Source organism: Tetrahymena thermophila (assembly GCF_000189635.1).
Source record: "Tetrahymena thermophila SB210 genomic scaffold scf_8254435, whole genome shotgun sequence".
Lineage (NCBI taxonomy): Eukaryota > Ciliophora > Oligohymenophorea > Hymenostomatida > Tetrahymenidae > Tetrahymena > Tetrahymena thermophila.
Genome location: NW_002476216.1, coordinates 250,766 through 356,818, shown reverse-complemented (window position 1 = coordinate 356,818; position 106,053 = coordinate 250,766). Strand labels below are relative to the sequence as shown.

General features: G+C 21.8%; 27 protein-coding genes across 27 annotated transcripts; 11 read left to right on the top strand and 16 right to left on the bottom strand. All coding sequences in view use genetic code 6, as the record gives it.

Moving 5' to 3' along the window:
• Window positions 1-93: 93 nt before the first annotated feature.
• TTHERM_000656220 (hypothetical protein) lies at window positions 94-501 on the top strand (the record flags this gene model as incomplete). The annotated part of the gene is made up of 1 exon (XM_012799703.1): window positions 94-501. One exon carries the CDS (start codon window positions 94-96, stop codon window positions 499-501), a length of 408 nt encoding a protein of 135 aa, XP_012655157.1.
• A 2,466-nt stretch (window positions 502-2,967) lies between these two features.
• On the bottom strand, window positions 2,968-3,312 carry TTHERM_00656220 (hypothetical protein; the record flags this gene model as incomplete). Its single annotated transcript, XM_001032253.2, has 1 exon — window positions 2,968-3,312. The coding sequence occupies one exon, from the start codon at window positions 3,310-3,312 to the stop codon at window positions 2,968-2,970; it is 345 nt and encodes a 114-aa protein (XP_001032253.2).
• A 1,866-nt stretch (window positions 3,313-5,178) lies between these two features.
• On the top strand, window positions 5,179-11,059 carry TTHERM_00656210 (kinase domain protein; the record flags this gene model as incomplete). Its single annotated transcript, XM_001032252.2, has 18 exons — window positions 5,179-5,217; window positions 5,271-5,320; window positions 5,533-5,619; window positions 5,816-5,905; window positions 6,086-6,175; window positions 6,587-6,676; window positions 6,868-6,957; window positions 7,124-7,213; window positions 7,427-7,516; window positions 7,722-7,811; window positions 7,949-8,038; window positions 9,135-9,224; window positions 9,476-9,565; window positions 9,785-9,874; window positions 10,179-10,268; window positions 10,438-10,527; window positions 10,715-10,804; window positions 10,969-11,059. 18 exons carry the CDS (start codon window positions 5,179-5,181, stop codon window positions 11,057-11,059), a joined length of 1,527 nt encoding a protein of 508 aa, XP_001032252.2.
• A 335-nt stretch (window positions 11,060-11,394) lies between these two features.
• On the top strand, window positions 11,395-17,267 carry TTHERM_000656209 (hypothetical protein). Its single transcript, XM_012799702.1, has 18 exons — window positions 11,395-11,482; window positions 11,537-11,586; window positions 11,764-11,850; window positions 12,031-12,120; window positions 12,303-12,392; window positions 12,801-12,890; window positions 13,186-13,275; window positions 13,485-13,574; window positions 13,852-13,941; window positions 14,076-14,165; window positions 14,385-14,474; window positions 15,182-15,271; window positions 15,495-15,584; window positions 15,807-15,896; window positions 16,286-16,375; window positions 16,553-16,642; window positions 16,811-16,900; window positions 17,067-17,267. The coding sequence occupies exons 1-18, from the start codon at window positions 11,444-11,446 to the stop codon at window positions 17,155-17,157; spliced, it is 1,527 nt and encodes a 508-aa protein (XP_012655156.1). The 5' UTR covers window positions 11,395-11,443; the 3' UTR covers window positions 17,158-17,267.
• A 3,531-nt stretch (window positions 17,268-20,798) lies between these two features.
• TTHERM_000656208 (hypothetical protein) lies at window positions 20,799-21,626 on the top strand (the record flags this gene model as incomplete). Its single annotated transcript, XM_012799701.1, has 4 exons — window positions 20,799-21,142; window positions 21,198-21,247; window positions 21,312-21,398; window positions 21,487-21,626. The coding sequence occupies 4 exons, from the start codon at window positions 20,799-20,801 to the stop codon at window positions 21,624-21,626; spliced, it is 621 nt and encodes a 206-aa protein (XP_012655155.1).
• Window positions 21,627-24,605: 2,979 nt separating this feature from the next.
• TTHERM_00656160 (kinase domain protein) lies at window positions 24,606-28,179 on the bottom strand. The gene is made up of 4 exons (XM_001032247.2): window positions 27,344-28,179; window positions 27,145-27,200; window positions 26,228-26,956; window positions 24,606-26,002 (listed from the first exon to the last, which is right to left on the bottom strand). Exons 1-4 carry the CDS (start codon window positions 28,170-28,172, stop codon window positions 25,565-25,567), a joined length of 2,052 nt encoding a protein of 683 aa, XP_001032247.2. The 5' UTR covers window positions 28,173-28,179; the 3' UTR covers window positions 24,606-25,564.
• A 213-nt stretch (window positions 28,180-28,392) lies between these two features.
• TTHERM_00656140 (transmembrane protein, putative) lies at window positions 28,393-29,279 on the bottom strand (the record flags this gene model as incomplete). Its single annotated transcript, XM_001032245.3, has 2 exons — window positions 28,393-28,448; window positions 28,829-29,279. The coding sequence occupies 2 exons, from the start codon at window positions 29,277-29,279 to the stop codon at window positions 28,393-28,395; spliced, it is 507 nt and encodes a 168-aa protein (XP_001032245.2).
• Window positions 29,280-30,249: 970 nt separating this feature from the next.
• Window positions 30,250-31,821, bottom strand: TTHERM_00656130 (hypothetical protein; the record flags this gene model as incomplete). The annotated part of the gene is made up of 1 exon (XM_001032244.3): window positions 30,250-31,821. One exon carries the CDS (start codon window positions 31,819-31,821, stop codon window positions 30,250-30,252), a length of 1,572 nt encoding a protein of 523 aa, XP_001032244.2.
• Window positions 31,822-32,409: 588 nt separating this feature from the next.
• On the bottom strand, window positions 32,410-33,969 carry TTHERM_000656129 (hypothetical protein; the record flags this gene model as incomplete). The annotated part of the gene is made up of 1 exon (XM_012799700.1): window positions 32,410-33,969. The coding sequence occupies one exon, from the start codon at window positions 33,967-33,969 to the stop codon at window positions 32,410-32,412; it is 1,560 nt and encodes a 519-aa protein (XP_012655154.1).
• Window positions 33,970-36,798: 2,829 nt separating this feature from the next.
• Window positions 36,799-38,349, bottom strand: TTHERM_00656120 (troponin C; the record flags this gene model as incomplete). The annotated part of the gene is made up of 5 exons (XM_001032243.2): window positions 36,799-36,894; window positions 37,016-37,224; window positions 37,709-37,876; window positions 37,971-38,081; window positions 38,211-38,349. The coding sequence occupies 5 exons, from the start codon at window positions 38,347-38,349 to the stop codon at window positions 36,799-36,801; spliced, it is 723 nt and encodes a 240-aa protein (XP_001032243.2).
• A 1,986-nt stretch (window positions 38,350-40,335) lies between these two features.
• TTHERM_00656110 (hypothetical protein) lies at window positions 40,336-44,766 on the top strand (the record flags this gene model as incomplete). The annotated part of the gene is made up of 1 exon (XM_001032242.1): window positions 40,336-44,766. The coding sequence occupies one exon, from the start codon at window positions 40,336-40,338 to the stop codon at window positions 44,764-44,766; it is 4,431 nt and encodes a 1,476-aa protein (XP_001032242.1).
• An 839-nt stretch (window positions 44,767-45,605) lies between these two features.
• On the top strand, window positions 45,606-47,827 carry TTHERM_00656100 (hypothetical protein). Its single transcript, XM_001032241.2, has 9 exons — window positions 45,606-46,263; window positions 46,326-46,415; window positions 46,587-46,676; window positions 46,728-46,826; window positions 46,884-47,063; window positions 47,121-47,210; window positions 47,260-47,349; window positions 47,494-47,586; window positions 47,636-47,827. The coding sequence occupies exons 1-9, from the start codon at window positions 45,635-45,637 to the stop codon at window positions 47,742-47,744; spliced, it is 1,470 nt and encodes a 489-aa protein (XP_001032241.2). The 5' UTR covers window positions 45,606-45,634; the 3' UTR covers window positions 47,745-47,827.
• Window positions 47,828-48,137: 310 nt separating this feature from the next.
• TTHERM_00656090 (B-box zinc finger protein) lies at window positions 48,138-52,548 on the top strand. The gene is made up of 7 exons (XM_001032240.2): window positions 48,138-48,371; window positions 48,520-48,847; window positions 48,938-49,174; window positions 49,670-49,815; window positions 49,870-50,370; window positions 50,422-51,626; window positions 51,680-52,548. The coding sequence occupies exons 1-7, from the start codon at window positions 48,202-48,204 to the stop codon at window positions 52,003-52,005; spliced, it is 2,913 nt and encodes a 970-aa protein (XP_001032240.2). The 5' UTR covers window positions 48,138-48,201; the 3' UTR covers window positions 52,006-52,548.
• TTHERM_00656080 (nucleotidyl transferase family protein) lies at window positions 52,231-54,547 on the bottom strand (the record flags this gene model as incomplete). The annotated part of the gene is made up of 7 exons (XM_001032239.3): window positions 52,231-52,375; window positions 52,548-52,694; window positions 53,041-53,606; window positions 53,663-53,821; window positions 54,064-54,215; window positions 54,307-54,422; window positions 54,510-54,547. The coding sequence occupies 7 exons, from the start codon at window positions 54,545-54,547 to the stop codon at window positions 52,231-52,233; spliced, it is 1,323 nt and encodes a 440-aa protein (XP_001032239.1).
• Window positions 54,548-55,504: 957 nt separating this feature from the next.
• On the bottom strand, window positions 55,505-56,497 carry TTHERM_00656070 (NUDIX hydrolase). The gene is made up of 2 exons (XM_001032238.2): window positions 56,023-56,497; window positions 55,505-55,873 (listed from the first exon to the last, which is right to left on the bottom strand). Exons 1-2 carry the CDS (start codon window positions 56,316-56,318, stop codon window positions 55,603-55,605), a joined length of 567 nt encoding a protein of 188 aa, XP_001032238.2. The 5' UTR covers window positions 56,319-56,497; the 3' UTR covers window positions 55,505-55,602.
• Window positions 56,498-57,572: 1,075 nt separating this feature from the next.
• On the bottom strand, window positions 57,573-58,183 carry TTHERM_00656060 (NUDIX hydrolase; the record flags this gene model as incomplete). The annotated part of the gene is made up of 2 exons (XM_001032237.1): window positions 57,573-57,843; window positions 57,993-58,183. The coding sequence occupies 2 exons, from the start codon at window positions 58,181-58,183 to the stop codon at window positions 57,573-57,575; spliced, it is 462 nt and encodes a 153-aa protein (XP_001032237.1).
• Window positions 58,184-59,949: 1,766 nt separating this feature from the next.
• Window positions 59,950-61,315, bottom strand: TTHERM_00656050 (DnaJ domain protein; the record flags this gene model as incomplete). The annotated part of the gene is made up of 3 exons (XM_001032236.3): window positions 59,950-60,017; window positions 60,076-60,288; window positions 60,520-61,315. The coding sequence occupies 3 exons, from the start codon at window positions 61,313-61,315 to the stop codon at window positions 59,950-59,952; spliced, it is 1,077 nt and encodes a 358-aa protein (XP_001032236.1).
• An 894-nt stretch (window positions 61,316-62,209) lies between these two features.
• Window positions 62,210-62,663, bottom strand: TTHERM_00656040 (import inner membrane translocase subunit TIM14; the record flags this gene model as incomplete). The annotated part of the gene is made up of 3 exons (XM_001032235.3): window positions 62,210-62,268; window positions 62,326-62,571; window positions 62,624-62,663. The coding sequence occupies 3 exons, from the start codon at window positions 62,661-62,663 to the stop codon at window positions 62,210-62,212; spliced, it is 345 nt and encodes a 114-aa protein (XP_001032235.2).
• A 1,192-nt stretch (window positions 62,664-63,855) lies between these two features.
• Window positions 63,856-71,389, bottom strand: TTHERM_00656030 (CDP-alcohol phosphatidyltransferase family protein; the record flags this gene model as incomplete). Its single annotated transcript, XM_001032234.3, has 10 exons — window positions 69,813-71,389; window positions 67,445-69,654; window positions 66,489-66,939; window positions 66,066-66,425; window positions 65,901-65,996; window positions 65,506-65,767; window positions 65,052-65,438; window positions 64,832-64,996; window positions 63,966-64,530; window positions 63,856-63,908 (listed from the first exon to the last, which is right to left on the bottom strand). Exons 1-10 carry the CDS (start codon window positions 71,366-71,368, stop codon window positions 63,856-63,858), a joined length of 6,105 nt encoding a protein of 2,034 aa, XP_001032234.3. The 5' UTR covers window positions 71,369-71,389.
• Window positions 71,390-72,532: 1,143 nt separating this feature from the next.
• On the bottom strand, window positions 72,533-74,396 carry TTHERM_00656029 (CDP-alcohol phosphatidyltransferase; the record flags this gene model as incomplete). The annotated part of the gene is made up of 4 exons (XM_001471448.2): window positions 72,533-72,955; window positions 73,024-73,383; window positions 73,714-74,007; window positions 74,235-74,396. 4 exons carry the CDS (start codon window positions 74,394-74,396, stop codon window positions 72,533-72,535), a joined length of 1,239 nt encoding a protein of 412 aa, XP_001471498.1.
• Window positions 74,397-76,151: 1,755 nt separating this feature from the next.
• On the top strand, window positions 76,152-76,454 carry TTHERM_000656028 (hypothetical protein; the record flags this gene model as incomplete). The annotated part of the gene is made up of 1 exon (XM_012799699.1): window positions 76,152-76,454. One exon carries the CDS (start codon window positions 76,152-76,154, stop codon window positions 76,452-76,454), a length of 303 nt encoding a protein of 100 aa, XP_012655153.1.
• Window positions 76,455-77,403: 949 nt separating this feature from the next.
• TTHERM_00656010 (SacI-like domain protein) lies at window positions 77,404-82,408 on the bottom strand. Its single transcript, XM_001032232.2, has 9 exons — window positions 82,235-82,408; window positions 81,877-82,180; window positions 81,347-81,721; window positions 81,019-81,119; window positions 80,805-80,964; window positions 80,526-80,757; window positions 79,513-80,467; window positions 78,622-79,377; window positions 77,404-78,329 (listed from the first exon to the last, which is right to left on the bottom strand). Exons 1-9 carry the CDS (start codon window positions 82,304-82,306, stop codon window positions 77,571-77,573), a joined length of 3,714 nt encoding a protein of 1,237 aa, XP_001032232.2. The 5' UTR covers window positions 82,307-82,408; the 3' UTR covers window positions 77,404-77,570.
• A 1,235-nt stretch (window positions 82,409-83,643) lies between these two features.
• Window positions 83,644-86,127, top strand: TTHERM_00656000 (hypothetical protein; the record flags this gene model as incomplete). Its single annotated transcript, XM_001032231.2, has 4 exons — window positions 83,644-83,744; window positions 83,798-84,685; window positions 84,897-85,765; window positions 85,835-86,127. The coding sequence occupies 4 exons, from the start codon at window positions 83,644-83,646 to the stop codon at window positions 86,125-86,127; spliced, it is 2,151 nt and encodes a 716-aa protein (XP_001032231.2).
• Window positions 86,128-86,864: 737 nt separating this feature from the next.
• TTHERM_00655990 (hypothetical protein) lies at window positions 86,865-88,928 on the bottom strand (the record flags this gene model as incomplete). Its single annotated transcript, XM_001032230.4, has 1 exon — window positions 86,865-88,928. Exon 1 carries the CDS (start codon window positions 88,893-88,895, stop codon window positions 86,865-86,867), a length of 2,031 nt encoding a protein of 676 aa, XP_001032230.1. The 5' UTR covers window positions 88,896-88,928.
• An 885-nt stretch (window positions 88,929-89,813) lies between these two features.
• TTHERM_00655980 (hypothetical protein) lies at window positions 89,814-92,300 on the top strand (the record flags this gene model as incomplete). The annotated part of the gene is made up of 13 exons (XM_001032229.2): window positions 89,814-90,189; window positions 90,243-90,277; window positions 90,336-90,388; window positions 90,440-90,517; window positions 90,572-90,694; window positions 90,865-90,957; window positions 91,146-91,238; window positions 91,287-91,376; window positions 91,430-91,519; window positions 91,576-91,665; window positions 91,764-91,853; window positions 91,912-92,004; window positions 92,213-92,300. 13 exons carry the CDS (start codon window positions 89,814-89,816, stop codon window positions 92,298-92,300), a joined length of 1,392 nt encoding a protein of 463 aa, XP_001032229.2.
• Window positions 92,301-92,783: 483 nt separating this feature from the next.
• Window positions 92,784-95,455, top strand: TTHERM_00655970 (kinase domain protein, putative; the record flags this gene model as incomplete). Its single annotated transcript, XM_001032228.3, has 14 exons — window positions 92,784-93,036; window positions 93,110-93,196; window positions 93,318-93,352; window positions 93,520-93,569; window positions 93,711-93,788; window positions 93,845-93,934; window positions 94,220-94,309; window positions 94,467-94,556; window positions 94,622-94,711; window positions 94,773-94,862; window positions 94,914-95,003; window positions 95,066-95,155; window positions 95,217-95,309; window positions 95,380-95,455. The coding sequence occupies 14 exons, from the start codon at window positions 92,784-92,786 to the stop codon at window positions 95,453-95,455; spliced, it is 1,302 nt and encodes a 433-aa protein (XP_001032228.3).
• Window positions 95,456-96,785: 1,330 nt separating this feature from the next.
• Window positions 96,786-105,215, bottom strand: TTHERM_00655960 (Serine/Threonine kinase domain protein). The gene is made up of 13 exons (XM_001032227.2): window positions 104,903-105,215; window positions 100,897-104,523; window positions 100,527-100,835; window positions 100,116-100,225; window positions 99,460-100,061; window positions 99,216-99,351; window positions 98,865-99,108; window positions 98,604-98,788; window positions 98,298-98,550; window positions 98,191-98,243; window positions 97,827-98,138; window positions 97,446-97,552; window positions 96,786-97,381 (listed from the first exon to the last, which is right to left on the bottom strand). Exons 1-13 carry the CDS (start codon window positions 105,177-105,179, stop codon window positions 97,126-97,128), a joined length of 6,471 nt encoding a protein of 2,156 aa, XP_001032227.2. The 5' UTR covers window positions 105,180-105,215; the 3' UTR covers window positions 96,786-97,125.
• Between the last annotated feature and the right edge of the window lie 838 nt (window positions 105,216-106,053).

Genomic DNA, 106,053 nt, shown 5'->3' with positions numbered 1-106,053 from the left:
CCATTATCAATCATATTTTCCCTTTTTAATTATTGATGAAAAAATATAGAGTTAATTTGTTCGTTAGTTAATAGGAAAAAATGAAGAAATCATATGAAATAGTAAGTAAATAATAGATTCAAAAAATAAAAATAAAAAATGTGTTAAATTAACTAATAAATAAATAAGAATATAAATAAATAAAAGCAAAATAAAATAAAGAAAAATAAATCAAATAAAAAGCTCATAAATAAGTAAATTAAAAGAATTAATTATTTATTCAAAAATATCACAATCCAAATAAAAACTGTTTTTACCATAATTAAAGTGTCAAATTTGAGAGTTTAGTGCACTTTCCTAAACTAGAACCAAGATTTGATGCACCAAATTTACCAATATAATTTGACCTTTATAAATATTGAATAACAAATATAAAGTTAATTTATTATTTAATTAATAGAAAAAATTGAAGAAAAATATGAAAAAAGTAACAAATTAATTAATAATAAAAGTAAAAGTTGAGAATGAAAAAATCAGTTAAATTTACTATCATACAAAATACAAAGAAGTAAATATATATAAAAAAAGAAAATTAAATCAAATGAAAAGCTCTTAAATAAATAAATTAAAAGAATTAGTTATGTTGTTTTAAATTAATTTTTATATTAAAAAAATCACAATTTAAAGCAAATAAATTATTTTTACCTTAAATAAAGTATCAAATTTGAGAGATTAGTACAATTTACTAAATCTGAACCTATGCTTGATACACCTCTATCACTAATTTAATTCGATCTTTTTAAATATAGAAAAAAAATAAAAAGTTAAAGTATTAGTTAGTTAATAGGAAAAAATGAAGAAAAAATATGAAATAATAAGAAATTAATTAATAATAGAAGCAAAAATTTAAAATGAAAAAATTATTTAAATTAAAATAAAAACAAACAAATAGATAAAAAAACTATCAATCCTTATTAATTAACACCCGAACATATTAACACCCAAGAAAAAATTTTTTAGAATGATATTGAATAGAATCCAAAATTTTTAAAATACCGTATTTCCTCAATAAGACCCACCGACCTGTCAACCTAGGTAGGGCTAAAATGGGAGATTTCCATCCAGAGGGTAAAAATTTTGGGGGGGGGGGGAGGTTGGTGTTAATAAATGAGGATTAATAGCATATAAAAATATAAAAAACACAAGAGATTAAAGAAAATAGATCAAATCAAAAGCTCAATAATAAATGAATTAAAAGAGTTTTTTGTTTAAAATTCATTTTTATATTCAAAATTATCACAATATTAAACAAATAAAGTGTTTTTACCTTAGATCAAGTATCAAATATGAGAGATTAGTGCACTTTCCTAAACCAGAAGCTAAGTCTGATGCGCCTTAATCACCAATTTAGTTTGACCTTTTTAATATTAAATAAAAAATAAATATTATAGTTAATTTGTTTGTTAGTTAAAAGGAAAAAAACAATGAAAATATATGAATGAAATAATAAGATATTAATTAATTAACTTATTAGTAAAATTACAAAAGTTGAAAATGAAAAAATGAGTTTATTAATAAACTAATAAACGAGGAAATATATAAATATAAGTAGAATAAAAAAAGATTAAATAAATTAAATAAAAATTTCATAAATAAATAAATTAAAAGAGTTTTATTATTTTAAATTCATTTTTATATTCAAAAATATCACAATCCTAAACAAATAAACTGTTTTTACCTTAGATCAAGTGTCAAATTAATAAGATTAGTGCACTTTCCTAAACAAGAAACTATGCTAGATATACCAATTTCACCAATTTAATTCAACCTTTTTAAATATTGAAGAAAAATGTGTAGTTAATTTGTTAGTTAGAAGGAAAAAAAGAAGAAAAATATAAAAAATAAATTATCATAATAAATATTAAATTAAAATAATTAAAAAATATTGTATAAATTAACAATGAAAATAGATGATAATTTAAATTTGAAAAATAATATTTTAAATCTTTTCAAAATTAAATAAATAAAATATGGAAAAAAAAATATTAATAAATCAAATATACTTGTTATTCAGATCAATATGTAGAACCTAAATCAATTAAAGTGAAGAGTTTGTAAACTTTTGTTATTAATAAAAGTAAATTGAAACAATTAATTTATAAAAATTAAATATTAACTTTTTGTAGATTGTTAAAATATTTTTTCTATTGTATCATTTTTTATTTATTTTGTTTTAAAAAATATTGGATAGAAATTTATGGAAATTTAGTTAATAAGAAGTATTGCTAATCCAGGTATTAAAATATGATGAACTGGATAGCATTATACCGTAGATTCTTCTTAATTAAGACACTTTTTAATTAAGACACTAAAATTCAAAAATTTTATTAAGTCATAATTTATTTATTTGTTTACAGTAAATAAAGTAAGAATTAATGAGAAATTACAGTATGTATGTATCGATGTATTTATTTACTTTTTGTTGCTAAATATATTTTAATTTTTAAATTGTTTTATTTATCATTTCTACGAATTTCTATTGTAAAGTTTATAAAATATATATTTAATTAGCTCACATTATTTTGAAAAATTTTATAAAATAGTGCCATTAAATCTGAATTATTAAAATTTCTTTTGTATAAGAAAGTACAAGAAATTTGATTAAATCTCTAATCAAAAAACAAAATTAAATAAAAAGCATTTTGAAACTAATTTTTCTGTTTACAGGCTAAACAATTTAGTAAAAACAATATTTTATCTATTAAAAACAGATGAAATAGTAATTATTTAAATACTATGATATAAAATACAGATTATTTTTATTACATGAATCAAGATAATAATGAATTGAAAGTTTTTTTAAATTTATATTTATATTTACTATTATATAGTCAATTATATAGGTAAATATATAATACATTTATTTATTTTTTATAAGGCTATTAAAAGGTAGGCAGCTAGTTAGATTTGTTTTCAGAATCAATCAAATCATGATGATCTATTTTAGCAGCCGACACCATCGACCCATTAACATTCTCTATAAGATTTACAGATATAGAATTTATCAACTTAATCACAAGCGTTAGTATTACAAGTTGAATTTAAGTCATTCCAAGTACAAGTTGAATATTGTCCACATTCTTCAGAATTAATGAAATTATGACATGGGATGATTTCATTCACTTAGGATTCAACACAAATTCCATTTGTATTCCATATACACAAGTTTGAAAATAAGCATTGGATACGGTTTTTTGGCTAACACAATGATTGTTGAGCAGCTATTGCAGTTACCATTACTGCAATTAAAAATATCTTTCCAATCTTTATCATAAGTGAATAGTTAATTTTATTTTAATTGGTTTCTTAAATAATTATTTATGATAAATTTCTTTTCTATCTTTTTTTCTTTTATTGAAATCTTTTTGCTTTGATTCATATATATGATTGTTGTATTAGGAACATACATATTTACGAAAAAGGAATTTCTTTTATAATTTTTTTAAATTGATTAATTGATTTAAATACTATTGCATATAGAAATAACAAATAAATAATTTTTAAATTGAGATAGATGTTTGCTTAAAGTAATTTAGATTTATTAATATTATTTTAATTGTTTTTGCTTTTTAGGTTAATACTTAATTTATTCATTAATTCATTCTAGTGTTTTGCATTTTATATTTTTATTTACATCAAAAAATAAATTAAATAATTTTTAATTTTATCATCTTGGCCCTAATATTTTTAATTAAATAACTAATATGTATAAATGATTTATCTAAAAATGTTAAATTATGCTAATGAAATTTAATAATGCAATTAAAATGTATATGAAAAAAAAACATTTGGTATTAGGTGTGAGTAAAATGTAATAGTAGGTATATGTTAATAAATAAAAATAGATACTTGGTGTTAATAATTCTTAAATTACCCTAATAAATATACACTAAAGAGTAGAGAGAGATTCAGGGTTCAATAGAGGTTATTAAAAAGCTATGGATAATTACAGTAGCTCATTCTATTTTTTAAATGTATTACAAATAGTGGAATTTAGGAAATCTAAATTATTAAAATTTCTTTTGCATAAGAAAGTACAAGAAATTTGATTAAATTTCTAATCAGAAAACAAAATTAATTAAATAAAAAGGATTTTGAACTAATTTATATTTTTGCAGGTTAAGTATTTAGTAGAATACACAGAATATTTTATCTATTATAAATAGCTTTATAAATAAATACTAAAATATAAAATGTCAATTATTTTTATTACATGAATCAAAATAATATTGAATTGATAATTTTTAAAAATTAATTATTGCTAATATGTAGTGTATTGTAAAGGTAAATAAATTCATAATAGATTTAGTTTTTACAAAGCTATGAATAAAAAGGTAGGCAGCTAGCTAGCTTTGTTTTAAGAGTAAAATCATGATGATTTATCTATTTTAGCAACCTAGACCACTGACCATCTGTAAGCATGATACAAATAGAATTTATTAATTTAATCGCAAGCGTTAGTATGTATTACAGGTTGAATTAAAGCCATTCCAGTTCAAGTTGTTTGTATATTATCTACATTATTTTAAAATTAATAAAATTGTGGCATGGGATGATTTCATTCATTGAAGGTTCAACATAAATTCATTTATTTTATCGTATTTACACAAATTTGAAAATTAGCAATAAATAAATACTATTTAAGTAAGTTTTGATTCTAGTGTTTTGCATTTTGTATTTTTATTTACATCTAAAAATAAATTAGATAATTTTTATTTTGTAATCTTACAATTACTATTCTTTAATTACACAATTAATAGATATCAATGATATATTTAAAAATGTTAAATTATACAAATGAAATTTGATAATAGGTCGCAAAAATTAATTAAGGTATTAAATAAAAATTTAAAAAAATAAAAAAATTATTATTTTTGAAGAATATTAAAAATATGTATGTATGTATGTGTTTTCGACTACTATCTATATTTGGATTTACATATTAATGTATCAATAGTTTAAATATTTACATTAAATTAAGGATTATCTTTCTAAAAACATTAAAAAATTTGATCTCATGATAATTTATTTGCTTCATTTAAATTAACATTTGATATAAAATTAAAGTATCTAGATAAATTCATAATTAATATAGTTTTAAGAAAATTTGCTTGTTATTCACTCAGTCTTCTAAAAAAAATGATATAATAGAAAAAATGCTATAAAGAGCTTTATAACGTAAATTTTTTTTTGTTATATATTATTTTAAAATATGTTTTTTATCATAAAAGTTTTTAAGCTCATCTTTTGAAAGTCATACTGATCTGGAAATAGATCTTTGGTAAATACTATTAATAACAATTAAATTAATTTAAATTTGATATTTACAATATTAAATAATATAGAAAAATTTATTTTTTAACTTCTTAATTTTAATTTTTTATACATTTTACCACTAATTAATTTTTAGTTTGGATTCATTTTATATTTAATACTTTTTCTTGTTTTTATTTACATCTAAAATATTAAACTTAATTTCAATAAATTTAAAAGGAACTAAGTAGACGGTGAAGAAATCCCAGAATTAAGCTCAGGTTTAGCAAAATGCACTAATCTTTCAAGTTTAAATCTAAACATCTCGTAATACCAAATTATTAACTTTTGAAAATGTTGCTTATTATAAAATTTTAAAAGAAAAATATTTTTTTAATTTATATTTTTAGATTTTTTCTCTTTTTCTTAAATTTATAATTAATTACATTCTTAATTTATTTTTTTAGCTTTTTTTCTTAACTCTTTCGCATATTCCGCAATTTAATGTTTAATACTTCAAAAGAAATTGCCTTATCGGTGATGAATTTGCATCAAACTTAGCTATTGCTCTAAAAAAGTGCCCTATGCTTTCGAAAGTGAAGCTATATCTCTCGTAAATCAGATAGATTATTAGTTTTTAATTTTTATATTCAAAATAAAATAAATTATAGTTTATTTAACATATTCTATAACTATTATTTATTACTTTTTTATCTTAGTTTTGATTTTTATTATCTTATTTTTTATAATTTTTTTTAATTTAATCATTATGTTAAATCAAATTTATTAATAGGGAAAATGACATTAGTGAAGAGGGTATACTTGCCTTTACTTCTACAATTGAAACCTACGCAAATCTTACAGATTTGACACTTTCTTTTGAGTAAAAATATTCACTATTTTTGTATATAAATGATTAGAGAATTTTAAAAAAATAGTTTTTTTTTCTGTTTTTGATAATATTTTATTTTTTTTATCATGATTGTCAAAATAAAATCTAATTTTATTTTAGTTTTTTCTAGTTTTGGTGTTAACTTTTAAGCATTTACTTACTTTTATAAAAACAAACAATAAAATTGAATAAGATTTAAAAAAATTAAATTTTAATTGCAAAAATTAGTTTCTATGTTGAATTATGCATTTTTTAGTTTCTTTTAGGGAAAGCTCTAAGATTTATTTAGTTTGAAAAGATAATTTGAAAATAAATAAATAAATTATTTTATGCTTTTTTGATTATGTTAGAGCTTAATAATTGACATTCTAAATAGCTAAAATATTTTTAATTTATAAAAAGATCAAATAAAATTGGAGATAAGGGTGCACAATTTTTAAGTTCTGCCTTAGCAAAGATTACATGTCTTACAAGCTTAACACTTGATCTCTCGTAAAATATTTAATATTTGATACTTTTATTTCATTTTGATACTTTAATTTGTAAAAATAAGATTCCAATTGAATAAATTTAATTAAATTTATCATTATCAAATAATGATGAAGTTTTTGTATAAATTTTTACAATGAAATGTTACTTCCTTTTTTTTGTTTAATAATAAATTAGCTTATTTATTTTAAAAGTTAAGGCTAAATTGATGTGCAGGGTGTAACTGATTTAGGTTCAGCTTTATCAAAATGCATTAATCTATCAAATTTGTCTCTCAATCTTAAGTAAAAAAATAATTTTTTATTTTTGATAATTTTATTTTTATTGTCTTGTTCTATTAATTTGTTTTAAACTTATACTTTCATTTCTTTTTAGTGTCTTAATTAATTTTAATGTTTTGACTATTTTCTTTCATACTAACTAATAAATTGATATTGATTACATAAAAAGGAGAAACTGGTTTAGTGATGAGGGAATATTAGGCTTAACCTCTTCTTTTGCAAGCATTCAAAATCTCTCAAACTTGACTCTTGATATCTCGTAAAAATTATTTTACTAATTTTGATTTTGTTGTTGAATTTTTTTTATTTTGCACGTTTTATTAATTTGCTGATTTTATTTAAGACAATTATTTGTCGGATAATTTATTTTAAACTTTTGCTTCAATTTTCATCTTAATTTTTAAAGATTTTAGTTTTTAATTGTTTTTTATTAATAAAATATTTAATTAATTAACACTTAATACTTAAAAAGAAACAATTGTATAAGTGATCAGGGTGCTTTAAACTTAGGTTCATCTTTAGCAACTTACATGAATCTCTAAAGTCTGGTGCTTGACGCTTCGTAAAAATAGTTTATTTGTTTTTGATTGTTTTATTTTTTTTTTGATTAATTTTTAATTTCATTAATACATGATTCATTAATTTATTGTTATTCCAAACTTATTGTTTATTTTTTATATTTAACTTTTTATTTGATACTTATTTCTTACTTTTTAATTCTTCATCTATATTTTGATCACCAATAAATTTCTCTTAAATATTTAAAGTGTCAATGAGATATAAGACGAAGGAGTATCAGCTCTAGGTATCTCACTAGCAAACTGCAAAAAAATCTCAAATTTATCACTTGGTCTCCAGTAAAATAAGAATTTATTATCAATTATTTTATTTCTTTTAAAAAATTCACTAAAATCTAAAAAATTTTTTTTTTTTCATATTTATTTCCTTTATCAACTCTATCCTAACTATTAATTTATGCATGATATATAAAAAGTAGTAACAAGTTTGGTTCATAGGGTATATCCGGTTTAGGTTCTGCTTTTAAAAACAGTACTACCCTCTCAAAATTGACAATTGATCTCTAGTAGAAATTTTACTTTTAATTGCTTTATTTGTTTAAATTAAATTAAGTTTTAATTTTTAATTATATTTATCTTTTATTTCTTATTTTCTAATTGTTTTTTTTACTGCAAATGTTAAAAGGAACAATTAAATTAATGGATAAGGTCTATCATGCTTAAGTTCTGATTTGTCAACCTGTTCTAACCTTACGACTTTGATATTAGATCTCTAGTATTAGATTTTAATTCTTTGTTTTTATTTCTAAATATTAAAATTAATTGAAATATTATTTTCTTATTAAATTTTTTACTTATTTTTTATAAATTTTGAATATATTTGATAACTAAAAATTTTATTCAATTTTAAACCAAAATAAAATCATTAATTTTTTTAATCTTAATACTTAATTTATCTTAAAAATATTAAAAAGTGATACATAAACTAGTGACTAGGAAATATCATCGTTTAGTGTTGTATTGGAAAAATATATTAAACTTTCCAATTTGTAGCTAAACCTTACGTAAAATTCTTTTTTCAGCTAGCTCTTTATTTAATTTTTATTTTGTTTGTCTTACACTTTATTTTAATTTGTGATTAAAGTCATTTTATATATTAAATAAATCCTAATAATTATTTTTCTTAAAATATCTTTTAAATAAAAATGAGAATTATTGTGAAAATCTAAAGTTAAATTGATTTTATTAGATTTATATTTTTTTTTTTGAAAAGATTTCAAATGTTGATTGGATAAAACATCCATCCATCCATCCAATTTATTTAAATTTACATTTTTAAACTTTAAAAATTAATGTATCAAATAATTTCTATATACTTTTTTGATAGTCTGTCTCATTTATATGCATGCAAAGATCTTATAAAATATTTTAATTTAATTTTTTAAGAAAAAACTCAACTCAATTTGAATTTGGTCATTCGATCATCAATCATAAAATGTGGATTTCAAATAAGATTGACATTTTACTCTAATATATTTCTTTTTAAAGACACAAACTACACTTAGCATGAATTTAAAATATACTTGTTTCAAATTTAACTTTTTATTTTTTAAAATTCATTTTTTAAATAAAATAAAAAATTTATCTTAAAACTTTAAAAAGAGCGAATTAAATTGGCGATGAAGGTGCTTCAACCTTAGGTTAAGCATTAGAAAAATGCTTTAACCTCTCTGATTTGACATTAACACTATGGTAAAAATAATTTAATTTAATGCTGATATTTTTTATAAATAAAAATCTGTTTTTTTTCCTTTCTATTGATTTATTTTATTTACACTTCTAAATATATTTTATTTTATTATTTATTTTTAAAAAATAAAATCAATTTTAAATTATTTTTTATTTTTTTATTTCACATTTTTTTTATGATATCTAACTAATAACTTATTTATTTATTTATTTATTATTTATTTAATTATCTATTTATTTTAAACACAAAAAAGTGGCAATTTAATTGGGGATGAAGGTTTATCAAGATTGAGTTCCTCTTTAGGAAACTGCATAAATCTTTCACACTTGACTCTTAATCTAAGGTAAGATAGATCCCTTTATATTTATTTTTTTATTTTTGGATTCTCTATTTTTAAATAAAGTTTAATTTAAAAAGTAAATTTTTCTTCATAACTCTTTAATTCAAATAATTTTTTTTGAGCTGATTATTAGTTTATTTTTTAAATTTAAAAACGATTTTACCTTTTTCTTATTTTTTCATAGTTTAAAATAAACATATTAAAATTGAAAATACAAAAAAGTAATAATTAGTTTGGTGACTAGGGTATATCAAGCATAGCCTCTAATTTCAAAAATTGTACTAAACTGTCTAGTTTAACACTTGATATTAGGTAAAATAGTTTATTTAAATATAGTTAAGATATTGCTTTATATAAAAATTAATTTACCAAAATATATTTTTTTTAAATATATTAAAACTCCTCATTAAGTAAGAGTTAATTACTTATATATATATTAAGGACCAAAAATAAAATTTTAATGCAGAGTTTAAAAATATCTTTTTTATTTTGATTTATCTGTTTTTTGATTGTATTTGAATTTATTATATATATCATAGTTTAAAACTTTCAATAATTTAAAATTTTTACTTTCAGTTTATTTCTTATTAACTTTAAATTTATTTATTTTAAAAAGTTAAATTGAAATTACTACTTAATCTTTTTAAGACTTAATTTTTGCATTACCAAGCTGGGCTAATATCTCAAATTTATCACTTAATCTCTCGTAAATAAGTTCTATTTGTTTTTATTGTGTTATTATTTATTATTTTAAGAAATAATTTTAATCAATCAAACACTATTTATTATATTTTTTATTTATTTCTTTTTTTTGGAATCTACATCATTTTTAATTTTTGTTTTTAATTGAATCATTTATTTTGGTTCATAAAAAGATGTAACTTTATTGATGAATAATCAGCATTAGACTTAGGTATTTCTTTATCTAATTGCCTTAATCTCTAAAATTTGGAACTAGATCTTAAGTAAAATTTATAATGATTTTTATGCTTTTGATATATTTATCGCTAAATTAGTTTAGAAAAATAAAACATGTTTTATAAATTTATTTTGATTATTTTGTTTAATTTTAATGATTTATTGTTAGTTTGATTATTTTATTCTAATATTTTTTGATGAAAACTAATAAATTTAATGTGTAAATATTAAAAGCTACAATAGTATTAATTTAAATGGTGCTTTAGATTTAGCCTCTGGTTTAGCAAAGTGTGCTAAACTTTCAACTTTGAAACTTAGAATAGGGTATAAATATGAATTAATTTTAATTGTTTTATTTTTTCTTTATATTAATTTTAAGCAATAAAATTTTTTTACTATTGTTTTTTTCATATTTTTATGAATTAAAGCTTAGTTTCGATTTTTAGTATAATTAATTTATTTTTAAATTTTTTATATAATAATTAAAGAGAAACTAGTATTCCTTATGAAGAATTATTTAACATATCGACAAAGATTTTGAAATAAAAAAATCTAGTTGTCATGATGTTAGTTTTATGAACAATTAAAGATATTTTTATTAAATTATTCTTTTATTGAATTAAATGTATTTATTTAATGTTGAGGATAACAATTTTATTAGTTATTTAAATATTTTTTATCTAATTGAATTTTTATCAATAAAAAAATGTTTTAATATTTATTTTTTGATCAATATTTATTTCTTTGTTTTAATTATTATGTAATGTTTTATAAATATGCCACATATTATTAATAGATTTTTTAGTTATTTATTAAATATTTACTTGGATTTTATATATTATTGAATCAATAATTTCAAGTATTTTCAAAAAATTAAAGTATCTAGATATATATGTATTTAATTAATTAATTACTTTAGTTTTAAAAAAAATTTATTGTTTGTTTAGTATTCTAAAAAGAAGAATGATATAAATGAAAAAATGTTTTACAGAGCTTTATGATGTAAATTTTTTTTTTGTTATTGATTATTTTAAAATATTTTTATTATCATAAAAGTTTTTAAGCTCTTCATTTGAATGTCATACTGATCTGAAGCTCAATCTTTGGTAAATATTATTAATAAAAATTAAATTAATTTAAATTAAATAATAAAAATATAGAAAAATTTATTTTAACTTCTTACTTTTTATTTTTACTGTTATATATCACTTGTTTCGGTTAGAATTTTTATATATATATATTTTTTTTGATTTTATACTCATTTAAAATAATAAACTTAAAAGGAACTAAATTTACGGAGAATAAATCCCTTAATTAAGCTCAGGTTTAGAAAAATGCACAAACCTTTCAAGTTTAAATCTTAACATCTCGTAATGCTAAATTATTTAATTTATTATATAATTTAAAACTAATTATACTCTTTTAATTTATATTCTTAAGATTTTGCTATTTTCTTAAATTTAAAATTATATTCTTAATTTCATTTTTTTAATTTTTCTTCTTAACTCCTGCATTTTCAGCAATTCAATTTTTATTTAATACTTCAAAAGAAACTGTTATATCGGAGATGAGTTTGCAACAGGCTTAGCTATTTCTTTAAAAAATTGCCCTAACCTTTCAATAATGAAACTCTATCTCTCGTAAATCATAGAGATTATTAGTTTATAATTTTTTTATTTAAAATAAAATAAATTAAAGTTAATTTAACATTCATTCTACCATTTTATTGTTTTTTTTGTTTTAGTTTTTATCTTTTTCATCTTATTTTTTATTCTTGTTCTTAATTTTATCGTCAAAAAATTTGCATTAAATTTATCAATAGGGGAAATGACATTAGTGGGGAAGGTATACTGAGCTTTGCTTCTACGTTTGAAACCTACACAAATCTCACAGACTTGACACTTTCTCTTGAGTAAAAGCAGCTTATTTTTTAACATTCTGTATTTTTTGCATATGAATTAATGGAGAATTAAAAAAAACTGTTTACTTCCAGTTTAGATATTTTATTTTTTATCATGATTGTCAATCAAAATCTGATTATATTTTAAATTTTTCGAGTTTAAATTTTAACTCTTAAGCATTTACTGTTTATTAGAAAGATAATATATAGAATTTTAATTGAAATAATAAATTTTGCATTTATTAATTTTTTGTAAGGAGACCTCTAATATTTATTTATTTACCTTGAAACAATAATTTGAAAATAAATATTTTACTTTAATATTTAAATTGTTTTTATGATCAAGTTGGAGATTAATTTTCTTATATAATGTTGATTATATCCTAACTAACTAATTAAAATAAATTAATATATAAAAAGATCAAACAATATTGGAGATAAGGGTGTATTAGGTTTAACTTCTGTCTTAGCAAAGATTACATGTCTGACAAGCTTAACACTTAATCTTTCGTAATTCCTATTTCATAAATAAACTTTAATTTGAAAAAAATAAGATCCTAATTAAATTTGATTTAATTAGATTTATTATAATAAAATTTTTGTATAATTTTTTGCCATTTTTATATTTTTTTATTTAACAATTTGTTAGCTTCTATTAAATAATAATTTATTTTGCATTTTAAATTATTTTTTCGATCAAATTTAATTCAATTTTTTGTAAATTAATTTATTTTAAACCATTTAATTTTTAAAGATGTTTGTTTTTAATTGTTTATTATTAATTAATACTGAATACTTAAAAAAGAAGCAACGGTATAAGTGATCACGGTGCTTTAAACTTAGGTTCTTCTTTAGCAACTTACACTAATCTCTCAAATTTGAAGCTTGATGTCTCGTAAATAAAATTTATTTTTTTTAGGTTGTTTTATTTCTTATTTTAATGAACTTACTTATTAACTAACTAACTTCACTTATTTCTAATTTATTTTAAATTATTTACTGCAAATATATTCTTTTTTTTTATATCTAACTTATTATTTGAAACTTAATTTCCTATTCTTCTTCTATATTTATTACTAATAAATATCTCATAAATAATTATAGTGTCAATCAAATAAGTGACGAAGGAGTATCAGCTATAGGTATCGCACTAGCAAACTGCAAAAAAATTTCAAATTTGTCACTTGATCTCATGTAAAATCAGAATTTATTATCATTTTTTAAGAAAATTTCATTTAAATCTAAAAAATCTTTACTTTAGGTTTTTATTTAACTTACTTAATTACTTACTTACTTACTTACTTACTTACTTACTTAATTTTAATTATTTTTGATTTCATTATTTTATAAATTATTTTTTTTCGTTTAGTTTTTTATTTTTTCTTGCTCTTAATTTTTTCACATAATACTTTTTCATATTCCCTTTAGCAATTCTATCCTAACTATTAATTTATGCTTAATTTATAAAAAGAAGCAATTAATTTGGCTCATAGGGTATATCTGGCTTAGGTTCTGCTTTTACAAGCAATATTAATCTCTCAAAATTGACACTTTATCTTGAGTATAAACATTTTTTTACTTTTAATTGTTTATTTTTCTTAATGAAATTTAATATAATTCAGCTTTAGTTTTTAAATATAAATTTATTTATTTTTGATTTCTTATTTATTCATTCTTCTTTTGTATTATTAAAAGGAACAATTAGATTAATGGATAAGGTCTGTCATGCTTATTTTCTGATTTGTCAAACTGCATTAACCTCACAAACTTGATATTTAATTTCAAGCATAAGATTCTTTCTTCATTATTTTATATTTTTAAATATTAAAATTAATTTAGAAAGAAATATGATTTTCTAATTAAATATTTTTTTGACTCAATTTTTTAAAAAGTTTTAATTTTATTCAATCTTACTTTATTCAATTTTAAACTTAAAATTATATTGTTAATTTTTTTATCACTTTTTAATCTTAATAATAAATTTATCTAATAAATATTAAAAAGAAAAACATAAATTGGTGACGAGGAAATATCATCTTTTAGTTCTGTATTGGAAAAATGCATTTATCTCTCTAATTTGTAGCTAAACCTTGTGTAAAATTATTTTTTTAAAATACTAAATGTTGCTTCTTTAAAAAAATTAATTAATAATTCTTTAATAACTTAGCTCATTATTTTATTTTTATTTTGTTTGCTTTACGCTTTATTTTAGAACTTTGTGATTAAAATCCGCTTGCTTATTAAATTAAAACCAGCAATTATTTATCTTAATTTAAAAAATGAGAATAATTGTGAAAATCTAAAGTAAAATTGACTTGATCAGTTCGATATTTATTTATTTTGAAAATATTTCAAATTTTGATTAGATAAAACATCTTACAAAAAAAGTCACTTTCTTTTATAATTTAAATTCACTTTTTTAATCTTGAAAATTTATATATCGATTTCGCTCTAATTTTTTGATACTCTCACTGAAGGAGAATTTGTAATGATCTTATAAATTAATAAATTAAAATATAATTATCTATGAAAAAACTATATTCAATTCGAAATAGTTGTTTAATCATCATACATACGATGTGAATTTCAAATGATATTGACATTTATTTTTATTTAATTTTAATATTTCTAATTTTTTTAAAGCTTTAAACAAACAAAAAAACACACAAGCAATATACATACATACATACATACATACATACATACATACATTTAAAATATGTTTGTTTGTTTGTTTAAAATTTAACTTTTTGTTTTTTGAACATTTTATTTATATTTTTCAAATAAAATAATAAAAAAAGTTAGAATTAAATTGGTAACAAAGGTGTTTCAACCTTAGGTGAAGCATTAAGAAAATGCTTTAGACTCTCCGATTTGACATTATCACTAGAGTAAAAATGATTTAAATTTAAAGTTTATTTATATTTCTTTATCTAAAAACTAATTTAAAATAAAAATCTAATTATTTATTTTCCTTCGTTACTACTTGCTGATTTAAATTATTTAGATAGTAATTTTACTTTATAATATTTTCTGATTTCTTCAATTTTAAACTATTTTGTATTATTTTAATGCTAACTAACTAACTAATAAATTTATTTTAAACAAAAAAAGTGATAATTTAATTGGAGATGAAGGTGTATCAAGATTAAGTTCCTCTTTAGGAAATTGCTTAAATCTTTCACGCTTGACTCTTAATTTAAAGTAGGATCGATCCTTTTTTATTACTAATATAATTAATTATTTTTGATTTTGTTATTTTTAAATGATAAACTTTTTTATCAAAGATCTTCAATTCAAATAATTTTTTTGAGCTGATTGATAGATAGATAGATAGTTTATTTTTTAAATTTAAAAATGATTTTGACTTTTTCTTATTTTTTCATTGTTAAAAATAAACATATTAAAATTGAAAATACAAAAAAGTTATAATTAGTTTGGTGACTAGGGTGTTTCAAGCATAACCTCTAATTTAAAAAATTGTACTAAACTTTCTAAATTAGCACTTGCTATCAAGTAACTTAATTTATTTAAAAACGGTTAAGCTATTGCTTTTTAAAAAAATTATTTTACCACATTATATTTTTCTTTAATAAACTACAACTCCTTATTATTTAAGAGTCAATTACCTCTTTACATTAAGGTCCAAAAAAAAATTTTAGATTTGAAAAATTTTTGAGATTTCAAATTAAGGGCTACAAAATCGTCTTAAAAAATACGGTGAATGTTCTCTTAATTTATGAAGAGTTTAAATATATCTTTTTTTATTTGATTTATTTGTTTTTTGATTGTATTTGAATATTTATTTTATTATAGCTTAATTAATACTTTTAAAGATTATAAATTTTTACAATTGTTTTATTTCTTATTAATTTTAAATTTATTTATTTTGAATGCATAAAAAGTAAAAGTTAAATTACTCATTAATCTATATCGGACTTAATTTTTGTTTTACCAAACTGGGGTAATATCTCAAATTTATCACTTCATCTAGCGTAAATAAATAAGTTCGATTTGTCTTATTATTTATTTATTTATTATTTTAAGAATTAATTTTAATAAATCAAACACTATTTATCATGTTTTTTATTTATTTATTTCGTTTATTTGGAATCTAATTCTTATTTAATTTTTGTTTTTAACTGAACGATTTGTTTTGAATTGATAAAAAGATTTAACTCTATTGGTGAATAAGCTGCATTAGACTTAGGTATTGCTTTATCTAATTGCCATAATCTCTAAAATTTGGAACTACAACTTAGGTAAAGCTTTTAGTAAATTTGATACCTTTGATAAATTTATCTCTAAATTAATTTAGAAAATAAAACACATCTATTGATTTTGTTTAATTTTAATGGTCAGTAGTTAGTTACTTTGATTATTTTAATATTTTTAATGAAAACTAATAAATTTAATATATATATTAAAAGTTACAATGATATCCATTCTAAGGGCGCTTTAGATTTAGCCTCTGGTATAGCAAAGTGTGCTAATCTTTCAACTTTGGAACTTAGACTCTAGTAAAAAGCTATATTGATTTTAATTGTTTTATTTTTCTGTAATATTGATTAAAAACAATAAAATTTTCTAAATTAGTTTTTTATTTCTTTTTTAAATTTGAAACACTTGATTGATTTTCCACACAATTAAGTATTTATTTTTTAATTTTTTATTTAATAATTAAAGAGATAGTGGTATTCCTTATGAAGAATAATTGGAGATATGGATAAAGTGTCTGCAATCAAAAAAGCTAGTTGTCTTTATTTTAGTTTTATGAATAATTAATGGCATTTGATTCAATTATTTTTTATTGAATTAATTGATTAATTGTATTGTTTGTTTTATTTAATGTTGAGAATATCAATTTTTATCTACTATTTAAATATGTTTTCTCTAATTAATTTTTTTTACACTGATGAATTGTTATTTATTTGTTTTTTTTTGTTAATATTTATTTATTTGCTTTAATTATTATGAAATGTTATATACATATTAGGAGATAAAATATATATATATATAAATACTTAATTTATCTACCATAAATTATGAATTAAAATATAGCTAACTTTCAATAAATAGGAGCTTGGGATGCAAATTGGAGGTTAACATTTTTTTAAAAATTTTTCTTAATTTGGGGTGAATTAATGAGAACTTACAGTATAAATATTGTTAAAGAAAATAAATAATTTGCGTTATTTAAAATATAATTTTTTTAATTTAACATAAAAAAAGAAAATTAAATTAAAATATGGGATTAATTTTTTGCAAATAAAAGAGTACTAAAATAAAAAAATAATTAAATATTTCAAATAAAGTAATAAATAAAATCAAAATAAAACTAATAAATTTACATTTTATAATATCAAAAGGTTATCTGTATAAAATCTGATGAAGTGTTAACTATTAATTTAAACTAAAAGTGAACAATTTAATTTATTTATTTGTTAAAAAATAAATAAATTTTATTTACTCTTTTTTAAAAAGAAATTAGATCAGCGATATTGAAATATCTCAGATAGGCCAAGAAATGTCCAATCATTAAAACCTTATCATTTTTAAACTTATTTTGGAGTAAATTTCTTTATTTATTTATTTATTTATTTATTTATTTATTAGTTATTTTATAGAATGAATAAAAAATAAATAAATTATTTAATTTTGAAATATTTCAAAGAGAATCTAAGCTTAATGACCAAGGCCTAATTAACCTAACTAAAAGATTATTTAAATGTAAAAAACTAATTAGCTTAGAATTAAATTTTGGGTAATTTGCTTGATCTAATTAAGATAAAAATATTGACTCAAATATGTATTTAGAATGATTTTTTATTTGAAATAGGTATAACTAAATTAGTGATCACAGTGTTTCTTTTTTAGGCGAAGCAATTGGATAACTCGAAAACTTAATTAGCCTCAATTTAAGTTTAAAGTAAATTTTTTTTAATTTAAAAAATATTCAGAACCTCAAAATTTTGAAAAGGAATAATAAAATTTCAGACACAGGCTTCAAGAAATTATTTAATGGATTAAGCAACAGCAAACAATTAAACCTCCTAATCCTAAATTTAGAGTAGCTAATTAAGAAATTAAAATATATTTTTGAACAAAATTTAATGAATTAATATAGGAATAACTAAATAAAAAACTAGGGAGTATCTGATACAGCTTCAATTTTTAACAAATTTTCAAATTTGTCAATTTTTACATTTAATATCGGGTAAAACAATTAATTAAATATGAAAAATATTTATTTATTTATTTATTAATTTTTATGAATAATTTTAAAAAATAAAGCTAATTTATAAATATAAATTTATTTAAAATATTTTGATTTAAATAAAAAGATTCAACTTAATTAATCAAGAAGGCATTTAAAATTTAGCTTTTAATATTGGATAGCATAAATAAATTCAAACTTTAACACTCTGTTTATAGTATTATATGATTAAATTTAAAATAAAATATTTCTTATCTTTTTTTTTGATAAATATCTAATTTAATTAATTAATTATGAAATATTTCGATTTTATTTTTTAATTTAATAGAAAACTTGATATAGGAGATAGGGGTGCTATATTTCTGGGCGATAACTTAAATTAAAGCAAAAACTTAAAATATCTCACTCTTGACCTTTCGTAAAATTAATATAAAATAAATAAATTCTTTTTTTCTAAATTGCCCAAAAATAAAAAAATTTAATTTAAAAAAGATTTTGCCAGATTCAAGATTTAGGAATATTTAATCTAAGTAAATCCTTAACATTGTGTAAAAATCTGACTTATATATCTCTTATATTAAGGTAAATTAACTCCTTTTTGATAGATAAAACGTTTGTTTAAATTTAAAAAAAATAACTTACTTTTTCAAAATATATTTCATAAAAAGTAGAAGAAAATTAAATTATTTTTTGCAAAAACAATTTATTTTTGCTTACCAACTTAATAAAGTTATTTAGAAGCTATAAATATGGAATCTATAAAAAAAATAAATTGAATGATGAATTTCATATTATTTAAATAGAAAGGTATTTGGTAATAAACAAATTAAATAACTTCAACAAACTATTTCAATTAATACTAAATATATTATCAAGAATTTTCTAAGAATCTACTTTTTAAATTATTAGATTTGGCTTTTTCTTATTTTTACCAAAAAATAAATTTTCAACACAAACAAATTTATTGATTAATTCATAAATTACTTGAGTGGATTTCTTTACATGTAAATAAATTGCTATGGGATTTTAAAAGAATTACTTTTTTTGTAATACATATAAACAAAATGAATGGAAATTATGAATGTGAAATCTAAATTTTTTTTTTAAAATTAGCTAGATTGAATAACTGTTTTGTTTGAGTTGCTTAGCTTACTAATTACATTCCTTTTTAATAAATAAATAAAATTTATTTCAAAAGCTTTTTAAAATTCCAGAATTAAATATTTAATTAATTTATGTATTCAAAAACAGATTCAATAAATTAGGCGATCAAGGAATATCTGGTATTGCTTAAGCTTTATCATAATCTAAAATTCTGAAGTTTTTGGAGCTCTATTTGTGGTATATATAAATATTAATTAATGTACATTAATCATCATATGTAATCTAAATAAAAAGCTTTAACTATAATGTCTCTGATTAGGGTATTTTAGATTTAGGCAAACAATTAAAATAGAATAAAAGCCTTGTGATGCTTGTTCTTGAATTTAAGTAAGATCAAATATTTTTTAATATAAGGTCATACATACATACATACAAACAAAAAAAAAAATTTGATTGGTTTAATTTATAAAATATTTAAATTTTATTTTGCTTATCTAATTTTGTTTAAATAATTAATAAAAGTAACAAAAATCATGGAGAATAAATTCAACTTAAAAAACTGTATAAGATGTAAAGGTTATCTTTCTTAAAGATTTTAGTATATTGATTGACTATTTATTTATTATGGCTTTTAATGTTAAATAGCAGCACTTAATCTTTTTTACTATAAAATTTCTTATAAGCGTTTTTTAAGTCTTTAATATTGTGTGAGATATAAATGGTATTTTCAAAGTTTTAAAAAGAATCATAACGCTTAAATAAATTCATCTAAAAATTATTCTTTGAAAATATCTAAACAAATAAAATTTAATGTAATTTAACTCTAAGCAAAGGTTTATTTAGAAAATTTCTAGTTCCTCTTAAAAAAATCATTAGTTTTAATATCTATTTATCAATCTATCTATATATCTAACTAACTAATTATATTTTTATTTATTTATCTGTCAGCTATTTTTGAAAGAAATACAATTCATGTCCTTCCTTGAATAAAAATTAATATTAAGAAAATTAGTAACTCAAAATATATATCAGAATTAGTATTTAACTAAAGATAGTTTAAATTGTTTGATGTGTATTTTTATGATAAATTATAAAATATGATATAAAGGGAAAAGTGTGGTCTGGCACATAATTTTTTAGACTAACTTTTTTTAATACATTTATAATAATATTGTTTTTTTAAAAACTTAAATGTACGAAAAGACTGTTTTCACTACTTCTTATATATATATATAGTATATGTGGGGTTGGAAAGAAACTCTACTTATTAACCCCTTTTTATCTTGAAATATAATAATTGTTAAAGAAAATAATTAATTTGTGTTATTTAAAATATAATTTAACTTAGCATAAAAAAAGTAAATTAAATTAAAATATGGGATTAATTTTTTGCAAAAAAAGGAGTACTAAAATAAAAAAATAATTAAATATTTCAAATAAAGTAATAAATAAAATCAAAATAAAACTAAGAAATTTACATTTTATAATATCAAAAGGTTGTTTGTATAAAGTCAGATGAAGCGTTAACTGTTAATTTAAACTAGAAGTAAACAATTTAATTTATTTATTTGTTAAGATAAAATTAATTTTACTTACTCTTCTTTAAATAGAAATTAGATCACTGATATTGAAATATCTTAGATTGGCCAAGAAATGTTAAATCATTAAAACCTTATCATTTTTAAACTTATTTTAGAGTAAATTTCTCTTTTATTTATTTATTAATTATTCATTTTATAGATTTAATTAAATTAATAAATTAATTAATTTTTAAATATTTAAAAGAAAATCTTAGCTTAATGACCAAGGCTTAATTAACCTAACTAAAATTTTATTTAAATGTAAAAAATTAATTGGCTTAGAATTAAATTTAGGGTAATTTGCTGGATCTAATTTTTATTAACACAAATTTGTGTTTAGAATGATTTTTTATTTGAAATAGGTATAACTAAATTAGTGATAGCAGTGTTTCTTTTTTAGGAGAAGCAATTCGATAATTCGAAAACTTAATTAACCTCAATTTAAGTTTAAAGTATATTTTTTTAATTTGAAAATATTCAGAAACTCAAAATTTTGAAAAGGCATAATAAAATTTCAGACACAGGCTTGAAGAAATTATCTAATGGATTAAGCAACAGTAAACAAATAAACCATCTAATCCTAAATTTAGAGTAGTTAATTAAGAAATTAAAATATATTTTTGAACAAAATTTAATGAATTAATACAGGAATAACTAAATAAAAAGCTAAGGAGTATCTGATACAGCTTTAATTTTTAACAAATTTTTAAATTTGTCAATTCTTACGTTTAATATTGGGTAAAATAATTAATAATTAATTAAATGTGAAAAATTTTTATCTATTTTGATGAATAATTTTTAAAAATAAAGCTAATTTATAAATATAAATTTATTTAAAATATTTTGATTTAAATAAAAAGATTCAACTAAATTAATCAAGAAGGCATTAAAGATTTAGCTTTTTATATTGGATAGCATAAAAAAATTCAAACTTTAACACTCTATTTATAGTAATTTATGTTTAAATTAATTACAAAAAATTTCAAATCTTTTTGATAAAAATCTAATTTTATTTAATTAATTAATTAATTATGAATCGAATTATTAAATGTATCTATTTTCTTTTAATTTAATAGCGAACTTGAGATAGGTGATAGGGGTGCTACATTTCTAGGTGAGAACTTAAACTAAAGCAAAAACTTAAAATCTCTCACACTTGATCTTTCGTAAAATTTAAAAAACATAAATAAATTCTTTTATTTCTAAATTGTCCTAAAATGAAAAAATGAAATATAAAAAAGATTTTGTCAGATTCAAGATTTAGGAATATTTAATCTAAGTAAATCCCTAACATTGTGTAAAAATCTTACATAATTATCTCTTATATTAAGGTAAATTAAGTTCTTTTTGATAGATAAAACGTTTATTTAAATATAAAAAATATCCTACTTAAAAAAATATATTTCATAAAAAGTAGAAGTAAATTAAATTATTTTTTGCAAAAGCAATTTATTTTTGCTAACTAACTCAATAAAATTATTTAGAAGTTATTTATGGAAATCTAAAGAAATAAATTGAATCATGATAAATGTCATATTATTTAAATAGAAAGGAATTTGGTAATAAACAAATTAAATAACTTCAACATACTTTTTCAATTTCTACTATCAAGTATTTTATAAGAATCTACTTTTTAAATTGTTTTAAATGATTTGTTTTGATTTTTTACAATTTCTACCAAAAAAATTTTTCAATACAAGCAAATTGGTTGATTGATTGATAAATTATTTGAGTGGATTTCTTTAAATGAAAATAATTTGATATAGATTTTAAAAGAACTTCTTTTTTTTATTATAAATATAAACAAAAATGAATGGAAATTATGAATGCAAAGTTCAAAGTTTTATTTAAAAATTAGCCATATTGAATAACTGTTTTATTTGAGTTGTTTAACTTATTAATTGTATTGTTTTTCTTTTCATAAATAAAATTAACTACAAAAGTTTTTTAAAAATTACAGAATTAAATATTTAATTAATTTATGTATTCGAAAACAGATTCAATAAATTCGGCGATGAAGGAATATCTGGTATTGCTTAAGCTTTAGCATAATCTAAAAATCTGAAGTTTTTGGAGCTCTATTTATGGTATATATAAATATTAATTAATGTGCATTAATCATCATTTTTAATCTAAATAAAAAGCTTTAACTATAATATCTCTGATTAGGGTATATTAGATTTAGGCAAGCAATTAAAATAGAATAAAAGTCTCTTGATGCTTGTTCTTGAATTTAAGTAAGATCAATTATTATTTTTAATAAAAACTCAAGCAAGCAAGCAAACAAACAATAAAACAAATTTGATTGATTTAATTTAAATAATATTTAAATTTTATTTTATTTATCTAATTTTGATTAAATAATTAATACTTGTAGCAAGAATAATGGAGAATAATTTCTGCTTAAAAAACTGTATAAGATAGAAAGGTTATCTTTCTTAAAGATGTTAGTATATTGAATATTTATTTATTATGGCTTTTAATGCTAAATAGCAGCGCTTAATCTTTTTTACTATAAAATATCTGATAAAAGTTTTTTAAGCCTTTTATTTTGTGAGAAATATAAATGGTTGTTTCAAAGTACTAAAAAGAATCAGCTTTCTAATAACACTTAAATAAATTCATCTAAAAATTATTTTTTTAAAATATCTAAGCAAATAAAATTTAATGTAATTTAACTCTAAGCAAAAGTTTATTTAGATAATTTCTAGTTCCTCTTAAATGATTCATTAGTTTATATATCTATCTATCTATTTATCTATCTATATATATTTATTTATCTGTCAGCTATTTTTGAAATCATATCTTTTCTTGAGTAAAAAATTATTATTCAGCAAAGAAGTAACTCAAAATTCATTGTAACTAGCTAAAAATAGTTTAAATTGTTTTGATGTGTATTTTTTTTGATAAATTTTAAAATATGCATAATTTGTTTTAAATGCGGTTTCATGTTGTTATTATTAAGTTTAATAAGAAAACAAGCACAAAAGTAATACCAAGAGCGTAAATTAAATAGTTTTAGAATTATTTATGTTTAAGTAATTATAAATTAAATTTGCTGACTTAGATTTTTAAATAGTTCTACTCCAAAAAAAAATCAGTAAAGCTTTATAAAAAATTTATATATTATTACTAGCAAAAAATAAAATAAAGAAAACATATAATCTATCTATCTATTTATCTATCTTACACTATTTTAGATTTATGCTAGCAAAAGCTTGCAAATTAAATGATAAAAAAAAGTGAAATCAATTACAAATTTTGATTTATTAATAAATTAATTATTTAAATGTTTATTTTTTGTTTGATCACAAATTTATTATCAAAAAAAAATAAAAAATTTTTATATCTCTCACCTCCTCTGATTTTGATTGCCACTTACTTATACTATTCAAATCAATTTTAAAATGAGAAGATATCAAACAATTTCTTCACCAAAATAATTTATTTTTTTGCAAATAAAATTGTTCCAAATAAAACGTTATTAAAAGAAGTAATAATATTTTTAAAATACCTATTTTCTTATAAATAAAATCTAGTATTTTAGAAGATAAAACCAGTATAACTAATTATGATGAATAATTAAAAAATCTGAAACAAAAAAGATAATCAGAAAAACTCAATAAATGAATACATAGATAGATAGATACATAATCAATTACATATAGAAGGTTTAACCAGCTAATAAATAGGATACAAGTAAACAAAAATAATTGAAATCTGACTCATTTGGAAAAGTCAATCAATAGAAAACTGGTACATTTGCAAAAAATTTATCATATTTGCACGCATAAATAAATAAATGTATATTGACTGGTAAATATAATTACAATTAAAATTTTGTTTGCAAAAAAATTTGAGCACTAAAAATTATAAGGATTAGTGATCGTATGAATAAATGATTTAATATAAACTATAAAATAATACAAATAATTAGAAAAATGTTCAAAATATTATATTCGCAAATATTTATTTATTTATTATTAGAAATATTGTAATTAAATGATCAATATTTATTTATTTATTTATTTGTAGATTGAGAGAGATGAATTATAGATTGATTGATTGATTTATTTATTTATAATGAATATATTTATTTCTTTCGAAATTATAATTAAGGTGAATTTATTTATTTATTTATTTGTTTGTTTATAAGTTATTATAAATTAAATTTTTGTTATTATTTTGGTTGTTTGTTTATTAGTTAGTTAGTTATTAAGTTATTTAGTATGTAAGAAAATTAGATATTTTTCAAATAAATAAAAAGGAGATTCCAAAAAATTTCAAGCGTGCTAAGCATTTTTCTGCGTTTATTTATTTGATTAAGTATTATTTTTGCTTGTTATATCTGTATCGAAATTCTCTTTGCTTGCTTAGAGTTTAGATTTCTTTTTTTCTTTATGGTGATGATTATGGTGATTATTATGATTATTACTACCGTTTTGGTTATGGTGATTTTAATTATTAGCATTGTTTTCTTTTTTATCATTTTCTTCTTCTGATTCATAGTCACTGCTATTATCACATGAAGATACGTTTTCTTGCTTTTCTTCAACTACTATATCTTAAATATCCTTTTATTACTAATTGCAACCCATTCTCATGACATCGCAGAATCCCTCGAAATTTAAATTACCTTTTTTGTCCAAGTAAGGACTTATTTCTACCATAATGGCATCTATATCTTCAGGTGGAAGTTTTCTTCCTTCTCTAGCAAAGACCTTTTTGTTTAAAAAAATATTTTTTGTCATTTTTACTTAATTTAATATCAAAATATTGAAAAATCCATAATAACATAATAACGCATTTTCTTAGCATAGTTTTAATTAAAATAACATTGCAAGTAAAAATTAATTTTAAATGAGCCTTGTTTGTTTTGGATTCTTAACATACTCTCTTTTGAATAAGCTAAGAATAATTAAAAAATAAATTAATTGATTGGTTACATCCATGATATCATCCTTGCTAATTGAATTAGTTTCAGATGCATCCATGTATTTAAAAGCTTTTTAGAGCTTTTAAGTGTTGAGATAGTACTGCTCGTCAAGTGTAGCAGCGAGAAATTCAGAATAGTTGATTTTTTTAATGGCTTCTTTAATAGTTTGGTAGTTTTTGTAGGTTTTATTGGTAGGAGATATCGGTTCTAGGTTGCTTTAGTTAGATTTAGATATTGTTTGTACAAGGTCTTCGATTGCTTTTTCATCTTTGAATTGCTCTCCTTCTAAATTCAATCTTTTTACTACTTCTTTTATGTCTTAAACAGTGATGAAACCGTTGCCGTTTTTGTCTATTAAGGCAAAAATATCTTTAGGTGTCATATTTTCATTACTCTCCATTTGCTTAACTATGATTTGCAACACTTCTCTTTTGAACATGCAAGACTGCTTAAAATTCAATAGTCTATCAAGAACCAATTGCTTCGATCCCCTCTAACGAGGCAGAGCAATCGTGCCTAAGGTATTTTTACGCAATCTTTTGAACCAAGAGTGATTCATGGCTTCTGGTAATGTAATGCGCTTTTCTGTATTGACAACAAGCATTTTTTCTATGAGCTCACGAGCATCTTTGGAAACAATCTTCCAGCTGGCAGCATCAAATGCGAATTTACCTTCCTGAATACTCTTCATATCATAGAAAGGCAATTCACCACTTATTAAAGCAAACATCATGCATCCCTAATAAGTAATTAAGAAAGTATTTACGATAAATTTGAATATTTAAGCAAAAAGAGTATTAAATTAATTTAAAGTCAGTAATAAATAGCTTATTAAAATAGGATGAACATAATAAAGAAATTAATAGATCCATTAATTTATTTATTAATTAATTCATTCATTCATTCATATATTCGTAGATAAATTACCAAAGACCAAACGTCGCATTCTTTATCGTATTTGCAGTGGAGGAGCACTTCTGGGGCTTTTAATTATCAAAAAATAGATTAAATGAAAGGATTTCAAATGTTATTTATGCTTGCTTGCTAACTAGCTAGCTTGCACTTGTTTGCTTCCAACAAGAATGCATGCTAGCTAGCTTGCTTGCTTGTTTGGTTGTTTGCTTACCCATGTAATTGAAGGAACCTACTTTGGTGTGTCTTCTCTTCTATTTGTCATGAACCTTTTTGGAAAGACCAAAATCAATAATCTTTATGTCTGAAGTAGCAGGATTGGTTGTTGAAAAGATGACATTTTCTAATTTCAAATCGCGATGAACAATGTTATTATTGTGCATGTAATTAACAGCCCAAAAAAGCTTTTGCATGATTTTTGCCACAGCAAATTCATTGTTATTCTGCGAATAAATTAGCTCTTTCAGCGTACCTCCTGCACAGTACTCCATAACTAAATAAATGTTTTCTTTGTCCATGTAAGTTTCTAAAAATTTGCAAATGTTTGGATGATCCAATGATTTTATAATATCTACTTCTCTTTTCAAATAATGCTAAGGAATCCCCTGAACACTCTCCTTTTGAATCGTCTTTATAGCTACCCTTTTGTCAGGATCATTCAATGGTATTCCCAAAGTTACGCTTCCAAACGATCCTGACCCTAATTTTCTCTCAAATTTGTAGAAGTAATGAATATTTTCGATGGAGGCTATAGTTTACTCTCGCTATTTATTGTCCTTTATTGAAGGGTCATCCCAAAATTTATCTTCTGCCAAGTACGCGTTCGGTTTTCTAACCTTATTAGGGTCTTTCTATTCCTTTTTTTACTTCGCGTTTGTGCAACCCATTTATAATTTATCAATTAATTGGTTGATTCTACTTAAACAAATTATCTTTATTTTATTTTAATTAATTTCTTCTCTTAATATTATAGGCCGATTATTTATTTCTTTTAATTATTAATTTTTGCAATTTATCAATTCTATCAAAAAATAATCATACATACGCTCACCCAATTGCTCAATCAATCAATCACTCACTCACTTATTTAATTAGTTATTATTTATACATTCAAAGAAAGCAATCAAAATAATTTAATATAATATAATCCAATCTAATACAACAATTTTAATTTCTGTTTAATTGCTCAAATCCTATACAAAACCATACAAAAAATATATAAAAAGAAATTAGAGCTCATAAAGTAAATTATTTAGATAATTATCATTTGTTTTGGATATCTTAAACTTGTACTGGTTCTATTTTTTGCTTTCTTTTATCTATTTGATATAAATATAATATTTACAATTAATTAAATAGTACTCAATAACGCAAAAGAGGAATGACTAAATTTTTAAATCTAAAATTATGAAGCTCATACTCGGAGCAATATTTTATTAAAGTTGCATAAATTGCTTAGCTTTAATAAACAAATGACTTATTTGCAGATGCTTATGAAAGCTAAATTGACAATTATAACTTTATAAAAATAAATTTGTGTCCATCGTATTTATTATGCAAGTAAAAAAATCTCTGAGAAAGTAATAAAATCTATGATTTTTGTTACAAAAGTTGCTATTTTAAGACATTATTAAGCTTACTTTAAATACCACCCTTTAAAAATTTAGTCATTAATTATCAAAAATAATAAATAACATACCTGCGATTTCATTAGTTTCCTTCTAGAATGATCTCACTGAAAGATTATTTATACTAATATTTTAAGCGTAGAGTCTTGCTTTATTAGCCAGTTCTGTATCTTTCTTTACTAACTCTCTAAAATCCTTTTTCAAAGCATAATTGAAGTGGAGAAAGCAGCCTATAATTGTGCCTATTCTGAAGGTATTCTTCATAGGGCTATAGGGTTTCCAAATATAATATAAATTCAATAAAGTAGGAACAAATATGAATGCTAGCGCGGACCTTCTAGAATATGTAAAATCTTCCAATAATACATTATTCTTAAATATGTTGTATAAATTGATTTCATTCTATTTTTAATTGACATAATCCTTGTAAAGCTTCTTAAAAGCAGACTCTCTTTCTTCTTGCTTTTATAAATTCAGCTAATCTTTATTTTGCTACTCCTTTTTTTAATTCAAGTCTTCCATTTATCTATTTGATTTACAATTTGAAAATAAGTAAGTAGTCTTGATATTTTTTTCTTCTTACCTTCGTATAAAACTAATTCAAACAAATTAATATCTGACGAGATATAATTTCAGAATATCAAAGTAATAAATACTAAAATATATCTTTCGATAAACTATTTTTTTTTAGCGTATCAATTAAATAAAATAATTCTTCATCTTAATAAATAAAATCCACAAAAATGTAAAATAAATGAAATATCTCATAATTTTTTCTTCATTTTTACAAAAATGTTATTCATATATAACAGTTATAGTTAGATAGATTCTAATAATTTTTTTTAGATTTTTCAAAATAATACTTAATATTTATTTCTTTTTATTGAAATAGATTATAAAATATAAAAAAACTTGATAAAAGCTCAAATTTAATTTATTTATCAGTGAAAACAATAAATAAATAAACATAATTTTTTATATTTTTGAACTACTATTAAAGCATGCAGGTATGAATATCTTCTTTACATTTTACGTTTATCATTTTTTTAGTTTATTTTTTACTATAATTGTTACCATTATTAAAAGAACCAATCAAAGATATAATAAATAAAATTTATAGTAGATTAAGAGGATTTTAATCTTATAAATATCATTTTTATTGCTGATTATTAAGTTGAAGAATATTTATTATCATCTTCATTAGTATTAAGGTTAATTTGGAAATTTTACTTATAATTAATATTAGTTGATAATATGTATGATGATTGTTAATGGGGAATTACTGTTAACTTCTTTAAGCTTATTTATTGTTGAATTATTTTATTTATTTATTTATTGTTGAATTATTTTATTTATTTATTAGATAATGTAATATGTTTTTAATTACATTTTTGTTTTGTTTTGTTTGCTTGTTTGTTTGTTGTTAGTTTATTTTTTTAACTTTTTTGAAAAATTTTAAAAATTATTTTTGTAATTAAATAATGAATTTCATTCAATTTATATAAAATAGATTTTCACTAAATATTTTAAATTCTCCTTTTTCAAAAGTGTAAAATCCCATTTGATATTTAAATTCTTACATTTTAATTTTTTCTTGTTCATATTAATCTTCATCATTTTCTTCGGAGGTTAGATTTCTCTTGACAACAACACTGACTTTTTGTGGGTTTATGTACATTTAGTTGGTTATCTAATCTTATTTTAGCAATTCAAGAGCTTTTTCAATTGCTTAAACTGAAAAATTGTCTAAACTTAGACAGTATATATTTTAAAAGTCTACATTCATATGATAGCATTCTTTGCTTAGAATATGTGTAAGCTCTTCGCTTGCTAAAAATCTATCGTCTTTAAAATCAATTAGATTTCTAACTTTAAAGTAGTCTCTCTTGCTTTATATAAAGCTAACTCTTGTAAATTTTTATTACACTTCCTCTAAATATTCTTTTACAACTGTATCAAACTATTTGCTTATGTTTAATTTATGCTAAACATGGTGCTATGCTGCTGTTTTCTTCTTTTTCTTTTAGTTATTTGATTCATCTTCATCCTTAGAAGGTGTTTTATGATGAAGATGAGCATAAGATTCATTTTCTACGTAAAAAGCATTAACTTCATCTATAATCACAATTCTTATTGATTTATTTTTAGTTAGGATGTGCTTTATTGCTCTTAAATTTACACAAAATTCTATCTAAGAGTGGCTCTCAATTACATGTAATTTTTAAAGACAATTTTCACTTATTGTTTCAAACAGTGTTTCTAAACTTTAACTATTTACTTGACTTAAATTCAAAAGTTCTTAAGATTGTGTTTAATTCTGCTTTAAACTATGAATTTAGAATAATTTATTTTTGATCATTTGTTTAATTAGCTTATAGTTAAACTGTTGAGTGTTATCATAAAGCAATATTTCCGGCGCTATTTGACTTTATTCTTAATTATCTTTACATGCTTAATCTCTCAGAATCTCAGAAATCATAAAACTAAGCAATTAGTTTTTTTCTGTTGTTTATGAATGGTGTATTTCTAAAACACTTCTTTCTACTAATTAGTGCTTCTAAAAGAAAAACGCATTAAAGCACTCATATTTTTCTAGCAATTCATATTCTGTTGTCTGTAATCTGTTTTCTGGTAAGTTTTAACTCTAACTTACTTTCTGGCTTACTAAATAAATATCTTTGCCAAATGAAAATTTGAATTTATTTTTGTGCCTCATCAAATCATAAAGGGATTCATCACATAATAATAAGTCTTTAACAAACTGAGGTATTACTAACTAATTTTCTTATTCTACAGGAGTTTCTTAATCTTAGCCACAATAATTGTTGGGTAAGTTATCAGCTTCAAAGTCATTAGGAATATAACTCGCAGCTTAAATGAAAGGATAATTTGTTGTAGACTACATATCTTTGCTCAAATTTTAATTATTTATAAGTAAACTAAACAAGTTTTTGTTATTTATTCTACTATCATTTTCTTTGGAATACGGATTATTATTTTAAGTTGAATTTTAATCCTCATCTTCCTCCTCCATTATAGTATTTGGATTTATTCTTCCAGCCATTTCTTTCAATTTGATGAAGTTTAAAATTGACTTATTTGTCTGATGATATTTTATCAGATTAAGCTTTTGCTTATTTCAATTAAAATTCTTTAAGGCTTTTAATTAATTAATTGTGGAATATATATATATATATATCTTTTTAAGGATAAAATCAAACAATTATATTTCTTAAATGTTACTTCAATTAAACGAATAATAAATTTTATATTGATGTTATACGATTAATTAAATATTCTTTTTGCGCTTATTTTCAGAGTTTTTAAATTAATAAGATTTAAATTAATGATTAAAAATAAACTTTAAATAATAAATTAAATTATAAATGTTTTTTTCTACATATTTAACAAAAATATTAAAAAATCAAAAAAATTTTTTTCTTTATTTAATTTTGATGATAAATAATATCTTTAAATAAAACATGAATTTTTATTACAAAAGATTTATAAAAAAGATTTAAATTAAAAATTATTTTTTAATTTTATTTGAAAATATCGTTTTTAATGAATTAATTAATTCAAAAAAATGATATTTTGCTTACAAACATTTATTAAAAAAAGACAAATAAAATTTTAAAAATATTTTTTAATTTCATAAAACTTTAAATTAATATTTAACAAGATATTTCGACTTTTTACATTATTAATGGAGAATTTCCATCTTTTATCTATCATGGTATTAAGCGAATGGCATTATGTATTTTAAATGCTTTATGGATTTACTTTCAAATATGCATTTTAGGAATTCTTTGGTTAGTTTGTATTCTTGTATATTATTAAAGCTATTAAATTATAACTCTAGCTAGTTTAGTCGTTTGAATTTTGATAAAGATTATCCAAATTCTTCATAGCACGATTAATTCAACTTATTTTCTTTTAGACTAATTTATAAACTTTCTAATTGTTCATTTTATGAAAAAACTTAAAAGAACTTAACCAAATCTTCATTTTCAATTTCATTATCTTCAAAATTTAATTTCAGTTTTTTTATCTACAGATTTTATAAAGTTTGACCTAATTCGTTTAAATTTGTATTAATACTATTTGCCTCAGCATTGATTTCTAATTATTGTAGATGAATAACACTCGTTATAAAATTAATTAACTTTGATAACTTTTAAGAACCTAGTTTATTTCCTCTTAAGTGCAGAGACAAAGAATTTAAACTTGCAAGCTATTCTGGTATTTAATACTATTCAGGTTATAAATTTTCATTAATTTAATTCCATTTTAACTCAAAATCAATATTTTTCAACTATTTACACTAAATTGTATTCAAGATTAACCTAATTAATCCTATTCCATTAAGCTAAGTCCAACCAAGAAATAATTTTAAGCTTTCCAAGTGTTTAAGATTAGAAAAATTAATTTGCTCTATCCCTGAATTCCCCAAATTATTCTATTACAGATTTAACTCTAAATATTGAAGATTAGCTAGTTAGCAAATACTTTCTGAGGTTTGCTTAAGATATTCTGGAGTAAGAGAAATTTTCTATAAGTTTAGTTGCAAAAATTGTAATTAATTTAAAGTTGAAATTGACTAAGTGATTTTTGTAATTCCAATACCAATTTTTTCGTTTTAAGATAAATCTATTTACAATTTTTAAAGCTATTTAAGATTTTCGAAACCATTAAAACATTCTGAAAACTTGGAGCTCATCTGATTACTTGCAAACCCAAGAGTCAGTGATTCAAGTTTTTAGCAGGTAGAGATGCTTTTCATAAAAAGCTTAGGAGATTCATCTTACATGTTGTTAATTCCAAAATCTAGATTAATATTTTTGAGGTGTTCTTTAGAAGCGTCTATAGCTGTAGCAAATTCAATATGAGATTCAGTTGATCCAAAATCATTTCTTCTAAAAACCAATGCTAGTGATTCTAATTTACAGCAATTTTATAAGCCTTTTCCAACCTCTTGTAGCCCGATATCCTTAATGCTTTAATTTTAAAAGCACTTTTCTATTGCTTTTACATTTATGCATTTACATATAAAATCTGCGAATTATTTTCCTGCCTAAGAATTTCTCCTATTCTTATAAAGCTATTAGGTATCTTAAAATGTTTCTACTATACTGAAATCTTTAACTAAATATGAATCATATTAATTGATTTTAGTAGGATTATAATTATTAAAGAAAAGATGATTATCCATGTTTTTTATTTATAAATAATACAGAATATTTATTATAATTTGTTTTTCAATTCTTGTAATAATAAATTAATTGTTAATTAGTTTACCAAAATATTTAAATGAAAAAAAGATAATCAATAATACAAACTAAAAAACCTCATTTCAATCTTCTATGAAATTATTAATTAAAAAATCACATCTGAAAAAAAATAAATAATGAAATATTTGACTGTCTGTCACCCATAAATATAAAATATCTATTACTAATTTCTTATAAATCCCAACAGGAAAAAAATGCAAATCCTAATTAAATATTACGAATCTGATATTCAATTTATTTTATAAATTTTATTGTAGACAACAGGCTCGAAAAAAAAAATGGCGTTTATATAAATATTTATTATTATTGAATAAATAGAATATAATCTAAGTAAACCAAATTACTTTATTTATTTATTTATTTTATTCAGAATAACTTATTTTTAGGTTGTGTTGATTTTGCTTATTTTTAAAATTGAAAAAGCATATTTCATATATTTTGTAAATAAAAAATGTCAGAAAATAAATTGTAACTCAACAGAAAATTAAAACATAATATTTCCAAAAAATTAAACATGTAACTAAAAAACATACTAATATAGGATGAATGACATAAAATATATTATATTTTAATTTATTCTAAATGATATTTTATTTTATTTAATTGATTTAATTTACTTAAAATTTCAAACATTTGTTTTGCTTTAAAAATTAAAATGTTTGAAAATGAATTTTTACATATTTATGGAGGAGTGAGTGAGGACATCAAAATAGTGTTTATTATTAGCTGATATAAAGCTTGTCAAATATACTATTACTCAAAAACATTTAAATTCTGCTAAGTGAGGTGCTTTTAAGCATTCTTTTAAACAAATTTATTCAATTATATTCTAAAACTTTTTAAAAGAATAATAGTAAAATTGGTTAATTGTTTTTGATTTAAATATTTTTTTGAACATCATTTATAGAGAATTAATGTCTTAATATTATTAGATTCTGTCCATTTTAAAGTTTAAAATTTTCAGATTTTTAAAATTCGCTAATTACATTCCTAAATCATTTAGACAAGATTCTTTAAAGTTATTTTAGCTTATATCTAAAAATAATTGATAAATTGAATTATTTTAAGAGCTTATGGATAATAAGTCCAGAATATCCTTATCATTTAGATTCGATTCTTCAATATTCAAAGAGAGTTTTGATATTTTCAATTTTTAGATACCTTATCCTATTAACTTAGTATCTCCTGACAAAGGATTATCTTATAAATGTAAAGATAAATCCTATAAAAATGGGATTTAATTTATGAAATCTAATATATCCTTTATGCATTAACAGTTTACTTAACTGCTCTTTAAATTTATGTTTATCTTTTCAACCTTTGATTTTGATAAGTCTAAAGTTTAAGTCAATTTAACAGATTAGATTTAGTTCCATTTTAGATCTAAATCAATAATTTTTAAAGATTAACATTACAGAATACCTTCAATTAGTAAAGCACAGGTCTAATCATTTATTTATGTCCATCCCAAGTCCAACGTAAGCTCCTTTAGTTTACTTAACGTTTTAATTTTTTAAGTTATAACTTGAATGCAACTGTAGCAAATAGCATTTTCTTAAAGAACTAAATGCATTTTTTCAAGCTTGTAGAGTTTATAAATGTTTTCAAAGATATTTTAAACTTAATTCATATTTAGATTGGTTTTTCTTAAATTTAAATGAAATTATTATAAAGAATCAAGTTAAAATATTTACTAACATATTAGAATTAATGAATCTTATATGTTTTCGTTGAAGGATAAATCCAAATTTAGATTTTTTAAGCTTTTAAGATTAGAAATATTTTAAAAACCTTCAAAAATTTCAACCTACAAACCATTATTTCTGAAAGAAATATCTAAATTCTCAAGTTATAAACATTTGCTCACAGATTAGATCAAACTTTTAGAGAAATATCCATTAAATGAGTTATTTGTGAAATTGAATTAAATAGACTTTAAAGTAGTTTGCAGCTATTATTAAATCGCAGAAGCTAGATTATTTGACTTTAGCTGAAAAGAAGCATAATTAAAACTTAAATCTAGTACTAAAATTTACAATTATTTGCACTTACTTATAGCTCCTCCTATCTCTTAAATTTAAGAATCAGTAAGCCCTCCGCCTATTATTTTAAAATCTATAAATTTATATTTATTTGACTGCATAGTCTTATTTTTTAATTTCTCTATTTCAAGTTTTGAAGAGCATCCAAAAGAATAATGTTATTTTGACAAATTTATATAGCATTCTTAATTTGAGAGTAAAATTTTTTCACCAAATAAGGATATTTCTTATTAGTTTTTTAGATTTTGGCTTTTCATAATTTATTATTATTTGTATTTTCTTTTTTGATCTAAATTAATGTTTATAAATTAAATAAAGTATATCTTAAAGCTTAGTTGCTCTAAAGTTTCTTATGAATTTTGATAAGATATTAATTATTCTATTAACATTCTTTTATTTATTTATCTCAACTTGTGATATAACATTTTCTATAAAATTTAAGATATTATTTAAAATTTAAAAAGTGATAATTCAAGCATCTGAAATAAATTTTGATATTAAATTCATATATTTTAATTTTGGTTTTACATTAAATAAAATATTGCATTTCTTATTTTCATTTTTTAGATTAATAATTTAAGAAAATAGATTTGATGGCTGTAAAGCATAAAAAAACATTCTAATTAATAAAATATTGCATAATATATATTTAAGAAAACAAACATTTAGTAATTAAAATTTATATTATCAAAATAGTAAATAATTAAATCAAAATTGTGCATTCCATGTCTCGAAATCTTTGTATTTAACATCGAACCCGCTTGTAAGCTATGTTTACCTGAACTGTTGCTAATTTGAGATTGCCTTTTTAAATTTTAAATAAACATAATTTTTTTAAATTTATCTATCTATCTATACTTTAATTTTGTGAGAAAATTAGTTTTGATTTTGCAATAAAATAAATAATACTATTAAAAATAATTACAGAAATTAAGCTTTTTGAATCTTCTGAACTCTCAAACATCATACAAAAGTCTTAGAATGTAAGATTTTCAGAAGTTATATGAGCAGAATCAAACAGCTTTTCAATGTCAAAAAGTAGACCAAATTCATTTTTGATAGTATTTATTATAACTTCTTTACTGATAACTCCTGTTCTATCAAAGTTACCTCCAAGAGCTACAAAAGCATCAACTATTTTAATGTGATAAATTAGATTAATTTTTGATTAAAATATTATTTTTTTTTATTTAAAATTGCAGCTAAGATTTAATGCATTGAATTCTATTTCTAAAGCAATTACTTTTATTGAAAATTTTACTTGAAATTAGCTTTTAAATAATTTTTTGATTTCAACATTTAAATTAACTTGATTTAAATAAAGCTTATTTATCTGTATGTAAATAGATTAAATTAAAATTTTTTAATGATAAATCTACACTTTTAATAAAAAAGCAAAAGAGAAAACAATTAAATAAATTTGTTGAAAATGTAAATTTATGTTTTTATTTATGGTACTATCAAATCTAAAAAAATATTTTCAAGTAAGTAAATGTCAATTATTAGTGTAGTCAAAACAAATTTATTTATTTGTTTGTTTGTTTGTTTAAAACTCAATAAAAAATAGAAATAAATCATGTATTAAAACGTATTTTTTAAATTAAATTTATAAGCTTACTGTATTCAATATTTTATGCTTCTTCTTCTTCAGCAGCAAGTCTCTTCTTTATTTTACTGTAAATTTCACAGCAAGCTATGAACTCTATTGTTTATTGTTGTCTGTCTCTTTCTTAAAGTTCATCATTTACATACTTTTTGATATCATTTGCAGGCATGAATTCCATAACTAATAATACGATTATGTAAAGATTAATTAGGATTTATTATCAGTAAGCTTTACTATTGAGGAATAAAAATGAAACAAATAACGAAGAAATTACATTTAAATACATCATCTAACTCATATTTCATGATAAAGCCTTTATCTTGCAAATCAAATTTAGAAAAAACTGCTTTTAGCTTTTCAATCTCAAATCTTTCCAATCCAGTAGCTATTTTTAAAGAATGACATGTTTGTTAATAAATGATAATTAAAAAATATGTTCATCGATCAATCGATCGCTTAGATCAAGAACATAATTTTTCTAATAAACTATTATAATAATAAAGAAATATCCTACTTCCTATAATCAGACTATAATCATCTGTATTTTGGAGGGCTCCTCTTTTTTTTTAAGCTACGTTCTATTATTTTAGTATAGAAGCTTTAGGACCTGAACTAGGAGTTGTTATACTAATATTGTTTTGATTAAATGACATAAAAAATACAATTTTTTACTATTTTGATTTTTTTAAATGTTATGGTTTATAATATTTTGTTTGGTGATTGGAAATGTAAATTTATAAACAATTTTTAATCAAAGCAAAAAAAATCAAATAATCAAATGTATTTTTCATGCTATCGTCTTTTTGAAGTCTTTACTTCAATTATTTAAATGAATTAACGATATATTAGTTATCAGCTAAATCCAAAAAAAAAAAAATCTTAATAATTCATAATTCAAACATATTTAAATATAATTAAAATATTTCATTTGATAATTATTGCTATTTTAAATATTATTTAAGGTAAGAATATAGATAAAAAATTAAACAAAGCTTTAAACTATTTAGTCTGCTTCATTTTTTAAAGGAAGTATTTTTTCTAATTTAGTTTTTAAAATTAATTTTTGAAAAAATTTCTGTAATTCAATTCTTTATGTTGTAAGATTACTTACTTATATTTACAAACAACTTAATCTTAAATAGGTCTATCTATAATTAAAAAAGTAAATTAAGTTAAAGCAAAAATATTTTTTTATCATATTTTGCAAGCTTCAAAAATAGGAGGTTAGTTAGAGAAACTTAATATTTTAAATTTATATTATTACTAATTTGCAAATAAAATGGTTTTAAAAAGTATTTATTTAATTATGAAATTTTAAATTTTTATTTTTAAAATTTAAATTACATTTTTTATGATTTTTTAAAGTTTCTTAAAATAGATTTAAATTAAATACTTTTTGTTTAATTTCATATTAATTGTTTTATTTTTATGTGATAAATTAGAACAAATATATAAATGAATAAATATCCTGACTTATTCATTCATTTATTAATTTTTTGATTACTAATAAATACCATAAATAATAACATTGAAGAATTTAAAAATAATATTTTAAATACAAGAAAATTTTGGTAAAGTTAAAAATAAATATCAAAAATATACCCCTTTGTTACATTCTTTAATAAGAAGAATACACATAATATTTTGGTTGTGTTTGTTTTTTATTTGGTGTGACAATTTAAAAATTATTTTTTCTTTGTATTTTAAAAAATAAATATTTTAAGTAAATAGTTATAAGCTTATGAATTTAATTATTAATATTAGTTTTAGAATTTTAAAATTGTATTGAAATTGAAGATAAAATAATCATTCCATTTTTTTTAAAAAAAATTATTTATTTATTTGTTTATTAAATAATAATATTTAAAATTAAAGAAGTTATCTTTTAAATTCTAAAATATTGGTTTTGTTTGTTTTAAATTAAAAAATGAATTTAATTTTTATCATAGTTTATTTAAGCTTGCTTAGCTTTTAATTTATTTAAATTTAAATGATTGTTACATTAAAATAAAGAATTATAGATTAGAATAGTGATAAGAGAATGATATTTTAATTAGGGTTAGTGGTTTAAAATAGATTGATTAGCAATTAATTGATTGTTAAATATTGATCAAAGTATTGTGTGGTTAATTTGTATTTGTTCTTTCTAGAGTAAATCAATTATTACAATTATTGAAAATGAGATTTTGGTTATTTAATAAATTAGATATTTACTCATAATTAACATTGAAAACTCTAAAAAAAGCGAAACTCACTAATAAAATTATCAGTATTTGTATTTTTCTCTAGTAATTGCTAATGGTGATGATCTTAATAATATTTTGATGATGATTTCAATTTTAATTGAGTTGCATCACTTTGATGTTAATAATATTAATTAATTAACTATTTTTAAAATATCACCTTAATAACTAATTAATTAATTAATCAATTTTTTAATTAGTAAATATATTGTGAGATAAAGTTTGTGAATACATACAATATATTGTTCTAAGTAATAAGATATATTTCATAGATCGATATATACTAAGATATCCTTCATTATACATTATAAAGTATAACAGTCAAAATAGGTTGATTTAAGTTATACAGTTAGTTAATAATTCGAAGCTCAGCTGCATCTTTTTAGATTAGCATCAATGATAAAAAGATCTAACTCTGAAACTAACAGCAACACATCTTTTCGAGCGAAGGAAGCTTTAGATCAGTAGTAAGCACATGATATTGAATAAAGCTTCTATAAGCAGAAAACTAGCCCTGAAAGGAGCAAAAAATCTAGCAAGATAAACTCTTCATTCGTAGAATATTTAATTCGGGATATAGATAATAAAGAAGGTATAAATAAAATACTTAGTCAAGATGGATCTGTAGGCAATAAAGAAAAAAGAATTATTTAAAAGGAATAATTGCCAAGTAGAAAGAGAGAAATAAGAGCAGAGAGCGCTAATTCGTACAATTAAAATAATAAGGAGATAGATAGAAATGGCAACAATAATTAATGGAATATAAATGGAATGAGTAATTTGAACAGTAACCAAAATTAAACTCATTAATCAATAGAAAAGAAGCAGGAATAAAATGCTTATATGAATGGCAAGTGCGTATACAAAATATTTCCAAACATACAATTAAAACTACCAATGATATCTCAAAACAATAATAATAATAGTCATACTTATCAAAATATTTAGAATTAAAATAATTCTGTTAATATCAACTCTGCAATAAGACCTTATTAATTGGGGTATTCTATTGACCATAATTATTATCCATAACATGTAGTAGGACATAGGCAAGGTATAAAAACTTAGTAGTCTCCTAGAGGCTAGATTTCTCCATATTAAAATAATAATAGTCAATGCTAAAATACAAATAATCATAGCTATATTACCAAGAAGTATATAGACAAGTCATTTGAGGAAATAGTTGGAAGAGTCAATACAGAAATGAGCTAGGCAGGAAAAGTAAAGTCAAAATCTATTACCGAATCAAATAATGATCCTCATTATTCCGCTTCTAAATCGATTAATGGACTTATTAATTAAACTGAAATATCAGATTTATAGCCACAAAATGCCTTTTTTTAGTAGAATTTTTCTAATCATAAATCTGTAAATTCTTAAAATTATAAAAGGAAAATTCTTCTCAAATTAAAATCTAGCCAATAGACTAAAAATAATTACTAGAATACACAAAGCTCAAATTACACTGAATAATCATCATCAGGGATTGCAAGTAGCTACTTAAATAATTAAAACGATTAACAAAAATAGAGGTTACAGCAGGATAGATTGATAAATTATATAAGCTGTAAATTCAATCAAATAGATAAAAATTTGAATAACAAACTCTCAAAAGATGAAATAATTTAATTTTTTGAGTGCCACAGTGGCTCTCCTATTCAAAGTTATAAAGATTTTGAAATTTTTATTAAAAATAACTTCTCTATGTTCTTATTAGAGCTAGTGTAGAAAGAAACAGAAAAGGCTGGATTTCTTAATTTTAGAGAGTTTAAGCAATTGTTGTAAGATTTTTTTATGAAAAATATTCAAGCTTTAGAGAATAAAGCTGTTTTGGCTATAAAACCTGTTTAAAATAGTGTAAATTTGAAAAATAATCCAGATCAATCTATTTCATTATTTTAGAAGAAAAGAGAAACCTCGTCAGAATTAAAAAATAATAATTAGCCACAATTTAAGCTTTCTGATAAAAGAATTTATTCAGCTTAAAAAGCAAGAGATTAAGAGAATGAAGAGTTACTGGCTATTCGCTAAAGAGATAATTCATTTGATAACGCTGTTTAAAGATAAGTTAATTCATAAAATTAATCTCAATTATAAAAATAATAAAAAATTTAATAATAAAATGTTTAAAATAAAGAAAAGAAATTGTTAAAATATGATTTATTTTAGTAGTAAAAAAAGTATAATTTCGAAAATTAAATTAATTCTAACAAACAGCTAAATTAAAGTTATAATTATCCGAATTAGCAGCATCAAAATAATTCTACGAACGTTTAAATAGACTAAATAAGCTCTGGTGCTAAAAATTAGATATAGAAAAATTAAGCATCAAATTAAAAGTACTACTTAGGTTCTTATAATGCAAGTCGAATTCCATCATAAAACTAAATTAATAATAGCAGCTTTTCAAATAGCTGCTCTGAAAATGATTTCCAATCTCCTAAGAAATTAAATAAGCTATATCAAAGTCAAAATAAACAAAAGATGTTGTAAGACTAATAATAAAGTAATTAAAAAAGTTAAGTAAAGTAAACTGAAACCAATAAAAACACAAATAGCGAAATAGATATTGATAAAAATAGCTTAAACAACCAGAGCAATATCATATTCAGAACAGAATAAAAAGTCAGATCTAAATCAACTATTAGAAATCAATCTTCTTAAAGTGCAAGGAAAGTGTTGTAAAATGAAAAAATCTAGACTTCTGAAAACTCTTAAAATAGTCTCAGCTACAATAAATAATTTAGGAGCAACAGCTAATAATCTAACTACTCTTTTGATTCTCCTATAAACAACTAATTGCCATAGTTTCATCTTAAGCTACAAAAATCTAAATTTTCAAATGAATCTCCTACATAAAAACCTTAAAATAATAGGTATCAATAGACAAATGAAAACAATGAAGAATCAGAGTAGTATGTAAAATTTATTGAATTACATTAAATTCCTATAAATGCTGATTCTAAATTGAACTCTCAATAATAGTCAAATACATAACCTACCGAGTAATAAAAAATAGTTAAATAGGAAATTATTGTTCAAAAGGCAAGATCAAATTCGAGAAATATTTAAAACCCAAAAAATTCACCTCCGAATGATAACAACCGCTTGAGAAGCTTATCAAAAGAAAGTCAATCAAGTAAATAATCGACTTAGACTATTAAAGCAAAGCTTGCTTAAAACGATGTTATTTATAACTAGGAGAATAAATAACTAAGTTAATAAAAAAAACCTAATCAGCAATAAACTACTGAATTTATAGTGGATATAAAATAAATTAGTAACTCAGTCTCAGTAGCTGATTAAAATCAGTTAGCAAAAGAATAAAAATAGTAGCCTAATATAAATTAAGAGAACACTAAATCGTCAAGTTTTACAGAGAAATCTATTAATTATGTAAGCGAAGTATCAAATCCGAAATATTATTTTTCATCAACTTAACAAATGTCAGATGACCACTCTGATTTTAAGCTTGCATTTGAAGATTAAAAGTTAAATAAAATAATCGATTTATAGAAATAGCCTTTCGCTCCTAGTCAAAAAAATGCAATAGTTGGCATGTCAGGTTCTCTTTTATTAAGATAGTATAATAAGTGCTTAAAAGTTAATTCACCACAAAAAAAGACAACACTTACTCTACATCAAAGTAATCCAATCATAGAGCAAAATGAACCTTCTTTAACTGAGCCTAATGAGCAAACTCTCACTGAAAGATAGCTAAACTTAGAAGCTACAAAGATTTTATCACCTAATCCCGTGAAGCGTAAAGAATTTGAATGCACATTCCGCCCTTAGTCTTTGGATAATGAGTTCAAAGAAACTGAGTAACTTAATATTTTGCAGACTGATTCTTAACCAACAAATTTTAACAAATTTCAACATAAATCTAACAATCACTTAAAAGTTTAGACTTTTTGTGCATCTCCTTCAAATAGTATAATGGAAACTCCATAATATCACCAACTTAAAATATTAGACATAAATAAAACGACCGAAAACTAGCAACCTGAAAATAAAAACACTGCTTTATCTCTTCCTATTAAAGTTGATAGCTATGAAATTAAAGAAGACAATAATTACTCATTTGCTCAAAATTTGCCTTAAAAAAATGAAAAAAGTGGAGAAGATTCATCAAAAAAATTAGGAACATAATAAATCCTCAGAGAAGCTTAAGATTAAAATGATTAAAACATTGAAAAAGCATCTTCAGTTATCTTAAATATAAAAGAAGATATAATCAATCTGTCAAATAACTTCAAAGCAGAATCCATAAACAAAAATAGGGCGCAAACAGAAGTGAAATCTGGTTCAAAAAACAAAGAATAAAAATCTAAAAAGCCAGAAAATAAATTTGAAGAGACTAAGATTCAAAGCATGAACTAAATTCAATACTAAGAAGACGATACAAGAAAATCATCTGCAACAAAAAAATAGATAAAATCTACATTTAGCTAACAGTTTAATAGTACATTTAGCGATAAAACTCAAGTACTCAATAATCATCTTGACTAAAACTGCTAAAATTTTTTACATAAAAAAGAAGTGAAAGTTCTGAAGAAGCCAAGCATGAAAAAATCCTCTGAGATAGCAATTAGATAGACATAAAACGAAGACAACGACGAATTGCAGCAAGCTCAAACAGAAAATCAAATAAAAAATGAGGAAACAGCAAAATTTGAAGAACATCAAAAAATTCTAAATGATATTACATTTGAAAATAATTCTCAAATGATCAATGCTGAGAATAATAGAAAAAGTTCAATTTAGTAAGGAGATTTAAAACTATTTTACCCATAAAATTCTCTCAGTAACTCATAAAATTTATGAAACTAAATTCCTCAATAAATTTTGTAAATTCTTTAAAAATAATTCTAATTTTTTAAAATAACAAGCAAATCATTGAATAATATTGTAATCTATCTATCTATCTATCTATCTATCTATCTATCTATCTATCTATCTATCTATCTATATTTTATTTATGTAAATTAGCACTAACTTACTGGGTAACAATATTCAATCAAATTTTAATTAAAATTCAAAACATTAAATAAATTTATTTTAATATTAAATAAATCAATAAAAATGATAGAATAAAAAAAATTTGATTGATAAAGTAAATAGGAAAATTAAATATTTCTTATAAAAAAGGATAGTTTGATTATTTAAATTAAAATTTAATTGAATATAAAAATATAACAATATTAAAATCAGATTAGAAAAAGTTTAAATTATTTAAATTGATATCTTTAATGTGTTAAATAAATAATTAATTTACAATAAATAAAAGCAATCAATAACTATCTATATTTCAGTGATAAAATAATTTGCTATTCATGTTAGTATGATAGTATTATTGGTTAACTATGTTGCTTTTATAATAAATTTAATTATCTTATTTACTAGCAAAAAATTTTTGTTATAGTTTTTCTTAAATATTTATTTATTTTGTAATATTTTTTGTTAGCAATTTATTTTATTAAAAATGAAAGTGAAATTTATATTAGAAAAAAGGGATAAGAATCAAAATTTTAATGAATTTTAAATTTATTTAGAAAAATAAATAAGAACACAAAAAAATCAATGGACATTATTTAATATTTTAATTATATTTTTTTTAATTTGGTGAATTTTATTATTTATTATAAATTATATCTTTTAATTTACACAGATTTTATATATACTAAGTAAAATAATGCAAGCAAATAATGTTAATTTAAAGCAAACAGAAGGATACCAAACATTTACGTTTGGATCTGTTAGAAACTCTAAGAGAGATTCATAGTTAGTGAACATTAGCAGTAAGAGCTTTTTAAGCTCCCTTAAATCATAGATTAATAGCTAAACTTCTAGGATAATAATAGAACTAGATAATTAGGATTTATCTAATTGTCAATTTTATAAAGAATCTTTGGATAAAATCAGTTAAACATGTAGCGAAAATACCTAAATTTAAGTTAAAATATAGTAATTGTATATTAGTTTAAAAAGTAGTAAAGCAGATTCGGATTTTATTGTAAATCTCACAAAACAACTAAATTTAATTGAATCGATTGAAACATTTCATATCTATGCATAAATGAATAATTTATATGATTTAAGTTTATCAAATTTGTCTTAATTACTTATGAAGACAACTAAAATAATCTAACTAGACTTAACTTGTACCAAAGTAGCGAATTTAAATATTATTTTTCAATCTCTAATGAAAAACAATAGTTTGACAGATTTGTCTTTAAATTTTTCTTAAAATCCTGTTCAAAATTTAGACAATTTAAAATCTTTAAAGCTCCCAGCTCTAAAATCTTTAACGTTAGAATTCAAGTATATTTCGATTATTAAGTTTTACATTTTAAATGTTATTAAAATAAATTTAATTATCAAAGAAAGTGTGCAATAGATGAAAAATGCTGCTAAGCCATCAGTTTATTCACTAAAAGTCACCTTAATATTACTGTTTTGTCTTTATAGTTGTCGTAAATAATTTACTTACTTTCAAAAGGAGAAAGATGAATAATAAATAAAAAATTACTATTATAAAAATAAATGCTAATCTTAAAAAAATAATTTATGAAATAATTCAGTTTAATTATTTAAAAAAAAGCATTTTACCTTTTTATTATTGAATATTAATTATAATATATTAGGGAAAACAGAATAAATGATTTAGGAGTTAGATATATAACAGAAGGAATGTAAAAATTAAATAAAATAAACTATTTATATTTAGGTTTAAGGTAATATTTTAACAATTTAGTTTCCTTTTCTTAAATTATATAATTATCAAGTAACTGCCATATTGGATAAGAAGGTTCTAATTATATTTCAGAATTACTAATCAATAACCAGAATATGTAAAAGATAGAAACTCTCAACATTTAGCTTTAGTAAAATAATTTATTCAAACTTAAAATAATTAAAAGTTTTGTAATTAATCATAAAAGATTTAATAAAATCCAAACATTTGGTGCTTAAAAGTTGCTTTAAGCCTTGAGTAACTGTAATGATTTAAGAGTTTTATACTTAAATATATCACAAAACTCTTTGGGGGAAGGAATATATCAAAAAGCATCTTAAATGTTGTCTCATTTGAGTAAGCTGACAACACTTGATTTAGATTTTAGGTTTGATTAATTATATTTAATTCATAAAATTATATTGGTAAAAAGTATTTTTTCTAGTTTAAATTATTTAGATTCAACAGGATTTGATTAGTTAGTATAGAGCTTGAGTGAAAGCAATTTGTTACAGCATATCTCCCTTAACTTAAAGTTAATTATTAAAATAAAAGAAATAAAATAAAATATTATTATTAAAAAGATTAACACAAATTGATGACAACTCAGTCAGTGCTTTGTTTCCTTAAATTTTAAACAAACTGAATTTAACTTACCTTTCCACAGATTTATCGTATAAATAATTTTTATTTTTTCATCCTTTAAAGAACAATAAATAAATAAATATGTTAATAAATAAATTGATAGAAATTTAATTAATACCAAAAAACAAACAATATAAAACGATAATAATTAATTTTATATTAAAAACAAAAAGGTGCAATGAAATAACTTTTGACTCTGTTTTGTTAGTAAAGAAGTCTGTTGATTTAATAAAAAGTAAATAGCTTAAGTTGAATGTAGATTTGAGGTAAATTAAATTAAATTTTAATAAAAAATATTAATTTTAAAGTATGAAGGTATAATAATAGAATAACTTAGGAGTAATTGGAGGATCTTTCCAACCAATTCCAGCAAATTAAGAAAAAAAGATAAACATTTTTCATATAAATTAAACAAGACGACTGATTGATTGATTGATTGATTGATTGGCTACTGACTGTATGACTAAAAATAAGAGAAAACAATTAATTGCGATAGAATATTTATTTTAATTTATTGATAAAATTTAATAGTGAAAATTAAAATTAAACTGCATGCAATAAATAATAACAGTTTATTTATTTTTATTATGTATTAAATTTTATATCTATTTTAATTATGATGGTATTCTTAATTTAATTAAATCAATTTTCACCTACTTTCAAGCTTTTTAGTGCTTAACTTAATCAAAAATTTATTTATTCACTTGCTTTTTTGCGAAATATCATATAATAAATCAATCAATTAATCTAATTATCTATATATCTATCTACCAATATATTTATTTCTAGTGAATCTTCATAATCTAAATCTTCAATAATAATTTTCAGTAAAAAAGTTTAATTTACACTTTTAACTAGCTAGCTAGCTTCAATATTTCTAAATGGATTAACAAAATAATTAGGCTCTCATTTGTTCAATATGTAGTTATTAATTTAATTAGACAAATAGACTACCAAGGATGATACCTGATTGCGGTCATACTTATTGTGAAGATTGCATAATAAAGAATTTAGTTAATTCAAAACATACGTTTAAATGTCCAGAGGATGGGTAATCAATTAATCAATCAATTAAAATTTACTGAATATTTTAATGAAGAATCAAAAAATATAAAAAAATATATTAATTTGGATTAGATATTCAGCATTTTAGTATGAATTTTTGTGATAGAATATAATATAATTAATAAATAATATAGGGACATTATTCTTTGCAACAGAGATTCTATAAACAATTTCCCAAAGAATATATCTATCCTCAAAATTGTGTAACATTAGGAAAATCAAAAATAGAGCTCATTTGGTGTTATTTAGCAAAAGCCCTTTCAGATGGCAGAAGTTTTGAGCCAAAAATCAATTTAATCAGCATAATCTTTTATTGATAAGAACATGATTCCTTGTTCTTCTCAAGAAATTAAACCATAGATGTCTTCAAATAAGTATTCTTTAAAGTCCTAATAGTAGTAGTAGTAGTGCTAGGTTCATGGGAAAGCATAGGATTTAGGATGCCTACAATGCTAATAAAAGGTAATCAAACAATGATATTTTTATTAAAAGCATCCAAGCTTTTGTAATTTTTAATTCATTAAAATCATTTATTTAATTTATAAATTTTAGATTTGTGCACATTGTGCAATTTTCGGAAATCATAAAAATCATACAGTGATTCCAGAGGATGAAATGAAGAAGAAAAATAAAAATGGCTTAGAGCAGATGGTAAAAATAAAACAAAAGATTCAATTAACTAAAGAGGACTTTGTGAATAAAATGGAAGATAATTTTTAGAATAACATCTGCAGCAAAATTAACTATTAAAAAGGATTATTTAAGTCAAATACACGCCTAAAATTCGAGGTAGATTAATTTACATAAAAAAAATTAGCTATAAGCAGTTACTTAAGTCAATAAATATATAGACCCAGCAAAAAAACAAAATTAAAAATTAAACAAGAAAAACAAACTGCTATTTTTAAATAAAAATAAGTTAATTTATTTTAGACCAACAAACTAAATTAAAAATAAAATGTTACTTACTTTTCTAGATTAATTTAAATTTAAAATATTTTTAATTCAGCCTTTAATTGTTAATTAGCAGAAAGTATAGTATGTTTAGATAAAAACAAAATTTAATTTTACTTATTATAATAAAATTTATTTTTAAAGAAAATATGTTCAATATAAAAAATAAATTACTCAATGAATAAAATTAGTTCTTAATATTTTCTTTTAAAAAAATATTTATTTGTTAACTATAAAAAATACTCAAGGAATAAAATAAATGACTTATATTTTCTATTAATTTCTGACATTTAATGATTCAAATTTTAATTAACTTTTTTTATTTCATAGGAGTTCTAAAAATTGCTTGAATATTCTGAGTAAAAGTGCTATGATGAAATAGAAAAGTTTTTTGAATAAGTTGAAGAGAAGTTTAGGAAATTCAAAAACCATACTTTCAAGGAAACCTACGATAAAATTTACAATTGGAATTAGATGTAATTTAACAAAAATTATCTCTTTTTTTAATAGATCTTATATTGAAAATAAAGGATTGACACTCTTAGAGTTTAATAAGAAAGCTTAGATAGAATTAATTCTGTTGATTTTGATCTGTTCCTTAACTTGGAAAAATTGTTAATATCTGGAAATGAACTAGAAATAGAATACCACAATCTTATCTAATTTCCTGTTAAATTGATTGGTGATTATTTAGAGAATATTTGCTTTTCTTTCTCAGATTCTGTTTAAACAATTATTGAAAATTGCATGTCTATACAGTTTTTACAAAACGAAAGCGATATTATTCATAAAAGCATCCAAAATTTAACTTTAGAAAATTAAAAGGAAATTCTCAGTAACACTCAATTCTTCTAACTTTCTCCATAAGAAATAAAAGCTATTCTAGGAACTCCTAATTAGACTCCAACTGAATAATTTCTTAGTTCTCATCAAGCTCTTACTAATAAATAAAATATGAAGTCAAGTAATTACTTTATCACAAACAGAAAAAACAGTAACACATAATCAAGCTCTCGCTAAAACTCATTGGGGTAAAATTATTATTGAAAAATTAAAAAAAATATTTGTATTTTTTCAAAAAGCTAAAAATTCAAGTCAAAGTACAAAGAAAGTAACTAATAATAAAAGGAGGAAGTTAGTTTAGAAAATGTTGATTCTATAGTAGCATAGTTAGGATAATATCGTTAAAATAATATTATACCTTAATTATAAGAGAGTGCTTTAAGCAAAGATAAATTATTACTGTCAAATTTGGATAATTAATTAGAATTTGTTAAAAGCACAGCTCTAAAAGAAAGTATGTTTAATAGTGTCGTAATAAATAGCAACGAATCAGACAGACAGCATTAAATATATCCTTTTGCCAATGATGCTGAAAATGGAAGCAAGACTCAATTTGATAACAGCATTAATAATGGATACATCACTATTATAAATCATTAAAATTTATCACCATAAAATAAGCCCTTCATATAAAATATCTCTGATATTAAAATGGATGGTAGTGGATTACTATACTTCAAAAATGGACCTGCTTCAGTACATGATAGCTGTAAAATATAAGCCGTAGTGGAAAAATCCCTCACAAGAGACATAAAAAAATCTTAACTGTAATTAGAAAATCCTTTCAGTGAAAAAAGAGATAACAGTTAGATTAGAAATAGTTAAATTAGTAACTCTACTTTAAATAAATCTAGAAATAGATCTCCTTTTAAACTTAATGATTTCGAAACGTCTTAATATGGAAAAATGAAAAAAAGTTCAGATTTAAGACAAAGTAACTTAGAAATAAAGAGTGCTAGATCTCATTACACAAATGCTGATCATTATCAAGATTATGCTAGTATAAAGAAATCTCTAACTCCAACAAAGAAAATTCAAAGATAAAATGGAAGCGAAATAATTAAAACAAAAGACTAGATCAATAATCATTCATATATAAATTAGTAAAATAGTGATCTTAGTAAAACATTACCAACCCGCATGAGTAATAATGAAGACACATACAACTCTATCTCTGCAACTGCCACCGAATAAAATTCTAATCATAATTTAGTAAAAAAGAATAACAACTCTATCAAAAATAATTCATTAAAATTCATCAAGTCACCAAACAAAAGCAACGTAAGCAATAAATCAGTAAGTCAACAACAACAACAATAACAAACTCAATCTCCTCACACACAACGTAAAAATGCTTACAAAAAGAAATCTGAAAAACTTAAAATATTGCTTTAAAAGTTAAAATAAAATGAGTACATAGATTAAATAGAATTAGTAAGTGAAGGTAATATTAAATTATTTTATTTATATTGATTTTTAAAACCTATTTTAAAAAAGATGTAAATGACTAAGAATGTGAAGAACTAGGTATAGAGTTAGGAAAGACGAAACTATAAATTGATAGTATCAAGCTAGTTAAGAACAAAATTAGTGATATTGGTTTGTAGCACATATTACTGGGTTTGGAAAAGAGTAATCAAAAGATACACACATTAAATTTAACTAGCAATCTATGCACAGAAAATTGCTTTGATGACATCTTAAATTATTTATCTAAAAATGAAACCTTAAAAAATATATATCTACTTAATAACAATATTTAAATCTATAAAAAGAAAGATAAATTAAAGAACATTTAGCTTCTTTGTAATATTCATATTTGATTTGCTCCACACTAGTTAAAATAACTTAAAATGCTACAAAAAATTCTAAAATAAATAAATAATATTTATTTTTTTATCTAAAATAATATTTTATTGAAACTAAAAACAAACAAATACAGATAGATATTAAAAATGTGTACTTATTAAATTTTCAAAAAAATATAACTATTTAAAATCGAATCTTATTTTAAAAATATGCCCTTATCTCCCTATAACAAAAATGAATCAATTGTCTTCTTGAACAACAACTTCAGCAGAAAGAGAGCTGTTTGCTTCTACAACACCATTAACACCAATCTAACAGTCATTAAGTTTAGAATTTTACTTAATAGTGGCTTTGTTTCCAATGATACAGTTTTATAAGACGCATCTTAAATTTAATAAAAAATAAATTATTTGTTTGTTTTTATATGTTTATATTTATTTATTTATTTAGTTAGTTAGTTAGCTAGCTAGCTAATTTTTTTGTTATTTTATGGATTACTTATCAATGAACTTAAATTTTAATTTATATAAAACTAATTAATTTAATTGTAATTTACCCTTACTCAATGGTGACTTCTTTAAATATAATACAGTTAGAAATTTTAACACCATCTCCAATCTTGCATTATGGTCCAATGATAGATTTATTAATTTATACTTTAGGACCTATCTATGATTTATCAGCAATATTACTTTAGTTAATTCTAATTTTATAAAATTAATATTGATTAATAAATTTTTTATTTTTTCTAGTTATTTATATTTTTATTAAGAAAATTCAAATTTACCACAAATCCTCTTTTATTAATTCCAAAATAATAGATTAAATCCAAAAATATTTTTGAAAAGTATACAAAACAAACTTGATTATAAAAGAAGGGGTTTGGTGTTAATAAATGAGAATTTATGGTTAATTTTTTTAATTCTTAAAATTAATTTAGAAATTTAATTATTATAAATGATATTTATGATCGATTACATAAATATGATATAAATATTATTTATTTGTATTAATTTATGAGAAAATAAAATAAATAATTTAAATAATACTTAATATCAGATTCTTAGATAGAGATAAGAGGGATACCATTATTTTAGAAGATTTCAACATAGGATTCTGGCATGACTTTATCAGTTTTAATACAATCGAAGTTTCCTTATATATAATCTTTGATATTATTAGCTCTTTTAATGTAATTTTTATTAGTTATAAAAGCTATTATGGGAATATTAGATATTTTTTCTTCACTGCTTTCATCTTTGTTTAGTAAACCATATTGTTATTCTTCTTCTTCGTGTTCACTCTTTTTAATCTCATCCAAGAGTTCGAGTAAGTTTTAGTTTTACTGATTTCTTACTAAAAATGGGAACAAATCTTCTTTCCAAGAAGAAATTGTATCACTTACCTTCTTTTCTAATTTACACAATATTTAAAGGATTTGTCTTTTGCAAATATATATGTGGGAATCAAAAAGATTAGTTTTAATGCTTGCTTCGGGGTTGCTTGCCAAAATAGATTTTTTTATTTTTAATCCATTTTCTTTTATTTCATAGAAAGAGTTCACATACAAAATCTTATTATTTGTCTCATCGATAAGGAATACATCATGGTTATCCTGATTAATATTAATTATTTTTTTTAGCATTCAATATAATAAACTAAATATTTTACAGCTGAAGAACTTGGGTTGATGATTTTGTTATTTTCTTCATCAACTTTATCTTCCTTTAAAACAGCTGTCAAATAAGCTCCAGTTAAAATATGCTATTCGATTACATCGTCTAAGCCTAAATCAGTAATTGAGTCACAAGCAATAAGAATAAAGTCTTTCTGTGTTTATAAAAATTTTTGAATTTAAAAAATTAAAAGTATATATTTAGCAACTAATAATATGCAAATTGCTTGCATTTTCTAGAAAAGCTTAACTTTTCACAAAAATATCCATTTATCTAAATTAAAGTCATTTATTTTTGTATTCTTAATAACTATGTTTTTATTAGTTTGAATAATCTTCATATTTTTGATTTGTATTTTTATTCAAAAACGTAGAATTAATTGCAGTAATTAATTACATTTATTTTATTTGAAACATGTCTGATTGCTTCAAATGTTTCTTTTTTTTCATCTGGAATTGTTATCAACTCATATTTAACCTAGCCTTAGTAATATTCCTTTATATATCTTTCAATTTTACTTGTGTTCTTAGAGGTAAGTATAAGCACATCTATTTTTATATTTAAATGATAATTTGAAATCAGAAGAAAATTTGCTTTCTATTATTTGGCTAAAGCTGTTTGTTTTTTCATAATTATTACTTGTAAATCCATTGCTTTCTAATTTTTCTAACTAGTAAATAATCAGAGGCTTATTGTTAACTGGTAAAAGAGCCTTTGGGAATCTTTCGCAAAGAGGATACAATTCAGTACCTTAACTAAATTTTAACAAAAACAAATCAAATTATACTTAATATAAAAAATATAAATATCATTTCACTAAATAAATAAATAAATTATTTTACCCTCCGGCTAATATAACAACTTAATAATTCTACTACATTTTAGATGAACCTAGTTTTATGTAATTTAAATAACTTTCAAAGGTATATTTTAATATTTATGATTAGTGTTGATATTGTAAATTATTAATAATTAATTAATTAACTAATTAATTAATTTGCTTTTAATATCCAAATCTTCAGCGAAAAATATCTTTTGATTTAATATGATAAATTTGTTTAATAAAAAATATTAATGAAAAATTCAAGGAATAGAATAAAGAATATAAAAGATACATGACCTTCTATACTTTTTACTTTATTTATATATAAAAAATTAAGCTGCTCGCAATTTATTTAAGTAGATCTTCTATTTAGTCTTATTTCTACATCAAATTTCAAAATAGCTTGCTTGAACATCATAAAATCATTATTTAATCCCTTCATAAAACTAATTCAATTCAATATTAATTTGCTTAAAATATTTAATTGTATTCATTTTTTTTCTTTAAGTTTAATATATTTTAATAAAAGCAAAAATATAAACGAACTATCAAAGCCATTGTAAAAAGAATTAGAAATAGTTTTATTTCAAATTATTTGAAAATAAAATAAAGGTAAAGTGTCAATTAAAATTCATTAAATGAGAGGGTTTGTTTTTATGACCTATAAAATATCATGTTTGTTTTAGGTTTTTTTTGAAGTTTTATTTTATTGAGTAAATTAATTTTATAATTGATTCCCTTCTCTATAATTCACTAAAAAATAAACTTTATTATCTAATATAATATAATTTAAATAAATATAATTTTTTATAGTTTTCATAAAAATTACATCAAATATAACTATATTTATTTTAGATTTATAATATTAATTAAAATAAAATTCTATGATTTTGGTTTTAATATTTACTTGCATAGATATTTATGAATTAATTTGTAGAATATTAAATTAAAAGTTGTGTATGAAAAAAACTTATTTATTTTAGAAATTGTATCAATTACAAGTAAAAAAGATGTTAATATTTATGAAAAAAATATAAAAATGTTATAAATTAAAAGTTTTTTAATAAACTAATTAAGTAACATAATCAATCATACATAAATTTATATAAAAATCATTTGATAAGCTATTTAATTCTATCCATTAATATATTGAAATCCTCATTGCAAGACTAAAAGAGAGACTCAATAGAATAGTAGAGTCTCTTTTGCTTATATACTTTAATAAACTCTTCTTCTCCATACCATTCCCAATCTTCTTATTTTTCAGGTTCAGTGTTAGAAAATTCTTGATCATCAGGTTTAACAGCTACAGCAAAGAAAGTTGCAAAATGAAAATTTTCTTCTTTATTTATAACATTAAAAGCAATAGGATATTCTTTGTACCTTTTAAAAATTAGTTTAAAAAAAAATTACACTTTAAATACAAATCGTAGTTAATTAATTCTTATTTTAATATAAAATTAATGAGTTTTCAAATTTATTTTTAATAGGTTTTTGATGCTAAATAAGAAATTAGCAATCAATAAACTTACTCTTAAAGCGGTATTTACAGATTAGATTCTTCTAGCACTTCTCTTTAAGCACACTCACAAACAGTCTCAAATCTCTCAAGATGACCTCCCATTAAAGCAAATCTGCCGCAATCTTTTCTCTTTGACATCAAGAATTTATTAAGATCTTTGTTTAGGATAAAAACACCAACTCCGATTTTTGGTCTAATCATTTTTCTAGCAGTATTTTTTTAAAGAATTTATTTGTGTTAATTTATAATTTGTTTTAATAATTGAAAGTTTATATTAAAAATATAAACACTTAATATATAAACCATACACTCAGTAATTTATAGCCTTTAAGAATTCAAATAATCTTTAAAAGCGGTGTTTATCTTTATCTAGTTGATTCTATCTCTAAAGTGTCTTCTTTCTTTAAATTAGGCTTAACTTTTTTATCTAAAAATAAACTTTGTACTTTTTTTATAAATATTTACAAAAATAAGTAACAAGAAAGTATTTTTTCTTTTATTTTAATTACTTTAAGGATTTATATTAAAATTTTATTTTAAAACATATTTTTATGCAGACAAAACTACTAAAATTGAGTAAATTAAATAAATTTAGTAAATACATAAATCAATAGTCATTTAATTTTGTTACAGATTATAAAGTTAAACAATCCCCCTTTCTAAAACTGCTCATTTCGCGGTGTAATGTATAAATAAAGTTCTAGTGGTTTAATATATATTATTTATCCAAAATTAAAATAGACTAAAGCTTGAAACTGAATACCATAAAAAAAAGCGAAATTATTTTTTTGAAATCTATTTAACAGAGAGCTAAATAGATATAATATTTATCATTTTTGCTTGATTGTAAATACATAATTTTATAATCAGTATTTTATTATTTTTGTGATTTATTTTTATTAGAATTCAAAATGATAAATTAAAATAACTTTTATTTAAATAATTTTTTTAGTATTTCTTAGTTAACAAAATTCATTTTTAAGGATCATTAATTATTATCCATCCATGCATTTTATGCTGGCTTATATAATTTTATATATTTAAGCTAAACACTTTATTAATCAAAATTAACAAATTTGCAAAAAAATTTCAATAAAAATTGAAAAGATATGATTTAATATTTTCAAAATTTATAATAAATTCTATCAATTAAATGCTTTGCAGTAATATTTAAATTTGAAATAATTATTTATTAATTAATTAACTAATCAATCTGAAACAATAACAATGATATAATATAATAATTTTTTATTTCTACTTAAATAAGAATTATACTTTTTAATAGGATTTTTAAATATAAGCAACATTTTTATCAAAATAATGATATATTTATATATTTAATTATACCAATCGTTTGTTTATAAAACAAATGCATTTTTAAAATTGCATCAAATACAAGTAATAAAGATAATTAAATTTATGAATAAAATATAAAAATTTTATAAATTAAAAGTTTGTTTTTTAATAAATGAAATCAAGTAATCTAATCATACAAAAGCAATTATTTATCTATCAATAAATTTCACTAATAAATAAGATTAAAGATAAATTTATAAAAAATCATTTGATAAGTTATTTAATTCTTTCAATCAATATATTGAAATCCTCATTGCAGGATTTAAAGAGACACTCAATAGAATAATAAAGTTTCTTTTCCTTATATACTTTAATAAATTCTTCTTCTCCATACCATTCCCAATCTTCTTATTTTTCAGGTTCAGTATTAGAAAATTCCTAATCATCAGGTTTAATAGCTACAGCAAAGAAAGTTACATAATGATAATTGTCTTCTTTGTTTATAGCATTAAAAGCAGTAGGATATTCTCTGTAACTTTTAAAAATTAGTTTTGAAAAATAAATGATACATACAAAATACATATAGAAGTTTATTAATTCTTATTTTAATATAAATTTAATCATTTGTCAAATTTTGAATAGATTTTTGGTGCTAAAAAAGAAATTATCAAGTAATAAGCTTACTGTAAAAGTGGTATTGACAGATTAGATTCTTCTAGCACTTCTCTTTAAGCGCACTCACAAATAGTCTCAAATCTCTCAAGATGACCTCCCATTAAAGCAACTCTACCACAATCTTTTCTCTTTGACATCAAAAATTTATTAATATCTTTGTTAAAAATAAAAACACCGACTCCAATTTTTGGTCTATCCATTTTTCTAGCAGTATTTTTTTAAAGAATTTTTGTTAATTTATAATTTGTTTAATTAATTAAAATTTTTATATCAAAAATAGATAGATATACTTAATATATAAACCCTTCAATCAGTAATTTATAACCTTTAAGAATTCAAATAATCTTTAAAATAGCGGACCTTATTTTTATCTAGTTGATTCTATCTCTAAAGTGTCTTCTTTCTTCAAATGAGGCTTAACTTTTTTACCTAAAAATGAATTTATTTTTTTTTTGTTAATATTTACTAAAAATAAGTAACAGAAAAGTATATCTTCTTTTATTTTTTAGATACTTTAAGGATTTATTTTGAAAGCTTTAGTTTAAAATGTATTTTTTTAGATATAATAATATTGTTTTTAAATGGCTAAAATTTAGTATATTAATTAAATTTAGTAATTGCATCAATTAAAAGTTATTCGATTATGTTACAGATTATGATTCTATAAAATCCCCCTCTCTAAAACTGCTCATTTTATGATGTATTTATAAATAATGTTATGCTGGTTTGATATCATATTTTTCCAAATTAAAATAGACTAAAATTTGAAATTGAATAAGAAAAGAAAGAAATTATTTTTATAGATATATTTAATAAATAAATAATAAATTACTTTTGTTTGATTGTAAATTCAATTTAAAATTAGTAGGAAAAATGTAATATTCTGATTCAGATTTGAACTTGTAAGAGGTTCATTATCTTTACTTACCCACATAAAATTATAATCAATATTTTTATTATTTTTTGTCATTCATTTTTATATTAAATTTAAATACCTTTTTATTGAAATAATTATTTTTTTTGTATTTATTTATGAAGAAAATTCATTTTTAAGAAGCAATATTTGTTATTTATGTGTTTTCTGCTAACATATATAACTTGATATTTTTAAGCTAAAGATTTTGTGAATCAAAATTAACATATTTACATTTTTTAAAATATTATATATATTGTTTGAACTTTAAAAAATTTCAATAATATTGATATAAAATAAATTTAAAATAATTTTAAGCTTTTAGAAAACAATTATTTAAATTATTTATCATTTTTATTGTTTGTTTTTTACAAAAAATTATTTTAAATAAATTAAACTAATATTTGATAAATAAGTAAAATTTAAATTAAAAAAAATATTTGCTAAGTTGCATAAATTAGAAAATAATTTCTGAGCATAAATGAATAGTGTATATATGCATCAACAGCATCCATCCACATTTGAAAATTAAAAATACAAAAAATATTTATAATAATGATAATTTTAATAAATTAATGAGATTAAAGTTAAGAACTTACAAATTAATTAATTTTATAAATAAAAATAAATTGAAAATAAGTTTATTCATTAAAAAATAAATAATTACTTCAATTAGTTTGTAAAAATATTATTCCTATCAAATCATTTATTTTTTTTCAAAAATATTGGAGATAAATTTAGTGGATATTTAATTAATGATAAATATTAAAAAATAAATTTTTATAATTATCAAATATGAATTTATGAATTTACTTTTAGGAAGAAATTTAACAAAAAAGATAGTGTATTAATCCAAACAGAATAACTGGCTGAATGACTAAATAACTAATTAACTAACTGAGTGAATGATAGAGAAAATACAAAATTGATTGAATAAAATATAAAATTTATTTATAAATTGATATATATTAAATATTTTTTATCCTCATAAAGCAATAAGAAGTGTGTGTTTCATAAAAATAATTATCTAAATAGTTTTATTCAAAATTTGTATCAAATGTCTCCTTTTAACATAAGTTCTTTAGCTTCGTTGATTTTTGTAGCAACATATTGAGAACCACCTATTTAAAAAAAGGAAATTTAATTATGTAGATCTTAAATAAGGTAGAATGAAATTACCATTATCAGGATGGTTTGTCATCATCATTTTTCTGTGGCTTTTTCTAATTTCTTCTTTGGTAGCATTCTGCTTGAGATTTAAAATTAATGCTGCTTCTCTTCTATTCATTTTATCTTAAAATCCACCTTTGTAGAGGAATTTGCTTACAGTAGTTTTAAATAGATCAGCACCACCTAGGTTCTTTGGCACTTGTCTTGCCAAAACCATACCAACTTTTTAATAATAAAATAAATTATCAATTATAAAATGAAATATTTAATTTTTGATTAATGAAGTTATAATTTTAGTTATACTATAGTGAAATAAAATTATTTACAAAAGATTTATTTTAGAAAAAGTAAAGAAGGATATAAATTAATTTTAGAAATTTCTCTTAATTAATTTATGATTTTTTTTATTTATTTTTTTGAATAATCAGTATAAATATAAATAAGAGTAATTACCTAAAATAGGGAAAGTGCACAGAAAACCCATTGAAAATATTCTAGTGCTGGACCATAACTAAAATTTTTCTAATCTCACTAAGAATAAATCAATGATGGGAATATCATGTTTAGGATATGTTGCGTAAAGTGGATCTATATCTTCAAGAGAATCTTTATAAACAACTATATCAAAATTTTTCGAAGTTTGATCTATTTTAGCTTAATTTGTATAATACTCTTTTTTAAAATATTTAAAATGAGTTCCTATGTCATATAACTTATCTAAATCATCGTTTTATCTCACTTTTTCTTTTTATTAGCCAAATATGTCTCCTCCGTATCCTTACTCATTAACTTCGTCATCATCATCTTCTTCTTCTTATTTGTTTTTTTAATTTTTATACTTTTCACGAAGATACTCGACTTTTTTCTTTTAGAAATCTTTAAGTTCACTAAAAACCTATGACCAAGTCATCTCCTTAGCTTTTTATTCTTACTCTAAAATACGAGGATGAACGCTGTATATTAATCTATTGTAAAATTTGAAAAAATTGTCTGTTTGATCTAGCTTATAGCTGTAATCTAAATTTCTAAAACACTTCTTTTCAAAATCACTAAGAAAAGGAGAGGTCTAAGATGATTCTAAAATTTTCACTTAAAGTTCTTCAACTGATTTGACAACATCAGGTTCAAATACTTTAACCTCCTCAACCTTTTTTGGCCCAAAAAACTTGCCCTTAATTTCTTCGAAAAAACTAAAAACAGAACTTTATAATTCACTTTATATTTCTTAGCTATTTTCTGTAGTCTACATCTTTAATTATCTATTTATATATATATATTTGCTTTTCTAATTAATTATTTAATAATTATAGTAATGTTATTTCACTCAATATAAATTTTCTATTCAAAACTAGCTATTAAATTCGCAATTTCTTCAAAATATAAAGTTATCAATTATATAAACACAGCTAAATACTTCTGTTAAAAATGTACTTATTTTTTATCAATGAATTCTTTTGTTTATTTTTTAATTTAAAAAGTAGACTTTCACTATAAAATATATTAAATAATTAATTTAACAGAGGTTTTAATACATTTTTTTATTCAATTTTAAACAACAAACTAACAATAATTTACAATATAAAATGAATTTAATTAAATTAAAAAATTGTTTTTATAACTAAAGATGTGATTTTTTCTTTCAATCAACCTAATATAAGTTTTGTCTAAATCTAAATATATAATATTTTATAAATTAATTGACTTATTTATTCGTCTTTATAATAAGAATTTATTCCTGTCTAAAATTCAAACACAGCTAAATTCTTCTGTTAAAAATGTACTTGTTTTTTATCAATGAATTCTTTTATTTGTTTTTTAATTTAAAAAGTAGACTTTGAGTATAAAATAAATTATATAAATAATCAATTTAACAGAGGTATTAATAATTTTTTTTATACAATTTTAAACAAACAAACAATAATTTACAATATAAAATTAATTTAATTATATTAAAAGAATCATTTTTATAACTAAAGAGGTGATTTTTTTAATCAACTCAATATAAGTTTTGCCTAAATCAAAATCTAAATATATAATATTTTATAAATTAATTGACTTATTTATTCATCTTTAAAATAAGAATTTATCCCTGTCTAAAATTCAAATAATGAAAATATATCCATTCAATAGCGCTTTATTAATGTCATTTTGATAGTAGGTCTTTCGCTTCATTTATTTTTTAAGCTATATATTGACTTCCCCCTAGTAGAGTATATAAATAAAATAAGAATTTTTAGTTTAATACTAATCATTATTTACTTTAATCTGGATGGTTTATTTTCATTAACTGGCGATGCCTTTTGTTTATCTCTTCTAAGTTTGCTAAAGATGAAGGAGAATATATTCCAAAAATATGCTCAGCTTCTTCTCGAGTCATTGGATTTTAAAAACCCACTCCTTTTTCAAATTTAAATAGATCTTTTTAATTTTAATAATTGTATTAATTTTGTGCTGCTCTTGACATCAATTTTAATTCTCTATAAGCTCTTACAGTACCTTTAATTACTATTAAATTATGAGAAACCTTAATTATTTATGATAGTGTAATTGATTTTACTTAACCCTGTTGCTACTAATACTAAGCCAAATCTAATCATCTATTTTTAGCAATTAAAATTTCTGAAGTTAAATATTTGTAATTTTTGTAAAATAACAACTAAAATTTGCAAGATTGTATCAAAAACAAATAATATTTTCTGGAAATATGAGAATTTTTGATCAATTTAAAAATTAATTTATCACCTATCAAATTAGTTTTGATAAACTACAAAAGATGAAAAATTGAGTATAGATAATATTTAAATAATTTTGTAAAAATTGACCGTAAGCACTGTATATAAATCAATAATATATTTATTTGTTGAAGGTATTATTAATAAGTAAGTAAAAATAAAAATTTGATTATTTCCTTTAAATAACTACTAAAATTACAATAACTTATTGATAATAAATAATATTTTATGGAAATATGAGAATTTATTTTTGATCATAAAAATAAAATTAATATATCACCTATCAAATTTTGCTAAAATATGAGTGAAGAAGATAAATAAATCAAAAATATATTTATTTGTAGAAATTAATAAGTAAGTAAGTAAGTAAAATTAATAATTTGATTATGTTAATATGATAACTACTAAAATTACAAAAACTCATCAATAATAAATAATATTTTACGGAAATATGAGAATTTATTTTTGATCAATTTCATAAAAATTCTATCAAATTTTGCTAAACTATGAATGAAGAAGATAAATAAATCAAAAATATTATGATATTTTATGGAGATATGAGATTTTATTTTTGATGAATTTAATATAAATTAATGTATCACCTATCAAATTTTGCTAAAATATGAATGAAGAAGATAAATAAATCAAAAATATATTTATTTGTAGAAATTAATAAGTAAGTAAAATTAACAATTTGATTATGTTAATAAGATAACTACTAGAATTAAAAATTTTAACAACAATAATTAATATTTTATGGAAATATGAGAGTTTATTTTTGATGATTTTAATAAAAATTAATTTATTGCCTATCAGTATATATATTATTTATTGTTATATAAAAAAAGAAGAACAAAAAAAATAATTTATTTATTATATTATAAATTGAAGGTGTTGGTTATTAATAAGTAATTAAGTTAGATTAACTAAACAGATAATGATTTATGTATAAATATAAAGATTATAAAGAATATTTTATTATATTTAAACATTAATTATATTTAATCATTTATTTTTTATTTTAAAAATTATTTTGATACACTACAATAAAATTACTTCATAAAACCTCATCACTTTCATTAGTTATTTGCACTCTTTCATAATTTTCATCTATTTTTATTGAATTTTTATGTTAATGTTATTTTTACGAGTTTAAATATTTCTTACGTTAGGTATTTTATAAAGTGTTTGGTAAAGAATACAAACCATCGTGGTTTTCATTGGTGATGAGTTCCTCAATTTCATCTCCATTAGACGTTTTACTTACTTAAATACGTCTTTCTATTTCATCTTATATAAATTAAGGAGGTACCTATTGCTAAGTTTGCTATTGAACAACTTGATATTTTCTATCAGCTACATAATAAGCAGAGGAGTTACCTCCTTATAATTATGAATTTTATTACTGTTAATTGAGATTAGCTTCTATATTTTATTGAATTATCATTTATTCATGCTTTTATTGATCTTAATTCTATTGGCTTAGTTACTCATTCTGGTATTATTCAATTAAATTTTGATTCTATTGCTGTTAATTATCAAAACTAAAATTTACGTAATGTTAAGGTTAGTTTAAATAAGGATCAGCCTAGCATGCTAACACATATTTATTCTTTTAAACGAAAACATTTCCTATTACTTAAGAATATTCTTTTCTTTCAGCCAAAATAGGATACTTTGTCACCTCTATTTGTTTATTTTACTATATGTCTTCATTCAATCTCTCGAATTGCTATTTTTTTTTAAATTTAAAAAATAATTATAATTGTTTTAGTTTTAAGTAAAATTTTAGAATTTATTTGCTCTAATTATTATGCAAATATTACTATTATTAATTGATTTTAAAAAGCAATTTTATTGTGCTCAAAATTGAGTTGAAATAAATATCTTTAATAAAACTTTTATTTGGTTTAATTATATATCAAGTAGATTTTTTTTGATTTGATCAAAATTAAAATGAATTTATTTCGAAGAGATCAATTAATGTGCTTTAATTATGAATGAAATCCATTTTTATTTTACAAAAAAATTACCTTTTATTTAATTTCTTCTTTGCTAATAATATAATCTGAGCCTTGAAGTGAAGCTTTGTGGCTATTTTTTTTACTAGAAGAATCAAATCGCTTATCAATATTGGAATTTCCAAACTAAGATCTCTAAAGTTTATTCTATTAAGCAATCATTTAATCTAATTCAATCTATTGTTAAAAAACCTAAAATAAACTTTCTATTTTTGATATTTAAAAAATTTACATTTTATTTGCAGTAATTGCTCTATCTCATAATGCCTTGAATATGACTTACTAAGTCATAGTTTTCTTCTAAATTAATTGGACGAGTAACACTTTTGATTATGTTTTCACCTTTTTCTAAGTTATTTTAATTAACTTAAGATTCTTGAAGATCTTAGTTATATCCAAAGTTTTAATTTTGTTAGTTATATTGCTAATACGAGTTTTGATCCATAGATTAGTAGTCTTCATTAAAGTTACCAGAGTTTTTCTTTCTGCAAGAGCTCAAAATCTTATTCAATCTTTAACTATAATTGATTTAACCCACTACCTCATATTCACTATTCTTTGGAGGACTGTTCATCATTTAGCTTCTTTATCTACCTGAATTGAATATTTCATTCGATCTCTATTTAATAATTAATTAAATATAATAAAAATTAATATCTTTTTTTAATTTTATCAATGCTAATTACCTCTTTAATCATTATTTCATTTTCCTCTTTTTATCTATATATTTCAGCCTCAACTCTATTCTTCCATTCCATTTGGCGCTTATATAAGGATGTGGGATCGTTTGAAACATTTGTATATTAAGATGAAAACTTGTTTGGAGTATAAAATTCTGGATGGAATGTGCACTCTCTCACTTCTTTTTCTTTTTCGAAATTAGTCTTTTAATCAATATTTATTTCTTTTTGTTTCATCCACTTATCATTTCTTGAATGGAACTCGTCACTTTTAATAAAGAAATAATTTTATTATTAAATTATTCACAAAATTTATTAAATCAAAATAATAAATTGAAATAAATAATTTTCTTAATCATTTCTTTTTCAATAGATATTTTTTAAATTTAAGAAAAAGTTACAAGTATCTATTTGTTGAGACAAGACGAGGATTGAATGTGCATTACTCAATTTCTTTTTATACTCTTTCTTAATCTATTAGCTTTTTGATCTCTTCCCTAAATTATATTAAACAAGAATTATATTAGTTTTTATTAATAAATGGTAATTATTTATTTATTTATTACTTTCTTTTCGTTTTCTCTAAAGCATATTCATACAATCTTTAGCCTGGAACGTAGCTGGAAGATTTTTCTACCTGATTATTTTTATATATTTTGTGTGATCCCCTTTATTTTTTTTCATCTGCATATATTATTTATTAATTTTTAGTAGTGAGTTTCTTTTTCTTTTTATTAGTGCTGGATTAGTAGTCTTCTTCGTTTTCTTCTGGAACTACTCCATCGCGATTATGCAAATTTTTATTTTTTTTATTTAATCTTGCATTTTAGTTATTTTAACTTCTAGCTTGCTATTCTTCGAATTAGAGTCTCTGTATTTCCTATTCGATTTACAAGAGTTACTCAGATAGCTAGGCATTTTTATTGCTAAATTTTTAAAATTTATAATTGAAACAAAAATAATGCAGTTTTAATATTAATCGATTTTACGATTTGCTTTATTTATCCTAAAAGTTGTTGTTATGGTTTTGTTCATCCTAATATTATTATCTATGATTCTCTCCTTCTTCAGCTGCTTCCTAACTATAAGTTTCTTCATAACCTTCATGCTAGTATTTACGTCTATTTGCTTCTTCGTCTTCTGTAATTTATTTACCACGACTATTATTGCTTGAACTATACAAATTGATGTAATCGCCATTACGCTGATTTTCAGTATTTCTGTCTGTGCTTTATTGCTTTTATCTCATTTATTCTTAATATTCAGCATTCTCCTCCTCTCCCTCTTGAGTTTTATATCCTTATTTTGCTGCGAGTTTATTTTTCTTATCTCCATTTTCTGACTATTAATTTTGGCGCTTTTATGTCTACCAATTCTAGTCAGTTATTTCAAAACCTTAATCTTCTAGCTCCCTATAAAGCTCTGCTATCTCTTGAACTCCTAAATGGATTGTTAAGAAAAATTGTTAATCATACTAGGATTATTTTTGATTTTTATTTTAAAAATATTTGATGATTACTTGACATTTATTTCTCTATATTTGTCAAATTCTTATTCATTAATTTATTGAAACAAAAAAATTTTCAAAGTAAAATTTATTTGTGATTTAAACAACGAACTGCAAGCAATAATGCATGGAATGATTGATCGCTCAAGTACGTTAAAATTAAATTAAAAGATACTTAAAAAAAGAAAGCTGAACAACAATATTAACAATTAATAGAAATAAAATCTTCAATAAAATTTTTAAGTTAGATTTATATTTTTGTTAATTCATTCTCTTTTTTATAAAATATTTTTCTCATTAATTTTTAAGCTAAATTAATTCGTTGATTTTTATTAAATTTTTTTTTCCTTATTTGGCCTGATAAAATTTTACTGAATAAATTCATTTTGGGAATTAAAAAATTAATTTTTTTACTTAATTTAAAAATTAATTAATTACCTTGCTTTTGTCCTGCTGCTGGTTACTAGTCTTTATATTTAATGGTTTGCTTGTTTTATAATTAATACTTTTCTCTTTCTTCTTCTTCATCTTGTTGATGACTATCAAAACACTCTTAGGGAATTTCAACTGCTCTTTAAATTTCAACTTCTCTTCTATTATCGTGAGTCTATCTATTTTTTCCATCGTAAATTTACATTTCGACTCTGTCTGAGTTTGACATTTCATAGCTATTCATTGGACTGGATTCACTTTTAGACTTATATTCATTAAACTGATGCTCTAGTATTTATTTTTATTCCTAAAGTTTTTGCTACTGTTCTTCTTATTCTGCTTACCTCTTTCTCAATAATTCTAATTGCTATGCTTATTACTGAAGAAGTATTTACTGTTACTCTTGCATCATCTTGAATTCTTTTTCTTTAAGTTCTTGCTTTTGTCTCTCAAGTTAGAGTGCTTACTCAACCTACTATTTCATCAACTGCTCTTTTTCTTCTCTTAACTTCTCAAATATAATTAGGCTATCATTAGCATTCTAGGGGCTTCCTTGCTAGCTTCTTGATTAATTTAATAGCATTTCCTTTAAATCTTTGGTTTACTAGTCCTATTCTTTTTTTAAGTTTTCCAACTGTGAGTTGTGCTATTTAATTATTGACTAAAGCTGCTCAGCAAACTGCTTTTACTATTCTAATTGCTGAGTTTATAATTTTTTTAGCTCCTCTTACTGCTAGTTGTAAATTTCTTTGAACTGCTTTCTTTCTTCTGCTGACATTTACTGTTGAGCTTATAGCATCAACTAAAATTACTATTATTGCTATTCTATGTATTTTTTCTATTCTAACTCCTTCTATCTTTGAATCTCTTATTCTTGTAAAATAAGATTTTACTACTACTAGCTTAGCTTATCAAATTATTTCTACTGATTTTCTTGCTATCTACGCAATTATTCTTCAACTTCTTTCTTCTTATCTTACTCAATCTGCAACTTTATTTTTTCCAATTCTTTTGCTTAGTTCTAAAGGTTCCTTTATAATTCCTACTATTCTCTCTCTAGTCTTAATTTTTCTTCTTAGTATTTTTGTTACTGGATTTGTTATTCGTATTACTATCTCTCTATTTGTTCCTTTAATTTTTGCTCTTTCATTTAACTTTCTTTAATAAGTTGAGATTCTATCAACTATTTCTGTTCGGCTTACTAAACAAGAAAATGCTTCTAAAATTCTAGTTATTCTTATTAAATCTTGGCTAGATATTCATGTTATTATTTTTCTAATTATAATTTTAATTAAGACTCCTTTAATTAAGATTCTTTAAGCTATGAATCTTATGAAGATGCCCTGCGTTCCTATTCAATTTATAATTACCTTTAGAATTCTTCCTATTATAACTTAATTTTTTATGCAAATTCTCTTTATTATTTTTCAAATTGTTGCTTCATTTCAATTTCCTACTACTTTCCTTCTTTTAAAATAGTTTCATAAGAGTCTATTTATGCTTTTCTCTCTACCTAAATCATTTGGTTCTTTTATTATTCTAAGCTTTCTCTTTATTATTTTAATACTTACTCTTACTGTAATTATAATTAAGTATTTTAGTCTGCAAATTAACTTTGTGAGTTTTTTTTTAAATGATTCTAAGGTTAATTAGACTGATAGTTTGTGTTGAATGCTGAACTTTGCTAATTAGTTGAATAATTATTATTTGATTCAGTGCTATACTAGTAATTCTAATTGTAACTTAAGTAGTTTTTATTTTAGTTTATTCTATCATCGTTGTTTTCTATGATTGAATCATATTTTAAGGGAGAGATTTAGCTGAACTTATTCGAAATTTAATTTTCTTAATTTGGGCATGTTTAAAGCTTTTCCTCAGCTTCTTTTTACTTTTCTTGTAAAACTTCTTAAAGTGTTAAAGTTCTATTACCTTTTTTGTAGTAATGGGTTTTTCTGATTGCAGGAGAGTTTTATATCATAGGTTATCCACCTTGAATAACAGCAGGGCTTTAAGACCTAACTGGTGATCCTTCTATGATACGACGATTTTTTGTTGCCGAGTTTACCTCAATTACAATTGATAAATTATTTTTATTTTCATTATCTTATGATACACTTCGACTTGATTTGGCAGATTTGTGAGTGGAAGTGTTTCGTTTAGCATCTAAAGAATGTGAAACTGGAGTTTAAAACATTTTCTAAGCATCAACTAAGCTACTAATAATATTTCATAAGTAATTGAACAAAATTTTAATATAAAATTAAATTCATTAAAAAAAGAATAATAAAAAATATTTCAAATTAAATTGTCCATTCAAGCCAAACTAACAGCTAATATTTTTGTAGATCTGAAAAAAAAATAATAATTAAATTACGTATTAGGAATAATATGTACAGGGGATTATGTGAGGATTTAAGTTGGAATAATCTTTGTTTAAGGGTAAACAGATAAGGAAGAAATAGGCTAAATAATTTTTATTTCTTTCTAACCAAATGTAAACCTTTCAGTAGGAGATTGAGAGCGTTAAATATTTTAAACAATATTGCTACTCTTGTTTTCATTATTTTAACTATTGTCTTTGCTGCTTATATTATATTTGCCTATCATTTCATATAGCTTTTTAGCTTCTGGAGATAAGTTGCTTGAATCAATTTGTTTTAAGTTCTTTTGATCTATTACGTTTTTATCTCCTAATGGTACTTTATTTAATCCTTTATTTGGAGATGATTGAGAGTGAATTAAATTACTTACAATATAATTTTTGCTTTATGAATTAACTAGAATAATTTTTGCATTATTGCTATGAGTTAAATCTTATGAATATTTTGAAACGAGTTGTTAATTTTCTGAACCAGTTAGATTTTCACTGATACTTTATTTTTATTAAGAATGCAACTAAGAGTTATTTTAAATAATATTTTCTACTGGCTTTACTTGATATTATTAAACTTGAGGATAAATTATTATATTGTTTGCAGGGGTGAAGCTATTTTAAATTTATGTTACTCCTTGCTAAGCTACTTAGGTTTGTGAACGCATATGCTAGTTATTGCTACCTTTTTATATAGAAATTACAGTTGCTTAACTATTTAGTTAAGGCTTGAGAGCTGGGTTTAGCTAGTGAGGAGGACTTATTAATCTCTAACTGATTACTTAATTTTAGATCAATCCTTTTTCTCCTAAATTTGCTTGTTAACTAACTAAAGAATTGATTTAAATTTAAGTTCTATCTGTGTTCAAGGTAGTCTGCTTTGATGCAGAATTAGATGAAGGAGCGCTAGGTTAAAAGCGAGGATATTGTTAAGGTAATTACTGCTTTAAATTTTAACTAGGATGAGGAATGCCTTTATAAATAGTTTGAACTTGACTGCTTTGTTGGTCCTTGGTTTGCTGTTAGTCGTTAATATTTGATGTTTCCTTTAATACTAATGGGGTAGGGCTATAGAATCTCTATTATCTGATTGTGTTTTGTTGAGGAGAGATGTTTCTAGATGTGATAGAGACTACTTAAAATTAATTAAGAGTTGAGTTGTTTTAAATTTGGTTGCTTTACTGGTTCTATGCTGATTCATCTTATGTTTTATTTTATACTGTCGTTTGCAACAAATTTCCTACACTTGGCTTTGGTGAAGTTGCAATCTGATGAGGAAGACTTGGCCTGGCAACAATCTTTGCAGTTCCTCCTTATTAGTTAATGTTATTTTAAGCTATCTAAATTTAAGGAGATACTACTCGATCAGTTAGGCTTTGGTTCTTGAAAGTAGTTATCACTTACTGCTATTACAATTTGCTAGGAGTAAATAAAACACTTGGGCTTGCAAGAGGTGTAATAGGTTTCAACAAACTTATGCCTTTTTATTGAGATGACTGAATCTATGTGTTGGCTAAGTTTTAAGCAGATAAACTATTTGTGTTATTAGTGTTGCTCATAATTAATTACTGACTAAAATACAAAATCAAATATTAATTTTACTTTAATTATTAATTAATTTCTTTTTATTTTTTTGATTTTTACAAAGTTATTCTTCCTACTTCTAATTAATTAATTAATAAACAAAATGATCTTCTCTTCTTTTATTTAATTTCAGAATTTTATTTAGAGATTTAATTCTTCTTTTAATTTTCAAAAACTTATTGCAATATTTTTAATATTACGATCTTAGTTTGCTGATTAATTTATTATGCAAAAATTATATTTAGAATGCTTTGTTTTTCATTAAAAGTAATTTGAAGTAAAAGAAGAATATTTATTTCTTTTTCAACTATCAATAAAATAAATATCTTAATCAGCAAAATTAGTAATTTATTCTAAATTTATTTATATGTAAAAAAAATGCATAAAAATTTTAATTTCCCTATAAATCTGAGTCCATATCTTATTTGAAAAATTATGCTTAAAGCTAATTTATAAATATTAAATTTAGTCATAAAATACTTACTGAAGTAGCAATTGTAAAATGTAATCAATTTGTTAATATTTTTCTCATTCTTTTAATAAATTTATTAATCAAATAGTGATTAATTTTTTTAGATAAGAATTATTTTTAAGATTAATCAATTTCATACTTTTTTTGTTATGTTTTAAAGTGATTAGTTTGCTATTTTAAATAAAAGGATAGCAAAACTTAAATCTACATTAAAAAGATTATAATATAAATTGTGATAAATAACTTAGAAGATTTTATAAAAACTAATAATGTATTTGAATTAAATTAATATTTTAGTTTTATTTTAAGTCAAATAGATTAGAAATAGAACCAAATAAATTTTATATCCAACTCTACTCATTAAAAAAATTAATTGTAAGAATTAAATTGTGTTAAATATTTCATTTAAAAAATTCTTAATTTATGAAATTTATTTATTGAACTTACACATAATATTCAAGAAGTTATAACAAAATTAATATGAAAGGTTTTTAAAAATAAACAATAGCAATTAAAAAAATGTATTTAATAAAACAATTAAGATCATTTTTGTGTTTTTTCTTGGTTAATTAACATAACATACTTTAATATAAATGTAAATATGCTAAAAATATAATAATTTTAAAGACTTGAAAAAATAATTAACTATTTCTTTTGGTATTAAAACTCAATCTTTTTTGATTTACTTTTCTCTCTTTCTTAAAGAGAAACAGAATATTCCTAAATGGTGAGTGATTTGGGAAATAACTGAACTAGTATAGTGGAAAGAAAAAAGGATTGTAAGAACAGTGACAACAGTTGTTCCGAAGATCTTATTTTTCAAATCCATGACTTCAGGATAATTGTTAAAGATTAATAATAATATGTAATATGGGAGAATTTCAACATGGAAAGTAGGGAAATCCATCTTAGTTAAAGAGCAAATGATTAACTTGCAGGTGAGCAAAGAAACAAGTAATCCAAATGATAATAATATGATAGCAGAGTAGTTTTTGTATAACTCCTTCTATTCAAAGAAACCTAATTCAACTATCACTATCATTAAAATAGGAATCCATTAGAGGAGAGCTTTACCCTTTTGCTTTTCAATCTAATTTTATAAATTTATTAAATTAAAATAATTAAAAAATTAACTAAATAATTATTTTAAATTATTACCACTTTTCCGTTTTTGTCTTTATGAGTTCCAAATAAGACACTAATGACACAAGTAATTGTTGCAGCAACAGTACAGAAAATAACAAAATACACTACAAAGACATAAATGGGTTTTTAAAGAACATAAGTCAAGCCATATTAAACTAATTACTCAGCTACTTAAGAAGGTAAAACTTCTGCAAGCTTAAAGTTCCAAGAATCTTATCCAAAGAAGAAGGTAATTAAGTGAATTGAAACAACAATTAGTTAAGATTCAGTAACTCCAAAGTTTCCAACTTATGTGTTCAAAACATGAGTATGATACTCGGTCCAGTTTGCTGTGAACAAAGTGAATTACAAACAAACCAAAATGAAGAAAACCTAATTAAAAAAAAAATTATAAACACCCTCCCCTCTGATAATTAAAAGTTAAATAAAATAAATAAATAGATTGATTGATTGATTAATGCTCCTTTTTGCTCTGCTTGATTTGGCTTTTTTATTTTAAGTAATTTATTTATTTATTTGATTTGCTTATTTACAATTTTTGATTTATTTCTGACCAAAAGATATTTTTTATTTTCCTTTTTAATTCTAAAGTAATTAGAACCTTTTCTTTGTTATCTATGTAAAGGAGGGAGAAAAAGAAAGAAGTGAATAATAGAACCATTAAAAATATATTTTTGTATTCAATTTTTTTTTAAATATTACGTAGTAGGGGTCTAACTTAACAGCGTGAGCACAAGAGAGGAAGAAAAAGGTAAGTGAAAATGAATCACATCCATGATCAAAGAGCTATCCGAGAGGAGAAGAGGATTTAGTTCTTCTTGCCTATTTTCCATCAACTGCATCAAGAGTTTAGTAAATGAAAATTGAAATAGCAGAATACAAAAATATCCATCTAGGTAAATCTTAGGTCATTGTATAATCGTAATAAATCATGATCGAGTATTAAGAAACCACGAACAAAAATCCTATGAAAGTTACTAAGTTAGGAGCAAGCCACTTTACATATTGAAAAAATTATTTAATCATAAGAAGATAATGAATTTATTCATATGAGATAATAATGCAATTTCTTCAAATAAAAATAGCTAAAAAGCTTTTGATTTATTTATTACATACATTTTCATTTGTTCATTTATATTCGAAAATATCAATAAAATGAGTTGAATTCAATTTGTTGTTGTAATCTTGAAAATTAATTTATTTTTATTGATATAAAAAATTACCATTGGAAGCTATTCTGCACACCATAACCAGTACCCATTCATCTTGTTATCTAACCAAGAGTAGGCTCCTCCTACATACTAATACTTATCTAACTATTCAATACCAGCATCTGAGATGAATCTGCCGGTAAAGAAGTTTGTTGAATGTTTATCCCTAGCCATTTAATAATTACAATATTTGATTTAGCTTTTAATAATATTTATTGACTTTAAATATTCTTTTAAATATTAAATAATTATTTTTAATTTCTTAAAAAAGTGGTGATTTTAAAATAACTACAAAAATATCAAAAATAATTTGCAAAATTTAATTTCAACAAATGAACAAATTCACCAAAAAACAAATTTAAATGAATTTAATTAATTTAATAATAATAAAAAACAAGTAGATCCATTTAAGATACATCAGTACTTTATATACTACGTAATTATTAAAAGCTAAACTAAGTTAAATTAATTGATTCTAAATAAATTTATCCATCTATCTACCTACCTACCTACCTACTCGCTCTTAAATTAAAGATATGAAAGTAAATTTTAACAAATAAAGAAAATGAAATATAAATTCTTAGACATTGACCATTAAAAATTTTGACTACTGTAATACTTAGATTATTATAATTAAAAATTAATATTATTGCTTATAAAAATTAACAAACAAATAATATCTTTAGAAATTTGTAGTTATTTACTAAGATGCTAAATAAATAAATGCATATTTAGTGTAAGTTTATAAATATAAATAAATTATAGATGCTAAATGAGCTTTTAAAATATATTTTAGTTACTAATTATATATATAGTACCATGAGGTAATGCCTTTTTCAAGGTTACATACAAATAGAATACATATGTAGAGTATTTATCACGAAATTTTTGAATGGTATTTGGCTATATATAAAAACACTTTTATATTCAAATCCATTATATATATAAAGTTTAATATTAGAAATTATATTATGAAAAAAAAAAATATTTATTTATTTATTAAATTAATCTATTTATTTATTTACAAATCCATGAATTAAATTCTTAGGTTTCCTCATTCACAAGAAATTAGTTATAGAAGTGTATATTTTTTTATTTTGATCATATTAATGTTATTAAGAGGAATTTTTATACTAAATATCATACATAATTGATAATTGAATTGAAACAAAATAATTTGAATTTTTATCCTATGTATAATAAAACTTTATACAAGAAACATATAATTTTATGATTAAAAACATTTTAATATATTAATAATATGTTGATTTGGTATAAATCAAATATTAAGAAATTATAATTAAATTTATGCAATCAATCAATCAGTCAGTGCTTTGTATTTAATTTTGATACATTTATTACTAGATCTTTTATCAGTATAAAAAAGTTTTTCATTATGATTTTTATTTTTCTGCGATTTCTTATTATTATTTTTTAGAGGCTTCTTGCTCTTCTTGAGATTTAAAATATATCTTACCATTCTTAGTTTTAAAGTAGTATGCCAATATGAAGTCCTTGAGGAAGTAGATGTTCATGAAATCGAAGAGGAAGTGATATAAGAAGAGGGAAATTGAAAGTTTATTGTAAATTATAATCCAAAAAATGATTCTAAGTATTATAGAAACCAATTAATATGGAGTGTAACAGAAACTTCTTCTGTTACTTGAGATAAGGTCATTTCTACTATGATAAAGCTATGGCATATATTAACTGCTTTCAAGAGTGAAGCAAAAGAGTGCTACTTTGTTAATTAAATGCTTCATTGATAATTCTTAAACACATAAACTAATAATTAGTCCTACAAAAGCAATTTTAGTGAGGGAAACTGGGTTTTTCAAAGATTATTTTTAATATTTAGTTAAGAGCTTTAATTTATAAATATAACACAATATGTTCAAGAAGAATTGAACTAAAACCAGTATGGTTTGAATGTTATTTTTAGTAGTTGTCTCAAATATTATTTCTGATGACTAAGCAAACCATATTGTACGACTAAATATACCTAAAAGCTAAAGCAAAAATGATTCTGGTGAATATTCATCTGAGTATTAACCGCTTTTAATAAACCTAATTTACTTGATTTCACTTATTAAATTTAAAATTAAGCTCCATGAAATCAAACTAAATAATTCTGTAAACATTTATGTATTTCTTTAAGCTAAAAATAATGATTTATGTTTATTTATTTATTTATATATTAGTATCTTTCTCTGCTATTCAATAACTTTATGATTTATTAAAAATTACATACATAAAACAATATTTCTTATTTTGTTTAATTTTTTTTGATTTCATTTATAATTCAGTATTTTCCAATTATCAAACACCAAAATTGTTGTGCCATTGTTCTAATTACAACAATAGTCTATCTAGCTAATTGTCTACAAATATAGAAAAAATTTAAGTATTTTTAAATCACAGAAAAACTTTTATCTGTTTAGTTATGTTATGTTTAGCTAAGATTTGTTTTTAAAAACTTATTAAAATAATATCTTAAAAATAATTTTCAAAGTTTCTTTTGAAAAAAAAATACTAAATTTGTCAAAATACAAAATAATTTTATACTTATTATGTTTAAATAAATTATATTTTATATATTATTTTTAAGAATATTAATTAGTTGTTACATATAATACAGATTATAAAGAGCTAACATACATTTTTTAATTTCAAAATTTATTATTAACTTGATTTTCATCAAAAAAGATATTAAATAAAAAGGATTTATTTACATTTTTATTTTGTTGAATTATAATTTGCTTTAAAATAAATTACACTAATTATAAATATAGAATTACTTTTTTAGAAAAATTAATTATGATAAAAAAGATAACACATTTTTAATATTTTAAGGAGTATTTAATATTTTTTAAACTAATAAATAAATAAATCAGACTATATTTATAATGTTATTTTAAGAAATTTATTTTCATCAAAAAGATATATAATGAAAATGATTTATTTACATTTTTATTTTTTTGAATTATAAAATAGCTTTAAAATAATTACACAAAAAAGAATTACTTTTTTAGAGAAATTAATTATAATAAAAAGGATAACATTTTCAATATTTTAAGGAGTATTTAGTATTTCTTAAACTAATAAATAAATAAATCAGACTATATTTATGATAATATTTAAGAAATTGATTTACATCAAAAAAGACATAAAATGAAAAAGATTTATTTACATTTTTATTTTGTTGAATTATAATATTGCTTTAAAATAATTACATAAATTATAAATACGGAATCAATCACTTTTTTAGAAAAATTAATTATGATAAAAATATAACATTTATTATTAACATTTTAAGGAGTATTAATATTTTTTAAACTAATAAATAAATCAGACTACATTTATGATGGTATTTTATGGGAAAATAAAATTTCTTTTGACTAGCATGTCTAGAAGCTAAACATTTTTCTTTTTTCCATCTGTTTCATTGCTTTGTCTCTGTTTTTATGGAATATCAGAACTTATTTCTGATTGACCTATTTCACTCTCTATGCGACTCATTCCATTTTCATTTACTCTGAATTATGACTAAGCTGCAATATTAAATTGTGTTCCTTAGTGAATATTTGAATATGAAGACATTTGAATCATGTATTCTGTGTGATGATGCTTACATAAGGTATCCATAAGTCTGCTACTTCCTTTTTCTCCATAGTCAACATCGTTCTTTTAAAAGAAGGTAGTATGTCCTCTAACTCTTAAATTGTCATATGAAGAAACCATTTTGTTATCATCAAATCTATTTTATTCTAGATTACATCTTGGACATTTTATTTTTTAATTTGCATTGTTTGTAGATGAGTTTGGTAATTTATTATCGAAATAGCCATTAATCTCATTTGAAATATTCTATTTTAGAGCAATATCTTTATATTCAAAATAGTTTTCACTTTAATCAGTAATTTTCTTCTAATTTATTTTATTGTAGCTAAAATACTCATCAATTGTATTATTAATTAAAGTTAGTTCATAATTGTTCTCGTTGTTGTTATTGTTGCTTTAATAAGATTATTGCTGATTTTTGGATTATCTAAAATTTCTTTTCTTTTCCACACTTTATTGTAACTAAATATCTTCTTCATTTATAGTCTTTTTATTAAATTAATTTAAATATAATTTCTAAAAACAAAATTATTTTGAAACAAAATACAATTTTTTTTTTCAATTATCCAATCAAATTTAATTGAATAAAAACTTTAAAAATAAAATATGAAATCCAAATAATTATATTTGGATAAAAAGCTTTAAGAAAAATATTTTAAACTAGTTAATTCCTAATATAATTCAAATAATTTTTATAATTTCAAGTAAGAATAAATATTTTTGAAAGTATTTGAGAAGCAAAATAGTTGAAAGAAAGTAAAATAAAAAAATGAAGCACCTTAATTTTTGTTGAAAAGTAGTCATCAATTAAAAATCTTTCTTAAAGTGTGATTTCCTAACTGTTTTAATATAATTTGCCTTAAAATTAGCTTAACTTTTGTAAGCCATTCATTGTAGATTATTAGTTATAAATTGTAGAATAAGCTTGTTCAATTTTAAATGAGCTTGGATTTGTTTTAGGTTCTAAATAAGTGATCACTTCTTCTTAATTATCTATGTTATTAATAGGAGGAGAATAGTTCTCTTGTTAAATATCGCCTAAATCGCTGTTTTCATCTTATCGGAAAAAATCTGCTTTTTTATCATCTATTTATGAGTTTTCCATTTCGTTTATTTGCTCCAAGTTTTAGTAATTAATTACTTTTTCACTTCTATTCATAGTACTGAAGTTTATAGCTTCATTATCACTTAGCTTTTTTTCTTCTATTTGAGAATATTGCTTTTCTGGAATTATATCAAATTAGTCTATGTTTTTTTTACTTTCTTCAACATTATTTATGAAATCAATTCTGCTCAATTTATGTTAACTTTTAAAAAACATTTCTTTTCCAGCTCCACTATTTCTTTATTTTTCTCCCTTTTCTTAATCAACATTAACCATTTTTTCTTACTCATAACCAGCTGTTTAAGTATAATTAAACTCCAAATCTGGAAATAAATGGATCAGCTTATTGTATTCGCGACTTAGTTTTTCACTGATTTCTTTTCTAGATATCTTCTAAAAGGTATTCTAAAAATTGATGAACAAGTAATTCTTTTTTTTATTATTAATAGAATTTTATATTCTCTTAAGTTTTTTTTAGAAAATATTAAAAAATGTAAAAATAATTAATTAATTATTCTTGTTTTTTAAAAAATATGCTAAAACAAATTTGAAGGTAAAAAATACTTTTGGTAGAGTGATGACAAATTTTAGTGATTGTGTGCTCAATTATAACTTAGATTTATCGTATTTATTAATTATATTTATAAACTCTATTTAGAATTTTTTGAAGGTGAACTTGTTTCTTTGGTTGTGTAAAGGAATTTAGTAATTTTTAAACAGAGGAAGGTATTGTCTTTCAAATACTTCTGGTGATTGATTGAACTCCTCTTCCATTATTCTTCTAATCAGGTTGACACAAGTTTCTTCCTTGAAAAACATTATTGATCTCTACCACCAAGATTTTTCTTCATTTTTTATTGGATACGAAATATTAATATTTTACTTACTCTTATTACTAGACCTTTCTTGTTCTTAAGTTATGGAATTTTACCTACTTGAAGAAATAGAATCATTGTGATTCTTAAAAACCAAAATCTCATATCCATTTTTTGGCTAAAATTACTTTATTGGATTTTACCATATCTTTTAATTCTCGTCAGGAATAAAATTTCCTAAAAATAGATCAATTGATTACTATCTAGCACTGTCACTTAAATTATTCTTAAAGTGACGTTGGATTGAAGTAAATAGCTCAAATCTCCACTTAGTCTTTTACTCTTTAATGTTTTACTTATGAGCTTTCGAACTTCCATATTATTCTGAAATTATATCACCCATGCGTTCAAACATTCCTCTATAAAATACAAGGACTTTCTCATGCACATTTAAATCAGAAAATTTACAAGAAGACTAAAACATCTTTGCCAATTGAATTGCAAGTGCTATTTCTCCAACTAACTATTAGAACGAATTCGTTCTGTCTAAGCAATCAACACAATTACTACGCAAGACACCATTTTAAATTTCTACACACTATTCCAATTTTGACCTCTTTGAATCCTAAACCAAAAATATACCAATTTAATGAACCACATAGTAAGCAAATGTATAGCTTTTCTCCACATATTCTATTTTATCTCTAAATTAATAAATAAACTTTTTTTATAATCATTGTCTAAAAAAATCTTAAATTTTACGTTTTTAATTGCTTTTTCATATCGAAATGAAAATATGTTATCTACTACTTCGATTCTATTTCGCAGTTGATTTCTTCAACTACTTGGTTATATACTTATGCTAATTTTTCTTCATTCGTTTGAGTTTAAGTTGACTTTACTAAGTCCATACAAAATATCTTTTCCCCATACCTAGCATACAAGTCACCAAAATGCTTTTTCGTTGCAGAGTAATAAGGATCGCACTAATTAACTTAAGAAATAGGTGATATTTAAAAATATAAAATTATTATATTTTACTTTGAATTTGGGGTTTTACATCAAAGAGACTAGGATCTTGATGCCAAAAAACAGGTGCAGAACCTCTGATTTGGACGAAAGAAGAACAAGCAGGACGTCTATGAGTCGATTCTAAATCGATTACAATTTATTCAGTTTCAACATAATTTGCAGCAAAACCCTTTTTGAAAAATTCATAATTATTAAGTAATTTTGATTTAATAAATTTATTTACTTCTTAGTTTAATCCTCTTTTACAAAATCTAGTTCCTGCATGATGGCGACATCTTCTTGATATGATAGTAATGCTAAATGAAGAGTTTAAGCTTTTTAAGTCTTTAATTAAAATAAAATAATTTTTTTATCAATTTAAATTTATTCAAATAATCTTCTTATTTATTATCATAAAATCTATTTATTCTAAACTAATCATTTTTTAGCTTACACTGAGTTAATCAAATTTTTTAAATGTAATTTTTGATCAGCAAGCTGGTAACTCAGTTTTTATTGATTAATTAATTATTTAACTTTTGCATATTATTTATTTTTTAATAAATTTTTACTTTTTTGTTCTAAATAGCCATGAATAATTGGAATAACCCATTTTTTATTTTAGAGAATATGGTAGAATTATTGCACTGCATAGTAGTTCCACATGAAAATCTCGCAGAACTAGCCTAATTGTTTACTTTAAGAGTAGCGTCTATCAAGATTTAATTGATTTTAATACTTGTTTTGACTGTCAATTATTTCCAAAGCATTTCTCATCATATTTCTATTCAAAGTGTTGGTTAAATCATATGAGTAACTAGAATAAAATCCTTATGTCATATCATATTCATTCAGTTGTTTTCTAAATTATTGTTCTTCTTTACTTGAATTCTTCCCATCAAACAACTTGAGCACTTCTGTTTTTTATATTGTCCATAGCTTGTGTCCTTTAATTTTTAATTGAAAATATATTAAGCATCTCTAAGATTTTTAGTAGCAATTTTAACTATTTTAACTCTAATTGTCTCAATTAATTTGAGAATTTTTTTATAGCATACGATAATTGAAATACCAAAAATAAATATGAAAGTTAAATAATTACTTCCGATCTTAGCGATTTTCTTAATTTCTTTTATATAAACCATGTAGTATCCTTCAAGGAATTTGTAGAAACCAACAATGCCATAGAATTTGCAAACAAAATTCAATGATTTCTAAATTTCTTAAGTCTTTTTAATGCTCTATTCTGCTTCTTCAATTGAAGAAAACCTCTACTTATCTTCTTCAATTATATATTTTAATCCCTAATCTTGGCAAATGTTAGATTTATCATTCCCCTAAGATTTTGAAATGTAAAGGAGCTTGTATTCCTTCTCATATTTAGAATACCCCATAATTATAGTTTGCTATTCATTTATAATAATGATTAAATTCTAAACAAATCATTTAAATTGATCTACTTTTTTTGTTGTATACAATCTCATCCTTTTATACACTAACCCACCTGGGTTTTGTGGATATTCTAAATTCATTTCTTTTTTAGAATTATTTCTTACTTTGATTTAAAATTATAATTCTAAGTAATGTTGATAATTATTTGAGTTTGATCCTAGTAAATTTTAGAAATACTATTTATTTACTTCAAAAGATTGAATTGAAAATTAATAATAAAAATAGTTAATTAGCGATAATCTAAGAAATATTATTGATAAAAATATTTAATTTATGATTAATTGATTGATTGGTACTAATATTTTTTTCTTTATAAAGTTTCTACATAAACATATAATAATAAGTATTTCAAATATTTCATCAATAAGAATTTTTTTTAAGTAAAATATTGAACTTATTATTCATAAATTATGAATGACTTATAAATCCCTATTATCAAATACGATCTTAAATAAATCTAATTAAAATTTAAAAGTCTAAAAGTTGATTATTTGTGGTAAATTGTACCCAAAATTTATTTATTCTGAAATATTTTTATCATACACTTATATTAAATTTAAATTTGCCTTATTTTACAAAATTGATGTCATAAGTATGTAATAAGGTAACGAATGACACATTAAATGTGCCCACTTCAAATGTAATTATAAAACCATCTATAGGATTACAGATGGCAATCGAAACCTATAGTATCAATATTTATTGATATTATCAATTCGATATATCGATAAAAAAGTTATATCGAAACAAAATTTTTAAGTTTGGTTATCAATTTAAAAATCATAAGTATTGATCGATACTGATATATAATATATAAATTAATTCATTTTTATTTATAATAAAATGTTTAAATTTCATCTATTTTGAATAATCCACTTGATAAATTAAATTAAATATTATATGCCAAATATAGTTTTCAAAAGGGTAGGGTATATATGATATTTCAATACTACATATAGCTGTTCCTATATTTGAAATAATTTTTTAAAAAACCTACATTTTACCAAATAAAATTATTTCGTTCCCCATTCTCTATTAAATTTAAAAAAATTAAATAATTGATAAAATAAATTTTTATATTAAATTTATTCATTTAAAAATATTTTTATGATTTTTGTTTTAAAATAAATCTATAATTATAATAAATATTAAATAAAAAATATTTCAGTTTAAAAAAAATATTTAAAAATGAAATTTAAATAATTCAATTAATTATCAAAAATTGATTTGAATCTAATTATTTATTTTTGTAGGTATTATTCGTTTTAACTAATAAAAGTGTATTTTATACTTGGTATTTTTTTCCTTTTTTACTTGAAGAAAAATATTTTCACTAAAATGGTTTAGAAAGAATTATTATATAAATTGATTTATTCAAAATTTTATTGTGAAATGATGATTTATGAAAAAAAAATTTATGGATATAAAGGATGATATTAATAGAAAGAATTTTAGACTAAATTAGAGGATTTCTGTAAATAATTTATCAGATGGAAATACAAAGAAGATTTTAGAAAAGTAAAATTTAAATAAATTAAAAGTAAAAAGATATTAATTTAATTATTAATCAGTATGTTTTAAGTTAGTAGAAATATCAAATATCTACAAGCAATTAGCAATAAAGTTGTTTTGCAGAATGCATAATTCCATTTATTCAACTTTTAAAAGTTTGATTTATCTACAATCAATAAAGATGAAACTACAAGAAATATTAATAAAGGTACAGGTTAATAGTAGAATTAGCATAAAAATTAGGAAAATTAGTAAATGAAATCAAATTTTCAAAGAGGATAATATTCAGAAGAATATACAAAACAAAATTTTTAAAATAACATCTAAGGAAATTACATTAATTTGAAATAACCACTTCCAGAGTTTACAGGTGATAGAAATAAATTGGCTTAATGGTTTTATAATAAGAAAAACTACACAACTCATTAGAATTAAGAGGATCTATAAATTTTCAGACAACGTTTAATAAAGGAATTCGAATAACTAAATGATGAGTGCCAAGATATAAATTAGGCATTTAATATTTATATCAAATTGTTTATATTATTAAAGACAGTGGATCCAAAATTCTTGGCCTAAAGGTTTGAATTTATTATATAGAGAATTAAATATAGTCCAACTGATGAAGAAGCTCTTTATTATCTTGTTGTGGAATGTTTGAAATATTTGCGTAATCAAAATATACAGAAGCAAGTCAATTTACCTATTTTTCTGATCTTAAGGTTAACTCTTCACATCTGCTACAAGTTCAATTTTTTAAAAATACTACAAGAATGCAATTAAATCAAATAATTACCTTTCATGATTGAGGACATGGTTTGCTTTGTTTATGATTTTCACACAAATAAGCTTCTCAAGAAAATTAATCACGAAAGAATTCATGACATGTATGACAAGGTGATCTCTCTTTGCCACAAAATACATTATGAACCTTCTTATTAATTTGCGTAAGATTCTCATTTTATTTATTTAAAATCTTTTATTATTCAGTATGCTAGATAATTTAAAACTTAAAAATATAATAAAATGAATTAGTTTATGCTAAAAAAATGTATTAATTTCAAATAAACTTTAATCTACAATGAAATGAATTAATTTATATTTATTTAATATTTTATTTATCTTTTTATTTTATAAAAAATGAATGAACCAAAATAGATTGACTAACTTAAGTATGCTCTCAGATATTAAGCAGTTAAATAAATAAACATTCCAAAAGTTGAAAATACACAACACAATCTACTATAGATTATGCTTATAGGAAATAGATAGATGCATACGCAATACGAGTGACACTTAAATTGTTTATATTGCTTATAAATTATCTACAATTGACTATACTTCTTTTGGGTATAAGATAGACCATATTTGGGATTTTATTGAAGAAAGATTTTATCAAAAGAGTGATTAGTATAATTTGATAATGCAGAAGAGTTTATTATACTCCATTGGTAAAACAATAAGAATTACTCAAACTTCATAGAATTTGTACAAAAAATTGTTTGATAAGAAGCAATTAAACAAATTAAGGTATTAAAAGAACTTTTTAGAGTATTTTTCTAACCTCCTTCTTTCAGGAACTGCTAGAAGTCTTTTCACTAAAGAACAATTACAAAATACTTTACCATATATTTAAGAGCTTTTAGAAGATGAGTCATTAGATAGAAAAGAGAAAATAGATTTTGTTGGAAATACTTGCTTGCTTTTCTACAGATTAGGCATTTATGATAAATCTTTCTGGGACTACTTTTTGAAATACGAAGACTATTATCTGAATGATAAGTCTAAATTTTTTTAAGTATATTTTATTTCAAGAACCATGCCAGTGATTTCAGACGAAATTGATAACAAGGAATTAGTAAACAGGATGGCACATTTGTTGGAAAAAATAAAAGAATTGCCATATTATCAATAAGAATTAGCAAGAATCTCTTCTTAAATAACCTAAGTTAAATAATCTCTTTTCGAATAGCGTTTTGATTTTTATGCTAACGCATTTGGTAAAATCATCTAAAGAGAAAAAATAAGTAAATAAATTAAATTGATTGATAAAATATATCTTACTTTTATTTTTCCTAAATCTAATTAATAAATAGTTGACGATATATTCAGTGCTGATTTTTATATGAAAGAAGATAACATAGTTATAGAAATAGAAGGCCATAACCATTATAACTAGCTAACTGATGGTACATACTAAATGAACTTAATCACTTAATTTAAGAGTAAATATTTAAAAAAATTGGGAATATCTGTCATTCATCTTGGTGTACACGATTGCACTTAATAAGAAAATCAAATGATAAGTATATTAAGAGTTTTCTTAAAAAAATACAATCAAGTTAAGAAACATCAAGAAGAAAACAAATTAATAGCAATTGATGTTTGAAAAATATTATTATTTGTAATAAAATTAACAATCAAATTTTTATTTATATTTTTTAGTTTGTTTTGTGAAAAAATGAATAAAAATACTATTTCTCTAAAAAACATATTTTTTTTAATTTTAAATATTTTATTTATTTAAAAAGTATTTCTTTACTATAAATTTTACTAATTACTTACTGCTTTGTTTTAAGATTTATTTATTTTTAAAAATATTATTTGTTAATCTAAATAATAAAGAAATTAATAAATAAATAAAATTAAGTTATAGTTGAGATCTGAAATCATTTATTGAACAAAACAAATCTAATTTGAAAAAAAATAAGAACAATAAATAGAAAAAAAAAGTTTTGAATAATGATCTCATAAAGCTTTATTTGCTTTTTAGTTAATTTAATTTTAATTATTTTTATAATAAAAATAATTTTATGAAACTATTTTAAATAATTAATTAGATCATCTTAAAATTAAAAATATTGTTAAAGAAAGATGAACGAAAAAATTTTAATTATTTTAATAAAAACAAAAATAGACAATTATTTTTATTCATTCAATAAAATAAACAATTATTATACTAAAAATGGTTGATTATTAATTTTGAATATCCTTTATTTCTCTTTTTTCAGATATAATTTCATCATAGACTTTTATCTGGTTCACTTATTATAAATAAGATTAACTGTTTTAAAAATTTAATAAAATGCAAAAAATATTAAATTTTACTAATTTAATCAGGCAGTTTCATCCCTTAACTTATTCATAGAATGTTGTTAGGTGAATCATAATTTACTTCGCTATAAACTTGAAATGCTAAGATTCTCCTGTTATTTTGTCTCCATGATACAGTAACATCACTTTGTGCAGCAGCTTTTTATTGTTTTCGAAATTCTCAAGTTAAAAATTTTAACAAAAAGACGGCATATACATTTTAGTAATCCACTTGGTAAATTCAACAATTCCTTTAGATTAATTTAAATCAATTTAATCTATGATATTTTTATTTTTAGATTTCCAGATTTCGAACATTTAAGAATCTTTTTCTACAGATTTATCTTAAAGGATTTTCATGATATGAATAGCGCTACTATACCATTACTTTCTGTTGATCTTAGTTGAGTTGAAATCTAGAGAAATAGAATTTCTTATGTATTCATGAACTTTCTGATTATCATTGCCAAACATCTCTTGGTATATTTATCCAAGCATAAAATAACTTTCTGCTTCTATATGCAAGAACTTCCCTTCGAATAATTTAATTGCTGCTTTGTAGGCATCAACTGCATCCCAAATGCTCTCAGAGTCAATTAATTTGTAAGATACTTATATTATCTTTTTATCTTATTCGTTCTTATAAATTTAGTTGCCTAATTAAAGATATTTGAAAGCTTAATATTCTAAAAGACTCTCATCCAATTTTAAGTATCTTTAATTGAAATAGAATTTGATCTTTTCATTGCTTGACTTTTATGAAGCTTCATACAATCGCTTAAGATCAAGGTTTAAATTCTCCTACAAGTTTTGAGCTTAAATAAAATCTTCAGATTGCTTGCAATCTTAAATAAATTCTTCCTAGATAGAAAAAATTTACTTCTAGGTTATTAGATGACTATCTTGATCGATTTCTAGACTAATCTCTTTAGCAAATGTCTTCAAGTCCGAAATTATTTTACTCTATTCGATTTTGATGTTAGATTGCTAATTTAAAATAGTGTTTAATATTTCTTTTAAAGTTTAATTTTTTAGAAAGAGAAGCTAGGCGTACCAGTCATTATTTTTTTTTTTGTCTCTTTGAGCGAATTCAAAAGCTTATTTCATACTAGAAATACCTTTCTTAAAAAAATCCACCTAATTAAAGGGTTAGCAGTGGTAAAGCAAAAGTTTAAAGTTGATTGTTGCAATATTTTTGAAGATAGATGCTTTCTCTTAGTTTAGCTAGGATAATCCCTCTGCTGCTTCATAATAAGTCATCGCTTATTGTAATTATACTTTAATTTAGTTGATTGGAACTTTTTCTTTTTCACATTAAGATATTATTTGCTTAAAAATTTCATTACCTTTATCTTTTAACTGACAAAACTAGCATCCTTTAGCATAGTCATATTAGATATTTTCTTTTAATGTAAGACCAATATGATTATAATTCTATTGATATGCATTTAAATCATTCGATATATCTAAGTTTAACCAATCTTTAACTTTAGTCTAAGGCTGATATTAAATTGACAGGTAAGTGAATTATTACTAATTTTATTTTTATTAATTGATATTAAACCCATTAATATTTTTTTAATATTTTGGTTAAAACTTTTGTGTCTTTTCATTCATAGAAGCATTTTGATAGGTATTACATCTTTTAGGTGTTTTTTCTCTTGCAGAATAATTATTTTATTGATTCTCGTTTGTTTATTTTGCTTATGAAGAATACTGATTAGTCTTTTCATTCATTGAAGCGCTTTGTTAGGTATAACATCTTTTAGGTGTTTTTTATCTTGCAAAATAATTATAATAGTTATTTTATTGATTCTGGTTTTTTTATTCTGCTTATGAAGACTATTGATTATTTCTATAAATATTCTGATAGGCATTATTGACATTTTTATTCTAACTGTTATATGTTTTTTAAGAATTGTACTAAGTACTTGATTAGGTATTATAGCTTGTGGTAGTTTCTTCACCTTTATAAGAAGGATTATTTTAAGAGAAATTACATTCATTATAATTTGCCCTTTAAGCACTTTAAGGATTTGGAAATTTTTAATAAAAGTTGCTCATATTATTTTCTGTTTTTGGTTTTTTGATAATAAATAATTATTAATTTTTAATCTGAAATAAAATACACGTAATTTTTAAATTAACTAAGATATTTCTCTTTTTTTAAATCCCTATATTTAAAAATGAAATAGAGTGAAATATTATTAAATATTCAATTTTTAAATATTATTTATTATTTTCTATTTAGAATATCTTATAAATTCTTTAATAAACATCATTTATTTCATGGAGAGAAAAAATACCTTATTTATATATTGGCATAAAACTTGATTGACAACAATCATTACAAATTGTTAATTATCATCTTTATTTATGAAAATAAAACTTCAAACATTATATAAGAATAAATTATTTTTTAAAATGACTGATAAAATTATTTTAAGTTAAGATTATGAATTTATTTCTTATACTATTTTTAATAATATGTAAATCAACTAAATAATTTCATTTTATTTATTAATATATTAAGAATTTATTAATATTTAAATGCAGAAAAAATAAATATTAAGACTATTCCCTAATAGAATAACAAAAAAATTCAATTATTTATTATCTAGATTGTAAGTTTAGAGAAAATATATTTTTATAATAATATATAGACAAAGACTTCATTTAAATAAAATGAAAACCAGTATTTAAGGTTTTAAGATATATTGATTAAGAAAAATATGTCAAAATTACTTTTTATTTATATATGGGTGTGAAAACAAAATTTATAATCAAATTTATAATTTATTCAAAAATAAATTTTGAAAATAATTGAAAAATATTTGCTTGTTTTAGACATAAATATTTATTTTTACTAAAGTATTAGAATGGAAATTATTTGTTTTAATGAATTTAATCAATAAAAATTATTTTTTTTTAAAGAATTTAATAAATTATTTGATAATTAATTAAGATTAGAAATCAATTTTAATGCAATTATTGATTGCAGCTTTAAATTTATTTTTAATAGATAAATTAAATTTGCTTTATTTAGAAAAAAATAGTAACAAGGACTGTTTGAAAATGGAGATAGAAAGTTTAAAATAATATATTTTGGATCAACAGAAGATAAAATAACTTTTTTTGCATGAAAATCAAAAATAAATCATATAATTTGAGAAGCTATCAAATTTAAAATATCTATATAAAATTGATAACGAAATATTCTTTTTGGCTTAATAGGTTTACAATTCTACCATTATAAAAGTAATAAAAAATGATTAAAAAACAGTATGCGAATTAAGAAATTAGAGTACAAATTAAAATGAAAATTTAATTTATATTCAATAGTTATCCTTTATCTAATGTAAAATTTAATTTTTATTTTATTTTTTAATTGTTTTAATTTTTTTTAATAAGATTTAAAAAATTTAACTTCATACACTTTTGGAGAGGTAATCTATTGAAAATAATACTACTTAGCGATATTTTTCCTCTAAATGTTAATATTAGATAGATGAAAAACATAATCTTCTTTTAGTAAATAAAATAATTGTGAATAATGAGTAACAAAATTAAATAAAAAAAATAAAAAATAAAACCATTTTACTTTAAAGAAATCAAGATGCATTTGAAGAGAACATGAAAAAAATTGAAACTTGTTAGAATATGTAATCCTTGCATTTTATATACAAGTAAAATAAATTCACCTTATTTTTGATTGTTTTTATACCATATTTTTGAAAAAGAGGAATTAGATGCACTAAAAACATTGAGTTTTTCTTGCTTGCTCAGTAAGTTCAAAAGTTTGAGAAATTGTTGGATTTATTTTTGGATTTCGAATTTAATACAATAGAAAAAAATAACCAAAAGTAATTAATTACTTAGATGATAATAATTTTAAATGTTCAATTCATTCATTAAATTTAAATTTCCTTTTTAAATTTAATAATCAGTTAGTTTTTCATCTTTTTTGATTAATAAATAATAAATATTTTATTTATTACTTTGGCATTTATTATTTTAAATGTAATAATGATAGACAAAATACTAATCAGGAAAAATAAAACTTGTTTTACTTGCTTTAATAATTACCAAAATGTAGAAATTTGCATAGTCTTTCCTGTATCTTCAAGTAATAAGATCATTTTTTTTATTTTTTGTAAATTCTCATTTTTTAAATCTGTTTTATTTAATTAACTAACGTTCATTTTTACAAAATTTTTAACTAAATCTAAATACTAAATTTCGATTATTTTAAATCGGAAATGGCATTTTACTCTATATTATATAGATTAAATAATTTACTTAATTAATATTTAGCAATTGTCGTCTCAATTAAGAAAGAGGAATTAACTTTGTTACTGATTAAATATCATAGTGTTAAAGCTTAGCTTACTTAAGCATTTCATTTTGGTGAGTTATTAATAAAAGATTAATTTTATTTAATTTAATTTTTTTAAGGAAAGAAATGATTGATGCTTAAGGAATTTACGAAGCAATGCAGAATATTTCTAAAATGAAATAGCTTACATACTTAAACATCAACCTTTAGTAATGTTAATATTTTGATAATAGTTTTATTAAATATTCAACTTCTGAAATAGAGGAAATTAAATTGGGGATGAAGGAACCATAAAAATGGGATGGTAGATTTCGAGATTGATTAATTTAAGACAGCTTAAAATTGATTTATGGTAATTGTTAATTCTATTTGGATTAGGTTATCTTATGCTTTATTTCAATAAAATAGGGGAAATAACATAAAATCGGATGGAGTTTCAGGTTTTGCTTCAGAAATACAGAAATGTTCGCAGATAATTCTTTTAGAATTGAATTTAAGGTATTAAACGTTAATTCCAAATAATTAATTTAATTTAGAGTCAACGTGTTACTACTTATTAGATAAATGTAATGATTCATTCATATATGTTATAAAAGATATAATAATATAAATTCTAACGGAGTTATTGGTTTGGCAAACGAAATACAAAATTATCTTAATTTAAGGAATTTAAGTCTTTTATTAAAGTAATGCGTCAATAGTACTTCTAAATAATTTCAAAATGACTATTTTTTTATAACTTAGGGACAATGATTAAATTTCTAAAGAGGCACTAAGCATTCTAGGATAGCGAATTTCAAAGTGCTCTTAGATGCATAGTTTAACTCTCGATAAAAGGTAATTGAAACCAATATTTAATAAAGAGCAATTTGATGTTTTATGTTGAAGTATTTATTTTTTACAAACAAAAAATATGATTTTTATAAATTAAAAAAGGAGGAAAAGTCAGAAATTATAAAATAATAAATATTATTAAAATAAATTATAAGAATATAAAAACATTTTTGGATAAAATTTAATTTATTTTTTGAAATATTCGGAGCAGAGTTACAAAATAAAACAATACTTATAAGATGATTCAAAAAAGCAGGAAATCACCAAGACTGGTAAGCCTGAAACTGAAATTCTCTTGAAGGATTTTTATTAAAATAAAGAAAGCATGTACAATTAAAATATATTTAAGAATAAAATTGCTTGCAATTAGTTGTAATGTGATGTGAATACATTTTGTTATAAACAAAGTTTCTATGAAATTTCTTTTATTATTCTGTATTTTTTCTGCAATGCTTCTATTTTTAATTAAATTTCATAGTGGGAAATAAGTCTTTTGCAACATCAAAATTTCATATTAATAAGATGCATTTTAAACTCTATTTTCATCTATTTTTTTTTTTCAAAAATTTCTATCAAGAGTCTAGAAATTTAAATTGATGGCAGTCCTTTTTTAATAAAGGTAGAAGAAAGAGTTTTGATTAAAACTCTTAATCAAAAGAAAGAAATGTGCTTTTTTAAGATAGCGCGATTAAAAAAAAAGATAATTGATTTCTAAACCAAAAAATATTAATTAAAAACCAATTAAAAAAATATAAAAAACTAAATTAATAAAAAAAAAAATAATGGAAACTTCTTGTTTGAATATTGTGCACTAAATGCAAAATGAGTGCTCGATTAAAATCGATTCTTTACAAAAAATTCTATCATTCCTTTATAATTAACAATTCTCATAATTTCGATATCAAGAGAACGATGTTAGTTCTCTCATTTTATCTGCAGAAAACGATAAATTTAACAGGCATGTAGTCATGGAAATACTACAAAAGCCTTCTTCTTATTACAACGATCAATCATGCCACTCCGTCTATGAGGAAAGTATGCCAAATTTTTCGCAGCGTGTTGATAATATTTATTTATTTACACTACTTTTTCTTTTAAAATTTAACAGCGAGCGATAATAGCTCACTCACAATTTCTCCTCTTGAAATTTACGAGCTTGATAACTTCATCATCAAAGAGTTTTACTATACCAAATGTATTTATTCTTTTTGTTACTTACTTATTTTGTTCTACTGATAAGTTAACAAAAATATTCTTAAAATATCAAAAATAATTCCTATAATTTACTGAAACATTTTTTTTATAAAAACAAAAAGACGAATGCAGTAAAAGCTTAGTAACAATTAATGAGGTAATAAAAAATAAATAACTTATTTATTTATTTATTAATTCTATTCTTATTTAAATTTGCTTTATTAAAAATTCAGTTCCAAATTTTTAACTTGGGTCAGATTTAAATTCTTTCTACTTTTTTCTAATAATAATTCTTACTATTTTATAATTTTTACTCTAAAACAGGTAAAAGGAGATAACATTCATGAGATTAAATATCTTAAGGGATCTTTCCAGTAAATTTCTTTTGTTTATTTTAATCTTAGCTCTCTCTGATTGCTAGAACTTTACCTTGAGAGAGAGCGATTGAATAATTAAACTGATAATAAGCATTCTTTCATTATTTATTTCTAACTATCTTTTTATTGATTAATTAGATAATTTTTGATGATCAACCACCAATTTGAACCAATAAGCAAGTGCATTAACTTACAAAGTCTTAATTACGAAATAAAGTAAACAAAAATTAATCCAAATAGTAAATTAATTTATAAATTTGAAAATTCAAAAGTTCTAACTTCTTTGGAACATATGCTGCTTACTTCCTTGGTAATGCTATAAGTCAATGCTCTAAACTTTAAAAGCTGTAGCTATCTATCAAGTAAAAAAGCTTCTATTTCTATTTCAGACCTCAGATATTTCTTTTACTAAATTAAATGTCCACAAACATCATATAGAAATTCTTAATTTTCCATAATATATATGTTTTGTTTCATATATGCGTAGTCAAAAAAACAGGAATTTCTTATATATATTAAAAATAAATGATGGACAATCAAATATAAACTACAAAAAAACTTATAATTTTATTTATATATTTTTCTTTTTCTTTAAAATTTCAATCTTCTCTTTCATTTTATAACTTTTATTCCTACTTTAACTTTAGCTCTCATGGATTACAATAATAAGACGCTCTTTACCTAGTTTAAAGTATCTCTAACTGCACCAATCTTACTAAGCTCTCTTTAACACTCAAGTATATAACTCATAAAAAAAATTAATTAGTTTTCCCTTCACCCACCCTATCTATATATACTTAAATATATATATTATTTTGAATGCCAATTCGCATATACTAAATACAAGCAAATTAGTTTAAGCATTTATAACTCATTAAAAATTAAAAAAACTAGTCGTTGCGGCCTTAAGACTCAAGGTTCAGCACAATTTTCTGAGAAAATTGCTAATCTCTCTAGCTTAACATGTTTATAGCTCACTTTATGGTATTAAATATTTAAAAAAATTTCATAATTCAGTTGAGTAATTTACAAAATTTTTAACTTTATAGGAGCAACAATATTGATGCTCATGGAGCATGCATCATAGGCTAGAACCTTTCTAAATGCAAGAATTTGAGGAGACTTTCTCTTGATTTCCAGTATATATATTTATAGAACTTCAAAGAGTAGAAATTAAGTTATATTTTTTATTATAAACAGAGACAATAAAATCGAGGATCAAGGATTTCTCCACTTGAGTCATTAGATTTCATAGCTCTAAATGTTAAAAAAATTTGAAATCGATTTATGGTAATAAAAATAAATGCTAAAAAGTGTTTTTAACAATTTCTATAAAAATAGGAAAAACAATATAACATCCAAAGGAGCATATATCAGCGTTAAAGCACTTTCTTATTGCCAAACAATTACCAGCTTAGGATTGCGCTTAAGGTAAATATTGATATACCCCTTTTTTAGATAACTAAATTTATTTCTACTTTGATTAAAAATAGATCAAACAAAATAGACTCGATAGGAGCTATGAGAATAGGAGAAGAATTAGTCAATTTCACTAATTTGCAAAATTTATCCATATTTTTATCGTAAATAAAATAAGCTGTTGTGGAAGTAATATTTTAATCTCTTTTTTTGAAAAATAAATAGAGGCAATGACACAATCAACACAAACGGAATGAAGTTTTTAGGCAGATTTATTTCTCAATGCAAGAAAATCTCTGTTTTAAATATTGACAAATAGTAAATATATAAATAAATATTAATTTTTGATGAAAAAGTTAACTTTTATATAATTAAATTAATTAATTAGTTCTAATGAAAGAAAGAATATCAGTATTCTAAATGAAAAATGCAAGAAAGCACTTAGATTGGTCAAAATTTGCTGATAAAAAAATAATAAATGAATGTATAAATAAATATATAAAGAAATACAGAAATAAAAAAATAAATAAATAAATGAAATAAAAGCTCACAACAACTAACAAAAACTAATAAAATGCTATTTATAAAATAATAAAACTAAAATGATCCATCCTTTCCCTTGCTCTTACTATTTAAAACCTATTTCAAAGTGTGTATATAAAACAATCTATATTATTATATAATTTGTATATAATTTCCCTTCTCATCGTCTTATTTCTCAATCAAATTTTGCGAAAAAGCAAGCTAAAGCGAATTTTTAAATTCAAATTCTTAATTAAATTTTGATTATTTAATTGCATCACTTTCTTTAGTAAATTGTGTTGCTTTGATGCAGCAATTTGATGACATATCATAATTCATCATTAACTGACAGACTTCTTTAAATTATTTTACATATTTTAAATGGAATCAAATATAATTTAAAGTCTATTTCTTTATGAAACCGCATTTATTAGTGCAAGAACTATCTATCTATCTATTTTACTATTATCTTTGCCAATTTAAAAAGGAGTAATTAAATCATAAGTGATGGAATTTATTGTAAAAGACAGACTTAGACTACTAGAAATAGAAAAAAAATAACATTATAAATTAAAAGAAGCATTAATTTTTTGTTTGTCTTATTGATGAGAATAATACGCCTAAATATGTATTCCTCTGTGGACAATTGATGTTATAAATTATGATTACGTAATATGCACAAACAATAACTTAAATTATTAAATTATCCATAGTGAAAAAATTTAAGCATTTCTTAAATAACCCAAAATATACCTAATAAAGTATTCAAAATATCAAATTTCAATTAAATAATTCAACAAAAATATCCTCAAAAAATACATGATGAAGTTTTACAAAAAAGCAATAAATATTTTCTCTATTTTTACTTATTTTTATATTGATTAAAAAATCGTACCTTTGAAAATCATAGATAAATCTTAGCTAAAATTAGAAAAAAAGATAAATAAATAAATAATTATATAACTTTTTGTATAAAAAAATTTCTTGTTTTAGTTAAATAATTATTGATCAATTTGTCTTTGAAGCATAAGAATTTAAAATTAAAATTAGAAGAATTTACATTTAAATAATCAATTTTTTTTAAATTAATTAATTAAATAAATTAATAATTAGGATTTTGTTGAACTTTAATATTTAATATAAAATAATAATAAACTAATTTTGTTTGATTTATTTCTTTTATAAATAATTTTAATTAAATAAATAAAAAAATAATATAAATTAGAGAATATTTATTATTGATTTTAATTTATTTACTTATTTATTTTTAATGACGAAATTATTAAATATACAAATTATATATTTTAAATTATTATTGGGTGAATATTTATTTATTTATATTATTAAGAGTTTTTTAAGTTATTTTTTTGTTTAAAAGTAATTTTAGAAATTATTTAAATTTATATTCTGTGTTTTATTTTAAAAAGAAATCATTTTATATTAAATTTGTTAGTTTTATTAAAATAAGGGCTTGCTTTTTAAATACAACCCTGCTTTCCAGATTTAACTCACTCACTAAATTCATCGAATTTAAATTATTTTCTACATTTTCTTAAAGTTAATTTTATTTTCAAATTTTTTTAAATGCAAGTTTGTTTATTCAGCTGGTTGATCAATTTAAAGGATCAAAAGGCTTTAGTTTGGATATTGTGCTCTCCAAAAAAGGACTAAAGTCAGTACTATTTTTTTTATTACCACCTGTAGAAGACTTAGTTATGCATGAAGAATTAGAAGGGGCTTTGCTTCTTGATATGATACTATCAATTTCTTGAAAATTTGTCTCATCACTACTATCATCAGCCCCACACTCATTTTCTAGCTTTTCAATTTCCTTTTCTTATTCTTCTAGCTCTTTTACCATTTTTTATCTGTTTTTTCAAAAAGTAATAAAATAAAATAAACAAATACTCCAAAATAATAATTTAAAAATACATATGAATTTCCTCTTTCTCAATATGCTTTTAGTTCTCTTCAAATAAAACATCGTATCTTTTTACAGAAAACCCTGTTTGATCAAGTAATTTTTTAGCTTCTTTTACCTTTGATATTAAATAAAAGTTTAATAAATATTTTAAAAATTGTTCAAAGCAAATTTAAAAGAAAATATTGATCAAAGAAAATTTAAAATAAAAGATAAAATATTTTTAACATAAAATTTTTAAAAAATTATAAATTAATAAAAGAAAAGAATCAAATAAAATTTGTAATAAAATTATTAAGAAAAATACATCTTTTAAGATTTTCAAATATTTTTCAATAACTAAAGAAATTTAGAATAAAATCTAAATAAATAAATAATAATTATATAATTACAGTTTCTACTCCTTTTGGTAGACCGAAGAATGGATCTATCTGCTCTCCTTCTTAATAGACCTTATCTTTATCGAAATTGCTTGTATCCAAGATGTTTTTTACTTCTGGGATAATTGGAGCTGGCGTTTTTTTCAAGTTATTCCAATCTATGCCTGTAAAGAAAGGATCTGACTATATTTAAATTATTCCCTGAGAACCTAGTCTTTGCTTAGGATCTGGGTGCATCAACTTTTTAATTAAATTGACAGATTTTTAACTAACTTCATCTTCTCCGTCACCCACAGGAATTTAATCCCATGCTATTCTATAATTCTGTTCGAAAAATAAAAATTATTTATTATGGTGATTTTAAAATAGTTTTTACTTTAATGTTATCGAATATTTTTTCAACTGTGTCATCATTAAAAGGAGGAATTCCTATTATTAAATAAAAAATATAATAATTTATTTTATTTAAAAATATGAATTTACCTATGAGTAGCTCGAAAAGCATAACACCTACACTCCACCAATCAATAGCAGGATTTTATAAACCCTCTCCCTTTAATATTTCAGGTGCAATATAATCAGGAGTACCTATTATCCTATTTGCTGGTTTTGATATTTTATTATTTAATTTTAAAATATTGAGACTATCCACATTTTTTTTCATTTCTAATATCTCTTAGCGAATCGGTTTTTTTTATTTATCAAACTTATCGTTTTAATTGATTCTATCATCGAACTATTTATTTTAAGAAGTAGTTAGTTTTTAATTTTTTTAAATAATAAAATTACCTTCTAAAATGCTTTGTTATTCTTTTGTAAGTTGTTGAAAATTTTAAGCTTTTCTTTCTTCTTTTCGCTAGCTGTTTTATTTCTCCTCTGCAAACCCATATCAGAAAGTCCAAAATCTGTCAATTTTAAATGACCTTGGCTGTCTAACAGTAAATTATCTGGTTTTAGATCACGATGAATTATGCCTATTTTTATAATAAATTTGTTTTAAATTGAATCGTTTTAATGCATTTATTTTATTTGCTTTTATTATTATTTTACCTATTTAATGAAGATTATGAATTGCTACAACTATTTCTGCTATATAAAACTTAGCCATTGACTCCTCTAAAACTCCATAAGAAGATATTATAGAGCCGAGATCCCCTCCGATCATATACTCCATTACAAAACAAATATATGACTCGTGAGTAAATGTATAGACAGCTTTGACTACGTAATCACCTTAAACTTTAGATAAAATCTCATTTTCTTTTTTAAGTGAGTCCAAATGATTTTTGTTCATCTTTTAAAAAATTATAGAAGTCAAATAAAATTTTTTACATAAAAACAATCAATGTTTGAATAAAAAGAAATGAAAAAAGATGATAAAAAAACAAAAATATTTTTTACTTTTTCAGCAAAATTAACTATTTTCATAGCATAGATGTCCTCAGTGTTTTTTTTACGGACAAGCCATACTCTACCAAAAGCACCCTTACTTATTAACTTCAAGAAATCAAAATCCTTAATTCCAACATTGTTTTTGCTTTTTTAATGTTAAAAAGAATATACATATTTGAAGTTAAAAAATATTTTCATGCATGCACGATATTATTAAAACAAAATGAATTTTAAAATAACTTAATAATTTTACTCTATCTCTTTATCTGGCTTCTCTTTATGAGCACAAGACGAATAAGGGTTGTCCAGGACACCATCTGAGCTATAACCAGAATTTTTATAAAGAATTTCATCTAATATTTCAATTTTTTAATCTTCTTCTTTTTCAATTTGTTTGCTCAGCATATTTTCGAAATTTATTTTATGATGAGAACTTCTTCTTTCACCAATTCCTTGTTGTGGTGACTTCAATTTTCTATTTTTAATTAAATCTGAGCTTCTTTTTCTTTAAGGGCTAATTACAGTATCTGCTTAATCATCTTAATGAATTGTTTCTTTCACTATTTCTTTACTTTCTTAAGCATTTAAAGATGACTGATTAAACTTCTACTAGTATATACTATCTATAGATGACCTATGATCTATAGAAATTTTTAAATTATTTTGCTGCTTTCCTGTAAAAGTTCCAGATCTCGCCAATCTTCTTTATTTAGTTTAGACAATTGGAGACTTTGGTTCAGGGTCTTCAACAGAATGATCGCTTTATTCTCCAGCTTCTTTTTTTTTCTCATGAAATATTGTTGTTTAGATCGCCTTCTCTACTTATTCGATTTATTGAATCAATTTATATCGTTCCTATTATTGTAAAAAATTTTTTAAATACTACCAGATTACCTAATTTAATTTTACATTGAATAATTTCACTATTTCTTAAACTTTATTCTTAAACGTGCACAAAGATATCTTTTTTAAAAGAAATTCTATTCTCTTTTCATTTTCAGCCAGTGATTGCATTTTTTCTTTTGCATATAAAATATTTTTAATTTCATATTCACTAAATAAATCAATCAATATATTAATAAATTAATATCGAAATATATTAATTAACAAATAAAAAAATAATTAATTAAATATTTAAATAATAAAATAATTAAATAAAAATACTTTAAATCCTCTTAATTAACACCATTTTTAAAACTGAAAAAGTTTTACCTATATCCATGGAAAAAGTATTTTTTTGAGCTGGTGTTAATTAAGGAGGATTTACAGTAAATAATTAAATAATTAAATAAAGAAAGAAAGAATTAAATAAATAAATACATTAAGCAGTTGACTTGAAATCTTGAACAATAAATATTTTGCCGAGACTTTGCACGAGATCAGTAATCCTGAGTTTGGTTTGGCATTAATATTTTTCATGCTACTTAATTTTAATTTCAAAGTTTGTGGATAATTGTACAATATCTTTTTGTATTTCAGATTTACTTCCATTATTTTTTAAATCTACTATTAACTGCAGAGGTAAGCTCGATCTTCTCATCAAATTTCTTTAAGGAATAGGGTTTAGCTAGGATTTAGATTCTTAAGCTTTTATTTAATTTTGATTAGATTTTTCGTCCTTTTTTTTCTCTATTTGTTAAATATTTAAATAAATTTTTTTCTAAGGAAAAATTTTATCTTAGATTTTTACTTATTTGTCTTTTGGAATTTAATTGTCTTCTGTTTGTCTACGGAGTTTTAGATATTTTAAGGTTTCTTTTCAGATTTCTTATGCTATCTAAATCTGAACCACTATCATTGTTACTACTGCTACTACTTTCATATTATGAAGAAGATGGTTGAGAAGAAGAGGATTCAGAAGATGAAGAAGATATTGATGATTTAGAAATATAACTTAAATCCTTTGCTTCTAATTTCTCTTCACTTTATTGTTAACTCTCTAAATAATTATTTATTTGAGGTTTTTAATTATTTTTTGGGTGCATAATGCTACTCTTTTTATGGCTTTTATTCTATTTTTCATTGCTTTCGTGATTGGAAAAGATTTGATTTTTAATATTATCATTTGCATCTTTGTTGTAAATTTAATTATTATTTTCTTAATTACTTTATAAAAAATTTTCATTATGTTTATCATTATTATTGGTTTCATTTTGTTCTTAGTCTTATGAATTTTCTTAAGAATATAAAAATGATCTTTTTTAGTTGTTTTTAAACTTAATCAAAACTTAAGTTGAAAGATCTGGAACTTAGTCTACATATTCTGACTGAGTCATTTCATCGTCAGACTAATTAAAGCTCTCACTTTTAAGCCTCTGGAATTTTTATCCGAATATAGACTTTTGTTATGAGCTTTTACTCATAAAAGATGTCTATTTCGCCAGAGACTAGGATTAAGAAAAATTTTAATTTCCAATATTTCCTGATGGAGATCTTGGAGAAGAGCTCCCATATTTATCTTTAGACTTAAGCATACTTTAGCTTTCTTATTAAGAATATTCATTAGAAATATAATTATCAGTAATTGATTGACTACTTGTGTGAAAGCAATCATTCAATTCGCTCGTCACGATGTCAATAGTGTTCATACGGATTGATTTTCTTGATAGCATATTTTAATTTTTAAAAGGGCTGTCAGGAGATTTCTCTCCTCCATTTTTTTTTGTAATATCTAAAGTAATGTTGCTATTTTAAATATTTTAATGACTATTTTTTATATTTTTTTTGCTCAACACATTTTAATTACTCAAACAGTTAGGTTAACTCTCTACTTATCTGGCAGATATTTAATTAGAAAAGTTTGAATTTGTTGAAGAATGCTATGAAGAGCAATCTATTGAAACAAGCCTTTACAAAACATTTTTTTTCGTTATCTCTTGTTTGACTAAAATGTTTTAAGCTTCTTGCTAGTTCTTTTCTTAAATGACAGAGTTTAAAAAATTTTAATTCAGGCCTATTTGATTTAAACTTTTTATTTACGTTTAGTCAATCTAAGGCTCTTCTTTGTTCTCAAAATTAACGAAACTTTAAGCGTTTATGCCCTCATTTTTTTAATTTTAATGTTTATTTATTTTATTTTTTTCTTCTAATAAATCTCTATCAGTTGCTTAAATATAAACTTTATCCCCAAGTGCATTATTATTCTCTGCTTAATTTTATTTTTATTACATTTAGCTAGAAATTAAGTTTGAGTCAATGAAATTGAGTGTGTCTAAGTAATTTGAGTGATTTTACAACAGTTTATTTCCTTTAGGTGAAAATTCTTATGAAAAGACCCACTAACTACCAATAAAATTAGCATCTGAACTTATTTTTGACTCCTTATCTAATTATTGAATAAAATTTCTCTCCTTTTCATTTTTTATTTGTATTTTTTTGAAAAAATCTGCCACCATTAAGTCTACTTCGCTCAATGAGGATGATAAAGAAGTTAGAGAAAATTCATGAATCCCAAACCCATTATTCATTGATTTAAATTATTCATTCTCTTAATTTTAGCAGCAACTGGGAAAATCACTTACTTGCTATTATTTACCAGTGTTATCTTAATTTTCATTCTCAATTTTTTATTCTTGTATTGTTTGAAGAGGAATATCCGGAAAATGTACATGTGGTCTATTAAATACGTAGTTACTCTATACTTTTTCTTACAAATTAATTTCTTCGCTTCTAATTTGATTACTATTTTAATATTATTGTTTATTCTTTGTACAATTTAATATTTGATGGAGACAAAAATCATTATTTTTTATCAAGTTGCTCATGCTTCCTTCATTGTCACTATTTTAAAATTACTCAATTTATATCTAATTTTAGCTGTTTTTATTACTATTAAGCTGGTTGCTTACTAATTACAAATTTATCAATTACTACTTTTGCTCGCTACTTAATTTTTAAATTATTCCTTCAAATGTTTTTTGTTACTCTTCATTTATATAATATATTTTATCCAAATTTTCATTTCTATCTTCTAAATATTTTTGAAAAGCTTTACATTATTCTTCTTCTTACAATGTCTAAAATAGCATTTATCTTAAGCTCTATTCAGTTTCTTCACTATTAAAGTAATCAAAGTTAAAAATTCCGTTTTTATTATTTGAGAGTATTTATTGTAAAGAATTTATAGAAATTGACTCATCTTAATTGTTTGTAATTAAATTAAGCTATTTGCTACTTGTAGGTTTACTTTTAATTTCATTAATTTTATTAATCAATACTTTTTCATCTTCTTAATAGGTATCGTTTTCTTTACTATTTTCTTCTTTATAACTTGATTTTGAAATACCTGATGTTGTCTTTACCAAGTTGGTGTTAAATTTATCTTTTTAATTATCTTCTGAATCACTTAATTTGGTTTTTCCTAGAATACTACCTGCACTATACCAAGAGGTATTTTAATTTTTATATTCGAAAGACTAATCTTTTCTGTCTAAATTTTATGCAGATTTTTAATTAAACAATATCTCTCTGTTTAAATTAACATTTTTTATATTCTATTTTATTAATATGGGACTAGTTATCTCCTCTTCTTAAATATCAGGTAATTTTTTATTTATTTTTTCACTATTTTTCTCTCCTTATTATGATTTAATATCATTGTTTGATTTTATCGAACCTGAGCTCTTGTTAATAAACTAAAAATTTGGTTAAGAGCTTGAAAACACATCTTCGTTCTCTTCTTATTATTCTGTAATGTTAATTGAAGCATTTTTACTTAATTTTTTATTTTAACCTGTAATTTTATGAAGAACCTGTTATGGAACAAACTCATTCTTTTCCTCTCCTTACAAATTATTAGAAAATTAAAATTCCTCTTCTTTTTTTGAAGTGTCCTCACTTTTTATCAATCTAATTAATTTTTCTTCAGAGTGTGAACGATTATGATTAATAGGATATTCATCTTTTTCTTTATTTTGATTTTATTCTTATTAGTTTTTATTTACTTATTCAACAATATTTTTTATTTAGCTAGATTAAAACCCAAATTTATTAAATGAATGAGATGGAGTACATGTGTTTCTTCTTTAATAATATATAGATTTTCTTTATTCAGTATTATTAACAACACTCTCGCTTTTCAGAATACTAACCCCATCTAGCGAGCTTTAGCTATCTGTTTCAGTATTATTTTGATTTATTTTATTTTTTCGAGAATCTATGAGCATTTATTAATTTTATATCATTTTTTCTAAATTCTTTTGTATTAATGTATATTAAACCTAAAGCTCTCTGTTCTGCTAAAAGAAATAAAACAGACAAGAATTCATTTCTTTTAATTGAATCTTAAGTTATTAGTTTAAATCGTTTAGTTTTTTACCTTTTTATTATCAAGTTAAAATATTTAAACATTAGTAATTTCATTTATTTAAATATCAATTAAAATATTTAAGAGCTTTATACAGCACTTTTATTTGAAAATTAATTTATTATATAAATTTTAATCATACAAAAATTTAAAAAAATAAAAATATTTTTTAGTTTTTTATTTATTCTCGCAATTTAAATTGTTATTGAAGAATAGATATATATTTTATTTAATTAATAATTCTCATTTATTTTAATTATTAAATGTAATTAGAATAAAAATTTTTTAGCAAAAACTAATTAAAATAATGATATATAAGTAATAAATTTAAAAAATGATTTATATTGATAAAATGTTAGAAAAACAATTAAAATAAATAAAAAAATATTACAGTTGATTGAATGCTTTTTCAAATTCGTCATTAGGATTTCTTTTTCACAAATTCTACAAATAATTTTTTTACTTTACATATTTTCTAATAGTTATGCTTTCTATATCTAAGTTTTTCTTTTCTTGTAATTTGTAAACCATCTTTTTAGCTTCCAAAGATTATATTTGTCTTTGATTTGAAAGTAGAGTTCCAACACATCTGAATAATCAGATATCATGTAGTTTTTAAGTCTAATAAATTTTAGTCTCAGACTGCTAGTTGTTTCTTTTAGTTGCATAATATCCTCCAATTTTCCTTTTTCATTAAAAATTAGTTATATTTATTTTATTCATTTCAACTAAGTAAGTTTATATATAATATTTTCAACAAAGGTGAAAAAGTTATTGATAAATCTTATTATGGGCTTATCAATAACGATAAATAATTAAAATTAAAATTAAAAATTAAAATAAACTACTTAAAATTTTAATGAGGTCTATTTATTCATCAACAACTTTTTTGTACAAATCTATAGTTTTCAACTACCTTAAAATATTATGTAAGGGCAGAAAACGGTCTGAAATGTTTTTGTTATAGCTTTGGGTTTGTTGGGAACACTAAGCACTTAGCATCATCACTCCAAGAGCATTGCTTTAATTGTTACTATCTTATGCATCACTATAGACATTTTCTTTAGGTGAATTAAGTATTGATTGGCTTTTTTTATTAGAGGTATTAAATTCATCAAAAAAAATTTAATTTTAGCTATTTTCGTGAGGCGAATCAATAATTTCTTAGGTTTTTCCTTACTAAATATAGTCTTGTATATTTTATTAGCTAAAAACAGTTTCTCCTAATTTGAGAAATTTATTAATTTTTTAAGATTTAAGTGGACTACTTGAATACATAGCTGATGAATAGTATTCTTCTTCCATATAAATCAAATCAGTTATGCGAAAATAGTTGTGAATATAGATGAGTTCGCTAAAAACATTTTTTATTTTCTCTAAAACGCTTTTTATAATTAAAAATATTTAATTGATTGATAGGAGCATATTTTATAATTAATTACATAAATAATGTCTTTTCTCTTTTTTATTTTTCTAATTTATTTGTTTGCTCGCAACCAGCTTTGCTCTGATCAGCTTAATTAAAATTGAAAATAGTTGGAG